Source organism: Dreissena polymorpha, chromosome 6, assembly GCF_020536995.1.
Source record: "Dreissena polymorpha isolate Duluth1 chromosome 6, UMN_Dpol_1.0, whole genome shotgun sequence".
Lineage (NCBI taxonomy): Eukaryota > Metazoa > Mollusca > Bivalvia > Myida > Dreissenidae > Dreissena > Dreissena polymorpha.
The window spans coordinates 85286772-85409974 of record NC_068360.1 but is presented as its reverse complement, the minus strand read 5'-3'; the positions used below and the strand labels follow the sequence as shown (position 1 = coordinate 85409974).

At 38.4% G+C, this 123203-nt stretch overlaps 1 protein-coding gene across 1 annotated transcript; it reads left to right on the top strand.

Moving 5' to 3' along the window:
• The first annotated feature begins 9621 nt into the window (after positions 1–9621).
• LOC127833288 (probable ubiquitin carboxyl-terminal hydrolase FAF-X) lies at positions 9622–111060 on the top strand. The gene is made up of 61 exons (XM_052358461.1): positions 9622–9742; positions 18693–19061; positions 19714–19826; positions 20740–20852; positions 21705–21810; positions 22774–22889; positions 24225–24291; positions 24801–24985; positions 25493–25631; positions 28515–28667; positions 30690–30794; positions 31852–31950; positions 33305–33412; positions 34666–34785; positions 36866–37019; positions 38960–39047; positions 39324–39375; positions 39914–39985; positions 41975–42078; positions 43107–43224; positions 43853–43996; positions 44440–44603; positions 45292–45392; positions 45773–45909; positions 46209–46346; positions 47079–47199; positions 48321–48448; positions 48673–48735; positions 48937–49028; positions 49688–49925; positions 50445–50570; positions 51576–51733; positions 52547–52655; positions 53228–53283; positions 54134–54224; positions 54680–54826; positions 56262–56472; positions 57421–57641; positions 65552–65730; positions 69503–69676; positions 71606–71747; positions 73824–73909; positions 76448–76539; positions 77415–77535; positions 77895–77970; positions 78430–78494; positions 78747–78859; positions 83456–83631; positions 83957–84048; positions 86337–86478; positions 87148–87232; positions 88301–88455; positions 89213–89383; positions 92493–92645; positions 93139–93307; positions 93631–93739; positions 96156–96249; positions 97381–97457; positions 100922–101171; positions 106241–106417; positions 107855–111060. Exons 2-61 carry the CDS (start codon positions 18701–18703, stop codon positions 107951–107953), a joined length of 7815 nt encoding a protein of 2604 aa, XP_052214421.1. The 5' UTR covers positions 9622–9742; positions 18693–18700; the 3' UTR covers positions 107954–111060.
• Positions 111061–123203: the final 12143 nt, after the last annotated feature.

The window sequence follows — 123203 nt, the reverse complement described above, 5'->3', positions numbered from 1 at the left end:
TGAACTTGTTCGAGTATCTTCTTGTTAGTGGTAATGTTTTTAAGATTGTTGACCTTAACGCACCTGACAATTTAACGAAAAAGAGAACCATCAGATTTATCATCCTCGTTGTGCACACTAAAAAGAGAACCATCAGATTTATCATCCTCGTTGTGCACACTAAAAAGAGAACCATCAGATTTATCATCCTCGTTGTGCACACTAAAAAGAGAACCATCAGATTTATCACCCTCGTTGTGCACACTAAAAAGAGAACCATCAGATTTATCATCCTCGTTGTGCACACTAAAAGAGAACCATCAGATTTATCATGCTCGTTGTGCACACTAAAAAGAGTACTATCAGAGTTATCATCCTCGTTGTGAGAACCATCAGATTTATCATCCTCGTTGTGAGAACCATCAGATTTATCACCCTCGTTGTGCACACGAAATTTCATGATCGTTTTCTAAATTGTGATTCTGCGTAAGATGACTCGTCTTGCATATTTTCTGCAATAGAACTACAAAGTTTCATAACAAAGTTTCACTATATATACATTAACATTTGAGTTATGGTCGAATCGAGAACGTGCGGACGGATAGCCCAATATGTTTCAGAAGGCCAAATTGTTATTCGCTTTGACAGATTTGCTAAAAGTCTTTCTGAAATACAATTTGTTGAACAAATAGCTCATTACTTTTTTGGTATGGCTAAAATGGGTTGCATGACCATTTTCCGCTTTATGATTTTTGCGAATGTACATCTATGCATTCTGATATCTGGTCCGAGGGTTGCATAATACATGATTAGACGTGTGTTATTTTAAAGCATCGTTTTATATGTGTTGTTATATCCATTTTATGTTATGTCAATGGACATGGCTTTGTATCGTCTGCAAGTTAACCGTAGCTTCGTGGGTTCTGGTTGACTGCCATACATTGATTGTTCAAGAATGTTTACAGAACTAATTTACTTTCCCGTCATTTTACCTGCACTAATGATAAAGTACATAGTTATCGATTCATCTTACTTGTCAATATTAGAAAATATATCATTTTAAGTTAAATAATTAATGGCCATAAAGCCAGATTTAACCGAATAGTCACTTAGTAATATTTTTCTGTAATATACCTTTCGATAGCAGTATTTGTAATCTATAATTCTATGATTATCGAATACTTTTAGTCTGTTGAAAATATTTCTGTATGTTGTATATTTTAAATATCTGTATACATTTCAATAAAATGAAACTATGATATTTATTTACAAAATATAACTTGCAAAGGAACGTTATCATTCATAGTTGATAGTTTTCTAGTTTATTGAATCTCTTTTTATTGAATGCATTTGGTCACACAGTTCGGTCTGACTTCTCTATATCATATAATTGTTTCTTGCTTATTTTAAGTTGTTAATGCATTTGATCAACACAGTTCGGTCTGGCTTCCGTCAATCACATATTATTTTCTTGCTAATCGTTTGTTTTCACACTTAATCGTTTATCTTCATTTACTTTAAGAAAAAGCCGCATTTGTATTTTATACGATGTTTGTTGAGAGCATTTTTATGGTATGCCTTTTTGTCCATTCAGGCCGTCTTTGCAATATAAGAATTAAATTTTCGCAGAGTACACTTCTAAAAGTATCGTTAATAATGTTTCACAAAAAAAATACATTTTGATTCCTCTCATGTGACGCATTATTTAATATTTACTGTATTGTGTGCGTCGCCGTGTTAAGCCTTTTATAGAATCTCATTCACGACCATTAAATTAATTGCTTAAGATTGTGTTGGCAGTTATATTTTTAATTGCGCTATCGTGCTGTATTATATCTGTCTAAAGCAATATTTGTATTCTATAATGCTATGACTTTCGATTATGTTTAGTCTGTTGGAAATATGTGTGTATGTGACATATTTTAGATATCTTTATACATTTTAATATATCAATAAAAACTATGGGTTTTTTTATTTACAAAATGTTACTTGCAAAATAATCCAATCATGCATAGTTCATAGATTTCTAGTTTTAGATGAATACTTTTAAATGCATCTGATCAACACAGTTCGGTCTGCATCCCTAAATCATAAAACTGTTTCTTGCTTATTTTATGTTTTCTAACTAAATTGTTGATCTTTGTGTACTTTAAAATTGCTGCTGATGGTTAGGCTACATCATTCTTAGTGCATTTCGTGTTAAACTCATTTTATTGTTAAAGAAGTAAAAAGTAAAATTTATTAATTTGTATTTATTTTAAAAAAATGTGGTGATTATAATTTTCTTACCGTCTACAACGAGTTTTTTACACGGTTGTTTTCACAGTGGAACATCAGCTCCGCTGTTGCTACAACGAGGTCCGTTAAGGGTCCTTATTTGGTGTGTGTTTTAATCAATGTCATTTTATAATAAAACAACACTATCAGATTGATTTATGTTTTTTCAATTTTTAGAAGTTGTAGTTTATTTGATGGTTATCCATGACTATTAAGACGATCATTCTCATGATTTCCGGTGTCCATTGGTAAGTTGGTCATGTTTATGGGTGGTGTTGTGATTTTTATATAACTTAACACACAATCATGTTACAAGTAGTTTGTTTATGGATTAATAGTAGCTGTATCAAATGTTTTATATGCCGCTTATTTGTGAATAAAATGTAAAAATATTTTAAGATTAACATGAGCAAGAGTGTCGTTTTTCCATTAAGATACTATTGTTGGAACAAGCACATGCACATAGTAACAAATCTTAGCAACCAATCAGAAGGGCCGATACTATGAGAACCATTGTACATGATAAAGATTACTAAAGGGAGCTAAGTCTAGCCAGTATTTTGTCAAGACAATGCCGATTTAAATGCAGTTTTCGTTGCTATGTCCAAGAATACACATTTAACAATAGATTGGCATATAAAACATGCGTGTTTTTGTATTTGTTCACTTCCAAAATTCGTACGTATTCATTAAGAGGGCCTACATCACGGATAGAAATGTTTATCTTAATAAAACCCACGAACAATCTCAATCGTGGCATCGCAAAGGCTTGTGAATGAACTATAGTAAATCGAAATCTTTGATGGTGTCTAAAACTGCACAAGAAAAAACCCAGCCCAAACAATAATACCGCAATCAAAGAAGCTCCTTTACACGAGCACGTAGGTATTTTATTTAAAAAATACAATTATTATTTTAAATAAAGAAAAATGCTAGAAATGTTATTAAATGAGAACACTTAAATTGAAGGGAAAAAAACGTAGTCATTTCAAACTATATAATTTTGATTTTATACTTCAATTTTGAATACGCTAATATTTATTTCATAATTGCACTGAGTACAATTCTATCCGAAAAATATCATCTGACAACATTCGACATGACGCTACGAGGAATGCTACGACACAACAGATAATAATTTAAAAGCTTATCTCACAAAGCGGTGGGAATCTCTTGCATTTGACACAAAAACCACAATAGTATTTTATTTTACAACATGAAAAATGCGTATATCCACGAATACTTCGAGCATTACACCACTTACATTGGGTGGGTCTCTTCATAACCAATAGCAGAATAGAAGAGGCATTCATCAACTACTATTCCGTTAGACAGTCTACATAAACACATTGCTACCTGTAAGTACTGCAGTCATGAAATTCGCTGCTAAAATAATAGAGTAATCTAGGAGAGCGATCATTTCTTATTCAATGACCAATATGCATAGAATTAATTTCTGCCATGTATACATTAAATAGATTGTTTCATGTATTTTTTTGTAATCCCATCATTTGTTGTTGTTTTTTACATGTAACCGATAGTATGAGACCCAATTGTAACAGTTTATGAGAACCAAGAGTGTATTTCAGCATTCATACGTAATAAACTTGTTTCCAGTCACAGTGTCACTCCAGTTGACTTGGCAACCGCGGTGGTCGTGCCCACGAGCGTTCAAGCACCATTTCTATGTCTATAAAAATAGAAGATACGAAAAAAGGTGTTGATTGCCACAACAATTATCATCAAAACTAGTTAGAGGCCCGTCGGCAATATGTCGATCATATTTTGCACTATGCGCACGTTTGACCTTTACATTTGCCCAATGGCGGACACGCCTTCTCCATATGGTGAGCATTCTTTGGTAAATCATTTTTACAAGTGCATGATGAATAAGGAAGTAACAGTCCATGTACAATTCAACTTGTCAAAATTGAACATGTGATATGTAAATTACAGTTTGGAACGGACCTGTGACACAATATTATTACCGTGACCTTTGACCTAGGGAGACGGTTTCATACATGCTACGCCTTCTCCACGTGGTGAACATGTGCGGTGAATACTTTTTAAATTGCATGATGCATAATGAAGGTAAAGTCATTATATTATGTTTGGCCAAATTTTAAATTTGATCTTAAAGTATAACTTTCACCTTTGAGATAGGATGTGGGGTGTTACACGCGTTATGTCGTCTCCTCATGGAGGTAATTTGAGGTAAGTAATTGAAACATTACGTAATAAATGACTAAGTTAAAGTCCGAAAACATACTTTAAAAAATGTAACATCTAACCTCTAAGTGCGACCTTGATTTTGAGGTAGGGAGACGGGCGTACACGTCGTTTCCACATGGTAAGTTATTTTTTAATCGTATGATGAATGATAAAGTTACATTCCAGAAGAGACATATATGCCCGAATTTAACTTTTGACCAATATGTAACCCTGTGTTTTAGGTAGGGAGACGGATTTAAACGCGACACGTCTTTTCATGACGCTGTGCATTTCTGTTAAGTTATTTTAAAATAGCAAAATGAACGATGAAGGTACAGTCCCGACAAGCTTGGACGTCGTTATGCAAGCACACACATGCACTCGACCACTGTGACTGTTATATCGAGATTTCCGTAAGCGGGTTCGACAAAAAGTCACATAATTTGCACGGTCGTTAATCACGGGCGCCACCTCTTTTGTGCGATGCATACATAAAGGCGCCAATGCTTCTTCCGAAGTGGCGCCTAGTACCGGTTGTTTTAAAATTTCAATGATAATTCTTCAGGATGAGTAGATTTTATATGTGTTTTCAACATATTTCGCAGTATTTGAAAAATCGGGAAATGTAGTGCGATTCAGCGACAATTAATTTATTCACAAACGTACAGAAACATAAAATCATAACCCATTTGGAAACGTGGGGACCTTTATCAGTTGTGCCACTGTAGACTTTTTGAAAGTAAATCGATGTGTTTTGCCTATGTGACGAGAAAATGTCCACCAGATTAATACGCTAATGACATCAAACGATTGTGTTCAACTTAAACTAGTTGTTGTATGCACAAATAAATTGGCTTCTTCTGGATCGTATCGATTATTTTGCATCTTTCCAAAAGAGATATAGCCAATGCCAATGAGGTGGCGCTAATGACAGGAGGTGGTGCTAATGCACGATATATGAACCATCACATTTGATAAATAATTTTCCTTTTCATATTTATTTTTATTTTTCAACAAACCTGTATATACGTAAACCTAAATCTATACAGAACAAGTACACATTCTAAACAAAAAGATGTAAATTTATTAATATAAAGTAACTGGCTCAATTAAGATGTCAGCAACCTGAACTAAACATAATGTACGATATAAACCCAAAATATTTATTATTCAATAAATCCAAAATCAAAATTTTCAACATTCTCAAATATTTCTTTTACAACAAATGCGTTTATACAGTAAAATAATTCACGAAATAATCAAAAGGGGACAAATCTAATCGAAATGCTTAATTCACTTAAAGGCAAAGATGTACGATACTTAATTAGGCAAAAATATGTCCTCACATCTCCAAAAAAATTAGGATAGCTCGGTCTTAAAACGTTACTTTTTGTATTATACTCGCATTACTTTCCAGTTTTATAGTATTTTAAATGAAAGAAATCTTTTTGCAATCCATGTTTAATCATAGTTATATAGACTTGAGTTTTTTTTCGATTATATTTCACTTTAATCGAATTAAGAAAAAAGATCGAATATTCAACCTAGAATACCACACACAAAAGTACGAACGGCAAAGAAAATTAAAACAGCTTAAAATGTGCATTGGCGCCACTTCCTTGGCATTGGCTCCATCTCGTTTAGAAAAATACAAAATTATCTATTAGATAGACAAATTGCCATTTTTTGTGTGCATGTAACAATTTGTACATTTTCAAGGCCATGGTTTGATGTCGTTCGCGATCGATTTCATTGGTTGGAAATTTGCTCGTCACACAGGCAAAGAACATCGATTTGCTTTCAAAAACTCCCCCATGACAAACTTATAAAGTCCCAACCACAGGTGGTTAGCGTGTGGCTATGATTAGTAACTTTTCTTAAAAGTTGACCCAGCATTTGTAAAAATATTGCAAGACATATACATTTCCAGAAAGGAAATTCATTTCTGCGTTGAATAAGACCGAGATCGTGAAAATTGCTGCACAATTGATGAAGATATGGCTGTTCAAAGCGATGCACCCCGTTTTGGGCTGATTGAGTTGCATACCTTGTTATATATATATATATATATATATATATATATATTTGACTCAAAATGATGTTTTCACTAATTAATATCATAGCCACACGCTAACCACCTGTGGTCCCAACGTTTTCAAATGGGTTGTGATTTTATGTTTTTGTACATTTGTGGATGATTGTGTCTTCGCTGAATCGCATTATTTTTAAAAAATGATGCGAAATATGTTTAAAAGAAACCCATATAAATCTTACCTACACTGTAGAATTGCCCGTGGTTTTTCAAAACATCCTGTCCTAAGCGCCACCTCGAAAGTAGTATTGGCTCATTTATTGATGCATCGCATAAAAGTCAAGTCAAGTCAAGTAAAATTTATTTTAAGTCGGCAAGAGTACATAACATAAGCTATACTTAGCTTTTGAACCGACATTTTTAACAAATGTACAATAATAACATATTAAAAAGAAGCTGTTAAGAGAGACAGTAAGATAATTTAAACATGGTTAAGACAAGCATTAATACAAAAGTGCATAATGGCATACATGGCATAAATGGCAAAGCATTTGTCAAGCAAAGGAAAGTAACTACACATAAACACAAAAACTGAGAGATTTATGCTAATAAAGACCATACGCCTACAATTAAATTAAAACAGTTTAAATAAATAGGGAAAGCATATCAGATAATAACATATTAAAAGCAGCCGTTAAACGAGACAGTAAAATAATTTAAACATAATTAATACAAGCATTAATACTTAGGGCAATATGGCATAACTTGCAGAGCATTTGTCGGGCAAAGGAGGTGACAAGATATAAAACATAAAAACTGAGAGATTTATGCTAATCTAGGCCATAGGCCTACGCATTAATTAAATCAATTTAAAAAATATAATAAGCATGCATGGCAAAGAGGCTTATAAGCACATAGTAGTATACATATATATATATATGAGATATCTATGCAGCACTAAGACAAGTCTAGCCAAATAAGCAGAACATGACAAAAGACAAAGCAAAATAATAAGCAAAATAATAAGCAAAGCAATAAGCAAGAGAAAGCATAACTAGAAAACATGTCAGGTCAGCAGTTCCAGTCTGCAGACTCGCTACCTGATAAGTTGGAACGAAGATATGGACAGCTAAGCCTGATTGCACCCTGAGCAGTTGCATATCTTGCCATTCCAACCTGAGATCAAGGTTTTAAATTGGCTGAAGGAGCCTGCTAGTCTGAATTCGTCAGGCAGCGAGTTCCACAGGACTGGGGCTGCATACCTGAAACTTCTCCTACCATAGTGTTCTGTCTTTACAGATGGAACCTGCAATATATTTGAGTATCTTAAGTTATGATTATTATTTCTTCTTTCAACTTAGTCATGCAGAACAAGTGGACATATTTTATTAACAATTTTAAAAGTTTCATTTGCCATGGTTCTTAATCTTCGAATGTGTAGAGGTGGTAAATTGGCTCTATTTAACAAATCTTCATAGTTACAAGCATAATCATCATAAACAAATCTCAAAGCTCTCTCTTGAATTTTCTCTATTTTCTGGGTGTTACTCTTTGTACAGAAGTGCCATGACAGATGACAAAACTTGACAAGATGAAAGTGTGAAATATTGTGAGTCTACTAAGTTTATTCAGATTACGACCAATTCTCTTTAGAACATTAAGTTGTTGAGCAGCTTTTTTTACAATTATTCTGGATGTGAGTATTGAACGATAGATTGTAATCAATATCAACACCTAACAATTTTACAACATCGTCACAAGAAATAATATTATTATCTATTTCAAAATTAGAAGTTTTATCATGTGTTTTTTTACCAACGGGTAGCGCCTGAAATTTGTCAGGATTTGCTTTCATACAATTAAAAGAAAACCAGTCAATAAGAATTTTACTTTCACTTTGTAGAGTACTTATCAATAGATCAAAATCTGGTGTAATAAAAGACAGTGTATTGTCGTCTGCATAGTTGTACAGAGTGCCATGTTCAATAAAATAGAAAATATCATTGATAAAAACATTAAACAAAATGGGACCGAGTATCGAGCCTTGTGGGAGGCCTTTTTTTATATTTGCCCAGTTGCATACGTGGCCACATACTTTAATTTGTTGCTTACGGTCTGTCAAATAGGAGCAAAGAGTATCAGTGGCCTTCTCAGAGAGTCCATAGGATGCCAGCTTACACAGCAGAATGTTGTGTGGAAGACAGTCGAAGGCCAGTCGAAGGCCTTGGACAGGTCCATTAGGATGGCGGCTACATACTGGTTAGAGTCCAAGGCCTTCTTCCAGGTCCTCCAGTAGCCTGAGAATGGTAGTCTGGCATCCATGTCCTCTCCGGAAGGCGCACACAAATAAAAGAGATGGCGCCCGTGATTAACAGTCGTGATTTAGTAAAAGCAGTTATTTAGAACATAAAGAAGGAACAAATTAAACCCAAAAGCAAAATAATATTTAATATTTTTAGATATTAAACACAAACGCATTTATCAAGAGCCGCAGTATAATAAGTGACGTCAATGCTTTGATGAACTAAGTTTTGCTTCTGTTTTTTTTGTTGTTGGTGTTGTTGCTGTCGTCGTTGTCTTGTAGTTTCACCACTAGCACAAAGGAACTATAATTGATGATCAATATATTTGAAATTTTGCATGATTTATTGATAAATGGGGGCTGTCCGATTAGCGGAGTGGTTTCACGCGCTTCTAACCTTGGCGACAATGGTTCAATCCCCACTCACCGAACAGGAATATTTTTCCAGTAAAAAATAAAAGCTAGCAATTATACTAATTCGACATCCATCCCAACTTTTAGGTTTCGAGTAAGTTAATTTTCTAGGAATGCCGGACCAGTCTCAGTGTCTACACATAATGCAGCCTCTGAAGCGGAAGGACCTCACGAACATACACACACAATATATACTATTGATTATGTTGTAGTTCAGAATAAGACACATTTATACGAAGAGTAATATTATTGGTGGTTTGTAACCCTTTGATTTTTTTAATATTTTTTTTTATTTAGATTTGTTAATTCATTTATAAATTAATAAAATAAAAAACAACAGTTTACTGATATTTTGATCTTTAATACATATTTTATTTGTTTTCTCCAAAAATGTTTACATCGGAAATCTCGCGAGATTTCGTCATTACGAGTTTTATTGACATTTTGTGTAATTTCGGTGTGGAATTAAACGACTGAATTAAAACAACAACCTAATGACATCGCAAATGCATTCATAAATAAGACAGGTAAAGTATTCTATCAGGGAAGACAAAGAATATGGTTTTGCACTGTCATGGTTAATCTATTGATAGAAAAATGAACGAACGCTTTTCGTTTCGGTGTCGGCCATGTTTTTCCGTCTAAGTTCTATTTCTGAACTGTCATCCAAAATAAAAAGGTTTTACATGTGTTCTCTTATAGTGTTTTTTTTTGTTAGCTACTTTATACAGTTTTCTAAATGTAAACCACGTTATTCTTATTGACATAAGTACATAATTTGAAACTAAACCTTAGCATTCTCTTTGACAGCTCTTGTAAGTGTTCTTTCAAAAGTGAAAGTTGAAGCAATCACCCAAAGAGAAAACCAGTTAGTATTACGTTAATGAAATGACAAAAATTTATGCAAACATCTTTTCTGAAGTGTGTTATTTTCAGTCAGCTTTAAGATTAAATATAGATGATAAAGAAAAACTTAAATATTGACAGCTTTAAATGCATAATGATGTGCATCATCATTAATATTCATCAGGAATGCCTATTCCTTATTTTCATAGTATCGGCCCTAATAGTATCTTGACTTTAACAGAAAAACACACAATAAGAAGTGCTGGAAAGTTGATGGTTTTCATTTTTTAGAAGTTGTTATTTATTTGATGGTTATCCATGACTATTATGACGATCATTCTCATGATTTCCAGTGTTCATTGGAAAGTAGATCATATTTACTCCAGGGTAATGCTATGATATTTAAATTATATAATGCACAATTATGTTAGTTTGCTTATGGAATAATAGTTATAAGTAGCTTTATCAAATGTTTTATATGCAGCTTATTTTTTAATAAAATGTAAAAATATTTTAAGAACAACATGAGCAAGAGTTTCGTTTTTCCATTAAGATACTAATTTTAGAACAAGCACATGCGCATACAGTACACTCCACGCGTTTTTCTGCTAGCGAGTGTTCACGCGGCGTTGGAAGAGCGAGGTGAACTCGATAAAACGCTCGGCGTTACGCCGCGTTCGCTAATTCCCACGGCGTGTATTACTTTAGGCTAGTCGGTAAATGCAGACACTTTCCATTCTTATCAGTGATCGCCGCGCAACGCCGCGTTAGCAGTGTGCTACTGGGCATGCCAAAAAATAAAAACATTGTTATAATAAATTGTTTAAATACTGTAGTACATGTATAAAAAAGATAATTGTATAGAAAATTAATACGTATAAAAATTATGTTTTTTAATTCACAGGTACGTCTACAATATGAATTAGTCTAATATAATACATTTGACAAATTAATATTTAAATCATAACACATATGACACAAGAATAAATGTTCCGTAAAATTTCCAAATGAGAATAATAATTCGTAATCCGAAACACATTACGGTTTTTAATTGTTAACACGACGTTTACAAATGCTTCCAATATACAGTCATGTATATTTCCCGACAAAAGCGCGCGAAAATTATGCTGTAATGTACAAGGTCAAGGTACAATGTATACTCCTGCAAAGCGTGCGTGTATTGATTTTTTTATACAAACTTTGTAGCGCAGAGAACATTGAATTTTGTTGATTTCGGTTAAAAGTTTCTTTGGTATTTATTAACGAAATTATATCGCGAATAAGTTGATATTTCCTCTAAAATAATTTCAAATTGAACACGCGGTATTTTAGTAGAGTAATTATTTTAACACTAATTGTATAGTAAACTGATTAAAGAAGACATCTGGGCGGAACTGGATTTTAAGTGTTTGACGTTATGAAAACACGCAAAGCTTGTCTACTGACCTATTGTGTAGACTGCTGTCTGCGGTGTTTTGACAAAAGGGATTAACATGTGTGAATGTCACTCTGCCGATTTGGTCCATAATTACTGGTAAACATTGTTTAGAATGTCGACGCAACAAGAATACAACTGTGAATATTAAATGCAATTATCAACTCAATACTTACCACCTTTTAGCAATCAATGGAATAACCTACAAACAAAGAGAAAATCAATGCATTATCGAGCAGAGAATTGACTTTGTTCCGACAATTAAAACCATTCCTTATGCATTCGTTGAACGTGTTTACTTGAGTAAGTTATGCCTGTAGACAGGAAGCGGCTTTTCTTTGATTACGTCAAACTGTCAATTCACACAGATTTGCGAGATTTTTAGGGTCCTTGTTCATTTGTATACATGTTCAGTATAGAAAATCACCTGCTAACATGAAAACTTTGGATTGAATTATCAAAATAAAAACAATGTTGCAAACTGTGTTTATATTTATTGGTAAGTATTAGTTAAAAGACGACGTTTTGTGTGTCGTAAATCAACGAGTTTTCTATACAACAACAACTACTTCTACAACCACGTCGGGATCGATCTATCTTGGTTGTTTGTTTTTTTTATTGTAAATATTATACTACATGTACATGTATGTACTTGTAATAAATGTAATTTTATTTTAAAATCAGGAAGTCAAACAAAATTAAATTGATCGTTATCTCGTAAAACGCGGCGTTTCCCCCGCGTTGCCAACGCCGAGGGCCGCCGCGTCGGCTTATCGGTTTTGCCGATCGTTAACCGCCGCGTCCAAAATCATGCAAACGCCGCGTATAGCGGGATTTTCTTAATCTCCCATCAGGTCGAAACCCGCGGAGTATGGAGGGAAATTGGGGAAAACGCGTGGAGTGTACTGTAGTTACAAATCTTAGCAACCAATCAGAAGGGTCGATTTTCTGAGAACCATTGCTTCTTTACAGTGCAGGGCCTGTTACGGTGTAGGCACCGGGAGTGGAGTGCTAGTAGCACTGTGGGAGGGCTGACTTAAAACCCTCGATTGTCTATGCGATGCTATTGTCTATGCGATTGTCATGCGATGCTATTATCAAGGCAGTGATTCATTTTGCCGTGCGTCCCGCTTGCCATATGCACGTTTTTTCTGGGGACAGGTCATTCTCAAACATGTGCTTTCTCTGGATGCATTGTTTTAAAAATCCGATTTTTTTATATCGTCAAAGTTATGCATGATACCGAGTTCGATTTGTGGAGATAAGCGAAACACATGTCAAGGCCGTTTTGAAAAGTAGAACGGAAGTCACATTACTACATTCGCAATGTAGTATGCATATTTTGATTGGTTGAAATATATCAATTATCCAATCAGTTACGGCGTTTAATCATAAGTTTGTTGGACATTTAATTTGCTGTCCCGGATGGTAAACAAAGAAAATGCCACTCAAAAAGGTTTTCACAATTGTTCCTTAACAATTTAAACTCGCTGTGTAGATATTTATCGATAACGCAGCCTCCATGTGAACCATGTGGTTTAAATGTGCCGATGCATGTGTATATGGACAAGGCCTTTCCATACGCACAAAAATTTTGACCTTTGTGACCTTAAACTTAGGGTCCGCATTTAGGTTTCGAAATCTGCATTTAGGTTTCGAAAAATGCTCATAACTTCTATGTGCCTTGAGATATAACCTTCATATTTGGCATGCATGTGTATATAGACAAGGCCTTTCCATACGCACAAACATTTTGACCCCTTGTGACCTTAAACTTAGGATCCGCATTAGTGCTGCAACAATATACCGGTATATCGGTATATATCGCAATACGCAATCCGCATATTGTATTGCGATACAATTTTCATCATACCGGTACGAAAATTTTACAAAAATTCATTCACATTTCGTCCAGAAAAGCCATCTGAAATAATGATTACAAGGTAAACAAAACAAAGCAGTGTAAATATTTTTTTCGTAAAAATAGCATTCTGAAAGTTTATTATACGGAGTAGCGTTGTTACATCGGAGCATTCGTTCGATGCTTTTGAACAGATTATCGTTGAATTATTTGCGCACAGCTGTAAATGTTTCGTTCGATTCTGAATTGAGCATTATTAAATTTGTAATTTGAATTTCGGAAATATGCTTCCAAATTTTAATGCTAATTCGACAATAAAAAATAATAGTGTCAAATTAAAAGTGCTTTATCCTTTGTCTCAATAAAAAGCGCGCAAAAATTATACAGACATGTAGAACATCGCACGGAAAGTATGGGTGTATTTTGTGTTGTATAAAAACGGGAACATCACGTCAGGTGAATTACGCGTGTTCAGTGGAAAAAACCGCCCCGGTTGGACGTTATTTCATCACATCTTTAAATAGTAACGAATGCCAAAATGTATTTGATACTTAAGGAAATTTGCGAATGTTTGTGTTTCTTGTTATTCTTGAGCACATTTATAGTAAATATATACAAGATTTTGCTTTAAAACTGGAATATACGGGATTATTGGGTAATTGGCTAATATATTGCGATACATTGTATATTGCAATACGGGTTTTTGAACTGACAATATATTGCAATACGGTTTTTGGCGTGTTGTTGCAGCACTTATCCGAATTAGGTTTCAAAAACTTCTCATAACTTCTATCAAAGCGTTTATAGGGGGCATATCAGGGCTTAACACTAACTTGTTTTTCAACTAGCCCATTCGGGCTTGTAAATGCAGAACCTACTAGCCCTGACCAATCTTTCATGTGCCCTGACCCAAGTATTATCAAAACCTTTATATTTATCATTATACCCCCACAAACGAAGTTTAGAGGGGTATATAGAAGTGAACTTGTCGGTGGGTCTGTCTGTCTGTCGGTCCGTATTAAGTGTCCGCTCTCTTATTCAAGTAGTTTTTATCCGATCTTCATCAAACTTGGTCAGACGTTGTATCTACATGATGTCTAGGTCAAGTTCGAACATGGGCCTTGCCGGGTCAAAAACTAGGTCACGGGTCATTAGTGTGTTTTAAACATTCAGCATGTTGTCCGCTCTCTAATTATGCCCCCCTTCGAAGAAGAGGGGGTATATTGCTTTGCTCATGTCGGTCGGTCTGTCTGTCGGTCGGTCCGTCCACCAGGTGGTTGTCAGACGATAACTCAAGAACGCTTGGGCCTAGGATCATGAAACTTCATAGGTACATTGACCATGACTCGCAGATGACCCCTATTGATTTTGAGGTCACTAGGTCAAAGGTCAAGGTCACGGTGACCCGAAATAGTAAAATGGTTTTTGAATGATAACTCAAGAATGCATACGCCTAGGATCATGAAACTAAATGGGTAGATTGATCATGACTCGCAGATGACCCCTATTGATTTTGAGGTCACTAGGTCAAAGGTCAAGGTCACGGTGACCCGAAATAGTAAAATGGTTTCTGGATGATAACTCAAGAATGCATACGCCTAGGATCATGAAACTTCATGGGTAGATTGATCATAACTCGCAGATGACCCCTATAGATTTTTAGGTCAAAGGTCAAGGTCACGGTGACCCGAAATAGTAAAATGGTTTTCGGATGATAACTCAAGAACGCATATGCCTAGGATCATGAAACTTCACAGGTAGATTGATCATGACTCGCAGATGACCCCTATTGATTTTGAGGTCACAAGGTCAAAGGTCAAGGTCACGGTGACCCGAAATAGTAAAATGATTTTTGGATGATAACTCAAGAACGCTTTTGCCTAGGACCCCTATTGATTTTCAGGTCACTAGGTCAAAGGTCAAGGTCACAGTTACAAAAAACGTATTCACACAATGGCTGCCACTTCAACGGACAGCCCATATGGGGGGCAGGCATGTTTTACAAACAGCCCTTGTTCAAGTAGTTTTCATCCCATCTTCACCAAACTTGGTCAGAAGTTGAATCTAGATGATCTTAAGGTCAACTTCAAACATGGGCCTTGCCAGATCAAAAACTAGGTCACGGGGTCACTTAGTGCGTTTTTTAACATTCAGCATGGTGTCCTCTCTCTTATTCAAGTAGTTTTCATCCGATCTTCACCAAACTTGGTCAGAAGTTTTATCTAGATGATCTGAAGGCGAAGTTCGAACATGGGCCATGCCAGATCAAAAACTAGGTCACAGGGTCACTTAGTACGTTTTACACATTGAGCATGGTGTCCGCTCTCTATTTCAAGTAGTTTGAATACGATCTTCACCACACTTGGTCAGAAGTTGTAACTAGATGATGTGTAGGTCAAGTTCGAACATGGGCCATGCTGGGTCAAAAACTAGGTCACAGGGTCACTTACTGTGTTTTAAACCTCACTATGTTGTCCGCTCTCTAATTCAAGTAGTTTTTATCCAATCTTCACCAAAATTGGTCAGATGTTGTATCTTGATAATGTTTAGGGCAAGTTTGAATATGGGTCATGCCGGGTCAAAAACAAGGTCACGGGGTCACTTAGTGCGTCTTAAACATCACAATGTTGTCCGCTCTCTAATTCAAGTAGTTTTCATCCAATCTTCACCAAACTTGGTCAGAAGTTGTATCTATATGATGTCTAGGTCAAGTTCGAATATGGGTCATGCCGGGTCAAAAACTAGGTCACGGGTTATCTTAGTGCGTTTTAAACCTCACCATGTTGTCTGCTCTCTAATTCAAGTAGTTTTCATCCAATCCTCACCAAACATGGTCACAAGTTTTATCTAAATGATATCTAGGACAAGTTTGAACATGGGCCATTTCGGGCCTAAAACTAGGTCACGGGGTCACTTAGTGCGTTTTTTAACATTCAGCATGGTGTCCGCTCTCTAATTCAAGTAGTTTACATCCGATCTTCACCAAACTTGGTCAGAAGTTTTATGGAGATGATCTTAAGGCCAAGTTAGAACATGGGCCTTTCTGGGTCAAAAATAGGTCAAGGGGTCACTTAGTGCGTTTTAAAAATTGAGCATGGTGTCTGCTGTTTTTTGTAAAGACGACATGCAAAATATTATGTGTCAATGCGGCATGTGGGGGTATTCCTCACGTCTGTGACAAAGCTCTAGTTTAACTTGTATTTTCTTGTGCGTGGAGATGCGCAATTATGATTCATTCATTCTTATTAGCTTGCCTTACTAATGCTAATGAACTCAATATTCATCTACTTAAGACATCTATTTGTAATCTTCATGCCATTTCTGGAGAAATTTCCTTGTTTTTTTTCTTCATACTATCTCTTACTTTCCTCCTTCCCTTTTTAACCAGGTTTTCCGAAGGAAAAAACTGGTTATTAGATTGGCGAATGCGGGCGGGCTGGCTGGCTGGCTGGCTGGCTGGCTGGCGGGCGGAACAAGCTTGTCCGGGCCATAACTATGTCGTTCATTGTCAGATTTTAAAATCATTTGGCACATTTGTTCACCATCATTGGACGGTGTGTCGCGCGAAATAATTACGTCGATATCTCCAAGGTCAAGGTCACACTTTGAGTTCAAAGGTCAAAAAAGGTCATAAATGAGCTTGTCCTGGCCATAACTATGTCATTCATTGTGAGATTTTAAAATCATTTGGCACATTTGTTCACCATCATGGGACGGTGTGTCGCACCAAAGAATCACGTCAATATCTCCAATGTCAAGGTCGCCACGACTAAAAATAGATTTTTTTTAAAAACAAACTTACAAAGGGGGTTAATTTTGTTTGTTCATTTCAAAAGTTCAGTTTGAGTTTTCTCCCTTTATCAGATTTTTTTTCACAATGAAAACCTGGTTTTGTGACAATTTTGTCCCTTGTCTTTTCTTATCCGATGGAACCCCCATCCCCACCCGTAAAGCCAAACTTAAACAACGACATGCACGTTAAAACATTTTTTACATAGATCGCCGCGGTTTCCGTCTGACAACAAATGGTAATTGAATCTTAATTGTCGCAAAATAACGTGTTACGGTAGTCGTAACAATTGTACAGGGTTATCTCTCTACTAAAAGCCGGGATCGACCATTAATATTAGTTTTGCTAATTGAATTGCGTAAAAAAAGATTGTCAAAACACTTCTAATCGATCAAACAAATTAAAATTATTTAAAATTGATAAACAACTAATAATTTTATAGTTACTTTGTGTTAATGTCGAGTTTTATACCTTCATCGATTCTGGACGATCCTGGGCGATCCTGGCTTTTAGTTTAAAACGTATTTTTATCGAGAAAACACGTCACTTTGAGGAAACCAATAAAAACCGTATCTAGCGGAATTCCGTTTAAAAATAGGTACTGACGTGTTTTACCAGGAAAACCAACGGGGATTTTCTGAATTGTCGGCCTCTTTGATTGCAATCACGGGGTTCCAAATCTATTTCGAGATACGATCCGTTTGTTGTCTCCGACTTCACTCTGGGATTTAATTGTCATCTGGTCGTACTGTATTAAGATTTTTGCATCTTTGAAAAGCTTATTTATGTTTATTGATATAGAACACATAATCCCGCCAAAAATACACACGACCAGTCGGGCATGTTCCTGGGACATTGGCTAGCCCGGTCCTAGGTACAGGCAGTGAATGTCGTTCGGACGTGCCTTAGTTTTAAGCCCTACATATGTCATCCTATGGTGACAGCTCTTGTTGAAGACTTTTTTTTAAACAAATTGTGACATATGAAGTTGTTATAAAGAAATTTGTAAATTTTTATCAGGGACAATAGTACATTGTACAAGCCATGCAAACACACATTAATTGGCAGACAGTTGACCAGCAAAAGACACTGATACCCTCCTGTATGCCAAATATCAAAACAATCGTCGCGTTAATTGACGACAGCTGTTACCAACCTATTTACCAATTCATAGCAATACATGCGGAAAACTTCAAATGCAACTCTGTGGTTGTAACAAATAGTTTATGTATGCATAATATCTTTTGAATTAGAATAAAATATTAATATTGTTGGGATCAGATATTCTGCTGGTTTCCAAATATTGAACTATTTCAATATTCATTCACAGTTAAGCTCTAAGATTAACAGTATAAAAATGGGCCAATAAATCAATATGGACGTTATTGAATGCATCATCTTGGTTTTACCTTCAATATGTTTGTCATTTGTAAACATAATTACAGTTGCAAACTTGTTTTGTATTTATGTGCATTTCAAATCGTTCTTTCATTCAGACACCTTCAGAATGGGCAGAACAATATTATACACACTTGTAAATTTCAGATTAAGACATGACAATTGTAATGAGAGGTAGCCCTGCAGGGGGTGACCAATCTCAAGACCCACAACAGCTCCCGCCTCCCACTGCCACAGCCCCCACAGTGATCCCCCCGGGGTCAGCAATGTCTGCTTCATCCCCCAGCTCCACCCCTCCCCAGCCCTCGGGCCTGCCCTCCCCGGCACAGCTGGGGGAAGAGACCGGGCAGGGAGACGTACACCCGGACGTAGGAGAGGATGGGGAGCCAGAGTTCCCCCATCAGGAACTGGCCCGTCTGGATGAGATGATCAACAGGCCCCGTTGGGTAGTGCCTGTGCTACCAAAGGGAGAGCTGGAGGTCCTGCTAGATGCCAGTATCAAACTCTGTAGAGAAGGTTTGCACCTTAATTTAATAAAGTGTATTGTGCAAGATATATACTATCAACAATGCTTCAGCTAGAATATGAAAAAGGTAGGGAGGGATATTTTGTCAAAAGGTCACTTTGGACGAGCAGTATTTTGTCAAAGAGGCACTTTCGAGCGCGCGGTCCTATCTGGAATGCTCCCTATTGTTTATGATTATGAATATTTGGATTGATTTGTGTGATTTATACCAAGCAATTAAAAAGACCAATAATTACCAATCCGATGATCTCACGACGGGAATTTTCCAAATTTGAGGGATTTTCATGCTGCCAATTGGGCAAAAAAATGCTGTATATGTTTATATTTCATAATAACTTATAGTTAAAGTTATATTTTTATTTGATAATTAATTAAACTAGTTTCAATGTGAATTTAATAAATATATTCAAGCTTCAGGTACAATTTCCTGTGTAGTATGTGATAAGATAAAAAAAAAACGCAAAGCTTGAGGTCTAAGGTGGCAGGGTGGGACCATGGGGCGACAGGGTGCTGCGCCCCTAAGTTTAGGACTTGATGAGCACAGATAGTACATGTTCTAAGCTGTATGAAAAACAACATAACATGACAGCTGAATGTTTTTACTGAATAGAGACATACTGGACTCTAAAGGAACTGTTTCAGGTCTGGACACAAGAAGTGAAGCCTGCCAGAGGTTTTTCCGCGATGGCCTCACAGTGTCATTCACAAAGATCATGACAGATGATGCCGTCAGTGGCTGGAAATATGAAATCCATGTAAGTGCATGGCTGTTGTTCAGTGTGACAGAAATAGAAGTTTAAATAGAGAATACATAATGGTTCATCAACATAGTTTGCAACATTTATTGCAAGAACAAGTTTGTTATTTTTATGCCCCCCTTCGAAGAAGAGGGGGTGTATTGCTTTGCACATGTCGGTCGGTCAAGGTTACGGTGACCCGAAATAGTAAAATGGTTTCCGGATGATAACTCAAGAACGCTTATGCCTAGGATCATGAAACTTCATAGGGATTGATCATGACTTGCAGATGACCCCTATTGATTTTCAGGTCACTAGGTTAAAGGTAAAGGTCACAGTGACCTGAAATAGTAAAATGGTTTCCGGATGATAACTCAAGAACGCTTATTCCTAGGATCATGAAACTTGATTGGTAGATTGATCATGACTCGCAGTTGACCCCTATTGATTTTCAGGTCACTATATCAAAGGTCACGGTGACCCAAAATAGTAAAATGGTGTCCGGATGATAACTCAAGAACGCTTATGGCTACGATCATGAAACTTCATAGGTACATTGATCATGACTCGCAGATGACCACTATTGATTTTGAGGTCACTTATCAAAGATCAAGGTCATGGTAAACCGAAATAGTAAAATGGTTTCCGGATGATAACTCAAGAATGCTTACGCCTAGGATCATGAAACTTCATAGGTACATTGATCATGACTGGCAGATGACCCCTATCGATTTTCAGGTGACTAGGTCAAAGGTCAAGGTCACAGTAACTGGAAAGAGTACAATGGTTTCAGGATGATATCTTACATTAGGTCAAAGGTCAAGGTCACAGTGACAAAAAAACGTATTCACACAATGGCTGCCTCTACAACTGACAGCCCATATGGGGGGCATGCATGTTTTACAAACAGCCCTTGTTCCCTTTGTTTCAGAAATGTATTCTGAAGAATGCAGAGAAGCTGGTAGAGCTGTGTGTGGTGAAGCTGTCCCAGGACTGGTTCCCCCTGCTGGAGCTGCTGGCCATGGTCTTCCATCCACAGTGCAAGTAAGGGCGAGTCTAGCTCTGAGAAAACTGGCTTGAAACATGTGTGTAGTGTTGTACCAGACTAGCCTGTGCAGTCTGCACAGGCTGATCAGGGATTGCTTTATCTGCTTTTGTAGATTTTTTTAGTTCCAAAAGGTCTCTTCTAAATGAAAATCCTGTGTAGGTGGAAAATGTGGTCCCTGATTAGCCTATGTGGACTTTCTAGGGCAAATCTGCAGTGTTTTTTTTCATTCAAAATCGGGTCCGGTAACCGGACCCATTCCCAATGGGAAAAAGTATATATTTTTCCCCAATGGGATCTAAAAATTCCCAATGGAAGGTGTCAAAAAAAAAAAAAAAACATTTTATTTTTTTAGAGCTCCATATTTTGTTCATCTCCCATCCATATAAGTTCAACCTTAGTAAATATAATACTGGACACACTTGTATCCTCAATTTTGAAGCATATTTTAGCTTAACAACAACAACACTAATTTCCTAACTTTAGTCAAAACGACGCCAATTTTCCCAATCCACAGGGACACGGCCCCATTAAAAAAAACGTGAAAAAACCACTGAATCTGGGAGAACATTTTACGCACATGAATTAAGTCCAGTTTTCCCATAACAGGGCTACAATGAGCTCTGTAAGTTGAACTTAAATATACTATTGAAAACTTTTAATTCTTAATTTTATAGTATCTGTTAGCAAAAACAGCCCACATTTCCTTAATTTTGTCAAAACAACATGATTTTTTAAATCTAAAGAGTCCAGTCCTTTAACCAAAATTTCTGAAATAAAACACAGCAATGAAGTTAGAAATATAGGAAAAATTTCTGAAAAAGTGCTAGTTGTATCCCATGTGCTTGCAGGTTCCACAACTACAACTCAACGCGCACCTCTGAGACGGTCCCTGCTGGCTCAACCCTACCAGACGACGCCCTCTATGCCCGGCCCCCAGACCCCAGAACTCCCAGGGTAAGCTACAGGGTTTTAAGGATTTCTCCTCAAAGCAAAATTCCTGTATAGGTGGAAAGTGTCGTCCCTGTCCAATTTTCTGGGGCGTCACTTTACTTACATACCTTTTCCTTACCTGACCCTAGAACTCCTAGTGTAAGCTACATGGGCGAATTTCAAACTGAACATGCTAGCTTTGAACAAAGTTTTACTCCTTAGGTTAGTCATTATAAAATCATCCTAACAAAATTGAATTAAACTTACTAAATACAAATACTTGGTAATTCCTTCGACTTGTTTTAAGGGATTGAATTTTGCTTTCCTATGGTGTTTTTAAAATCACATCATTGACATCGAAGTAAATGTATATCTGAATACCTAGAAAGGGATAAGAATAATGCGTTAATTTTCCTGTGACAAATATGCATTAGTTGAAATAATTTTGTCATTCAGTTCTACAATTTAAGATATTGTGAGGCTACTTTAAACTTTTTTTCCAATCACAAAAAACATTACAATGACGACAGGGTAAAATTGTTAAGTAATTTAGGAATATTAATCAGCAGGCCCACATGTAATTATACAATACATAAATAAGTCATTGTTATGTTAAAGCTATATACTGGTGGAATGTATTTGAGTCTTGCTCTGATAAAATGGGGCTTAACCCTTTGCATGCTGGAAAATTTGTCGTCTGCTAAATTGTCGTCTGCTGAATTTCTAAAATTAGCATTTTCTTCATTTTTTTTCAAACAATACTATCAGAATAGCAAACAGTTTGGATCCTGATGAGACGCCACGTTCTGTGGCGTCTCATCAGGATCCAAACTGTTTGCAAAGGCCTTCAAAATTCGATTTCAGCACTGAAAGAGTTAATTCATGTGCCTTACATGTAAGTGTAGCCTAGGATTAGCCTGTGCAGTCTGCATTAAGCCCCATTTTCCTAGACTGAGGTTCATGAATTGTTCCCATGCTGTGTTTCAGGGTTGGCTGGTTGACCTGGTGAACAAGTTTGGTTCCCTGGATGGTTTCCAGATCCTACTGGAGCGCTTCACTACTGGACACGCATTGTCTGTGCCTGTCATAGCTGCACTGCTCAAGTAAGCTGGAGAAACTTGGGGTTATTGAATAGATATCACGTGTTTCCTTATTTATGACCCTGTTAATAGTTTGTTCTGCACTATGGGAGTTTTTTTTCTGTAATTTTCTCTCACTTTTTGATGTGGAGTTGATGTATTTTTCTTAATTTCAATGTCTCGGTATATGTCTATTAACTGACCAATTTCCAAAGTTTTCTTTTGTGAACAGATCAGGCATTTTGACTGTTTTTATTGAGTTTAAACTGTATTGTTTTGGGAAAGAAAAAAAGATAACTCAGACATACTATTTGTAATATTTAAAAAGAAGCACAATATGTGTGAAAAGATTGTTGATCTGTTCTTAGCTTACCTGAGCACATTGTGCTCATGGGGAGATTTTAGGATGGCGTGTGGTCAGTCAGTCCATGTATGCATATGTCCATTTACTTATTTCCTCCAAGGACTTCTCCACTAAAACTGCTAAGCAGATTCTAATGAAACTTCACAGATTTCATCGTTGAGTGACCCTCTTTCAAAGTTTTTCAAATTGTTCCAGCCAATTGCATTTGTAGGTCACTTGAGCGTAAAATAGATTTTAAATACATTTTTATGTCCCCCAGTCTATACTGGGGAACATATTGTTTTTGCCCTGTCTGTTTGTTGGTTTGTTTGTGTCAAACTTTAACATTGGCCATAACTTTTGCAATATTGAAGATAGCAACTTGATATTCGGCATGCATGTGTATCTCATGGAGCTGCACATTTTGAGTGGTGAAAGGTCAAGGTCATCCTTCAAGGTCAAAGGTAAAATATATGGGGTGGACAAAGTGTTTCACAAACACATCTGGTTTTAAATCTTCTCTAAAACAAAGAGGGTCAGCGCTTTTATATTTAGCTTGTAACACTGTCTTGTAGTCCTCAACTTATTGTGTTTAATCATGTTTCTGGGGTCAAAACTAAACATACCCATGGGTCTCATGATTAATATAGAATTATAAAGTAAATAATAGAACAAAATCTTATTATCTGAAACCGCAAGTTTCAGTGGTTAAATATTTGGGGGGCAACATCAAATGGTGGTCCTCTACTAAGTTCGTGCAAATAATGCCCTGGGTGTAAAAATTGACCTCCAGTTCAGATTACTTGTTTCTTGTATTTGTTTAATGTAAACACTTCAATCTGTTCTAGAAGCTGTGACAGACCAAATGAAGTCTGTGTCATGCAAATTAAAAAAACCTTGATAAAAAACTACAGTTATTTCACCAATAGCATAAAGTCTTCTCATAAAAGGTTAGTTTTTACATGTCTGAGGTGAGCCACCTAGGACTGTTTATGTCTATTTGCTCTCATTTCCAGACCATTTGGCCATTGTGCTGAAGTTTTGACGCCGCATGTGGTACAGACTTTCATGATCCCCATAGTGGTAAGTTAACAAGCCAGACTGGCTAGTTATTTTGAAAAGCAAATTTTGATTACTGAAAGCAAAAATAAAACAAACACAAGATAGATGACCTCTGGGAAAACAATGCTTAATACATGTGCGCAAAGTATTGTCCCAGATTAGCCTGCGTGGCTTATCAGTGACTACACTTTCAGCCTTTATGGAATTTACCTTTAAAGGAGGTATCATCTTAGCAAAAATCCCTGTTCAGCGGAAAGTGTCTTCCTAATCTGGGTAGACACCTTACACACATGCATAAACCCCTGTTTTCTCAGAGCCGCCTCATATGAGCATACAATAAAAAACTCTCTGTTTTCTGCCATTCCTTGAAACCAAACCAAACTATGAAGTGCTTTCTTTTGGATCTAAATCTTGTCGTTATTCTAAAGTCTCAGAATGGGTTGATGAATAAAATATAATTTTATTTATTTAATAAACGTCCTCTGTTCCCTCCATCTCCCAAGGAGTGTGTTCCCCATTCCATTCCACAGGAGCGCGTGCCCCAGTTCCTGGAGGAGCTGACAGACGATGAGCTTAAGAAGGAGTCCAAGAACGAGGCAAAGAACGACGCCCTCTCCTCCATCATCAAGGCACTCAAGCAGCTGGTCAGGCGCCTCCCCAACCAGGAGGAGAAAACCAAGAGTCTCGAGATTTTCAGGCTCAAAATGATCCTCAGGTGAGAAAACAAAGAGTCTTGAGATCTTAAGGATCAAAATGCTCCACGGGTGAGAAAACCAAGAGTCTCGAGATCTTAAGAATCAAAATGATCCTCAGGTGAGAAAACAAAGAGTCTTGAAGTCTTCAGGCTCAAAATAATCTCAGGTGAGCTTTGGTAGCTCTTGCAATTGTGTGAAGGTCAGGCTGAAACATAGTCTCATCTCAAATATATTGAATATATGCAAGGAATGTGAACCATGAAAATTGATCTTCCTGATGTTCAGTTTTTATGGGGGCTAACATTGATCGTTTAGAAATACAAGAATGTGGGCTTATTTTTGGACTAAAAATTGCTAGGTTCAATGACTTAAAACGTTTTTTGAGGTTTTACCAGAATATTTATACATCTGGAAATGTTAAGGGACTGATAACAAAAAGCTCATCATGACAAAGCAAGCATACCAACACAATTCTAAATGTGACAACATAATAGCTATATTGTTATGTGTTGTTGTTGTTTCTTCAGACTGCTGCAGATCTCCTCTTTCAATGGCAAGATGAACGCCCTCAACGAGGTGAACAAGGTGATAGCCAACGTGTCCTACCACTCCAGCAGGCACTCACAGTCGGAGGAGGATGAGTGGCTCACAGCAGAGAAAATGGCCGTTAGTTTACTGCATATTTAGGGATTTCTACTCCTTTGAGGGATTTCCTCCTTTTCAATGTCAAAATTATTTCACAAATAGATATCAACTTTTCTGAATCTATATGCAAATGAAGGGGGTAATTTAATCTTTTAAAGGGTGTAAGGCAGTGTCCTCCCTTGAGGTGGTTCTTAAATCACACCCCTGGGTTTATAGCCTTGACAGTGACCGTAAGTTTTGAGATGTACCATTTGTTGTAGTTTTGATAGAAGGGAAATGAGGTTATAACAAAAAAAATGCTGTAAATTTTTAGAGGGTACCATGTACCAATTGTTTTAATTTTAATTGAAAGACCTAGGAAATACAAATTAAGAAAATGGCCATAAGTTTTGAGACAAACCATGTACCACTTGTTGTCATATTAAATGAAGGAAAATAGGTTTTAGAACCAAGAAAATGGCTGTAAGTTGTGTAATGGTCAGTTCGAGACAAGTGATATGCTTTTTTAAAAAAGGGGATGCTATAAAAGAAAATGGCTTTAATGTTCAGTGATGCGATTCTTTTATGGATTTTGATATCAAACATCAGTGAAAATAGCTGTAAATTGTGCTTGATTTGGTTTTCCCCTAATTGCAATGCGGTTCTCGCCTTCTTGTCACTATTCCTCATGATTGAGATGATAGAACCAAAATCATCTTCATACAAAAACAACATGTTATAACTTACACCATGCATCTTCTTTAATAGCTGTTTCCTCATTCATATGTTTGTGAAGTTTCCCTCTTTTATCATTCATCATTGTCATTCTACCTCTTGCTCTCTGGATCCTTTGCCCGTATTTACCACACAAGTCTAACACTTAAGTCTACGAATATAGAATATTATTAATATTGATATATTCAATAGTTGCTTTAATTTTGAGACCAATTTGGCATATTACTGCTTTTTTAGTCAAATTTGGCATTAACCACCTCTAATGACATGTTTGTTAACAATCATGATCAGGGATCATATTTTCCCGCAACATCAATCGGTCTGGATTCAAATGGTGAAAAAGTGTCCGAAAATTTATATCCGAAATCATGACAAATTACGTTTAAATATATGCCATTGATTTTGCCATTCATGAGGGTGGTATCATAAATGTACAAGTTAAATTCCCTTAGGCATTTTTTTATACGGAACATACGAGTTTTCTCAATTGGTTTTATCATTTGCTATTTCATTGTTGTTTCGTGTGCTGCTTGATCTGACTTTTTCATCGTTGTCAATATTAGTAATCTGTGTTAGTCAATACCGATGTTTTAAATCATTGTCGACTCGATAATAGCTTACAAACATGCACTGAACCAAACAAATGTCTGTGCATATGTTGGCTACTGACAATAACAAAACCAAATAGTTAAGTAATAATTCGTGTACGTTATATAGTTTGTTGTCGAATAACCCACGGCCGATAGTTAAGATGCGTAAGGATTAAATCACGAGTGCGAAGCACGAGTGATTTGAAACCACGCATCTAAACTTCCGGTCGTGGGTTATTCAACAACAAACAAAGTACATGAATTATTTCGATTCTTACACAATTTTTACTAAAGACTTATACAATGTATATTATTTTCCTTGTGTACTATTTTATGTGAAGACAAGTTCCGCCCATAACAAAATAACTTTCGGCTGTTCTGTCTATCAGATCCACGACTTTCACATTTATTGCCGGATTATTACGCTTGTGGAAAATGTATTGGCATGTTTTGCTAAGTTACAGCGCGTGCTCTCAGTGCATAATTATTGCAGAATTTCAGATTTTCTTCTTTGTTTATATGAAAGTTTACTGTATCATGCATGAAATGCACAATTTCCACAAGGATAACATGGAGGTTATCATCTCCGAAGTAACTGTCAACGATTTTATCGTGGACGAGTACACATTACGTACTGATTAGTGTGCAAGGTATAAGCCAGTGAAATTATCGATTAATATTGACACGGGGTTATTCACGCATGACTAATACACAACCGCGCGAATCTTTGCTGCTTAGGGTCATACTCTGATACTAGATGGCTGACGTGCAATAAACTGGTCCTGATCGGTTTAGAGACTGCAGCGAATGGTTTATCACACCTAATCGAGATAAGAATGTAATGAGGGTGTGCTAGCATGTGCATTATGTAATCGACTGTTTGGGATTTTCAATCGGTCTTTCATGACCCCAATCGGTCTAGGACCGACAAAACCGAAAAAAATATGATCCCTGATCATGATATATTTAGTGCCTTTGGTAGGCTGTACATAATCAAAGTCAAAAGTGTATTTGTTATGGCCCCAGATCAAATGATCGGGGGCATATTGTTTTTGGCCAGTCTGTCTGTCTGTCTGTCTGTCTGTCATTCTGTCCCAAAACTTTAATCTTGGTTAAAGTTTTGCGATAACTTTAGCAATATTAAAGATAGCAACTTGATATTTGGCATGCATGTGTATCTCATGAAGCTGCACATTTTGAGCGGTGAAAGGTCAAGGTCATCCTTCAAGGTCAATAGTAAAAAAAATGCTATCCATGGGAAGTAATAAGCTTTAAAAGGGAGTAAATTTCTAAACCTTCCAAATGTTATATTGAAATTTTATTTCAAAGCGCAATAGGGGGCATTGTGTTTCTGACAAACACATCTCTTGTTTGGATTAAAGTCTTCTTGATTCTTAAGTCTAAAAATTGGGTTGATGAATACATGCATAAACATTTACATATGCACTATATAGTCAGGTTTAAAAATTTTGTTAAGCTAGTTTCTGAGGAATGGCTTCAAGAATTTCATAAGAGCTTTAAACGTAGGGCGAAAAATGTAGAAAGATGCGAAAAATCCAAACAAGCAAAGAAAAATAAAATTTTGACGTGTGTGTTGCAGGAGTGGATCCAGGAGAATGATGTGTTGTCCATTGTGCTGCGGGACAGCTTGCACCAACCTCAGTATGTGGAGAAGCTGGAAAAGATACTGAGATTCATGATCAAAGAGAAGGCATTGTCACTGCAGAACCTAGATAAACTCTGGGAGGCACAGGTAGACACAGGTTTCTAGTAGTGTATTTAGGGGCCAGGTTTAGTAAATTGTACATTGATATTGTAATATCCTGAGATTCATGAAAAGGCACTGTCTCTACAGAACCTTAATTAACTGTAAGGGGCACAGGTAAACACTGTGGAACATATACATGGAATTGTGTGCATGAAAATGTGTACATGACAATTTGCTCATGACCATGTGTACCCGAGTACATGACAATGTGTACATGACAATGTGTATTTGAGGCCAAAGAAGATGTCATAACATTCAAGTATAGTTTTATATGCCATCAGTTCCTGATTAAACTTAAATCAAAAACCTGTATGCATTCAAAAAAGTGGATTTCTTTATTTCTCTTTCATTTAACTATAATCTTTTTTTAGCCGGATTTTTTTCGAAAAAATCTCGGCTTATAGATTGATGTTGTCGGGCGGGCGGGGGGGCGGGCGGGCGGGCGGGGTGGCGGCGTGCTCGAAAATGTTAAAGTTCTTATTTCATGGTATAACTTTGGTATGCTTGGACCTAGAGTCTTCAAACTTGACATGAAGGTTGGCCAGGATTAACAGATGACCACTGGTCATTTCAAGGTCATTCATTTGAAGGTCAAGGTCACTGTGACCTTCAATATAAAAAATGTTAAAGTTGTTATAACTTTGGTATGCTTGGACCTAGAGTCTTGAAACTTGACATGAAGGTTGGCCATAACTAGTTAGTAACCACTGGTCATTTCAAGGTCATTCATTTGAAGGTCAAGGTCACTGTGACCTTGAATGTAAAAATGTTAAAGTTCTTATTTCATGGTATAACTTTGGTATGCTTGGACCTAGAGTCTTCAAACTTGACATGAAGGTTGGCCAGGATTAACAGATGACCACTGGTCATTTCAAGGTCATTCATTTGAAGGTGAAGGTCACTGTGACCTTCAATATAAAAATGTTAAAGTTGTTATAACTTTGGTATGCTTGGACCTAGAGTCTTGAAACTTGACATGAAGGTTGGCCAGAACTAGTAAGTAACCACTGGACATTTCAAGGTCATTCATTTGAAGGTCAAGGTCACTGTGACCTTGAATGTAAAAATGTTAAAGTTGTTATAACTTTGGTATGCTTGGACCTAGAGTCTTGAAACTTGACATGAAGGTTGGCCAGAACTAGTAAGTAACCACTGGACATTTCAAGGTCATTCATTTGAAGGTCAAGGTCACTGTGACCTTGAATGTAAAAATGTTAAAGTTCTTATTTCATGTTATAACTTTGGTATGCTTGTACCTAGAGTCTTCAAACTTGAAATAAAGATTGGCCAGTACTAGAAGATGACCACTGGTCATTTCAATGTCATTCATTTGAAGGTCAAGGTCACTGTGACCTTAAATGTTAAAATGTTAAAATTGTTATAACTTTGGTATGCTTGGACATAGAGTCTTCAAACTTGACATGAAGGTTTGCAAGCACACTTAGATGACCACTGGTCATTTCAAGGTCATTCATTCTAAGGTCAAGGTCACTGTGACCTTGAATGTAAAAATGTCTGGATTTCTGTGTAGGTATGTGAAAGCAAAACAATAAATAGTATTATTTCATCTAAGTTTATTTTCTTACATTTGATAATGAAATTGATGGAAACTTCAAACAATATGTTACTAATTTGCTAATAAAAAAATTGAGATCAAACTTTCCTAATTGTCAATTCAAGTTCATATTTGTGACCTTAAATGTTATTGTTGTTCATGTATATGCATGCATTCAAAACATAACACAAGGTTTGCTCATGCCTTGAAAAGTACTTACATTTCATTTTGACCTTTGAACAATATTTCAGTAATTTAAGTATTGCATTGACAAAAACACGAAAGGTACTTTCCTGTCATTTAAATCAAAAATCCGGCTTCAATGCGGTCATCTCCGACCGCGGAACTCTTGTCTTGTTGTGAACTCACTTTTGCCAAAAACTCTTTAAACATAAATGATCCAACATCTGGGTGATGACATTATGCCATAAAGCCTACTGTGTGCATTTCAGTCAGGGAAGCATGACGCCATAGTGAAGAATGTTCATGACCTGCTAGCAAAGTTGGCCTGGGACTTCTCACCGGAACAGCTGGACCACCTCTTTGAGTGCTTCCAGGTCAGTAGACATCATTACTGAAACTAGTAATTGAGTCTTACTTTTGCTTAATCCTTGTGCTAAAAGTGCCATCCCATATAACCATGTGCAGTCCACACAGGCTAATCAGGGACTTCGGATTCCGCCTAGACTAGATTTTCTTTAAGAAGAGACTTCCTTGCAAAAAAACAACAGTTTTATGAAAGTGCAATGTTCTCCCACAGGCATATCTTAGACAACACTTTATGCACATGCATTAAACCCAGTTTTACCAGAGTAAAGCTTAATTCTCTGGACCCCTCTGGACCCCTGTTAAGTGCTTAAAAACTCAACTCCTGTCTGGCTTAGATGATGGCTTTGCTCTTGCACATGGAAAATATTCACTTAAACCTTAAGAGGTGTTGCCTGCTGGTTTGATGTTCTATTTCCATCTGATCTTAAAAAGGAGCATTCGATAAAATAGATTAAATTTTGAACTGTAAGCACTTCCTACCCACCCCCATGTAAAGTCGAACCATTGCTGCACTCTTGCCCATGGTCAGTAACAATTGTTTTCTCTTTAAAGTATTCTTTAACTTCTAACCGATAGAAATCTTAGCTTGTATCAAGCAATCTCATTGGTCTAAATTTGCCTGGAGCACTTCACACCAATAATGCCTCTTTCTGCCTTATTTGGACTTTTGTTTAGAAGAAACTCCTTTAAAAAAAAATCCATTGTAGCGTAGAGTTTTGTACCTGCTTAGCCTGTGCGAACTTCACAGGGTAACCTTGGACAACACTTGAAGCACATGCATTGAGCCCAATTTTTCCTCAGTGACGCTCATATTCTATAGATTGTGTTGGTGAGCTGGGTCCATTCTATATATCCTGTGTAGGTGAGCTGGGCCCATTCTATAGATCCTGTGTAGGTGAGCTGGGCCCATTCTATAGATCCTGTGTAGGTGAGCTGGGCCCATTCTATAGATCCTGTGTAGGTGAGCTGGGCCCATTCTATAGATCCTGTGCAGGCACACTTGAGGCACATGCATTAAGCCCCATTTTCCCTCAGTGAGGCTCATATTCTATATATCCTTTACAGGTGAGCTGGGCCCATGCCTCCAAGAAGCAGAGAGAGAAGCTACTGGAGCTGATCAGACGTCTGGCAGAGGACGACAAAGAGGGCATCATGGCTCACAAAGTATGGTCTGAGATGTTCAGCCTTTAATCCTTTCCATGGCAGAGGCCAAGTAAAAATGCCTAATGTGCAAAGAGCATAAATCCAGTTACTCGCAGACCATTCAGGTTTTATGCTGTTTGCTGCTCATCAGTATCTAAGGGTTGGAAATGAAGCCTTTAATACTTGAATCTAGTAAGAAAAATCTTTAATTAAATTTGACTTTTTAAGGGACTACGAATACGTATCTAGTTGGTAAAGGTTAACACTCAGATGAGCATTTTGACGCGTTTATATCCATTAGAAAATCATCAAATAAAATAAAATAATAGATTCAAGTTTTAAAGGATTCATTTCCAACCCTATGATATTGATTAGGGCATCGTGGCTCACAGGGTAATGTCTGAGATGTTGAAAGTTTTCTGCTCAGAAGCAAAATGAAAATGGCTATGTGCAACCAGCATAAAACCAGTAACTCACAGTCTGTTCAGGTTTAATGTAGTTTGCTGCTCATCACAATCTTAGGTTTGGAAATGAAGCCTTTAAAACTTGAATGTATTAAGAAAAGGTCTTTAATGTAAGTTGATTTTCTAAGGGACTACAAACAAGAGAGAGTGCATATCTGAGTGGTAGAGTTAAGAGGTACATCAAGTCCATTTAATTTTCACTTGGTCTATTAAAATTACAAAGTTTAATTCCTGGTGGTCCATCAGGTTTTTGGGGCATTGGTATTTTTGCTTGAAAGTTTGAGGTTTAATGAGACTTTAAAACATTCATGCGATTCTACATGTAAGAATGTGCTTTTTGTCCCCTACCGGTGAAACCGGAGGGGACTTGTGGTTTGCACTCCGTCTGTCTGTCAGTCTGTCTGTCAGTCTGTCACACTATTCTGGATCCTGCGATAACTTTTAAAGTTCTTCATATTTTTTCATGAAACTTGAAACATGGATAGATGGCAATATGGAGATTATGCACGTCATTTCTTTTTGTTCCTACGTCAAAAATTATGGTTGCTATAGCAACAAATAAAAATAAAAAAAATACTGACAATGGTTGAGTTTCATTGGTAGGGGACCATATTGCTTGGCAATCTCTTGTTTATCCTTTATCTTTGCATAGTGTAGTGTTGATCTCAAGCGGTGTTGAGGAGTGTTTGGAGCATTAAGAAAATGACAGTTTACTTTAGTATGAGTATACAGGACTTCCCTCCAGACTTTGTGAAGTGGCCATTTGCCTTTTAATTTGTGATAAAAATGATTGGCAACTTAAAAAATTGTGAAAATGTGAATACCAAACTTCCCCCCAAAAAATGAGGAAAATAAACTGGTATATTTTGTCACCCTGTACACAGTTTCTATACCGCTGTTGTTGTTGGCAGGTGCTGGGGTTGCTATGGAACCTGGCCCACAGTGAGGACGTCCCCACAGAGATCATGGACCAGGCCCTGACAGCACATATCAAGATCCTGGACTACAGCTGCAGCCAGGTAGGCGAGACTAAATGAGCCTTGTTCTGGGAAAACTGGGCTTAATGCATGTGCATAAAGTGTCGTCCCAGATTAGCCTGTGCAGTCCGCACAGGCTAATCAGGGACGACACTTTCCCCTTTAATGGTATTTTTAGTTTCAAGGAAGTCCCTTCTTACCGAAAATCAAGTTTAGGTGGAAAGTGTTGTCCCTGATTAGCCTATGCGGACTGCACAGGCTAATCTGGAACGACACTTTACGCACATGAATTAAGCCCAGTTTTCTCAGAACATGACACATTTGAGCCTTGTTCTGGGAAAACTGGGCTTAATGCATGTGGGTATCAGTCCCCAGTCCGCACAGGCTAATCAGGGACGACACTTAACACCTAGACTGCAATATGGTCAAGAAGAGATTTCCTATGAAATGAAAATTCCATAAAAGCCAAAAGTGTTATTGCTGATAAGCCTCATGCAGACTGCTCAGGATAATTTTTGATGACACTTTACGCACATGCATTAAGTCCTGTTATCCCAGAACTTTGCAAAAATGAAAACTCCCTCCTATAAAACTTGACAGACTAAATTTGCAAATAATATTGCAGCCAGTCGAAACGCAATAAAACACTAAACCTGTCTGTCTTACATATTTTGACTTGCCCATTGATCTCTAATTGTTTAATCACAGAGTCAGACCCCCACCTTACCTACATTCTCTCTCTTTAAATATATCACATACCCTTGGTTCTCGAAGACAATAATGCATTAAGGTTGATAATTGTATATGTGGTACTCATATGTTGATATGACTAGTAATGGGTGTTACAATTCGTGACTAATTAGTCTTTTATAGATATTTTTTACTTAAAATTAATATTTTTCAATATGTTCAAAATGCTATGTTTGAATACTGACAAATCCTGCTGTGGTGTTAGAGCTTAACCCATCAGGGGTGGAAATATACATGAATTCACATGCCGATGGCTGCTTACAATGCTCCAGCTATAGGTGTTTTATTAGTAAATATTTCATATCACATGTATTTATTTTTTAAACATTATATTTTATTAATAAAACTTCTTCCTCTGTGAATATTGTATTTATTTATTTAAACTTTCAGATACAATTTTCTGTATAATAATGTGATCATATAAAAAAAGGGGGCATGGTGGGGGTCCAAGGGGGCAGGGTGGGACCAAGGTGCGGCAGGGGCCTGCTGGAGCTCTGCCCCTTCAATTGTTTGGTTGGCTCATCATGGCATGTTTCTGTTCACAGCAGGACCGTGACGCCCAGAAGATGAGCTGGATCAACAAGTTTGCTGAGGAGATCAAGAACGACAAGTGGGTCCTGCCTGCCCTCAAACAGATCAGAGAGATCTGCCAGCTCTTCCCTGAGGTAAGAGATACTCACTGTATCTAGTTGCGCTCTGGGAAAACTGGCCTTAATGCATTTGCGTTAAGCGTTGTCCCAGATGAGCCTGTGCAGACCACGCAGGCTAATCAGGGATGACACTTAATGCTTTTATGGTATTTTTTGTTTTAAGGAGGTACACTGTAACTCCAATATAGCGCGGTCAATGGGGTCCAAGCCGTGAAACAGCGTTATAACGGATCTGCGTTATAAGTTTCGAGCTCATTTACTGCAGGGCGCTATAAAAAAAAAACAGGTATAAAATAGCCTATAATATAGGTCATGTATATTGCCATGCTGTGTTGACGCAAATACATGCATATAAACCGAATCGTTTCGATAACAGTATACATACCGCTTTTCTTATGTGCACATTTATCCGATAATCCAATAAAATTGCGACATCACTTAAAAAATAATAATCTTGAACATTATAGATATATGTTTAAGAAATTCGTACAACCGTACGCATATATGCCATTTTCAGAAGTGTTTAGAGTACAGTGCATTATGGGGCAGAGCTTTATTGGACGAGCGACTTTAAATTTATATTGAATGCATTTTGATTCATGAACAAAAAATTGTTTTATTGCGTCATACGCATGCAAAAAACGTGTTTCCCGGGGACTTTCTGATACCGCGCGAAAATGAAAGTGAAACTCTGTTAACAATTACCGGTACACTGCGTTTGCATGTAAATAAATCGTCTGCATTATTTAATTTCTTATACACGAACTGAAAGATTAAATGACATAATACTAGAATGATAATGAAATGACAGAAAAAGTTGTTTTATACAGTGGGCAGTATATTTCACAGCCGCTCATTTAATATAGTCAAACTGCAACCATATCAAAGTAAGAATGTTTCAATCGTTTTGAATTACTTTAATTGTATAACTATAAGAATATATAACTATCCCGCTTGCACTTAACTTATGAAAATTATCGCACTGAACTGCTCTGATGAGGAATACATGTAATAAACACTGACACGCGAGTTTTTCACACCTTTATTGACATTACACAACAGATTAACACCAATTAGCTGTCGGTGTTGTTTAACCTCGAGGCGATTATAATCGGTTCAATGGACGGTTGAATAAAGCAATCAACATGTGATTGCCGCCATCTTTGCCCCCCCCCCCCTCGAATATTGGATTCAGCGTTATAACGGAGCGCGTTATATTGGAGTTAAAGTGTATATTCTTAGAGACAATATAGTGTAGGTGGAAAGTGTAGTCCCTGATTAACCTGTGCGTACAGCAGGCTAATCTGGGATGACAGTTCAGGCAAATGCATTATACCCTGTTTTTACACGCTGCTCAAATATTATATTTTTAAGGCATTCTTATTATTTAATTTAAACCTTTTTATTTAAGCTTGGATACTGAGACACTCTTTGTTGCAAGGCACATGCTATAATATAAGACATCTCCATAACATGTTTAATTAGCTGTATTAAGTCTATACATAATTATTATATTGTTTGTATGTCTGTTTGGTTTATCTCTCCACTAATGCAAACTAAGATGTCACATGTTTAAGCTTTCCCTGTAGGCATGTATTTTCTAAATTGCATATCTTGTTTAAGCTGTTTATTTAAGTTTTTTTTACTTACACAGTTGTCATAGTAATAATTATACTATAATAAGTAATATTATTATAATGCGTAGGTTTGAATTGTAGAACCTTTCATTTATGGTGTTTGAAACTATCATTAACAAAAGTTAAAAAGACAATTTTAATCCAAAGAAATAATTAGTGATTTTATAAATCAACCGACTTGTGAAAGCTGTTGGGAATATTTTCACTTTCTGCTATTGAATTTGTTTGACCCTCACTGTGTAAAAACAGGGTCTAATGCATGTGTGTATATTTTCATCCCAGATTAGGTGGTGCAATCTGCACAGGCTAATAACGGACGGCACTTCCCGCTTTTATGGAATATTTAGTTGCAAGAAAGTCTCTTCTTAACTAAAATCTATTCAAGGCAGAAAGTATCCCTGATTAGCCTGTGCAGACTGCACAGTCTAATTTGTGACAACACTTTCCATGTACTCCAGGCGCCCCAGAACTACCCACATGTTCCCAACAGAGTGTCCCACGTGTACTACCGCAACACGATCATCAGCCTGCTCCAGTCCAACCATGCCATCGTGATGGGTGTTGTACAGAATCTCGCTGCATATATGAACAAAGCTAGAATCTATGCCAAAGGTATGAACATAGCTAGAATCTATGCCAAAGGTAAGTGTGAAGAAAGCTCAAATCTATGCCAAAGGTAAGTGTGAACACAGCTAGAATCTATGCCAAAGGTAAGTGTGAACAAAGCTAGAATTTATGCCAAAGGTAAGTGTTAACAAAGCTAGAATCTATGCCAAAGGTAAATCAGTGGATTCTAGAAAATGTGCCAAAGGTAAATCACTGGATGCAGTACGTTTTCTGGAATTATAATAATCTCAGGTTTTTTTGCAAGTTTCTATCCTTCTTATGATGTTGTAAAAAATGAAATTGCACTTTTACAGAAACATGACTTTTTGTTATAGTATTTTCATAATTTTGAACTTTTGCCTTGCTTCATAGACTACCTTCAGGAAATAGCACGTATTGAAATCATATCAGTACATTTGATTAATTTTAGTAATCAGTTGCTTTTCTAATTAGCAAAACTTTTAAGGGAATATAGAGTATTTAATAACATGTATGTGAAAAACTAATAATTTTAATAAACCTAAGGCAAAACTTGTCCTGTTGCAATGGCAATGTCAAAACTTGTTTCCCTACTATGGGCTTTTTATATTCATTTATATCCTGGAAACAGATTCTTATAACAATATTCAGGAAGCCAAAGGCCATCATAAAGATATGCATTTCACAAACAGCATCTTTCTTGTTGAAAAGTACTTTAAACTGTTGGTCATAAAATGTACAGAATGCAAGACGGAGTATTCTTTCAAGTGACAGATGGTGGAAGTGGTTTAATCCCATTTTCTTTTAGCTTGATATCATTACAGTATGTGGCTTATTGAGAGGCACTTAAGTTCATTTCCTGGGTAGAACAAGTAGTTGTAAAGGGGGGGGGAATCTTGAGAATGCTCCACTGTGGGGATTTAAACTTGCTTTGTGTATGCCATATTGTTGTGTGTGGTTCTAAACTTCAGTTCTCAAATGTCATTTCTATGTTCAGGGGTTTTTTTTACTAAGAAAGTGACGCCGATATTCGGCGTCTTCCCTTACCAGAAATTTTCCCCTCAAAATGCAATTTCCCCACCCAAAATATCATTTTTCACCAAAATATAATATTTTCCCTCAAAGAAATGTTTATTTTTCCTTTTGGCATTCAACAATTATCCAATTTGCACCAAGTACAACGATCTCGCTCTCTCTCTCCAGACGAACACAAAAAACCTGGGAATCCCAGTTATTCTTAATATAGCTCTTAAATTACGTCATGTAATCTGGGCAACTAATTGTAATAATCATGTGACTTTTACTGGATGCGCGAGAAGTGTGTTTCGTCAATTAATTACCGGAAACCAGTCGAATTTTCATCCGGGCTATATGCAAGCCAAGATATAAACGTGAAAACAGAAAAAAATGTCTCACAATTGGCATTCTTCCACAAACAAAATAAAACATTCTGACTCGGAAGATACTGAACGCATCGAGGCATTTTTTTAAGAAAGAATCATCGAAAACCGTTATAACCCAGCAGCATTCTGAGGTAATCAACATTGAACATTGTGAAAGTGAAAGTAGACAATCGGCAGCTGCCGATCCTTTCCCTGTAGCAGATCAAGATCGTCAACCCGTTCATCATGAAATTGAAATGACAAAATTGACATCGTCCCCCGACCCCAGTACAGAAATATAGTTGAAAACAGTTCCCATTATTAGATCTACACCTGCAACTTTATTAAGGACTTTGACTTTAATACGTGTTAAATGTGCTTAAGAACAAAAAGGACAGAGACAAGCCTCTTTTAATGAGTTATAGACATTGAAATGAACAGTTTTTATTTTTTCCCCTAATATGTCTCTTTCGCACTCTTTTTCCCCTTTCACCCAGCGTCCAGCGTCTTCCCCTTTCTCTAAAAAAAACCCCTGATGTTAAACATAATCAAGACGCAGTACAAATTATGATTACCTTTTTCCAGAACACCCAAATGTGGAGCCAGACAACATCCTCCATGATGGCAGATTCAATCATGTTGTTCAGGTGCAAGACAGGCTACGTTTTTTGAGGTATAAAGCCGCTATTTTAAGTGACTTTTTGATTCTTGAAATGAGTTTCACTCTGGGAAAATGGTGCTTAATGCATGCACATAATGTGTCATCCCAGATTAGCCTGTGCAGTCCGCACAGGCTAATCAGGGACAACACTTTATGACTAGACTTGATTTTCATTTAAAAGAGACTTGCTTTAAGCAAAAATTCCATATAAGCTGAAAGCGTCATCCCTGATTAGCCTGTGCTTAATTGATACAGGATATACAATGTACTCTGTTTATATACTTGCAGGTTCTTGCTAAAGGATGGACAGCTCTGGTTGTGTGAATCTCAGGCTCGACAGGTAAGAAATCACTGTTATCAAAAGTAAATGCATGAGCTCACGTAATATTAGACATATTGATAAATAAATTGCTTGTTTTATGTATATTTGTTATATCTAAATAAATTGCTAGTTTTACGTATTATATTTTATCTAAAGTAAACTAATCTGGCCTTTACTTTTGTAGCATTTGGATCCTGTTTGCAACTAGTTTGTATATTCTAATATTGAAAGCACTTTTGAATGTTAGTCTTAGTTTTTACAAACTAAAATCCTTGCATTCAGTGCTCCAAATTTAGCAATGCCTTCAAGGAATTCTTTTATTCCATAAATTTGCTAGCCATTTGAGCTGTTTTCCAGGGAAACTTGGCTTGATTCATGTGTGTAAAGTGCTAAACTGGGACGACACTTTCTGCCTGAACTGGATTTTCACTAAGAAGAGTCTTCCTTTTAACGAAAAATACCATAACAACGGCAGTGTCGTCCCTGGGATGACACTTGATGTGCATGCTTTAAGCCCAGTTTTCCCAGAATGAGGCTCATGTATCTTACATTTCAGATCTGGCACTGTCTGGCAGAGAACTCTATCTACACCTCAGACAAAGAGGCCTGCTTTAAGTGGTTTGCAAAGGTACCTCTATTTGCTTCATGTTGCACATTGGTGTGGAAAATATTGTATTGCCATGCTTTTCCGTTGTTGTTGTTTATAATAACGAGTTTTCTCAGTGCAACAATTTCATTGAAATTTTTTTTCTAAATTTCCACTTTTTTTCAGGAAATAGGAGTAAAGTTACCACACCTCATGCTAGTGTTTTTGATAAACTTTGGACTCTATCTATGGATATCAGTAAAGATGTCACCGCTGTAAATCCTTGACAAAAAACAGACAATACATTCGCCAGTAATTTCAGTATGTAGGGACAGTTGAATTTAGACAAGCATGAAGAAATGAACAATCTAAAAGAATTAAACAATTTTTATTTGGATAATATAGTGAAACTACTTGGATAATATAGTGAAACGTGTTGGATAATATAGTGAAACTTGTTGGTTAATATAGTGAAACTTGTAGGATAATATAGTAAAACTTGTTGGTTAATATAGTGAAACTTGTTGGTTAATATAGTGAAACTTGTTGGTTAATATAGTGAAACTTGTTGGTTAATATAGTGAAACTTGTTGGATAATATAGTGAAACTTGTTGGTTAATATAGTGAAACTTGTAGGATAATATAGTAAAACTTGTTGGTTAATATAGTGAAACTTGTTGGTTAATATAGTGAAACTTGTTGGTTAATATAGTGAAACTTGTTGGATAATATAGTGAAACTTGTTGGATAATATAGTAAAACTTGTTGGATAATATAGTGAAACTTGTTGGTTAATATAGTGAAACTTGTTGGTTAATATAGTGAAACTTGTTGGATAAAATAGTGAAACTTGTTGGTTAATATAGTGAAACTTGTTGGTTAATATAGTGAAACTTGTTGAATAATATAGTAAAACTTGTTGGTTAATATAGTGAAACTTGTTGGTTAATATAGTAAAACTTGTTGGTTAATATAGTGAAACTTGTTGGTTAATATAGTGAAACTTGTTGGATAATATAGTGAAACTTGTTGGTTAATATAGTGAAACTTGTTGGTTAATATAGTGAAACTTGTTGGTTAATATAGTGAAACTTGTTGGATGATATAGTGAAACTTGTTGGATAATATAGTAAAACTTGTTGGTTAATATAGTGAAACTTGTTGGTTAATATAGTGAAACTTGTTGGTTAATATAGTGAAACTTGTTGGTTAATATAGTGAAACTTGTTGGTTAATATAGTGAAACTTGTAGGATAATATAGTGAAACTTGTTGGTTAATATAGTGAAACTTGTTGGTTAATATAGTGAAACTTGTTGGTTAATATAGTGAAACTTGTTGGTTAATATAGTGAAACTTGTAGGATAATATAGTGAAACTTGTTGGTTAATATTGTGAAACTTGTAGAATAATATTGTGAAACTTGTTGGATAATATAGTTATAGTGAAACTTTGAGTGCAATTATTGAAGTAAAATACTATCATAAAAAGGAACAAGAAAGAATAAGAACATAATAATAGTGTTGTGTTATAAGTAAGTAAGTACTTCTACACAAACAAGTGGAAACCTCACTACAGCAATACTTGTCTGTACATTCTTTTTATACAAGCTGGAGAATAGTTCATTATTTTGCCTTTGCTGTTTTGATACTCATTAGTTGTTGGTCATTATTTATTTTGCAAAATACCCTACAATCCATTTAAAACATTCCATTGTGTGAATATGAATTTTTTTACCCAGTTTCTTTCAGTGATACATCTCCTTGATATTTTTGTGTTTTTTTAATATTGGTTAAAGCCCATAACAGTATTCATGAAAAACAATACAACTATACTTTGGGATATTATACATATATTTAATAAATCATCCCCAAGTAGTACAAGGACCTACTTTCTTGTTAAACACATCTTGCTCGGGCCTTTGTAATCCTTAGGTGTTCAAATAGTTTATTGGAAATCCTGTCAAAAGAATGTAAACATATATGGGCAAATAAGTAGGTTTCATCTAATAAAATGTGTTTCCTGTTGCAGTTGATGGGTGATGAGCCTGATTTAGATCCAGAGATCACCCGAGAGTTCTTTGAGAAGAATGTGCTACAATTTGACCCTAGTCAGCTGACAGAAAATGGAATGAAGTAAAGAACCAAAGCAATTATTTATGTCACCTCAAGCTTCTCATAACTTAATGCTTTGTTAAGAATAAGAACTTCATCTAAATTGATTTAAGGTTTGATGCAATGAAATATATTTAGAAATGAACAAACAAATGATGTATCAACCTTCAAAGCTTTAGAGTATCTTTATCCTGTGATTATGCCCCCGGTCAGTCCCTCTGTCTGTCCTAATCTGAATCCTAAAATAACTATTTAAAAAACACTAAAGTTAGGTTGATAAAACTCTGTTTGTGGATAGAGGGCCATCTGCAGAATATGCATGTCATTTCAGGTTTTCATCCAACCAAAATTGTGGTTGATATGGCTATAAAAATAAGCGAAACCTAAAATCTTGATCTTGTGGCTACTCAAATAGTAGTGAAGTTGGGTTGATGAAACCCAGTATGTTGATATGGGGAATATGCACATTATTTCAGTATTTTCATCGTACAAAAACTTGTGGTTGCTATGACTACAGAACTAAATTAAAAATAAAATCTGGATCATGCCACAAGTGAAAAGTACTTAAGCTAAGTTAATGAAACTTATGAAGATCTTGTTCTTACAGTGACAACATTACCCCGAAGTGGACTGCTGTTTTGTCTGTGACTAAGCTCTTGGGCCTTAAAATCAATCATTTGCTAATAAAACCATTTGTTACAATGTAGCTATGTTTAGATATTCAACACTGTCTATTTGTTACTGTAAAAGCTCTTTGTTAGAACTTTTTTTAATTAATCACAGCTGTTAATTGAACCAAATTGAGCCTCTCTTGGGGTAATCCGGGTTTAAAGCATGTACTTAAAGTGTCACCCTACATCGGGGGACGACACTTTCTGTCTAACCTGGATTTTATTTTAGAAGAGCAATTCCATACAAGCAGAAAGTGTTGTCCATGATTAGACTGTGCAGACTGCTCAGGGTATTCTGGGACGACACTTTACGCACATGTATTAAGCCCCATTTATTATAAATTATGTTGCTATTGAGTGTGTATGTATCTACTGCAGCTGTTTTGAGCGATTCTTCAAGCATGTGAACAGCAAGGAGAACAAGTTGGTACAAAAGAGGCGGGGCGGCTTCATGATGGATGACCTTGAACTGGTTGGATACGACTACCTCTGGAGGGTAGGCTTAAACACGGTGTTTGTGTAAATAGGAAGCAAAATCTCAAATTGGCTCATTTGTCTACTTTTTAATATCTATATGCATCTTTTTGTAAAAGCATTTATTCTGGAAAATGGCTCCTGACCAGCCTGCACAGTCGGGTCAGGAGCTTGCCTGTCTGCTATGAAGTCACACATGGTTTGTGGTTCTGTAGAGGACAGGGAAGGTCCTCAACAGACCTTACGGATTTGAGACTGGTCTGGAGCTGCTCTGGCAGCATATCTCATTTTTGTATTACTCAGCTTATTTTTCAATGCTCTGAATCTCAAAGCTAATAGCTGTCTTGTAAGTTCTGTGTAACAACAGAGCCTTGTTCTGGGAAAAACATTGGCATAATGCACGTGTATTATGTATTGTCCCTGATTAGCTTGTGCAGTCCACACAGGCTAATCAAGGACGACACTGTCTGGCTTAAGTGGATTTTTGCTTAGAAGAGACTTACTTTAAACAAAAATACAATAAAAGCGGAAAGTGTTGTACCTGACTAGATTGTGAAGACTGCACCACCTAATCTGGGACAACACCTTACTTACAAGCGTTTAGCCCTGTTTTCTCAGAAAGCTGATTAACCAATCTATTTCCTGACCAGGTGGTGACACTGGCCCCAGACGATGTGTCAGACAAGGCCATCATCCTTCTCAAGGACACGTTCACCAATCTGGGGCCACGTCTACAGCAGAACCAGGTTGAGATACATGAGGACTTTATACAGACCACCATGGACAGGCTCAAGGTGAGTCCTCTCAGATGTCTGGAGTAGAATTCTGTTTGTTTATAGAAGTATAAATGATTTTTCAAGGGAGTCTATAAGATCTTCTTTATGTTTTTCATACCAGATGAAACGTTGATGAATAAAAAAAAAGTGAAAAAAAATTAAAAGAAGTAGTTCTGGAACATAAACCAAATTATAGTTTGATACAATAGGTTAGAGAATATCCCAATATCAACAATTATAACAGATATAATTATGAAATGGCAATATGAGCAACATATCAAACTAGTGAAACAATTGTTATATTTCCCGACTTAAATTAACCCATTTATACCTAGCGTCTAGAAAAAAGGCCTTGGCAAACAGCGTAGACCCAGATGCGGCGTCTCATCTGGGTCTGCACTGTTTGCTTAAAGATATGTATTACATTTATCTCTACTGATATTATATTTCCACCTGCACAGGCCCTGTATGACACGGTGTCCATCCTGGAGGGTGACAAGGAGTCCAGCCCGCGCCTGATGCAGGAGACGGTCCGTATGATCCGTGTGCTCACTGTACTCAAGGAGTACGTCAACGAGTGTGATGAACAGTTCGGGGAGGAGAGGTCCATACTGCCACTTAGCAGGTACACAATCTGGGTCCGGATTGCACTTTGGTTGAAGTCTGTTTAACTGGTATAAAGCAAGATGATCTTAAGAAATGTATAGGTTTCTCTTATTGTATGACACTACTTGGCCCTGAACTCACACTGGTCTTAACCCTTTACCACTCAGATACAGATCTTGGCCCATTTTTAGTGCCTTTGAACATCAAATATAATTCAAGACCTTTCTTAATAGATTCAAGTTTTAAAGCCTTTAGTATATTTTTTTATTCGAACATTTGACCGGTTTTCGAATATTTGGAAATAAGATATTTGTTCAAATCACTTATTTATAGGCATGGAATAGCAACACATTGACATTGCATTAAATGGAAAAAAAACTGCTCAACAGAGTGTTCTGTAAAAAAAATCGCTGTCACTTTTGGTGTTGAATTTAAAAGAGATCTATGCGTCTGATATTATAGTTATTAATCGGAAAACTGCATGAATAGAAAAATCCTTAATTCCTTATTTTCTTTCCATTTAAATAAACATAATGTAAGCAGGATGTTCTTTGTTGATATACTTATTTTATCAACCAACAAACTACCAGTTTGTTCAAGCAAGTAATGGACATCAATGTAAATTTCACTTCATTGCATGTCCTTGCTCAAAAAAATAATTTAGATGTATTCCTATAACTTAATTTTTCCATTGTGTTTCCCTCCAGAGCATGTCGAGGTAAGCTGGTGTCGTTGATGGTGCGGTTTCCAAACCAGGGCAGACAGGTGGAGGATATAGAGATCTGGTCACACACCAATGAAACCATAGGTATCCTTGCCTTCTTACCAAATTTTCATTGAATTTTTTTTTATTCCCATTCATTTTTTTTTCCAAAAAATTGTCAACATGTTAATGCTGTTTTCTTAATTTATAAGAACATTACTTAAAATATGTATAAAGAAAGCCCTGGGCCCGTATTCTACAAATATTTTGTTAATGTTAATGACATGATCACCAGTGGAGGCCTGTATATATTCAAACACTGAATGTATTTTCTTGGTTCCAAGTCTATTCTTTATTCTCAAGTCTAAGAATGGGTTGGTGAATAAGGATCCTGGTTTGTATGAGCCTAAAGATTCTGATCAAGCTAGAATGCATTTAAATAAAATCTCAGGGGTAATTCCTTGCAATTGCATTGTGTTTGCCAGGTGCCGTACGTCGACACATCCTGCACCGTGTGAAGGCCAACAGCAACGTGAAGGTGGACCTGTACGTGAATGGAGACCTCCTGGAGCCCGGGGAGGACAAGAAACTCATCTCCCAGGTCCCTCTCAGGGACAAGATGGTAAGTAGAGCTGGAACAGGATCTAGGGAATGACGTGAGTCTTGGTCTGGGAAAATTGGGCTTAATGCATGTGCGTAGAGTGTCGTCGCAGATTAGTCTGTGCAGGACAACACTTTACACACACGCACTTAGCCCAGTTTGGCCCGAACAGGGCTCTTTTGATTGCTTTTTATTATGTTTCAGCTCCTATGATTGCTTTGTGTGAATGCTTTAGCTCCTTTAGCTTTAATGTTTCTGCTTGTATGATTGCCTTCTATTAATGTTTCAGCTCCTATGATATCTTTCTATTTATGTTTCAGCTGCTATCTGCCAAGCTGGTCCACGTGGGTAACTCGATGCCGTCCAGCCCAGACACAAGCTCTGACAGCTCTGGAGGCTCCCCCCACCACGGCTTTGAAGGTCCAAACATAGAAGCGGAGAACTGTCTTCCGGGCGTGGTATGTATTTAAGCTTCATTCTGAGAAAACTGGGTTTAATCCATGTGCATAAAGTGTGGTCCTTGATTAGCCTGTGCAATGTGCACAGGCTAATCATGGACACCCTTTTGGAATTAACTGGAGTTTTACTAAAGAGAGACCATAAAAAGCGGAAAGTGTCGTCCCCGATTAGCCTGAGTAGACTGTACAGGCTTATATTGGGGTACACTTAATGCACACACATTTAGCCCAGTTTTCCAAGAGCGCAGCTCAATTAATGTTTTTGTATTGAATTTGTGTTCTCAGTCATTTGCAATCCTGCATCAGTATGTAAGTCTGAGGCCAAACAGTTGCTCAATACCAAAGAAACATGGTTTTTGTGTGCAGCAACACCTCGGACATCAAACTATTTGCTGCATACACAATATGTTGGGGCTGTACATCTATCAAGCTCTTAAATGCTCTTATGATGTGGGTTCATATGTACTTAATTAAAACAAATAAGCCTTGCTCAGGGAAAACTGGGCTTAATGCATGTGGGTAAAGTGTAGTCCCAGATTAGCCTATGCAGTCTGCGCAGACTTGTCAGGGACAACACTTTTGGCCTGTGTGATATGTTTGGTTTTAAGGAAGTCTCATAGCCAAAATCAAGTTAAGGCGGAAAGTGTTGCCCCAGATTAGCCTGCGCAATATGCACATGCGTAAAGCCCCATTTCTCATGGCCAGGCTCAAATGCTTCACATCTTTCTACAGTTGATGTCTAACAATCAGCGGTACGCGCTGTTCCTGTTCCAACTCTCAGACCTGGGCTGCTCTCTACAGGTGCCCAAGCTACGGGACACAGCACGCATCCTCCTCAAACTAATGCCTGCTGGTAAGTCATCTTAGTAATGACTGAGAATGTATTTACAGGAAAACATAGCGAAGATATAGAGAATACTAGGTCGGTGCCGAATAAAGCAAAGTTTATTTTTCGAGGCTCAGAAAATCTGAACCACGAGCCTTGGCGAGTGGTTCAGATTTTCGTGCCAAGCAGAATAAACTTTGCTTTATTCGGCACCGACCAAGTATTTCGACTTATCCCATCAATTTTCTTAGTCGTAAATTATTTCTTTAAAAATAGAATAGGAAAATTGAACTACACGGAAAATACCAAAGTTATTTTAAGCAAACATTGTTTTATTATTTTAATCGTGCCGAGCCTAATACATTACAAAAAGAGCAGTAACTAACCTGTTTTTCTGTTTATCATACCTCTACGTCCCCGATTTATAAGAAATAATGAAAAAAACACACTAAACAACTGCAGCTTTAGCGTGAAAGACCAGGGAAAGAACATGCATTGTGTCGTATGAGGTGTTAATAATGACGTCACGAGTACGCGCACTTAATATTTGTAAATAATGTTTTTTTGCTTTTTGAGTTGCATTATTTGTTAAAAATATATTACATCTTGGTATCAACTTGTTTCTTTTGTTGAATCTGATCCGAATTTACTAAAAATGATTACTTTATAGTTGATTCCGAGTAATATGACCATTCTCCGCCGCGCGTGACAGCTATATTTCAGCACTGCCGAAATAGAGGAAAATTTATTCCACAGTGGTTTATTTCGACAATGCACGTCTGATGATGGGATAAAAAGGTTTCTGTGAACGAAGAATTAAGATTTAACATTTTGATTTCTTATATTAATAAGTGCAAAAGGATATATAGAAACAAAGAAAAAAATATGTGATACAACAACGCAAGGGTAAGGGGTTAATTATCTGGCCCTCTACTCAGTTTCTTCAATTCATGCCCATGGGGTCAAAACCGGCCACATCACAGGGGTTGTGGTGGTGTATGGGTGAAATGTTTATGTTGTTATGATGATTACTTATGTTGTCTTTAATAAAAGTTGTTTATTCTTCTATTAAGAATTTGTTGTAAATCTGTAGTAGTATGGCACATTTCCCAGGTATACAGCTTCTAAATATATTATGTTTATTTCAGATTCAGCGACCAAGGAAAGTTTCAAGACTGTATGTGCAGATCATGCTAGGAAAGGTAGCAGCATGTCCCAGCAGCTAGAGGCCATGTTCTTCAACACTTCTCCCACACAGGTCATCTATAATATAGAGGTATGTGAAGGCAGCATGGCAGATATATGTGGGATATATGTGAACGAAAAATAAAATGTAAATCATTGGTTTAAAAAACTTAAAAAGCCGAGTGTTCACAATTACATTCATTTCCTATTCATGTACATGTTTGTTGCAAGCATGAGAAGCATCTGTCAAAATAGTTAGTATTACGGTATGATTTGTAGGGTGAATCATGTGGTATCACACTCCTTGTACTTCAGGTGGCGTATGCCATGTTGATGCCCTCACAAGACCCCATGTCGGAGGACGCTTTCAACTTTCAAGTGAGTAATAAAAAATGCTGTTTGCTGCTCATCAGTAACTAAGGGTTGGAAATGAAGCCTTTAAAACTTGAATTCACTAAGATTGGTATTTAATTAAATGTTACTTTCTAGGGACTACAAATGCGTCAAAAAAGTATCTATGTGGGAAAGGGCTATTAATCAATATGATGTGAGTGGTTCAGTACAATATTTCCACTTCAGTGCAACTTCATCAAGAGTGGTGGTGTCCAGTTGTCGTTGAACATGCTGACCAAGAATAACTTCCTCCCCAATGCTGACCTGCCCACCAGAAGGTACACATTTTTCCACTTACATGATAAAATAGTCTGAAACTGAATTTATTTTATGCTTTCCGGTGGTTTATAGAGAAATATCAGTGAAATAAAACTGGTATTTCACTGTTTTAAACAGTGAAAAATAACAGTGAAAAATATCGATATTTTTCAGTTATTTTTCACTGTTTAAAACTGTGAAATGACGTCGTCTTTTTACAAAAAGACGTCATAAATCAAGCGACTTTATCCAGTTAAACTCTTTTACAATGAAAATTAACCGTGAAAAAAGCAATACAATAAAAAGAAAATTTGTTGGATTCGATGGAATATCGATTTTAATTCGCTCGTGATCATAAAAAATACATATTTTATATGATCAATCGAAAGATTAAATCGATATTCCATCGAATCCAACAAATATCCTCTATATAATAGCAAAAATAATGCTTTTACTTTTTTTATGTACAGTTAGGTAGCCTTATTACTATCATATTTGTAAAATCTTGAAAGCTTGAAAGAATGTTTATGATGATAGGTGTTTGACTTAACACAGCATTTGGTGGCTAATCAGATTTGGCTAAAATAGCCTAGAAATATAATGTACAAGTAATGTACAATAAAAAAAAATTGTGCTGAATCCACTTCATTTTTAATATGAGTTACCATTTGTTTGTCAGGTCTGCGTACGTATCAGCCCTGAAGATGTGCAAGCTGATGTTGAACGTGGTGGCCTACGCCAAACTGCAGGTTGTGGTTGACGCATGCAACCAGGAGCCGCGCGCCGTGCAGGTGACCTCGGCTGAGCACAGCCACGCCGTGATCCTACAGCAGGCTCTACACCACATCCCCAACCAGACCACAGAGTACACAGCCCGCAATGTGGCCAATAGGCTCGGACAAAACCTTGCTGAACAGGTATGTACACGGCCCGCAATGTGGCCAACAGGTTGGGACAAAACCTTGCTGAACAGGTACCCAGTTCAAGCTAAGTTTTTCCAACTACAGATATTTGGTTATGGAACTGATAGGAAGATTATCTTCAACTAATTCCTATTTTAAAATTCATCTTTTACTCAACTGGTTTACTTTCCATGTCATTTAAAAGTGCCTCCCTCTGGGAAAATGGGGCTTAATGCTTGATCGTCTGAGATAAACCTCTGCAATCCACAAAGTCCCGTCCCAGATTAGCCTGTGCAGTCCACACAGGGTAATCAGGAACAACACTTTCCTCCTAAACTGAATTTTTGCTAAGAAGATACTTCCTTTAAACAATAGAAAAAAAACATAAAAGTAGAAAGTGTCGTCCCTGATAAGCCTGTGCAGACTGCACAGGCTAATCTTGGACAGCACCTTACGTACATGAATTAAGCCCCCTTTTCTCATAGTAAAGCTCTTTTTTCTGCATCTTTGTCATGATTACTTGTACCCCTGCAGGCAACGAGTGTGAGCCCAGATCTGAACACAATCAAGGCCATACAGAAGATAACTTGGTCGTCTGGGAGTGGATCTCTGCATCTAGTCCATGCCTCAAACGAGGATATACATGCGTCACATGAGAAGGTATGTGCAAAGAAATGAAACAGATGGCACCTTTCAACACATTTGAACTTGAACTTTACTGAATGATTATCTGCAAGTGCTACAGGGCTTATTATCATAATATCAAAGGTTACATGGTTCAGATAATATTTTAATGAGCTATTGCCCTTTGTTTAAAAAAACCTATAAATGTTTCTGTGCTCAACTCTTACATTTTTACATGACCTTTTTCATCTGTCTTTTACAGAATTCATATTTTCAAGGTTACATATTGACTGAATTTTAAGGAGTTTTCGTCCTTTTTTTAATTTGCAAAATGCGAGGGACTTGTAATTGCAGTTGTCTTTTTTTTCTTAAAAATTCAATAAAAAACCAATGCACCAGTGGCAATGATTGCTTTTTGGTTTGCTTGAGAAAGCATGTGACACTGCTTGCATACTGATTATTTATACAAACCTGCACAGAAAGTGTAGTGTTCTGCTTTCTCTACAAATGCTGTCTTCTCCCGTATATGACTTTATATTGTTAAAATTATTCCTTCAGTGATTAATGTTTGTCATTTGATCCTACAGCAGATCTTGCCCTACTTGGTACATGCAGTACTTTGTCTATGTTTTTCTATTCATCTTGGCCCAGTTACTGAAGACTTGAACAGACTAGTACACTATTGCAAGGTGCAAATAAGATTTATAGCTGAGTGTATTGATAATATCTGTCTCTCTTCTGTATTCCTCAGAATGATATAAAGAAAAAACTTTTGCTTAAAATGCATGCATAATAAAGTAAGTAAAAAGATTATTATTAAGAAGTTTGCTTTAACATAAATAACTTGATATAAAATTTAAAGGCTGTAATCTTAATTGGGTATTCAATGTGTGAGCAGTTGGGTTCTCATGGGCATCTGTTTCTATGCTGAAGCTTTCCCTTGACTCAGATGATTTAAAGGTGAACTGGGAGCAGAACCATTGTTAGTCCAATCTATAGGTGTTTAATAGTTAGCGGTAACACAACAGTACATTTCCCTAGGAGTTGACCCCAGACCCAGATGACCTGACCGTGTCCCGGGAGGCCATGGAAGTGCTTACAGTGTGCATGCTACTGTGTCCCAGCGCCACAGAGGCACTACACAAGGACAAGGCCTGGCAACAGTTTATCAAGGACTGCTTGCTGCACTGCAGGAACAAGTAAGTGGGCCCAGTGGTCTGGGAAAACAGGGCTTAATGAATGTGCGTAAAGTTCCGTCCCAGAGTCCGCACAAGCTAATCAGAGATGGCGCTTTCTGCTTTTATGGTATATTTTTGTTAAAAGGTTGTCTCTTAGCGAAAATCCAGTTTAGGCAGAAAGTGTCGTCTCTGATTTGCATGTGCAGACTGCACAGGATAATCTGGGAGGACACTATATGCATATGCATTAAGCCTAATTTTCTGTTAAGGAGACTCAAGTCATTGGGTCTAGTGGGCTGTAGGTGGGGCTAGCATTGTGCAACACTAGACTTGAAGTGTTTGTGCAGTCTCACAGATAAGTCATCTTCATAATAAGCTGATGAAGGTGACAGAGTAAGCTCCATACAAGGCCTCACAAGAACGTTTTAAAGAAAGTGCTTAAATATTGAATAATTGAATATTGAATGCTGACTGTTGTTTTTATTATTTATAAGGGTTATGTCACCTAAAATGTGCCGAAAGGGCATTGGTCTAGGAAACAGTGTCTGATTCTGTACTAAGTAACCCATTAAAAGCAATCCAAATATGATACAAAAACTCGCATTATTATGCAAAATGAATTTTGCTGGAAAAAAAGTATAAATGTTCCTTTATTTGTGTTGCTATCTGAAGGAGTTAAAAGAAGAATTGTTTATTGGTGAATGAAAACAAAAAGATGCGATCAAGTACTAACAGATGTGTAAGGAGTTGGATTTCTGTCCACCTTTCAGCTTATGTTCTCCTTTTCAATGGGTTTTCCCGATGGTAAATATAATTACTATGTTGTCATTTCAGACCTGTGCGATCGTCAGCATCAGAGCAGTTTTTCCTGATGGCCACAAAGTGCAGCAGCACCCACAAGCCTGTAGTGTTCTTTATTCAGCTCCTGTTCACTGTGCTGTCTGTAAGTAGAATACATAGTAATGTGAGTCCTGTCATATGGATGATCTCTTGATGTGTTGCAAATAAATTTTGCAGCTTCTAAATATAAACATGAGCTTTGCTCAGGGATAATGGGCTTTATGCATGTGCGTAAAGTGTCGTCCCAGATTAGCCTGTGCAGTCTGCATAGGCTAATCTGGCATGAAACTCTCCACTTAGAATGGATTTTCGTTTAGAAGATACTTCTTTTAAACAAAACTTCTTCTTTTTATCATCCCTGGTAAGCCTTTGCAGACTGTGCATGCTAATCTGGGACAACATTTTAAGCACATGCATTAAACCCCATTTTCCCAGAGTGAGGCTCATATATATTTATGATCAGTATGTCCTGATATAGGAGGCATATAAAGGATATTCTGAAGAGGTACAGCTATTATCAAATGAGCTTTAACAATGCAAAGATCAGTACATTTATTAAAAAATCTATCAAATATTATTGAAAAAACAAGTTCTTGGTCATTTTTATAAGAATGTATATGTTTGGCAAGCACATGTTGTTAAATATATTAGTAATACCAATGTTATTCTTTTCAGACTCTAGCAAAGGACAATGCAAAACAAGCTAATGAGTATTTCCATTTGTTATGTCGGTGAGTACATATAGGTTTTGTTTTATGGTGGTTTAATGATGCAACCTGGTCAGCTTGCCCAGTTTATAGAGGCCATTCTCCCCCTACTTCTGATTTAAGTAGGTCAGTTACTGGTCAGCTTGCCCAGTTTATAGAGGCCATTCTCCCCCTACTTCTGATTTAAGTAGGTCAGTTACTGGTCAGCTTGCCCAGTTTATAGAGGCCATTCTCCTCCTACTTCTGATTTAAGTAGGTCAGTTACTGGTCAGCTTGCCCAGATTATAGAGGCCATTCTCCCCCTACTTCTGATTTAAGTAGGTCAGTTACTGGTACAATGTTCACTTAGTACTGGTAAGCCAGCAACCCCAGCAAGTGTCCTTAGGTTAATGGACCACTGTGATATGACTCAAATACTGTTCAAATTGGCGTTAAATCCACACAAACAAAGAGCAATAATGGGGAGTTAGATTTTATAGTATTCAACTCAACTGATTGATAGCTGAGTTCTACGATAGAAAACGAGTCCTCAATGTGTCATCTGTCATTTATTTAGGGTATAATTGTCTGAACCTTCCATCCCTTTCACAAGACATCAGATAAGACAATGTTGCAAACAACAGTGATCAAGACGATTAGTGATAATCAAAGGATTAATTGTTATTCTTATAAAATCACCAACATTTCCACTTTCCCTGTGGACAATTACAAAAATCATGCACTTTTGTTGCAGTATGTAAATTAAACCGATTAAAATATGATAAAAAAGGACACTCATTCAATAAGATTGAAGGTTAATATGAATTTGATTGTCTTTGTGCTAGGTTTTGTATTGAGGGGTTTGCTCATAAAAGCTTGTTGTTGTTGATTTCAGATTGTTGAACTATGCGTTTACCACAGATGTACAGCTTCCAAATGCAGAGGCCTTGTTGAACAATGAGATACAGTGGCTGAAGACTGTAAAGGTACTCACCAGTTAAACCATGTCAGAAACTTTTCACTAAGTGACAATTCTTCCTGTGATCAAATTTCAAACTTAGATTTGTTGGAATTGAGACAGGTATTTCTCAAGGGCTTTGGAATTACAAAGAGATCCCCTATGGTCTCTCCATTACCTTTTAACATTGTTATGTGAATTTCCTCATTCCTCCTTTGAGAAAATGGGTTAATGTGTGTGCGTAGTGTTGTCCAAGTTTAGCCTCTGCATTCTTCACAAGCTTAGCAGCTATGAAAATTTCCGTTTTCATGAAATTTTTCATTTGAAGGAAGTGTCTTCCAAACAAGAATGCAGACGGAAAATGGTGTTCCTGATGAGACTGTGCCAACTGCACAAGCTGATCATGACACTTTACGCACATGCATTTAGCCCAGTTTTCCCAGAAAAAGGCTCATATAACTCATTGCCCCTCCCCCCATTCAGGAGCTGGTGATCTCTAGTGGAGAGTGTCGGGTGGAGGAGACCCTTCTTGAGGGACACCTGGGCATCACCAAGGAGCTGCTGGCCTTCCAGAGCCCGGAGAAGAAGTACCAGATGGGGGCACAGCCTGCGGGAGTCAACCTCATCAAGGTAAATGGGGGCACAGCCTGTGGGAGTCAACCTCATCAAGGTAAATGGGGGCACAGCCTGCGGGAGTCAACCTCATCAAGGTAAATGGGGGCACAGCCTGCGGGAGTCAACCTCATCAAGGTAAATGGGGGCACAGCCTGTGGGAGACAACCTCATCAAGGTAAATGGGGGCACAGCCTGTGGGAGTCAACCTCATCAAGGTAAATGGGGGCACAGCCTGTGGGAGTCAACCTCATCAAGGTAAATGGGGGCACAGCCTGTGGGAGACAACCTCATCAAGGTAAATGGGGACACAGCCTGCGGGAGTCAACCTCATCAAGGTAAATGGGGGCACAGCCTGCGGGAGTCAACCTCATCAAGGTAAATGGGGGCACAGCCTGTGGGAGTCAACCTCATCAAGGTAAATGGGGGCACAGCCTGTGGGAGACAACCTCATCAAGGTAAATGGGGGCACAGCCTGTGGGAGACAACCTCATCAAGGTAAATGGGGGCACAGCCTGTGGGAGACAACCTCATCAAGGTAAATGGGGGCACAGCATGTAGGAGACAACCTCATCAAGGTAAATGGGGGCACAGCCTGTGGGAGACAACCTCATCTAGGTAAATGGGGGCACATCCTGTGGGAGACAACCTCATCAAGGTAAATGGGGGCACAGCCTGTGGGAGACAACCTCATCAAGGTAAATGGGGGCACAGCCTGTGGGAGACGACCTCATCAAGGTTAATGGGGGCACAGCCTGTGGGAGTCAACCTCATCAAGGTAAATGGGGGCACAGCCTGTGGGAGACGACCTCATCAAGGTAAATGGGGGCACAGCCTGTGGGAGACGACCTCATCAAGGTAAATGGGGGCACAGCCTGTGGGAGACGACCTCATCAAGGTAAATGGGGGCACAGCCTGTGGGAGACAACCTCATCAAGGTAAATGGGGGCACAGCCTGTGGGAGACGACCTCATCAAGGTAAATGGGGGCACACAGGCTTTTCCTGGCTATCTACAGGTCTGTTATACAGACTCATTCCCAATGTGAGATGTTAAAAAAATCACAATTTGAAAAAAATATAAATAAGAAGTATCTTATGACTAGAATTGCATCAAACTTTCTTTTTCAGTCTCAGTGAAAGCATTATAACAAATATTCTTAAATAAATTTTATCACAAGTAAAATGTCCTGTTCCTATAAACAAAATAAGATTTTGAAATGATTATGAAAGTCAAATATATTTTGTTTGAGAAGTAAAAATATGTTAAAGCAATATTTTTTTCACTTAACATATTATAAATTTGTGAGCACAAAATTAAAAACCAGAAAAAAGCACTGAAATAATAATATTTATATGCTTTCTAATAACTTCTCTAATCTAATTTAAAAAGTGACTGAACGTCCTATACAGGCCTGTTTCTTAAGTATATAATCATCCCCATATCTCTTACAGGAGCTGGTGGAGGACTTTGTGTTCCCGGCCTCCAAGGTGGTGCTGCAGTGCCGCAAGTCCAGTGGAGAGCTGCCCCTGGAGCAGGCCACGCCTGTGTGCTCCACCCCCGCCACCGTGGTGGCCGCCTATGAGCTGCTAGTGGCCCTCTGTACACGATGTGTGCCCAACCTCAAGGCTCTCACCGCCCTCCTCATTGACATGTACTACAGCAGTAAGTACTACAGCAATAGGGAAACCATTTGCTAAAGCTGTTTTTTGTGGGCTTTTTTAGGGGCATTGGTTGGTTTGGTCAGATATTTGCTAAAATACCTCATGGAGATGTTCTATAGCAGTAAGTGGAAAACAACCATTTTTTTAAAGCTCTATAATGTTTTGAGGTCTTTTTTAGGGGATTGGTTGGTTGTGTCAGTTATTGAGATAAAATACTGCAGTAATTGGAAAACAGCAATTGTTCACAGCTTTATACATTTGTGTGAGCTTTTTACTGGCATTGGTAGTGAGGTCATTTATTTGCTAAAATGCCTCATGTTGTTTTGAAGAAACAATATTTAAAAAAAAAAAACAGGATTGAAAAACAATTTTTTTTTAAAGCTATAGACATTTTTGCATTTTTTTTCAACATTGTTTGTGTCAGATGTTTGCTAAAATGTCATGTGTAGTTACATGTATTTTTGTGGTATGTTTCCTCATGTCTGACAGATAATTTGGGGTACAAACAAACCTTCCTTAAATGTGCACCACATCTGATATGATTGAGGAAAATGTAGCTAGAATGTCTTATATTTTTTTTATCAGTAACCTTAATTAGCTCTAAGAATTATTGACTTATAGAAATTCTGGAAAAAAAGTATTATAACGCATAGTTACAAATGTGCAATCTCTTTGTTGAATATCATGCTCAATAAATTATATTGCTTAACAGCAGTAAGTCCCCCTAAGTCCACCAATCTTCAGCTAGCTAACTTGTAGTCCAAAATTCAATAATAGGAAATCAAATTTCTAATTAACAAAACACTTAAGTAACAAATATTATCCTAGGTCCATATTAAGAGTTTAGAATAACTTGATGAAATGAGAATTTGTGTAGGTTTTTTTTCCTTTTTGCAAATTCCAATTCCATCCTAGTTCATGTTACTTACTCTCATGTTAACCGTTCCAGGTGAGGCCCCACTGATAGAGTGGGAGTACCTCCCACCAGTGGGCGCAAGGCCCCATAAGGGGTTTGTGGGTCTGAAGAATGCAGGGGCCACATGCTACATGAACTCCGTGCTGCAGCAGCTGTTTATGATTGAGCCCATACGTGCGGGCATACTTGCCATAGAGGGGGCTGCTGATGATGTGGAGGAGGACTATACCAGCATGGAGAAGGGAGAGGGAGAGGTGGGTACCAGCATGGAGAAGGGAGAGGGAGAGGTGGGTACCAGCATGGAGAAGGGAGAGGGAGAGGTGGGTACCAGCATGGAGAAGGGAGAGGGAGAGGTGGGTACCAGCATGGAGAAGGGAGAGGGAGAGGTATGTACCAGCATGAAGAAGGGAGAGGGAGAGGTGGGTACCAGCATGTAGAAGGGAGAGGGAGAGGTGGGTACCAGCATGGAGAAGGGAGAGGTGGGTACCAGCATGGAGAAGGGAGAGGGAGAGGTGGGTACCAGCATGGAGAAGGGAGAGGGAGAGGTATGTACCAGCATGGAGAAGGGAGAGGTGGGTACCAGCATGGAGAAGGGAGAGGGAGAGGTATGTACCAGCATGGAGAAGGGAGAGGTGGGTACCAGCATGGAGAAGGGAGAGGGATAGGTGGGTACCAGCATGGAGAAGGGAGAGGTGGGTACCAGCATGGAGAAGGGAGAGGGAGAGGTATGTACCAGCATGGAGAAGGGAGAGGGAGAGGTGGGTACCAGCATGGAGAAGGGAGAGGGAGAGGTATGTACCAGCATGGAGAAGGGAGAGGGAGAGGTATGTACCAGCATGGAGAAGGGAGAGGGAGAGGTGGGTACCAGCATGGAAAAGGTAGAGGGAGAGGTGGGTACCAGCATGGAGAAGGGAGAGGGAGAGGTGGGTACCAGCATGGAGAAGGGAGAGGGAGAGGTGGGTACCAGCATGGAGAAGGGAGAGGGAGAGGTATGTACCAGCATGGAGGAGGGAGAGGTGGGTACCAGCATGGAGAAGGGAGAGTGAGAGGTGGGTACCAGCATGGAGAAGGGAGAGGTGGGTACCAGCATGGAGAAGGGAGAGGGAGAGGTATGTACCAGCATGGAGAAGGGGAGAGGTGGGGTACCAGCATGGAAAAGGGAGAGGGAGAGGTATGTACCAGCATGGAGAAGGGAGAGGGAGAGGTATGTACCAGCATGGAGAAGGGAGAGGGAGAGGTATGTACCAGCATGGAGAAGGGAGAGGTGGGTACCAGCATGGAGAAGGGAGAGGGAGAGGTATGTACCAGCATGGAGAAGGGAGAGGTGGGTACCAGCATGGAGAAGGGAGAGGGAGAGGTGGGTACCAGCATGGAGAAGGGAGAGGTGGGTACCAGCATGGAGAAGGGAGAGGGAGAGGTATGTACCAGCATGGAGAAGGGAGAGGGAGAGGTGGGTACCAGCATGGAGAAGGGAGAGGGAGAGGTGTGTACCAGCATGGAGAAGGGAGAGGGAGAGGTATGTACCAGCATGGAGAAGGGAGAGGGAGTGGTGGGTACCAGCATGGAGAAGGTAGAGGGAGAGGTGGGTACCAGCATGGAGAAGGGAGAGGGAGAGGTGGGTACCAGCATGGAGAAGGGAGAGGGAGAGGTGGGGTACCAGCATGGAGAAGGGAGAGGGAGAGGTATGTACCAGCATGGAGGAGGGAGAGGTGGGTACCAGCATGGAGAAGGGAGAGGGAGAGGTGGGTACCAGCATGGAGAAGGGAGAGGTGGGTACCAGCATGGAGAAGGGAGAGGGAGAGGTATGTACCAAGATGGAGAAGGGAGAGGTGGGTACCAGCATGGAGAAGGGAGAGGGAGAGGTGGGTACCAGCATGGAGAAGGGAGAGGGAGAGGTGGGTACCAGCATGGAGAAGGGAGAGGGAGAGGTATGTACCAGCATGGAGAAGGGAGAGGTGGGTACCAGCATGGAGAAGGGAGAGGGAGAGGTATGTACCAGCATGGAGAAGGGAGAGGTGGGTACCAGCATGGAGAAGGGAGAGGGATAGGTGGGTACCAGCATGGAGAAGGGAGAGGTGGGTACCAGCATGGAGAAGGTAGAGGGAGAGGTATGTACCAGCATGGAGAAGGGAGAGGGAGAGGTGGGTACCAGCATGGAGAAGGGAGAGGGAGAGGTATGTACCAGCATGGAGAAGGGAGAGGGAGAGGTATGTACCAGCATGGAGAAGGGAGAGGGAGAGGTGGGTACCAGCATGGAAAAGGTAGAGGGAGAGGTGGGTACCAGCATGGAGAAGGGAGAGGGAGAGGTGGGTACCAGCATGGAGAAGGGAGAGGGAGAGGTGGGGTACCAGCATGGAGAAGGGAGAGGGAGAGGTATGTACCAGCATGGAGGAGGGAGAGGTGGGGTACCAGCATGGAGAAGGGAGAGTGAGAGGTGGGTACCAGCATGGAGAAGGGAGAGGTGGGTACCAGCATGGAGAAGGGAGAGGGAGAGGTATGTACCAGCATGGAGAAGGGAGAGGTGGGTACCAGCATGGAAAAGGGAGAGGGAGAGGTATGTACCAGCATGGAGAAGGGAGAGGGAGAGGTATGTACCAGCATGGAGAAGGGAGAGGGAGAGGTATGTACCAGCATGGAGAAGGGAGAGGTGGGTACCAGCATGGAGAAGGGAGAGGGAGAGGTATGTACCAGCATGGAGAAGGGAGAGGTGGGTACCAGCATGGAGAAGGGAGAGGGAGAGGTGGGTACCAGCATGGAGAAGGGAGAGGTGGGTACCAGCATGGAGAAGGGAGAGGGAGAGGTATGTACCAGCATGGAGAAGGGAGAGGGAGAGGTGGGTACCAGCATGGAGAAGGAAGAGGGAGAGGTATGTACCAGCATGGAGAAGGGAGAGGGAGAGGTATGTACCAGCATGGAGAAGGGAGAGGGAGTGGTGGGTACCAGCATGGAGAAGGTAGAGGGAGAGGTGGGTACCAGCATGGAGAAGGGAGAGGGAGAGGTGGGTACCAGCATGGAGAAGGGAGAGGGAGAGGTGGGTACCAGCATGGAGAAGGGAGAGGGAGAGGTATGTACCAGCATGGAGGAGGGAGAGGTGGGTACCAGCATGGAGAAGGGAGAGGGAGAGGTGGGTACCAGCATGGAGAAGGGAGAGGTGGGTACCAGCATGGAGAAGGGGAGAGGGAGAGGTATGTACCAAGATGGAGAAGGGAGAGGTGGGTACCAGCATGGAGAAGGGAGAGGGAGAGGTATGTACCAGCATGGAGAAGGGAGAGGGAGAGGTATGTACCAGCATGGAGAAGGGAGAGGTGGGTACCAGCATGGAGAAGGGAGAGGTGGGTACCAGCATGGAGAAGGGAGAGGGAGAGGTGGGTACCAGCATGGAGAAGGGAGAGGGAGAGGTGGGTACCAGCATGGAGAAGGGAGAGGGAGAGGTATGTACCAGCATGGAGGAGGGAGAGGTGGGTACCAGCATGGAGAAGGGAGAGGGAGAGGTGGGTACCAGCATGGAGAAGGGAGAGGGAGAGGTGGGTACCAGCATGGAGAAGGGAGAGTTGGGTACCAGCATGGAGAAGGGAGAGGGAGAGGTGGGTACCAGCATGGAGAAGGGAGAGGGAGAGGTATGTACCAGCATGGAGAATGGAGAGGGAGAGGTGGGTACCAGCATGGAGAAGGGAGAGGGAGAGGTACTGTGAAACCATTTATTTTCGACAGCACAAAATTTCGTCATTTTTATAAAAATGACGATTTCGTCAGCACTTAAATTCGCCGATTTCTGATTTTGAATTTTTAAAAAATGCGTCGGTCAATATCCGATTTGTGTGTCATACATATTCGCGATCAATCGCAGTTGCGAAAAATCGTGGTACGAATGCGGGAACACACTGCAAGACGGTGGGGCCTGTTTGTCACATGCCAATTAACTAGTCTTTTGTTATCAAGGGACAGTAATGGACCCTCTTAATGTATGCCATTCACATGTTCATTGTTATGATTAGCGGACAAGTGGGATCGAATAACCGTTAACGAGTGTTTGTAACAACGAAGCCAATTGCCAATTAGTCTTATTCTATTATTATATATTGTTCTTAAAAAGTAAACTACTGGTATATAAATCAATAATGTCAATAATTTAAAAATAAATAATTTGATAAAATAGTAATAAGTGTGGTTAAACGCAAACAATCAAACAACAAACAGGAATTAAAATATTCTTTATTTATTTGTGATAAATACGCATGTTGATCACACATCGTCATCTTTTCATTTTGGTGTATTGTCTTTCATCGGCATTCGCTGTGTGATGGCTAATATGCAACACCACTGAAAAATAATGCACCTAATGGGTAATAAAGTTATAAACAATTAGCGCTAATTCATTACCATTCTACATAAACGAAGTCAACGCATTCGATACAGCTGTACTGCACACGCGTTTTAAAGAAGTGTAACGTGTCAGTTAAGTACCTTGTGTAATCTACATCCATTTGTGTCAAAACCGGATTAATCTTGATTACGAAACAGCAGTGAATGTGTGCATGGATTATGTTGGAATTTAATGCCTCATGTCTACGGTAAAATTTTAAAATATTGTTCAACTTAGTGTTTGTTTTTGTTCAAACATAGAGCATGATTGTTCGTTAGGATCTTAAATTTGCCGATCCGTCGACAGACGAAATTTATGAAAATTAATGCCTGACGATTAATAATGGTTTCACAGTATGTACCAGCATGGAGAAGGGAGAGGGAGAGGTATGTACCAGCATGGAGAAAGGAGAGGGAGAGGTATGTACCAGCATGGAGAAGGGAGAGGGAGAGGTGGGTACCAGCATAGAGAAGGGAGAGGGAGAGGTGGGTACCAGCATAGAGAAGGGAGAGGTATGTACCAGCATGGAGAAGGGAGAGGGAGAGGTGGGTACCAGCATGAAGAAAGGAGAGGGAGAGGTATGTACCAGCATGGAGAAGGGAGAGGGAGAGATGGGTACCAGCATGGAGAAGGGAGAGGGAGAGATGGGTACCAGCATAGAGAAGGGAGAGGGAGAGGTGGGTACCAGCATAGAGAAGGGAGAGGGAGAGGTATGTACCAGCATGGAGAAGGGAGAGGGAGAGATGGGTACCAGCATGGAGAAGGGAGAGGGCAGGGTTTTTTTTTACTAAGAAAGTGACGCCGATATTCGGCGTCTTCCCCTACCAGAATTTTCCCCCTAAAAATACCATTTCCCCTCCAAAAATATAATTTTTCACCAAAATATAATATTTTACCCTCAAAGAAATGTTGTTTTTCTTTTGGGAAGTCGACACTTATCCAATTTGAGCCATGTACAACGATCTCGCTCTCTCTCTCTCGACGAACACTCAAATCTGGGAATCCCAGTGATTCTATATATAGCTCTTAAATTACGTCAAGGAAACCGGGCAACTAATCGTATGAATCATGTGACTATTTTACTGGATTCCGGTCTTGCGCGAGAAGGTTGTTTCGTCAATAATTTACCGGAAACCAGTCGAATTTTCATCCTTGTTATGTGAAAGCCAAGATATAAACGTTAAAACAGAAAAAAGTCTCACAATTGGCGTTCATACAAGAACAAAATAAAACGTTCGGACTCGGAAAATATTAATTGCGTTGACGCATTTTTTAAGAATGAATCATCAAAAACCGTTGAAACCCAGCAGGATTCGGAGGTACATGTAATCAACATCGATTAATACTGTCGGATTATTGTAAAAGTGAAAGTAGACAATCGGCAGCTGCCGCACCATTCCCTTCCAATACTGTAGCAGATCTAGATCGTCAACCCATTCATAATGAAATTGAAATCACAATATTGACATCGTTCCCCGGCCCCAAATGAAAACATTTCCCATTATTAGATCTACTCCTGCAACTTTATTTAGGACTTTGACTTTAATATCATACTTGTTCATGTGTTTAAGAACAAAATGGTCAGAGACATGCCTCTTTTTCTAAAAAAAAACCTGAAGTCTGAAGGTGAGTTATAGACATTGAAATGAACAGTTTGTTTTTTTTACCCAAATATGTCTCTTTCGCGCTCGATTTTCCCCTTTTACCCAGCGTCCAGCGTCTTCCCCTTTTTCTAAAAAAAAACCCTGGAGGGAGAGGTATGTACCAGCATGGAGAAGGGAGAGGGAGAGATGGGTACCAGCATAGAGAAGGGAGAGGGAGAGGTATGTACCAGCATGGAGAAGGGAGAGGGAGAGGTGGGTACCAGCATGGAGAAGGGAGAGGGAGAGGTATGTACCAGCATGGAGAAGGGAGAGGGAGAGGTGGGTACCAGCATGGAGAAGGTAGAGGGAGAGGTATGTACCAGCATGGAGAAGGGAGAGGGAGAGGTGGGTACCAGCATGGAGAAGGTAGAGGTATGTACCAGCATGGAGAAGGGAGAGGGAGAGATGGGTACCAGCATAGAGAAGGGAGAGGGAGAGATGGGTACCAGCATGGAGAAGGGAGAGGGAGAGGTATGTACCAGCATGGAGAAGGGAGAGGGAGAGGTGGGTACCAGCATAGAGAAGGGAGAGGTATGTACCAGCATGGAGAAGGGAGAGGGAGAGGTGGGTACCAGCATGGAGAAGGGAGAGGGAGAGGACTATACCAGCATGGAGAAGGGAGAGGGAGAGGACTATACCAGCATGGAGAAGGGAGAGGTGGGTACCAGCATGGAGAAGGGAGAGGTGGGTACCAGCATGGAGAAGGGAGAGGTGGGTACCAGCATGAAGAAGGGAGAGGGACAGGTGGGTACCAGCATGGAAAAGGGAGAGGGAGAGGTATGTACCAGCATGGAGAAGGGAGAGGGAGAGGTGGGTACCAGCATGGAGAAGGGAGAGGGAGAGGTGGGTACCAGCATGGAGAAGGTAGATGGAGAGGTGGGTACCAGCATGGAGAAGGTAGAGGGAGAGGTGGGTACCAGCATGGAGAAGGGAGAGGGAGAGGTGGGTACCAGCATGGAGAAGGGAGAGGGAGAGGTATGTACCAGCATGGAGAAGGTAGAGGGAGAGGTGGGTACCATCATGGAGAAGGGAGAGGTGGGACATGTGTAATTTATGTGCGTAAAAAGGCGTCCCATTACGCACAGGCTCATCAGGGACAACATTTTCCGCTTTCATGGAATTTTTCATTCAATCGAAGTCTCTTCAATAATGAAAATCCATTAAGTTTGAAAGTGTCCTTCCTGATTAGCCTGTGCAGTCAGCACAGTCTCTAATACTGGAAAATCCAGTGTAGCCTGGGAGTGTTATCCCTGATTAGCCTGTGCAGACTGCACTGGGTAATCTTTGGCAAGACTTTCTGCACTTGCATTAAGCTCGGATTCCAGGAGCGAAGTTCTTTTTTAATACTAGGGTGTTTTTGGGGAAATGTATTGCACATAAGCCGTCAAAAGGGTTATTTTTATTTCCCCTGTCCTTCTGTCTCTTATATTTTTTTGTCGACTTCATATGCCCCCTACTAGTTGAAGGATTTTAACATAAAAACTTTGCTAATTTTTTGCACATTGAGATCATAAGAAGTATACACAAGACAGTCAGGCAAACATAATGTCAAGGTTACACTTGAGGGATGAATGTTTGAGCCTGATTTTATCTGCTATGCCCTTTAAAGGATTTTTATCGAATGTCCTTCAAATATTTGTCACATTGAGACAGTGTGCAGCAATCATTACCTGTCCTTTTGGGGACCTACATTGAGACAGTGTGCAGCAATCATTACCTGTCCTTTTGGGGACCTACATTGAGGCAGTGTGCAGCAATCATTACCTGTCCTTTTGGGGACCTACATTGAGGCAGTGTGCAGCAATCATTACCTGTCCTTTTGGGGACCTACATTGAGGCAGTGTGCAGCAATCATTACCTGTCCTTTTGGGGACCTACATTGAGGCAGTGTGCAGCAATCATTACCTGTCCTTTTGGGGACCTACATTGAGGCAGTGTGCAGCAATCATTACCTGTCCTTTTGGGGACCTTTATTTCCCAATATCAAGTCTCACATTTATTATTCAACTGATGGTTTTGAAAGTAGTTTTATTCAGTGTATTAGACTGGTGAACTTATTCTCAAAGAGCCTGTAAGGTTTCACTATTTGTAGATGTAAAAGGCTTCATGTCTCGCAGAATGAGGCTCATATATGAAATGGCTGTATGAATGTTTACAGACAAACATAGAGGTGAATGAGGAGGAACGTAAGGATGAGGAGAAGCCAGTGTCGAACAAGGAGGAGGAGAGGAAGGAGTACAACCTGGGCATCCTCAAGCAGATCCAGCTCATCTTTGGCAACCTGGCAGCCAGCAAGCTACAGTACTATGTGCCCAAGGGGTTCTGGAAACACTTTAAGTACGTACAGCGGTGTTTTAAACTGACCGTTCTCTTCTTCTAGATTAATAGTCGTTATAAAATGTCTTACTGTCTGGAAAAAACCTTCAGTTCTAAATGACTGGATTCTGGAAACATTTCAAGTAGGCAGATTTTTCTTTCCATTTCCCACTTAGAGGCATAGTGAAAATGGCTATAGGCAACCAGAATAAAACCATAACAGCCTCTGAGTAACTTGCAAGCTTTTCAGGTGCAAGGCTGTTTGCTGCTTTTCAGTATCTTAAGGGTTGGAAATGAACGCATTCTGCAAACATTTCAAGAAGGCAGATTCTGCTTTTGACCCTTGACCACTCAGATATGTAGTCATAATCATCCCAGATGTCAGTCTGCATGGGCTCAGGTTAAAAGGAAGTCTTTTCTAAACAAATATCCAGTTTAGGTGGAGAGTGTAATCCCTGATTACCGGTGTGGTTAATCTAGGACGACAAATTATGCTCATGCATTAAGCCCTGTTTTCCCAGAGGAAGGCTCATTTATTGAATCCATAAACAGGGAGGAATTCTGTTGAATCCTGTTAAAAAGAAGTTAAGTAGTCTCCCCCCTTAGGATTTTCACAAATCACACCTTTTTATTCTCCACTCTGAATGCAGGTTAAGAGATGAGCTTGTGAAATATTATTACTAAATAATAGGGATAGCAAACCTAAGCAAATCCGTAACCGGTTAACCTATTTCGATATTCGAGTGGTTAACCGGTTAACCGACTGTCGTATTAACACATAAATGAAAAAAACTTCCATAAAACGTATACGGTTATAAACAATTACATGTATATGCAAATATACGGTGTCTTGTTGATTGTCTTGTAACCTAATTACTGAAACCATGTTATCAATTAAATACTGTTTCTTTACAAATTGTGTTGGTCCTTTAAATTGGGAATATACATTTGGAATCCAATACTTAGTCATTTCTGAAAGTCATTTCCGACATTGTTTACATGCTTGTCTGTGAACTGTGATGTTTCTCTGTTGTAATATTACCTTCATGTCATTTACACATAATTATTGTTCTACACATTGACCAATGAAAGCTAGTGCAGAATTCGAATTATGCTGTGTTTTATTAACACTCATTATCCTTTTAGAATTACATGCATTTACAGTTTGCTTATTAATAACAATTGTCAATTAGTGTAAATATATTTTGCAATGGGCAATGTGGTTTCCTAACCTCTGTTGTTAAGGCCTGTTTATACTCAATGTTTTTATTAGGGTGTTTAAGTTTGCAATAGTCGTTAAAACAACATTGATCGGGCGTAATCACAGTGTCCAGCTTTATTGATTTGATCAAGCAATGGTAGTCAACACAATCGCACAATAAAACCTGTTCATTAATCCGCTGCACGATAGTTTACAACTCTAATTGCTTTTGATCCGCATAGGGCATCACGGGGTGGTAATTGCCGATAATTTGCGATAAGATAAGCGGATTAGCCAATACAGTGAAATGAAGTAAAACAAAACCAACGATTTGAGCATTTATTTCGTTCAACCAAAAATTGTGTTTTCGCAAGAGTAACCGAATATTAATATTGTAACCGATTAACCTCCTTAAGAAACGGATAACCGGTTAACCGAATAACCGTTGCCATCCCTACTAAATAACTTTTTAGCCTGAGCGTTAGCTCGGGGTGAGCTATTGTGATCACTCGGCGTCCGGCGTCCGTCCGTCTGTAAACAATTTGTAAACATCTTCTTCTACTAAACCATTGAGCCAATTTCAACTAAATTTCATGTGGAGCATCCCTAGGTCATGGGACTAAAGAATTGTTAAAAAAGATTTGATCACATAACCAAGATGGCCGCCATGACCATATATGGTAAAAACCTTAAAAAATCTTCTTGTCAGAAACCGCTCATCAGATTTTCAAAAAATTTCACAGGGATGACCTTTGAAGGCTCCCCTGAAAAAGTTGTTCAAAGAAATTTGATTCGTCAAAAAACATGGCCGCAGGAGCTCGTTGAACTTTGCATGTTTATTCGTTTTTGCCTATTTTGTGAAAACTTTCAAAAATCTTCCACATTTTTTGTCCGATCCTTTCCAAATTTGCACAGTGTCTTTATATCAATGAGGACACGAATCCTACAAAAAATGAGCATTATTGGTCCATGAAATACAGAATTACCTCCCCTTGAATTGAGAAAATGGTTTTTATGCAATAAAGTCCAAATTTTTCATCCAATTCTTTCCAAACTTGTAAGGATTTAGCATGGTTCAAACAAGGGAAACAACTACGGTTTATGCATGTTCTTTTTATTACAGATTTGCCTCCCTTTAATTCATTCAAAATCTCATTTTACAGCAGAGATTCCAAATCTGACTTGTAAATGAGCCCCATATTTACTGCCAGTGCTAGGTTACCTTTTCCCATTTGATCATTCTTAAGTATTGGTCTTGTAATGCTGCTACTGCTTCTGCTGCTGCTACTGCTGCTACTACTACTACTACTACTACTACTACTACTACTACTACTACTACTACTATTACTACTACTACTACTTCTACTTCTACTACTACTACTACTACTACTTCTACTACTACTACTACTACTACTTCTACTACTACTACTACTACTACTACTACTACTTCTACTACTACTACTAGTACTACTACTACTACCACCACCACCACCACCACCACCACGTCTACTATTACTACTTCTACTACTACTGCCACTTCTACTACTACTTTTACCACTACTACTACTACTACTTCTACTACTACTACTACTACTACAACTACTACTACTACTACTCCTACTACTACTACTACTACTACTACTACTACTACTACTACTACTACTACTACTACTACTACACCACCACCACCACCACCACCATTCACACTGACAAAAAACGTATTCACAAAATGGCTGCTACTACAACTTATAGCCCATATAGGGGGGCATGCATGTTTTACAAACAGCCCTTGTTTCTATGGGATTTTAACCACAACTGTTCATGTTTATCTCCGACACATATTTTTAGGTCACCTGTCATGAAGTGACACGGTGAGCTTATGTGATCGTGTGATGTCCGTTGTGCGTTCCTGCGTGTGTCCGTGCGTCCGTCCGTCAACAATTTGTTTGTGTAGACAGTAGAGGTCACAGTTTGCATCCAATCTTGATGAAATTTGGTCAGAATGTTTATCTTGATGAAATCTGGGTTGGGATTTTATTTGGGTCATCTAGGGTCAAAAACTAGGTCACTAGGTCAAATAATAAGAAAACCTTGTGTAGACATTAGAGATCACAGTTTTCATCCAACCTTTATGAAATTTGGTCAGAATTCTTGATGAAATCTGGGTGGGATTGTATTTGGGTCATCTGGGGTAAAAATCTAGGTCAAATAAATAGAAAAACCTTGTGTTGACAATAGAGGTCACAGTTTTCATCCAATATTTATAAACTGTGGTCAGAATGTTAATCTTGATGAAATCTGGATTGGGATTGTATTTGGGTCATCTAGAGTCAGGAACTAGGTCACTAGGTCAAATCATAGAAAAACATTGTGTAGACAATAGAGGTCATAGTTTTCATCTGATCTTAATGAGTCAGGTGAGCGATTCAGGGCCATCATGGCCCTCTTGTTTTTTTATAGTGTTGTGTCTGATTAACCTGTGCAAACTGCACAAGCTTTTCGGGGACGACACTTTAAGCACATACACAAAGCCCAGTTCTCCAAGAGGGAGTCTTTATACCACAAATTGTATTATATCCCCTCTGCCTGCAGGTTATGGGGTGAGCCGGTGAACCTTCGAGACCAGCACGACTCCCTGGAGTTCTTTAACAGTCTGGTGGACAGCCTGGACGAGGCCCTGAAGGCCATGGGTCAGGTCACCATACTACAAAGGGTCCTAGGGGGCTCATTCGCTGACCAGAAGATCTGCAAGGACTGTCCACACAGGTGGGTGTGTGATTGGAATAGGGGGACTTATAAGAGGTCTGTTTCTGTTGTGTATGGTTGGAAATATGTTCTGTTTCTATACTGTTCTAGTCTGAAACTGTGTGCTACAGGTCCTGTTTCTATTACCTATGCTTTAAACATTGTCCTTCAAGTCCTGTTTCTATGCTGTTCTAGTCTAAAACTGTCCTACATGTTCTGTTTCTATTACCTATGCTTTAAACGTCCTACAGGGTCTGTTTCTGTTCTGTGCTACTTGCTAAATAGTGTCTGTGAGGTTCTATTTAGCGCTGCTTTAAAATAGTGTCCTTCATGTTCCATTCTCTTTTATTATTCCCCCGGTAGGGTGGCATATAGCAGTTGAACTGTCCGTCAGTCCGTATGTCAGTATGTGTGTATGTCAGTCTGTCCGTCCGTCTGAAAAAAAACTTAAACGTTGGCCATAACTTATTCACTATTGAAGAAAGCAACTTGATATTTGGCATGCATGTGTATCTCATGGAGCTGAACATTTTGAGTGGTGAAAGGTGAAGGTCAAGGTCATCCTTCAAGGTCAAATGTCAAATATATGGCGTCTGTCCGTCCGAAAACTTGTACATTGGCCATAACTTTTTCAATATTGAAGATAGCAACTTGATATTTGGCATGCATGTGTATCTCATGAAGCTGCACATTTTGAGTGGTGGAAGTTCAAGGTCAAGGTCATCCTTCAAGGTCAAAGGTCAAAAAAAAGAAAATCAAAGCGGCATTCTCATGAAGCTGCACATTTTGAGAGGTGGAAGTTCAAGGTCATGGTCATCCTTCAAGTTAAAAAAAACATGTTATTTTTTCAAAGCGGCGTTCTCATGAAGCTGCACATGGTGAGTGGTGGAAGTCCAAGGTCAAGGTCATCCTTCAAGGTCAAAGGTCAAAAAAACAAAAAACATATTATTTTTTTTCAAAGCGGCGCAATAGGGGGCATTGTGTTTCTGACGAACACATCTCTTGTATTGACATGAATTAAGTATTCTTTAGATGTGGCATGATAAATAAAACAAGATGTGTTTCCATCAGTGATACACTGATGATAAATGAGAACCTCTTTGTTGTCCTCTGTCAGTTAGCAGATCAAGAAACTGTGATAATGTTACAAGTTGTACACACAGCTTTGATAAATGTGACCATATCGTGTGTTTTGTCTGATCCCTGTGATAAATGTGACCATATTGTGTGTTTTGTCTGATCCCTGTGATAAATGTGACCATATTGTGTGTTTTGTCAGGTACCAGAATGTACACAAGTTGTACAAACAGCTTTGATAAATGTGACCATATTGTGTGTTTTGTCAGGTACCAGAATGTTACAAGTTGTACACACAGCTTTGATAAATGTGACCATATTGTGTGTTTTGTCTGATCCCTGTGATAAATGTGACCATATTGTGTGTTTTGTCTGATCCCTGTGATAAATGTGACCATATTGTGCGTTTTGTCAGGTACCAGAATGTACACAAGTTGTACAAACAGCTTTGATAAATGTGACCATATTGTGTGTTTTGTCTGATCCCTGTGATAATTGTGACCATATTGTGTGTTTTGTCTTATCCCTGTGATAAGTGTGACCATATTGTGTGTTTTGTCAGGTACCAGAATGTTACAAGTTGTACACAAAGCGATAAATGTGACTATATTGTGTGTTTTGTCTGATCCCTGTGATAAATGTGACCATATTGTGTGTTTTGTCAGGTACAAGAATGTACACAAGTTGTACACACAGCTTTGATAAATGTGACCATATTGTGTGTTTTGTCTGATCACTGTGATAAATGTGACCATAGTGTGTGTTTTGCCTGATCATTGCGATAAATGTGACCATATTTTGTGCTATGTCAGGTACCAGAATGTAACAAGGTGAATATACAGATGCGATAAATGTGACAATGTTCTGTGTCAGGTACCAGCGTGAGGAACCTTTCACCTCCCTCAACGTGGACATCCGCAACCACCACAACCTGCGAGAGTCCTTGGAGCAATATGTCAAGGGAGACCTGCTAGAGGGGGCCAATGCATATCACTGTGATAAATGTAACAAAAAGGTATGTGTGATATCACTGTGATAAATTTAACAAAAAGATATGAGTAGATATCACTGTGATTCATGTAACAAAAAGGTATGTGTAGATATCACTGTGATTCATGTAACAAAAAGGCATGTGTGATATCACTGTGATAAATATAACACAAAAGTATGTGTAGATATCACTGTGATAAATGTCACAAAAAGATATGAGTAGATATCACTGTGATTCATGTAACATGAAGGTATTGAAAGGAGTCGATGCATATCACTGTGATTCATGTAACAAGAGGCCAAGGCATATCACTGCAATAAATGTAACAAGAAGGTATGTGTAGATATCACCAGGGATCATATTTTTTTCGGTTTTGACGGTCCTAGACCGATTGGGGTCATGAAAGACCGATTGAAAATCCCAAACAGTCGGTCCGATTCTGTTTGCTATTAAAATTCCCATGTCATGAAATTGATTACACAGTGTACATGCTAACACACCCTAATGACATTCTTATCTCAAGTAGGTGTGATAAACCATTCGCTGCAGTCTCTAAACCGGTCAGGGCCGGTTTATTGCACGTCAGACCAAGAATCAAAAACTTGTGAACAGCGGATTAAAGACGCATCCGAAAAGACGCGTCTGAATGCACGCGCTGTAACTAAACAAAACATGCCGATACATTTTCCACCAGCGTAATAATCCGGTAATGTAATTATGAATGAAAGTCGCAGATCTGATCAACAGAACAGCCGAAAGTATTTTTTATTTACTTCACATAAAATAGTACACAAGAAAAATAATATACATTGAATCAATCTTTAGTAAAACCGTGTTAGAATCGAAATAATTCGTGTACTTAATACTTAGTTGTTGAAAAACTCACGACCGGAAAATTAGATGCGTGGTTTCAAATGCTTCGCTCTCGTGATTAAATCCATACTCATGTTAACTATCGGACGTGGGTTATTTGACAACAAATTATTTCTTAATTATTAGGTTTGTTGTTGTCAGTAGCCAACCTACGCACAGACATTTGTTTGGTTCAGTGCATGTTGGTAAGATATTATCGAGTCAACAACAATTAAAAACATCGACTTACACAGATTAATAATATTGACAACGATGAAAAAAGTCTGATAAAACAACACACAACAACAACAACAACAACACACAAAACAACAATGAAATACCAAATGATAAAACCAGTTGAGAAAACTCGTTCCGTTTAAAAAAATGCCTAAGGAAATTTTACTTGTACATGTATTATACCACCTTCATGAATGGCAAAATCAATGGTATATATTTTAACGTAATTTGTCATGATTTCGGACACACATTTTCGGATACTTTTCCCCATATATATCCGGACCGATTGATGTTGCGGGAAAATATGATCCCTGGATATCACTGTGATAAATGTATCAAGAACGTATTGAAAGGGGCCAATGCATGTCACTTTGATAAATGTAACAAGAAGGTATATCACTGTGATAATTGTAGCAATAAGGTATGTTAAGATATGATGGCACTGCAATAAAAGTAAGAAGGAGGAATATACAGCTTTGATATTACTATGATGAATGAAACAGTGAGGTATTATGTAGCTGGGATATTACTGTGATAATCAAATAAGACAGTATGTTCAGATCTGATATCACTGTGAATAATGTAACAAGCTGGTAAATACAGTCTGATATGGCTGTGATAAATGCAACAATTATAAATGTAATAATAAGGAATGTATAGCTGAGGTATTGTTGTGGTAAATGTAACATGAACGTATTGCATACCACAGGAAAAAATGTAGCAAGAAGTATGTACAGCTGAGAACAGTTGTGATAAATTTAACAAGGTGGTGTGTACTTTAGAGATAGGACTGGGATAAATGTTACAAGAAGGTATGCACAGCTGGGATCTCAGTTTTTTCATGTGCTGGACTTTAAGAGCATGAATGACAATGTCTGGAAAATCTTCTGTTGAAAGCCTATTTTGATATTTCATGTTTGCCTTTGTTTAACAATACTCGTGTTGAATATCATATTGCAGTTCAAGAAAGAAATATGCATGTATTTAAATTTCCCACATGTCTATACGCAGGTTGATACTGTTAAGCGTCTTGTTATACGGAAGTTACCCAAGGTGCTGGCCATACAGCTGAAGAGGTTCGACTATGACTGGGAGAGGTGGGTACTTGTTTATATGAGCAGTGATTTGGGAAAAGCAGGCTTAATGCACATGCCTAAAGTATCGTCCCAGACTGGTTGGCCTGTTAAGTCCACACAGACTTATCAGGGACAACTATTTTGGCTTTCATGGATTTTTCTGTTTAAAGGAAGTCTCTTCTTAATGAAAATCCAGACAGCACAGGCTAATCTGGGACAACACAACCTAAATGCACAGGCTAATCTGGGACAACACAACCTAAATGCACAGGCTAATCTGGGACAACACAACCTCAATGCATTAAGCCCCTTTTACCCAGAGTGTCACTATTTTGTAGATTTCTAACTATTTAAAGAACTCTTCAGCTATTGTTTAGGGATTAATTCCTAATTATTTAAAACAACTATTTTTAAACACGCACCATGTGAATTGACAAGCATGATAACGTATATTTACTCTATTGATAAACCCTTTATCACGTAGGTAGGTATTTTCACACATTTGTAGTTCCTTTGAAAGTTATATTCAATTTAAGACCTTTCTTACTAGATTCAAATTTTTAAGGCTTCATCTCCAAACATTAGATACTGATGAGCAGCAAACAGCATAAAACCTGAAGAGACTGCGACTTACTCGCAGACTGTTCTGGTTTTATGCTGTTTGCACATAGCCATTTTTACTTTGCTTCTAAGTGGGAAACGGTTAAAGAAGACTAACACTTTAACACATAAAAAATCCGGATTATGATCATGAACAGTGAACTGATAAAGTGAAAGATCTAGGATCACATAACATACAGCTTGCTGCTTAAAGGGGCACAGTGGACATCCAGATCAATCTAGTGATATTATGTAATTATTTAATAAATGCGGGGATTTGTTAATCAAGCACCTGTTTTTCAGGCTGTAGATAATAGTATAATCATTTACCAGCTAATATTTGCAAAAACATGTTAAATTTTAACAGATTTTCACTTTTTATACCCCATTACTGGTAATGGGGGCTATAAAGGAGTCACTTTGTCGGTCTGTCATGAAATTTCATCCGATCTTCACCAAACTTGGTCACAAGTTGTATCTAGATGATGTCTAGGTCAAGTGTGAATATGGGTCATGCCAGGTCAAAAACTAGGTCACGGGGTCACTTAGTGTGTTTTAAACCTAAAGTTTGTCCGGACCATAACTATGTCATTTATCGTTAGATTTTAAAATGACTTGGTATATTTGTTCATCAACATTGGACGGTGTGTCGTGTGAAAAAAGTACGTTGATATCTTCAAGGTCAAGGTCAAACTTGGGGTTCAAAGGTCAAATGCTTATCAGGGCCATAACTTTGTCATTTATTGTGAGATTTTTTAATCTTTTGGCAAATTTGTTCACCATCAGTGGACAGTGTGTCGCGCAAAAGAATTATGTGGATATCTCCAAGGTCAAGGTCACACTTTGAGTTCAACGATCATAAATTAGCTTTTCTGGGCCATAACTATGTCATTTATTGTAAGATTTTAAAATCATTTGGCACATATGTTCACCATAATTGGACGGTGTGTTGTGCGAAAGAATTATGTCGATATCTCCAAGGTCAAGGTCACACTTAAAGTTCAAAGGTCAAAACTGGCCATAAATGAGCTTGTCCGGGCCATAACAATGTCGTTCATTGTGAGATTTCAAAATCATTTGGCACATTTGTTCACCATCATTGGACCGTGTGTCGCTTGAAAGAATTACGTCGATATCTCCAAGGTCAAGGTCACACTTTGAGTTCAAAGGTAAAAAATGGCCATAAATGAGCTTGTCCGGGCCATAACTATGTCGTTCATTGTGAGATTTTTAAATCATTTGGCATATTTGTTCACCATTATTGGACGGTGTGTAACGCGAAAGAATTACGTGATATATCCAAAGTCAAGGTCACACTTTGAGTTCAAAGGTCAAAAATGGCCATAAATGAGCTTGTCCGGGCCATAACTATGGCGCTTATTGTGAGATTTTTTTAATCATTTGGCTATTTTGTTCACCATCATTGGACGGTGTGTCGCGCGAAAGAATTATGTAGATATCTCCAAGGTCAAGGTCACACTTTTAGTTCAAAGGTCAAAAATGGCAATAAATGATCTTGTCTGGACCAAAACTATGTCATTCATTGTGAGATTTTAAAATGACTCTGTGCATTAATTTTGTTCACAGTCATTGGACGGAGTGTCATGGGAAAGAATTCAAGAGTTCAAAGGTCAAAATGGCTATAAATAAAAATGGCATAATAATTCTTAAAAATTGCCATAAATTACATTCTCTTGATTTGTGAAGACAGCATGCAAAAACAATCTGTGTCAATGCGGCACGTGGGGGTATACCTCACGTCTGTGACAAGGCTCTAGTTTGGAGGGGGGTGGGGGTGGGGGTGGGGGGGGGGGGGTCAATCTAGAACAGCAAGATAGAGGACCAAAAAAGAACAGTGCAGGGCACTCAACTATTCTATAATCTTGTTGCTTATTCACATACAGATATAATAGAAGTAAAACATGTAATATTTAAGTTGTATACCTTATTGTGTTTCAGGGAAAGTGCAATAAAATTCAATGATTATTTTGCATTTCCACGTGAATTTGACATGGAGCCTTACACCACCCAGGGTCTGGCTAAAATAGAAGGTATTTGTTATAAGTTTTTTTTAATATCATAAATACTAACTTGCTATCCATAGCTTACTCCCTTCCAAGAGGCATTAACCCATCCGGAATTTTCACTGGGAATCGGCCACCTCCATACCGCAACACAGCCTAGGCAAAACATAGTGCAATGCAACCCAGACAAAAAGCAGTAACCAGTCTATGTAGATGTGCAAGTGATATTCATTAAATCTTGAATGGACTTTAGTGAGGGGAGGGGAGATGTGAATGGGCTTTAGTGACGGTAGGGGAGATGTAAAAGGGCTTTATAAGAGGGGAGGGGAGATGTAAATGGACTTTAGTGAGGGGAGGGGAGATGTGAATGGGCTTTAGTGACGGTAGGGGAGATGTGAATGGGCTTTAGTGAGGGGAGGGGAGATGTGAATGGGCTTTAGTGAGGGTAGGGTAGATGTAAATGGGCTTTAGTGAGGGTTGGGGAGATGTAAATGGGCTTAAGTGTGGGGATGGGAGATCTAAATGCGCTTTAGTGAGGGGAGGGGAGATGTGAATGGGCTTTAGTGAGGGGAGGGGAGATGTGAATGGGCTTTAGTGAGGGGAGGGGAGATGTGAATGGGCTTTAGTGTGGGGATGGGAGATCTAAATGCGCTTTAGTGAGGGGAGGGGAGATGTGAATGGGCTTTTGTGAGTGGATTGGAGATGTGAACGGGCTTGAGTGAGGGTAGGGGAGATAAGAATTGGCTTTATTTTTGGGAGGCTAGAGTTAAATTGGCTTTTGGGAGGGAAAGGTACAGTTGAATGGGCTTAAGTGATGTTTACCTCTCCAGATACAAATATAATGTTGTTAGCAGTGATTGTTGTATCATAAACCTTGTGTAAAATCATGCGGTGTTCTTCAGGTGAGATTATCGACACAGACTGTGATGAAAAGGGACAGAGTAGCCGCTACAAGTTGATAGGTGTGGTGGTACACAGTGGCCAGGCCAGCGGGGGACACTATTACTCTTATATCCTGCATAGGTACACATATTGCTGGAGGTTGTCTCTTTAATTGTAAAGCTTTGGAGTACCAGTGAACACAGGTTTGATCCTCACTTTGGGAGTGTCTTTAGATCTCCCCCAAAGACGCTCAGGAATGGTTCTACCCAGGTCACAGACTTTAATGTGTCTAAGCTTTTGGCTTTCATTGCCATCGAGATAAAATGACTATGTTTAAACTAAATGTAAATAAAAAATGTGAAAAGAAATTCCACTTACACTTTGTACACCATGAAATATAATTAAATTATTATGTTAATCTATATTACTGAAAAATGAAGCTGATATCATCCTGGTGTTAAAGAAGGCTTGCCAGTAATCAGTGTAGTTTCTATTTGCAGGCCCACAGATAGTGATGCCAAGTGGTACAAGTTTGATGATGGAGACGTGTCCGAGTGCAAGATGGATGATGATGAGGTAAACAGCTTTTTAGTTATTACTGAAAGATTTTCAATTTTGATGTGGTCTTGTGGTGTGGGGGGTTTGGGCCGGGTACCCGGAGGAATCATCACCTGTGGGGTACGGTGACCACCCACCAAACTCAAATGCGCCAGGAAATAGGGATCGAACCCTGGTTCCCAAGGTGAGAAGTGCGCCAAAAGGACATCCAACTTAGGTTATAGATAGTGTGTTTTATACATAAACCAGTCCGTACATCATGCCTAAATACCAATACAAAAATGATATTAATCTAATAGATGAAGCTGGGGTTTTGTGGCATATGAGCCATTTGACATTTTCTTGAGTGATTTCTAAATATTTGTGCAAATGGCTCAATTGGCGAACAACAGGATGATCCCTGATACGAATTAAATTTGTGTTGATGGTTAATGTTATTGGAACACTCAATGTAGGTTTAATTCTTATTATTTCCAGGAAATGAAGAACCAGTGCTTTGGTGGGGAATACATGGGTGAAGTGTTTGATCACATGTTAAAAAGGTAATATAAATAATATATTGTGTGTGACATATTGTGTGAATGCAGTCATTCATATGTGTCTTTGGTTTTCCAAATATGTAAAAACTTTGTTGTTGCAGTCACATTTTTCTATTTGTATAATATTTTTTCAGAATTTGAGAAATAAATATGGAACATAGTGTTTTCAAATAATTATATATATGCTCAATACAATTACAATTGTATACTTGTCTTTGGGCTAATAGTAACATAAAAGCTGAATTTTACCTCCAGAATGACGATCCGGCGTCAGAAGCGTTGGTGGAATGCTTACATCTTGTTTTACGAGCGTCAAGATGACAGCGACGAGGAAATCATTTCTAAGAATGTTCAGGATCTCACTATAAGTATGTGTGATCTCCAGGGAGTTTCTTCAGTTTACAATTTCAGTTTTGTAGAGACAGTTTGGTTTTAATGTGTTATAAAAAAAAGTTTCCACTCAATATATTAAGTTTGGATCAAGGTATTGAGCTTTTTTTGTTTATTTTTGTCAGCTTACATGCTAACATAGGTAAACAAATGAATTTGGGGCCTAGTTGGGTCAAGGTTACTTTTACTTAAAATAGGTTAATGGTTTTTGCTTCATAACAGCAGTTTTAACAGAGGTATTGCACTGGAATATTTTGTGTAAGTAGCTTATATACAGACCTTGCTTGCAAAGTTAATTTAATTCAGCTTAACTAAAGGATAAACATTTTAAAAGTAAATTTCTTGGCATGGTCACAATTCTTGTTTTAATTTACAAATGTTCATCTTTAAATGTACAAAAATGTATAAGTACTACAGATATTCAACTTCAAATGTGTCTTTGTGGTCATTATATAAGGTGACTGACAAAAACAGTTCATTTTTACATGAAAGGCTAAGAATAGTCAAGCACCCTATGGTGGGACAACTCTTGTTAATACTACATACATTACCACATGAAATAGTTTGACAACAAAACCAGTGATATCCACATTGGAAATTATTGCATCATATTGCTGATTATTGCATCATATTGCTGATTATTGCATCATATTGCTGATTATTGCATCATATTGCTGATTAATTTGACAACAAAACCAGTGATATCCACATTGGAAATTATTGCATCATATTGCTGATTAATTTGACAACAAAACCAGTGATATCCACATCGGAAATTATTGCATCATATTGCTGATTAATTTGACAACAAAACCAGTGATATCCACATTGGAAATTATTGCATCATATCACTGATTAATTTGACAACAAAACCAGTGATTTCCACATTGGAAATTATTGCATCATATTGCTGATTAATTTTACAACAAAACCAGTGATATCCACATTGGAAATTATTGCATCATATTGCTGATTAATTTTACAACAAAACCAGTGATATCCACATTGGAAATTATTGCATCATATTGCTGATTAATTTGTAATGTAAATGAGCCTTACTGTCGGAAAACTGTTCTTAATGCATGTGCTTCAAGTGTTGTCCCAGATTGGGCAGTCCGCACAGGGAAAACTGTTCTTAATGCATGTGCTTCAAGTGTTGTCCCAGATTGGGCAGTCCGCACAGGGAAAACTGTTCTTAATGCATGTGCTTCAAGTGTTGTCCCAGATTAGCCTGGGCAGTCCGCACAGGGAAAACTGTTCTTAATGCATGTGCTTCAAGTGTTGTCCCAGATTGGGCAGTCCGCACAGGGAAAACTGTTCTTAATGCATGTGCTTCAAGTGTTGTCCCAGATTAGCCTGGGCAGTCCGCAAAGGGAAAACTGTTTTTAATGCATGTGCTTCAAGTGTTGTCCCAGATTAGCCTGGGCAGTCCGCACAGGGAAAACTGTTCTTAATGCATGTGCTTCAAGTGTTGTCCCAGATTAGCCTGGGCAGTTCGCACAGGCTAATCTGGGACAACACTTGAAGCTGTTAAGGTATGTTTTTAACGGGAGTCTCTAAATGGTAAAAATCGACTTTTAAGTGGAAAGTGTTGTCATTGATAAGCTTGCACGGATTGCACTGCCTAATCTGGGACAACACACATGTGCATTAAGCCCAGAAAGTGTGGCCATTGATTAGCTTGTGTGTATTGGGACCACACTTAATGCATGTGCATTTAGTCCAGTTTTCCCCGGGTGAGGCTTTAATGAACATCTTATATTTCACAGACCACCTAGTGTTGATCATTCTCTCTGTTACAGCTCACAAATCCAGTATAGTCTTATATTTCACAGACCACCTAGTGTTGATCATTCTCTCTGTTACAGCTCACAAATCCAGTATAGTCTTGTATTTCACAGACCACCTAGTGTTGATCATTCTCTCTGTTACAGCTCACAAATCCAGTATAGTCTTGTATTTCACAGACCACCTAGTGTTGATCATTCTCTCTGTTACAGCTCACAAATCCAGTATAGTCTTGTATTTCACAGACCACCTAGTGTTGATCATTCTCTCTGTTACAGCTCACAAATCCAGTATAGTCTTATATTTCACAGACCACCTAGTGTTGATCATTCTCTCTGTTACAGCTCACAAATCCAGTACAGTCTTGTATTTCACAGACCACCTAGTGTTGATCATTCTCTCTGTTACAGCTCACAAATCCAGTACAGTCTTGTATTTCACAGACCACCTAGTGTTGATCATTCTCTCTGTTACAGCTCACAAATCCAGTACAGTCTTGTATTTCACAGACCACCTAGTGTTGATCATTCTCACTGTTACAGCTCACAAAGCCAGTACAGTCTTGTATTTCACAGACAGCCTAGTGTTGATCATTCTCTCTGTTACAGCTCACAAATCCAGTATAGTCTTGTATTTCACAGACAGCCTAGTGTTGATCATTCTCTCTGTTACAGCTCACAAATCCAGTATAGTCTTGTATTTCACAGACCACCTAGTGTTGATCATTCTCTCTGTTACAGCTCACAAATCCAGTATAGTCTTGTATTTCACAGACCACCTAGTGTTGATCATTCTCTCTGTTACAGCTCACAAATCCAGTATAGTCTTGTATTTCACAGACCACCTAGTGTTGATCATTCTCTCTGTTACAGCTCACAAATCCAGTATAGTCTTGTATTTCACAGACCACCTAGTGTTGATCATTCTCACTGTTACAGCTCACAAAGCCAGTACAGTCTTGTATTTCACAGACAGCCTAGTGTTGATCATTCTCTCTGTTACAGCTCACAAATCCAGTATAGTCTTGTATTTCACAGACCACCTAGTGTTGATCATTCTCTCTGTTACAGCTCACAAATCCAGTATAGTCTTGTATTTCACAGACCACCTAGTGTTGATCATTCTCTCTGTTACAGCTCACAAATCCAGTACAGTCTTGTATTTCACAGACCGCCTAGTGTTGATCATTCTCACTGTTACAGCTCACAAATCCAGTACAGTCTTGTATTTCACAGACCGCCTAGTGTTGATCATTCTCACTGTTACAGCTCACAAATCCAGTACAGTCTTGTATTTCACAGACCGCCTAGTGTTGATCATTCTCTCTGTTACAGCTCACAAAGCCAGTATAGTCTTGTATTTCACAGACCACCTAGTGTTGATCATTCTCACTGTTACAGCTCACAAATCCAGTACAGTCTTGTATTTCACAGACAGCCTAGTGTTGATCATTCTCTCTGTTACAGCTCACAAATCCAGTATAGTCTTATATTTCACAGACCACCTAGTGTTGATCATTCTCTCTGTTACAGCTCACAAAGCCAGTACAGTCTTGTATTTCACAGACAGCCTAGTGTTGATCATTCTCTCTGTTACAGCTCACAAATCCAGTATAGTCTTGTATTTCACAGACCACCTAGTGTTGATCATTCTCACTGTTACAGCTCACAAAGCCAGTACAGTCTTGTATTTCACAGACAGCCTAGTGTTGATCATTCTCACTGTTACAGCTCACAAATCCAGTACAGTCTTGTATTTCACAGACAGCCTAGTGTTGATCATTCTCTCTGTTACAGCTCACAAATCCAGTATAGTCTTATATTTCACAGACCACCTAGTGTTGATCATTCTCTCTGTTACAGCTCACAAATCCATTATAGTCTTGTATTTCACAGACCACCTAGTGTTGATCATTCTCACTGTTACAGCTCACAAATCCTGTACAGTCTTGTATTTCACAGACCACCTAGTGTTGATCATTCTCTCTGTTACAGCTCACAAATCCAGTATAGTCTTGTATTTCACAGACCACCTAGTGTTGATCATTCTCACTGTTACAGCTCACAAATCCAGTATAGTCTTATATTTCACAGACCACCTAGTGTTGATCATTCTCTCTGTTACAGCTCACAAATCCAGTATAGTCTTGTATTTCACAGACCACCTAGTGTTGATCATTCTCTCTGTTACAGCTCACAAATCCAGTATAGTCTTGTATTTCACAGACCGCCTAGTGTTGATCATTCTCTCTGTTACAGCTCACAAATCCAGTATAGTCTTGTATTTCACAGACCACCTAGTGTTGATCATTCTCTCTGTTACAGCTCACAAATCCAGTATAGTCTTGTATTTCACAGACAGCCTAGTGTTGATCATTCTCTCTGTTACAGCTCACAAATCCAGTACAGTCTTGTATTTCACAGACAGCCTAGTGTTGATCATTCTCTCTGTTACAGCTCACAAATCCAGTATAGTCTTATATTTCACAGACCACCTAGTGTTGATCATTCTCTCTGTTACAGCTCACAAATCCAGTACAGTCTTGTATTTCACAGACAGCCTAGTGTTGATCATTCTCTCTGTTACAGCTCACAAATCCAGTATAGTCTTATATTTCACAGACCACCTAGTGTTGATCATTCTCTCTGTTACAGCTCACAAAGCCAGTATAGTCTTGTATTTCACAGACCACCTAGTGTTGATCATTCTCTCTGTTACAGCTCACAAAGCCAGTATAGTCTTGTATTTCACAGACCACCTAGTGTTGATCATTCTCTCTGTTACAGCTCACAAATCCAGTATAGTGCGTATGCCACGTGCGATAGAGAAGTGTGTGCGCAAGCAGAACATCATGTTCATGCATGAAAGGACACAGTTTAGTCCGGAATACTTCCAGTTCATGAGAAAGCTCCTCACCTGTAACCAGATGTACATACACACCAACGTCTCGCAGGAGAAACTGGTATGTGAGGTTATAACGATTGTATTGCTTTGAAATATATTTAAAAATTTAATTGTAAACTTACATTGACTTTTTAAAAGCCAGATCAAGTTTACATATGAAAAGCAACAGTTTTCATTGAACAGATGTGAGATTTTTCATAATTAATAATTTTTCCTACTTTTTTTGCTACTTTAATTTAATTGCTTAGCATATAGATCTTTACTACAAGTATGCATGATCTAATTAAGCCAGCTCTGGGAAAATGGGAATTAATGCATGTGGGTAAAGTCATCCCATGCATTAAGCCCAGTTTTCCAATAGCAAGGCACATGTCTGTTTTCAGTCCCCAGATGTTGAGCAGCTGGCTATGATTAGTACAGACCTTGCCTCTAAGTTCCTCTTCACTGTCGGCTTTCATACCAAGAAATCTCTACGGTAGGTACATATGTGTAATCTGGATAACACAAACACTACCATGTGCTGTTGTGAATATTGCAAACGTTACCAAATACTGAATTATTGTTTATCAATGTCTAAAAGCAGTTTACTCTAATAAGATATATTTCTTTAAATTTAAAAACAGTTATATATCCCAAATTCTGTTGTTGATACAAAGCACCCAAACACTAAAACTTTATCCAGTTTGGCAAACAGATAGCGTGGTTCTGTTATCCAAACACTTAAAATGATTACAAAAATCAGTTTGTATCACAAAATTCAAAAAACTTAGATTAAGTAAAAGAATATTCAAGAAGTCTGCAGAGATAAAAATCTGTCAAGTTTATGTATGTAATAGGGGTTCTCATGATTCCTGGCAGAGTCAAATAAAAAGGTGATAGGTCATGAAATACTTTATACGGCTATTCTCCCCCACCTCTCCCCCACCTCTGCTTCAAGGATGACAGTTTTCAGTTACTGGCAAAAGTATGTGCACTTAGTACTGGTAAAACCAGCTTACCCATGAGGGATGTATTTTAACTGACCACCTTAATATCACTCGAATATTGTTGCAAATCGCAAAAAAAACACCACAATACTGCATACCAATATAAGTTGTCATTTACTTTTGTATGCCCCCTTCAAAGAAGAGGGGGTATAATGTTTTGCTGGATGTCGGTTGGTCTATTGGTAGATCAGTTTGTTTCCGATCAATAACTTGTAAACAGATTGACAATTGGCTTGATACTTCCCATGTGCATTGGCCTTGGACAGTAGATGACACCTATTGAAATTGTCACTAGGTCATAGGTCACTGTCATAATAAGTGTGAAAATTGTTTCCGATCAATAACTCTTTGTCAACTAAAAATTTATTTAAGCAGCTAAGATACACTTATATGACAAGATTAACTTTTATGGTCAGTTTTGTTGCAAACAATCTAGTGTCAAGGCCCTGCTTGTGGGGGCATATGTCTCCAACCGTGGAGCCCTTTTTTATGCCCCCGAAGGAGGGCATATAGTGAGCGGACTGTCCGTCTGTCCGTCACACTTTGCATTTAGGTTGCGAAAAATTCTCATTACTTCTATGTCCATTGAGATATAAGCTTCATGTTTGGTATGCATGTGTATGGACAAGGCCTTTCCATACACACAAAGATGTTGACCCCTGTGACCTTGACCTTGAACTTAGTGTCCGCGTTTAGGTTTCAAAATCTGCGTTTAAGTTTCAAAAAAAGCTCATAACTTCTTTCAGGTGTTTATAGGGGGCATAAGTCATCCTATGGTGACAGCTCTTGTTCTTTCTATGTTCAAGTTTATGTCTGTAGGCTTTTGTCAAAGATTTTTTTGTTATTCTCACATTAAAGAATCAAAGAAAATGACAGATTTTACAATTCCGAGAAATTTTATGTAAATAAAATTAAATGCATCTGTATTGTTATGTCCAAGGCTATATTTTGTTGTTTATTGGTCATATCCATAGCAGTTCAAAAGTCTACTACATTTTATTAACTAAATCTCCAGTGGAATGGAAGCCATTTTTAGATCGAAAGATCTGGGGTATATTGTTTTTGGCCTGTCTGTCTGTCATTGTGTCAGTCAGTCATTGTATGTGTGTGTCACAAAACTGTATCCTTGGTTAAGCTTTTATAACTTTTGCAATATTGAAGATAGCAACTTCATATTTGGCATGCATGTGTATCTCATGGAGCTGCACATTTTGAGTGGTGAAAAATAAAGGTCAAGGTCATCCTTCAAGGTCAAAGGTCAAATATCATTGTTTTTTTCGTTCCTAAAACTTTAACCTTCGTTAAAGTTTGGTCATAACTGTTTGAATATTGAAGATAGCAACTTGATATTTGGCATGCATGTGTATCTCGTGGAGCTGCACATTTTGAATGGCTAAAGGTCAAGGTCATCGTTCAAGGTCAAAGGTCAAATTTATGGCTTCAAAGCGGCGCAATAGGGGGCATTGTGTTTCTGACAAACACATCTCTTGTTAAACTAAGATTCGTTGGAAATGCTTTTGCTATGGGCTTTTGTGATATGAACAAAAAATGTTTACTCAGTATTCGTGCGTGGATTCCCCGGTTAAAAGAATAAAAAAGAACAGTTTATTTGCAACTTAAGCATGTACAGCTCATTGTCAAAAACAATGAAGCATTAATTTCAACATGAAAACACACAATCAGAATAACAACAACAACAAAACATAGAAAATAAAGGTGAAAGTTCAAACTTACAATTAAATATTTAATCATTATTTTACAAATATATGGATTACAGAGGTGCTGCTACAGAGTGGTACGAGGCTCTGACCAGCAACTTTAGTTCCAGTAAGAATGTGCGTACATGGTTTGCCCAGCACGTCCTCTTCTTACAGCCGGGAAGGTTCGCGGAGTATCTTCTGGAATGCCCCAGCTCTGAGGTAGGGATGAGTCGAGTCTTGAATCCCTTTACCTCTTAGAAGCAAAGTCAAAATGTCTATGTGAAAACAGCATAAAACCAGAACAGCCTGCGAGTAACTTGCAGTCGCTGTTCAGGTTTTATGCTGTTTGCTGCTCATCTGTATCTAAGGGTTGAAAATGAAGCCTTTAAAACTTGAATCTAGTAAGAAGGGTCTTTAATTAAATTTAACTTTCTGAGAGACTACAAATGGGTCAAAAAACATTTCTAAGTGGTTAAGGGTTAAATAAAATCAAGGCTTTATTTCTAACGCATCCAAACTACAAAATGTTGTATATTTACTAATAAACAATGTTAAAGTGTAAATAATTGTCTTAATTGGATTTGCAAGGAACCCAGAGCATGCTTTCTTTTTCACAATATTATGCGTTATAATTGCACACAGGTAGCCATGTAAATGTAGTTATTTGTTGCAACTATGATTCCTATACAATATGATTGAGTCGTGCTTTTATGATATTTTTCGTTTAAAGGAAGTCTCTTCTTAGAAAAAATCTAGTCTAAGCGGAAGGTGATGTCCCTGATTAGCCTGTGTGGACTTCACAGGCTAATCTAGGACGACACTTTATGCACATGCATTAAACACCCTTTTCACAAAGCGAGGCTACATTGTGTTTCCTTGTATTCATAGGTGCGCAATGCGTTTGGCAAGGTAGTGGTGTGTCTAGCTCACTTTTCTCTGAATGACGGACCATTCCCTACGCAGGCATTGCAGGGTGAGTATACTAGCTATCTCGTAAGACGGACCTCATCAGACAACTATTGAACATTGGAGTGTATTTATTTCAGTTTGAGTATATGCAGTTAACAGGGATATAAATAAGTCTGAGCCAATGAGCCCATATATATATGCTGGGCTATTTTGGTTTTGCAGAGAACTCTCATGTTCCATGGTCACAGAACATTAACTGTGAGTGTGGGAATATGTTGTCAAAATATAGTATACATCCCTGGAAACGTGATAAATTTAACAGATCCACAATAAGAAGAATTTCTTTCTTGATCTATTAAACATTTATTGACTTCTTTTTCACCTTCGGAATAGTATAAGTTTGAGTTTATCAAAATCCACCTGAAATCTGGAATAGTATTATTTTGATTATGAAAAAATGCACCTAAATTATCAAAAATAAAATAATGTTGATAATGCACAGTACTGACTGTATATTACACTGAAAGCAGTCAGTGAGACGGCATTTATCTAATACTGCATTTGTTGTGTCAATTCCTTTTCTAGGTGCTGTGGTCAGCATGAACCAAACTTTTAACATAAGCAACCAAAAATTGTAGCAGTGCTTAATTGATCTATAGCAACCGTGCTCTGTGAAAACAGGGTTTAATGTCTGTGCATTAAGTGTCATCCTGGTAAGCCTATGCAGTCCACAGAGGCTTATCAGTGACAATACTTTCTGCCTAAAGTGGTTTTTCGCTATGAATAGACTCCCTTCAAATAAACATTCCATAAAATTGGAAAATGTCGTCCCTGATTAAACTATGCAGATAAAAGACACCAATCTGGAATGACACTTAATTGACATGCATTAATCCCTGTTTTCCGATGTGGAGTTTGTATACAATGTTTTGTTACATCTAGGCACTGTTTGCTCTGCAGACTCCAATTCTACATGGTTGTATATACAATGTTCTATTTCTCTTCCAGGAGCTGTTTGCTCCTCAGACTCCAATCCCAATATTCTACATACAATATTTTATCTCTTCCAGTAGCTATTTGCTACACAGACCCCTATCCCAATGTTCTACATACAATGATTTATCCCTTACAGGAGCTGTTTGCTCCCCAGACCCTGCTGCTACCCTGAGTGACCACCTGCTGGTAGCCGTTCTGAACTTACTAAAGAAGGAGGTGTCTGAACACGGGCGCCACCTACAGCAGTACTTCCATCTCTTCCTCATGTACTCTAACCTTGGTGTACAGGAGGTGAGATTCTGATAAACTTAATTATCCCCCGCCATAGGCGGTGGGATATTGTTTTGGCGTTGTCCGTCCGTCCGGCACTTTTTTGTCTGGAGCCATATCTTGGAAGTGCTTTGGCGGATTTCATTGAAACTTGGTATGAGTATATATATGGATAAGAGGATGATGCACGCCAAACGGCATTGTACACCATCTGTTAATAACAGAGTTAAGGCCCTTTGTATCTTGAAAAATTATTTTGTGTCCAGAGCCATATCTTGGAAGTCCTTAGACAGATTTCATTGAAACTTGGTATGAGTATATATATGGATAAGAGGATGATGCACGCCAAATGGCATTGTACAGCATTGGATAATAAAGGAGTTATGGCCCTTTGTATCTTGAAAAATGCTTTTTTTGTGTGTCCGGAGCCATATCTTGGAAGTGCTTTGACGGATTTCATTCAAACTTGGTATGAGTATATATATATGAATAAAAGGATGATGCACGTTGGCGTTGTCCATCTGTCCAAAAAACTTTTGTGTCAAGAAGTATATTGGTGGGGGATATCAATTCAATGAATTTGCTTGTTTATCAGCTTTTTAGTTTGAGCCCATTTATTTCAAATTGACTTCTGGTAAAGCCAAAGGCCTAGTAGATATCATTTTGTGGTAATTTGCCTCCACTCAATAAGAAATTATTTCACCTAAAAATAGGTAGGAGGCAGGGATCATCGACTTCTTTCTTTCAAAATATATAGTTGCATGGTAAATTGTTCTAGAAACGTCACCTGCTGAAGTTGAACGTGCCCCAGCTGTTCATGATGGTAGCCCTTGACGACGGTCCAGGCCCACCAATCAAATACCAGTATGCGGAGTTCAGCAAGCTGTACTCGGTGGTCTCACAGCTGGTGCGCTGCTGTGATGTGTCCGCCAAGTGCACCTCCTCTGTGGTGAGTGGAAAGCAAACAACCATGAACTCTAAGACATTTTGCCATTTTTAAAAAGGACAACAATTTCTGAATTCACTGTGGGAAAAATTTCCCGACATATACTTTTGTTTATTTTAGGAGATCGTGATATGTTATTCTGAAATGATACTGCCTTATCATTAAGTGCTAATAGTGTTATTAGTATCTTAATGATGTATGTCCCTTCTCATTATAGCAGCAAATGGCCACCTTAGATTTACATGGGAACGTCAGATCAATCTTGAAATTCTCAGTTGGTAGAGTGAGCTCTTGTTTACAGTGATTATTATGATGTTTTAATTTGATGCTTTTTGGACGATCTGTCTTAGCTTCATTAATATATGAGCCGCGTTCTGGAAAAAGTGGGCATAATGCATGTGTGTGCAAGTGCAGTCAGCAGTGGGCATAATGCATGTGTGTGCAAGTGCAGTCAGCAATGGGCATAATGCATGTTTGTGCAAGTGCAATCAGCAGTGGGCATAATGCATGTGTGTGCAAGTGCAGTCAGCAGTGGGCATAATGCATGTGTGTGCAAGTGCAGTCAGCAAAGTGGGCATAATGCATGTGTGTGCAAGTGCAGTCAGCAGTGGGCATAATGCATGTGTGTGCAAGTGGGCATAATGCATGTGTGTGCAAGTGCAGTCAGCAATGGGCATAATGTATGTGTTTGCAAGTGCAGTCAGCAAAGTGGGCATAATGCATGTGTGTGCAAGTGCAGTCAGCAAGGTGGGCATAATGCATGTGTGTGCAAGTGCAGTCAGCAGTGGGCATAATGCATGTGTGTGCAAGTGCAGTCAGCAAAGTGGGCATAATGCATGTGTGTGCAAGTGCAGTCAGCAAAGTGGGCATAATGCATGTGTGTGCAAGTGCAGTCAGCAAAGTGGGCATAATGCATGTGTGTGCAAGTGCAGTCAGCAAAAGTGGGCATAATGCATGTGTTCGCAAGTGCAGTCAGCAAAGTGGGCATAATGCATGTGTGTGCAAGTGGGCATAATGCATGTGTGTGCAAGTGCAGTCAGCAAAGTGGGCATAATGCATGTGTGTGCAAGTGCAGTCAGCAGTGGGCAAAATGCATGTGTGTGCAAGTGCAGTCAGCAAAGTGGGCATAATGCATGTGTGTGCAAGTGCAGTCAGCAAGGTGGGCATAATGCATGTGTGTGCAAGTGCAGTCAGCAAAGTGGGCATAATGCATGTGTGTGCAAGTGGGCATAATGCATGTGTGTGCAAGTGCAGTCAGCAAAGTGGGCATAATGCATGTGTGTGCAAGTGCAGTCAGCAAAGTGGGCATAATGCATGTGTGTGCAAGTGCAGTCAGCAAAAGTGGGCATAATGCATGTGTTCGCAAGTGCAGTCAGCAAAGTGGGCATAATGCATGTGTGTGCAAGTGGGCATAATGCATGTGTGTGCAAGTGCAGTCAGCAAAGTGGGCATAATGCATGTGTGTGCAAGTGCAGTCAGCAGTGGGCAAAATGCATGTGTGTGCAAGTGCAGTCAGCAAAGTGGGCATAATGCATGTGTGTGCAAGTGCAGTCAGCAAGGTGGGCATAATGCATGTGTGTGCAAGTGCAGTCAGCAAAGTGGGCATAATGCATGTGTGTGCAAGTGGGCATAATGCATGTGTGTGCAAGTGCAGTCAGCAAAGTGGGCATAATGCATGTGTGTGCAAGTGCAGTCAGCAGTGGGCAAAATGCATGTGTGTGCAAGTGCAGTCAGCAAAGTGGGCATAATGCATGTGTGTGCAAGTGCAGTCAGCAAAGTGGGCATAATGCATGTGTGTGCAAGTGCAGTCAGCAAAGTGGGCATAATGCATGTGTGTGCAAGTGCAGTCAGCAAAAGTGGGCATAATGCATGTGTGTACAAGTGGGCATAATGCATGTGTGTACAAGTGCAGTCAGCAAAGTGGGCATAATGCATGTGTGTGCAAGTGCAGTCAGCAAAGTGGGCATAATGCATGTGTGTGCAAGTGCAGTCAGCAAAGTGGGCATAATGCATGTGTGTGCAAGTGCAGTCAGCAAAAGTGGGCATAATGCATGTGTGTACAAGTGGGCATAATGCATGTGTGTACAAGTGGGCATAATGCATGTGTGTACAAGTGGGCATAATGCATGTGTGTGCAAGTGGGCATAATGCATGTGTGTACAAGTGCAGTCAGCAATGGGCATAATGCATGTGTGTACAAGTGCAGTCAGCAATGGGCATAATGCATGTGTGTACAAGTGCAGTCAGCAATGGGCATAATGCATGTGTGTACAAGTGCAGTCAGCAATGGGCATAATGCATGTGTGTGCAAGTGCAGTCAGCAATGGGCATAATGCATGTGTGTACAAGTGCAGTCAGCAATGGGCATAATGCATGTGTGTGCAAGTGCAGTCAGCAGTGGGCATAATGCATGTGTGTACAAGTGCAGTCAGCAAAGTGGGCATAATGCATGTGTGTGCAAGTGGGCATAATGCATGTGTGTGCAAGTGCAGTCAGCAAAGTGGGCATAATGCATGTGTGTGCAAGTGCAGTCAGCAGTGGGCAAAATGCATGTGTGTGCAAGTGCAGTCAGCAAAGTGGGCATAATGCATGTGTGTGCAAGTGCAGTCAGCAGTGGGCATAATGCATGTGTGTACAAGTGCAGTCAGCAAAGTGGGCATAATGCATGTGTGTACAAGTGCAGTCAGCAAAGTGGGCATAATGCATGTGTGTACAAGTGCAGTCAGCAGTGGGCATAATGCATGTGTGTACAAGTGCAGTCAGCAAAGTGGGCATAATGCATGTGTGTACAAGTGCAGTCAGCAAAGGCTTAGCAGGACAACACTTTCCGCTTGTATGGAATTTTCTGTTAAAAGAAGGTCCTTTCTAAACAAAAATCCACTAAAGCGGAAAATATCGTGCCTTATAAGCCTGTGCGGACTGCAGTGGCTTATCTGGGGCAGCACTTTATTCACATGCATTTAGTTTAGTTTCCCAAGACAATAATTCTCAGTTGGTTAAGTGAGTTCTAGTTTACAGATTGTGATGATTTCTAAATGTGATGCTCATTTGATGCTGTATGCTTACGTGCCTAATGCTATCCCTGCCTCTGTCTTTCCCCCCACCCCTCTAGCCTGGCAAGGACCCCCTGGCGAACCCCTACGGAGACCAGATCCTAATGGAGATCCAGCCCCAGGTGGCGGAGATCCTAATTGCCCGCACCAGCTATGTGAAGAAACTACTAGAGGAGTGTAACACAACAGAGGACACCACAAGACTCCTGAGGGTATGTGGGGGTTAATAAGTGTTTCCAATATAAGTGAACTATGTCAGACAGTCTGATAAAATGTTTCTGACAATCATTTGAAAACCCTTCAATGATATTTTATGGAATTTTACAAGCCTGCAAGCCCTTCTTTAGTAAATTGTGTTCTAATGACAACTGAGTGCAAAAATAAAAATGTGCCCAGAAGTTAAAAAATTATGTGACTTAAAGTAAATTCATATTAAGGATTAAGGGCCATCATAGCCCTTGTGCATGTGCTATAATGTTCCCATTGCAGTTCTGTTGCTGGGAGAACCTGCACTTCAGGGACAACAATTTTGGCTTTGACTGGATTTTCCTTCACACAAAAAATTCATTAAAGCGGAAAGTGTTGTCCCTGATTAGCCTATGCAGTCTGCACAGGCTTATCTTGGACGCCGCTTTACGCACGTGCATTGAGCCCAGGTTTCATAAAACGAGGCTCATATCTATATGTATAATGTTCTCGTTTCAGTACTGTTGCTGGGAGAACCCCCACTTCTCCTCTACAGTGCTCAGTGAGCTGCTATGGCAGATAGCCTACTCGTACACGTACGAACTGCGGCCCTACCTCGACCTGCTGCTACAGATGCTGCTACTAGAGGACTCCTGGCAGAACCACCGCATACACAACGCTCTCAAAGGTACACTGTCATAATGAACCATCGCATACACAAGGCTCTCAAGGGTACGCTGTCATAATGAATGATTGCATACACAACGCTTTGAAAAGTAAGCAGAACCATTACATACACAACGCTCTCAAAGGTACACTGTCATAATGAATGATTGCATACACAACGCTTTGAAAGGTAAGCAGAACCATTGCATACACAACGCTCTCAAAGGTTTAATGAACCATCGCAAACTGAACAGGCTAATCTGGGACAACACTTTACAAACATGTATTAAGCTCACCCTTCCCAGAGCTCAGCTCCAATGTTTTCATGTTTATGTTGTATCTCAGGTATCCCAGATGACCGTGACGGCCTGTTGGACACCATACAAAGGTCAAAGAGTCACTACCAGAAGAGGGCCTACCAGTGCATCAAGATGATGGTCGCACTGTTCATGCAGTAAGTTCACAAGATATCTGTCATTGTATACAATGGGTGGCCAAGGCAGAATTTAAAATAAGCACAAATGAAATATTTTCTCTGTGTCTGGTAACAATATATTACAATTTGGGTTTGCTTTCATGGTTATACTGCAAATTTTGAAGACAGCAAAGGGGTGAAAGGTTTATGTGTTTAAGGGATGTCAATTCAATAGAGTAACTGTAATGTCTGTTTGCATCACTATTGCATTTTCAGAAAATTAAAACATGTTATGGCTTGAACTATCTGTTCAAGAAAGATGAATAATCTACAAATTAAATTTAAAGAAACATGTTAGTCTTATTCCATTTCATGTCTGAAAGTTTTATTTCATTTCCGTAATGAGTGCACAGTTTGTCCCCAGTGGTAAGCAGGCCTTGACACTAACTTTTTTGACAGGGTACCCGGAGGGAACCCTACTTTCAACTTTTGGTGGCCCTCACCCAAACTAGGGAGTCCTCTTGTTTCAACACACAGCTACTCTCGGCGTAAGGGCAAATAAGTACAAGAAGCATACTTAAAACATTTTTATTTCCTATATTCAATTCTGTTGCCATTTAAAGCAGACCCATTAAAAGCTCATAACCTTGTCTTGTAAACTTTTGATATCATGCATTTCATCAATATCATCAGCATCGTCATCCTTGTCATAATCATCTTCAGCATTGCCCTACGCCGCCACAACTTAGCGTTTCGGAAGTTCTTAATATAAACTTTTAAGAAATAAAAGGTAATTACGCGCATTCAGGGGTTTCACTGGCTCAACAAAACTTGTTGCAACTTTTTCGCGCCGTAAAAACTGTCGATTATTCCAACCTTATTAATAAGAACAACCATTTAAAGAAACCTTACTACATTAATGTCATTGCCTATATTATCACTTTAAAAAGTATATTTTATCACATAAAAAACAATAAGTACCTTCATTAGTCATACCTTCATAAATCTTGATAAGCTTTATTTGTATATAAATACCATTTTTTCAACTTGATAAACAACACAGATAACCAAAATAATTTAACAATGTTAACTTCAATGTATTAAACAATATGCTGCCTAAATGTTTCAAAATTAATTATTTAATCATAGAATCACACCAATTTACATCATTTGAAAGGGAAAAAGAAAAAGAAAACATCAGAAAGTAAATCATCTCACTTAATTTGTTAAACAGTTATATATGGTCATTTGGACATGTCATACATCAGCTTCTGTTGTTAAAACGTTTTCTGTTAGTGGTGGATGATTTCCAGGATCAATTAAATTATAATTGTTCACGCCTATTTCCTGACAGAAAGGCCCAGATAATTACCACCATCTATTCTAGTTGCCTGAAATAACATAAAGCATATTTTTTTTTAACTATCAACAACAAACAAACACATGCATGTCACTATCTTTAAATGTCCGAATTTTAACATATCCGAAATATAGTACACCAAGTTAACGATATACTTTTTATTTCAGAAATTGTTGGTATCTTAATCAAATTATATCCTTCCAAGGTCATTATAATAATGGAACTTTTAAACAAAAATGCTCACAAATACCTGTACAAAAAAGTGTATACCGGCATGTGTTTTTGTGGAGAAATTAAATGCTATGCCAGCCCGATCGCCTATGGTTTTGATTAAAGAAATAGCGGCTCTTATAATTATTATAATTACTGATCGTCGTGACAGTTTGTCCCAGTGTTACTTTTTTGGGGGCTCAATATCATGAAGGAGCCATAAATAATCCGATAATCCGATAATAACCCCCATAAAACTTGACAATAGCAGTAAAAACACCGTTTGTAACACTTACACACTTCAGTAATTTCAATATACTCTCTGCACTGTAGGTCGCTTACATCGTCGAAAATCAATATTTAATACTGACATACGCTGGCCGCTCATGCTCAGTCGCGTGCTTTCGATTCGCAGTACATTTTCGGATAAGATTTTACCAATTTTTTTTATACGCCGCTCTTTAAAAATTGGAGGCACTTTTAAAAATTCAAATGGTCAATCGAGACAAAGTGGTTCTATAAATTTAGGGTTCCCGGAGGACCACCCATCTTGAAAGAACTGGTGGTCCTCGCCGAAATCTGGGGGCCTCGGGTCCCCGGACCACCGTTAGTGTCGAGGCCTGGTAAGACACCAGTGTTCAGACCTGTTCACAACTTTTGTTGAGTTAAATGAAAAGACTGCAAAAGAAAAATAACAGTTTTCAGTAGTTGACCTCTTAATATGTGTCATGTTCTGAGAAAACTGGGCTTAATGCATGTGTGTAAAGTGTCGTCCCAGATTAGCCTGTGCAGACTTCACAGGCTAATCTGGGACGACACTTTACGCACATGCATTTTGCCCAATTTTTCACAGAACAAGACACATATTGTCCTTATCTCTTTCAGCTGCCCACCTGCCCAGCAGATGTTACAGAGCAACACTGATCTGAAGAGACGTTGGACCATGGCCGTAGAGTGGCTCAATGAAGAGCTGGAGAGGGTGAGAATTACCTCCCTTGAAATAAGAGAGGAATAATTGCCTCCCTTGCAATACAGGAGAAAAATTTACCACTTTTAAAATAAAGAAAAAAGAAATGACCTCCCTTGAAATAAGAGATGAATAATTGCCTCCCTTTCAATACAGGAGAAAGATTTACCACACTGAAAGTACAGGAGAAGAAATTACCTCCGTTAAAATAAATGAGACAGAATTACCTCCTTAAGAGAAAAAACGGCCTCCCTTGAAATACAAGGGAATGAATTATCTCCCTTGAAATACAAGAGAAAGAATTACTTCCATATAAAAACAAGATAAATATTTGCCTTTCTTGAAATGCAAGAAAAATACATTTAAGAAAAATGATAACATCTTGAAATACGAGAGAAAAAATTACCTTTCTTAAAAATTAGATAAAAATTAAATCAATGAAATGTTTATACTGATTAATAATGCATTTATCTTATGAACATGAGAGAGAGTTGCATCCATGGAATTTTGCAGACTGCTTTCTAATACACATGAAGATTTTGAAAATTACATCCCATGTCCTTTAAACTGATAATCATGAGAAAGTTATATCTTTGAAGTAATGCATTCTGCTTCCTGATAAACACATGGACTTTCCTTCCATTATGACATCCCTCAAGCTTTTAGCTGATAAACATGAACAAATGTTTCATCCTTGAAATGTTTTAGTATAAGTGTTCAAATGTTGTTAACTTTAAGTAATCATTGTTTTACTCTGAAATAACTTTTGTTGCAAAATTAGATGCAAATGTAATTATAATTATGTATGAATCCCTAAACTTTGTCTAGTGCTATGAGATCTGGTGTATCATGTGAGTCGTGTTCTGAGAAAACTGGGCATAATGCATGTGCATAAAGTGTAATCCCAGATTAGACTGTGCAGTCTTCACAGGCTAATCAGGGACGACACTTTCCGCTTTTATGGTATTTTTAGTTTCAAGGAAGTCCCTCCTTACCAAAAATCAAGTTTAGGTGGAAAGTGTCATCCCTGATTAGCCTGTGCGGACTGCACAGGCTAATCTGGGATTACACTTTACGCACATTCATTATGCCCAGTTTTTTCAGAACAAGGCTCATGTATTTGTGACATGGATATGTTTTCAGCGCCCCTATCCTAACAATGTGCAGTACACATACAACAACTGGTCCCCTCCTGCCCAGTCCAATGAGACCTCCAATGGGTAAGTGTGCACAGCTCGTATTCATTCAATAAGTGTGTGGTCGTATGATATATCACATGTGTCTTGTTCTGAGAAAATTGGGCATAATGCATGTGCGTAAAGTGTCGTCCCAGCTTAGTCTGTGCAGTCCGCTTAAACTAGATTTTCAGTAAAAAGGGCACAGGCTAATCTAGGACAACACTTTAGGCACATGCATTTTTCCCAATTATCACAGAACAAGACACATATAAGCTGTGCTCTGGGAAAAGGTGGCTTAATGCCTGTACATAATTAAAGTGTCATCCCAGAGTAGCATGTGCAGTCTGCACAAGCAAATCAGGTACGACACTTTCGTCCAAGACTGGATTTTTTTTGTTAAGAAACTTCCTTTAAACAAAAATTCCATGAATATAAGCCCGAAAGTGTTTTCCCGGATAAGCCTGCCCAGACTGCACAGGCTAATCTGGGATGACTCCTTACAGGCTTACACACATGCATTAAGCCCTGTTTTTGTAGAGCACAGCTCATATCAGTTTAGTCCAGCCTGTCTAGCAAACATTCTGCTTCATCTTTTATAAATGCTGTTGGGTGAATCCTTTATTTTATCCCAGCATCAGACGTGCATTGTGGAAATAAACCACTGTGGAATTAACTTTCCTCTATTTCGTCAGTGCTGAAATATAGCTGTCACGCGTGGCGGAGAATGGTCATATTACTCAGAATCAACTATAAAGTAATCATTTATAGTAAAATTGAATCGGATTCAACAAAACAAACAATTTGATACCAAGATGTAATATATTTTTAAAACATAATGCAACTCAAAAAGCAAAAAAAACATTATTTACAAATATTAAGTGCGCGTACTCGTGACGTCATTATTAACACGTCATACGACGCAATGCATGTTCTTTCACGCTAAAGCTGCAGTTGTTAAGTGTTTTTTTTCCATTATTTCTTAAAAATCGGGGATGTAGAGGAATGATAAACAGAAAAACAGGATAGTTACTGATCTTTTTGTAATGTATTAGGCTCGGCATGATTAAAATAATAAAACAATGTTTGCTTAAAATAACTTTGGGATTTTCCGTGTAGTTCGATTTTCCTATTCTATTTTTAAAGAAATAATTTATGACTAAGACAATTGATGGGATAAATCGAATACTAGGTCGGTGCCGAATAAAGCAAAGTAAATTTTTCTCGGCACGAAAATCTTAACCACTCGCCAAGGCTCGTGGTTCAGATTTTCTAAGCCTCGCAAAATAAACTTTGCTTTATTCGGCACCGACCTAGTATTCTCTATTTCTACCGGTAAACATGGTTATCCGGTATTTACCCAATTACGCAAATTTAATCGTCTTTTGCCCTCAGGCATGCATCTGTCAGGTTTTATTACCTTAATCCAGTTGTAAAAATCCATCATCAAAGTGTCACAAGATAAACGATAAAAGGGCCCAAGTCTGTAGAATAGCGCGGTAAAATACACTGTCCAAAAATTAATAGACATTAATTATGGACAAAAACCCGTATGTCCAAAAATTAAGATCCTGAAAAATAAATATTTTTGCTAAAAAGGAGTATCTGAAAACTAAGAGTTATTACGGTAAGCTTCATGAACTTTCATTAGAGAAAATTCTCCTTTTTAAACACATTGAATTATTCAACCTCCATAACAGTTTGAGTTTGAGAGCGGGTATAATCGATCAACCTGGTTGGTCAGTCTGTTTAAATGTTATATGGGATTTCATTGAAACTTCAAATATGTCCTCAGAATAAAGTGTAGTCTGTTCAGGTTTTATGCTGCTTTGCTGTTCATTGGTATCTTAGGGTTGTAAATGATGCCTTTAAAACATGAATCTTGAAACAGGCCAAAGGAGCATATGAGTTGTGCTCTGAAAAATGGGGTTAAATGCTTGTGTGGAAAGTGTCATCCCATATAACCATATAAGTGTGGAAAGTGTCATCCCATATAACCATAAAAGTGTGGAAAGTGTCATCCCATATAACCATATAAGTGTGGAAAGTGTCATCCCATATAACCATATAAGTGTGGAAAGTGTCATCCCATATAACCATATAAGTGTGGAAAGTGTCATCCCATATAACCATATAAGTGTGGAAAGTGTCATCCCATATAACCATATAAGTGTGGAAAGTGTCATCCCATATAACCATATAAGTGTGGAAAGTGTCATCCCATATAACCATATAAGTGTGGAAAGTGTCATCCCATATAACCATATAAGTGTGGAAAGTGTCATCCCATATAACCATATAAGTGTGGAAAGTGTCATCCCATATAACCATATAAGTGTGGAAAGTGTCATCCCATATAACCATATAAGTGTGGAAAGAGTCATCCCATATAACCATATAAGTGTGGAAAGTGTCATCCCATATAACCATATAAGTGTGGAAAGTGTCATCCCATATAACCATATAAGTGTGGAAAGTGTCATCCCATATAACCATATAAGTGTGGAAAGTGTCATCCCATATAACCATATAAGTGTGGAAAGTGTCATCCCATATAACCATATAGGTGTGGAAAGTGTCATCACATATAACCATATAAGTGTGTAAGGTGTCATCCCATATAACCATATAAGTGTGGAAAGTGTCATCCCATATAACCATATAAGTGTGGAAAGTGTCATCCCATATAACCATATAAGTGTGGAAAGTGTCATCCCATATAACCATATAAGTGTGGAAAGTGTCATCCCATATAACCATATAAGTGTGGAAAGAGTCATCCCATATAACCATATAAGTGTGGAAAGTGTCATCCCATATAACCATATAAGTGTGGAAAGTGTCATCCCATATAACCATATAAGTGTGGAAAGTGTCATCCCATATAACCATATAAGTGTGGAAAGTGTCATCCCATATAACCATATAAGTGTGGAAAGTGTCATCCCATATAACCATATAAGTGTGGAAAGTGTCATCCCATATAACCATATAAGTGTGGAAAGAGTCATCCCATATAACCATATAAGTGTGGAAAGTGTCATCCCATATAACCATATAAGTGTGGAAAGTGTCATCCCATATAACCATATAAGTGTGGAAAGTGTCATCCCATATAACCATATAAGTGTGGAAAGTGTCATCCCATATAACCATATAAGTGTGGAAAGTGTCATCCCATATAACCATATAAGTGTGGAAAGTGTCATCCCATATAACCATATAAGTGTGGAAAGAGTCATCCCATATAACCATATAAGTGTGGAAAGTGTCATCCCATATTAGCCTTTGCAACTTCTAATCAGGTACAAAACTTTCTGTCTTAACTGGATTTTTGCTAAGAAGAACTTTATTTAAACAAATAAAGGTGGAAAGTGTCATCCCTTATTAGCCTGAACGGACTGCACTGACTTGGGATGAACTTTACACACAAGCATTAAACCCCCTTTTCACAGGGCAAGGCTAATATAGAAGCTGTATAGGGTTAATAATCCCCTCTCTCCTTATAGGTACTTCCTGGAGCGTTCACAGAGTGCACGTGTCACGCTGGCCAAGGCCATAGAGCTGTGTCCCGACCCTGATGAGGAGGAGGGGGAGGAGTTAACAGACGACCAGGAGCCAGGCGGGCACCATGACGACCCCCAGGGGTCAGCTGGAGGTCAGGAGGGAGAGACCCAGGGGGGCGGGGCTGCAGAGGAGGGGCAGGGGTTAACACAGGGCCTGACCCCTGGTACTGCCAAACTGGTGCAGAACAACCAGGTATGTAAGAGTGTAAGGATCTCTGACAGTTAGGGGAATATACAGGGTCTCAAGCATTTGTGGGGGCTATTCACTATTCATTCAGCTGTGTAGAAGAAAAATTTTACTTAATGCATGTGCGTTAAGTGTTGTCCAAGATTAGACTATGCAGTCTGCAGTCAGGGAGGACTCTTTGCTGTTATGGAATTTTTTCTTTAAAAGGAAATCTGAAGTCTCTTCTTAATGAAAATCCAGTTAAGGCAGAAGGTGTTGTCCTTGATAAGCCTGTGCAGACTACACAGACTAATCTGGAATGACACCTTATGCTCATGCAATAAGCTCAGTTTTCCCAGAATGAGGCTCATATAGGGGCAGAAACAGTTGTGAGGGCTATTATTTAATAATTTATAAATAATTATTAATATGGGATACGGTACTAAAAGGACATCACAGGGTGTTGAGACCAAATCAGCCGGGTGTAGCGACCTGCTAGTATGCTAGCAATTTTTCTTGAGTTGGCTGATAAAATGTATTTGAGATGATTATGTTACTGGCCTTACAAGTTACAGTCAGTACATTTTCCTCATATCCATATGAGCATTGCTCTGTGAAAAGGGGGTTTAATGCATGTGCGTAAGTTGTCGTTCCAGATTATTCGGTGCAGTCCACACAGGCTAATCAGGGACGACATTTTCTGCCTTAACTGCATGTTTGCTAAGAAAAGACTTTATTTCCACGAAAAATATCATAAAAGCGGAAAGTGAAGTCCCTCATTATCGTGTGCAGACAGTCTAATCTGGAAAGACACTACGCACATGCATTAAACAGAGCTAGGTCTAATCTGGAAAGACACTACGCACATGCATTAAACAGAGCTAGGTCTAATCTGGAAAGACACTACGCACATGCATTAAACAGAGCTAGGTCTAATCTGGAAAGACACTACTCACATGCATTAAACAGAGCTAGGTCTAATCTGGAAAGACACTACGCACATGCATTAAACAGAGCTAGGTCTAATCTGGAAAGACACTACGCACATGCATTAAACAGAGCTAGGTCTAATCTGGAAAGACACTACGCACATGCATTAAACAGAGCTAGGTCTAATCTGGAAAGACACTACTCACATGCATTAAACAGAGCTAGGTCTAATCTGGAAAGACACTACGCACATGCATTAAACAGAGCTAGGTCTAATCTGGAAAGACACTACTCACATGCATTAAACAGAGCTAGGTCTAATCTGGAAAGACACTACGCACATGCATTAAACAGAGCTAGGTCTAATCTGGAAAGACACTACGCACATGCATTAAACAGAGCTAGGTCTAATCTGGAAAGACACTACGCACATGCATTAAACAGAGCTAGGTCTAATCTGGAAAGACACTACGCACATGCATTAAACAGAGCTAGGTCTAATCTGGAAAGACACTACGCACATGCATTGAACAAAGCTAGGTCTAATCTGGAAAGACACCACTCACATGCATTAAACAGAGCTAGGTCTAATCTGGAAAGACACTACGCACATGCATTAAACAGAGCTAGGTCTAATCTGGAAAGACACTACTCACATGCATTAAACAGAGCTAGGTCTAATCTGGAAAGACACTACGCACATGCATTAAACAGAGCTAGGTCTAATCTGGAAAGACACTACGCACATGCATTAAACAGAGCTAGGTCTAATCTGGAAAGACACTACTCACATGCATTAAACAGAGCTAGGTCTAATCTAGAAAGACACTACGCACATGCATTAAACAGAGCTAGGCCTAATCTGGAAAGACACTACGCACATGTATTAAACATAGCTAGGTCTAATCTGGAAAGACACTACGCACATGCATTAAACAGAGCTAGGTCTAATCTAGAAAGACACTACGCACATGCATTAAACAGAGCTAGGTCTAATTTGGAAAGACACTACGCACATGCATTGAACAGAGCTAGGTCTAATCTGGAAAGACACTACTCACATGCATTGAACAGAGCTAGGTCTAAACTGGAAAGACACTACGCACATGCATTAAACAGAGCTAGGTCTAATCTGGAAAGACACTACGCACATGCATTAAACAGAGCTAGGTCTAATCTGGAAAGACACTACGCACATGCATTAAACAGAGCTAGGTCTAATCTGGAAAGACACTACTCACATGCATTAAACAGAGCTAGGTCTAATCTAGAAAGACACTACGCACATGCATTAAACAGAGCTAGGCCTAATCTGGAAAGACACTACGCACATGTATTAAACATAGCTAGGTCTAATCTGGAAAGACACTACGCACATGCATTAAACAGAGCTAGGTCTAATCTAGAAAGACACTACGCACATGCATTAAACAGAGCTAGGTCTAATTTGGAAAGACACTACGCACATGCATTGAACAGAGCTAGGTCTAATCTGGAAAGACACTACTCACATGCATTGAACAGAGCTAGGTCTAAACTGGAAAGACACTACGCACATGCATTAAACAGAGCTAGGTCTAATCTGGAAAGACACTACGCACATGCATTAAACAGAGCTAGGTCTAATCTGGAAAGACACTACGCACATGCATTAAACAGAGCTAGGTCTAATCTGGAAAGACACTACGCACATGAATTAAACAGAGCTAGGCCTAATCTGGAAAGACACTACGCACATGCATTAAACAGAGCTAGGTCTAATCTGGAAAGACACTACTCACATGCATTGAACAGAGCTAGGTCTAATCTGGAAAGACACTACTCACATGCATTGAACAGAGCTAGGTCTAATCTAGAAAGACACTACGCACATGCATTAAACAGAGCTAGGTCTAATCTGGAAAGACACTACGCACATGCATTAAACAGAGCTAGGTCTAATCTGGAAAGACACTACTCACATGCATTGAACAGAGCTAGGTCTAATCTTGAAAGACACTACTCACATGCATTGAACAGAGCTAGGTCTAATCTGGAAAGACACTACTCACATGCATTGAACAGAGCTAGGTCTAATCTGGAAAGACACTACGCACATGCATTGAACAGAGCTAGGCCTAATCTGGAAAGACACTATGCACATGCATTAAACAGAGCTAGGTCTAATCTGGAAAGACACTACTCACATGCATTGAACAGAGCTAGGTCTAATCTGGAAAGACACTACTCACATGCATTGAACAGAGCTAGGTCTAATCTGGAAAGACACTACGCACATGCATTAAACAGAGCTAGGTCTAATCTGGAAAGACACTATGCACATGCATTGAACAGAGCTAGGCCTAATCTGGAAGACACTACTCACATGCATTAAACAGAGCTAGGTCTAATCTAGAAAGACACTACGCACATGCATTGAACAGAGCTAGGTCTAATCTAGAAAGACACTACTCACATGCATTAAACAGAGCTAGGTCTAATCTGGAAAGACACTACGCACATGCATTGAACAGAGCTAGGCCTAATCTGGAAAGACACTACTCACATGCATTAAACAGAGCTAGGTCTAATCTAGAAAGACACTACTCACATGCATTGAACAGAGCTAGGTCTAATCTAGAAAGACACTACGCACATGCATTGAACAGAGCTAGGCCTAATCTGGAAAGACACTACGCACATGCATTAAACAGAGCTAGGTCTAATCTGGAAAGACACTACTCACATGCATTGAACAGAGCTAGGTCTAATCTGGAAAGACACTACTCACATGCATTTAACAGAGTTAGGTCTTATCTGGAAAGACACTACGCACATGCATTAAACAGAGCTAGGTCTAATCTGGAAAGACACTACTGACATGCATTGAACAGAGCTAGGTCTAATCTGGAAAGACACTACGCACATGCATTAAGCAGAGCTAGGTCTAATCTGGAAAGACACTACGCACATGCATTAAACAGAGCTAGGTCTAATCTGGAAAGACACTACGCACATGCATTAAACAGAGCTAGGTCTAATCTGGAAAGACACTACGCACATGCATTAAACAGAGCTAGGTCTTATCTGGAAAGACACTACGCACATGCATTAAACAGAGCTAGGGCTATATTTTTGAACCTCGTTTATACAGCACAGTGTGTAGGTCTTCGATAAATCAAAACATTTTTCCTAGTGTCCTTAATCTACTGATGTCTCAATTATAGTTGCACTAACTAAGGTTTTACTTTATTTAAGAGTGCCATATTGTCGCTGTCGTTCTCAAACCTCGTAGCTACAAAATGCCAACTTTTCAGGAGAGAGAAAAAACCGTTTCATTTTTTTATAACGATGTTTTAGAAATGAAATTCTGTAAAAATACCAAACAAATGAAGCTGCAAAATACGGTATAAGCCATAGACGCGTAAGTCATACTGATAAGTCATACTGACAGTGAGACATGGTAGCTACGATATTTTGTCACCACAGTTTTGTCATTTTTATGAGGTACGACAATTCGTCCTGATAGGAAACCTCGTAGTTGCAAATAAATTTTATTATAAAAACGTTTTTGTCAAATTTGTCCAAACGAAACGACGTACCTATAGGTGAAATGGCGTCGCTACGACTTTTCGCGGGGAAAAAAGCCAACAATCATTCTACAACATTTTGTCACGTGGCTTTTTCAAGGGCTCTGTTTGGCGTAGAGCTACGAGATATAGCACAAAACACGCGCCAGACTTAATATATTCGGAAAAGACGAAAAAAATATTTTGAAAATTTTTGAGCTACGAGGTTTGAGAACGACAGCGACGATATATTTGTTTACCCCAACAAAGTTTGAAGGGTCTATACTGGAGTCACTTTGTAAGTTTTTCAGTAGGTCAGTTTGTCTGCATACAATGCTATAAGTTTGTGGAATAAACAACTTTCAAATTGTTCAAGCGATTAAATTAAAATTCACATATATCACAACCATGAAGTCCAAGACACTGTTCATCCCCTCCCAAATCATCCATGCATTTCTTAGTTATATGCCCTTTAAACATATCTGAAAATGGTCACATTTGTAACAAAGCTTTTGTTAGTTGCTTCACTAAACATTTTATTTGAAATGTTCGGGAAAATGTACATTCAGATATGTAGTATGCAAATTCAGTATCACAATTTAATACTTCTTGGTGCAGTTGACGCTAGAGAAGCAGGCGCCTGTAACCCCTAACAACCAGATCAACAACCCCCTGACAACCAATACTACCCCGCTCATGGTGGGGAGTGTGAGCACCTCATCCAGTACTGAGCCCGTCCCATCCACTGTACAGCAGTCTGAAACACCGGGGGAGGTACCCAGGATAGATACGAAGGTAGAACTACTTTCAACCTAGTAATTTCAAAGGCTTTGTGGATATTGTGTCCGCCTAGCGACCAGGGTTCATGAGTTTGATTCCAACTCTGGGCACATTCTTTACATCTCTCAAAAGACACAAAGTGCTGGTTCTACCCAGGAAACTGACTCGGGAAGTTATCAATAAGCCTTAGGCTTTTGTTGCAACGGAGCTTAAATAAATAGATATAAAAAGTTATTTTAGCATGAGTACATAAAAAGCTATTTCTGATGGAGATACATTGTAGTCTGTTTTTACTTAGAAGAAACAGTAGATTATGCCAGTGTCTATTAACCCTTTTCCCACTCAGAAGCAAAGTGAAAATGGCTTTTGCAACCAGCATAAAACCAGAACAGCCTGCGAGGATCTCGTAGTCTGTTCAGGTTTTATGCTGTTTGCTGCTCATCAGTATCTAGTAGTAAAGGGTAAAAAGATGTGGAGCATTCTCTCTGATTGAGTAATAGGATGTTTGAGTGCCAGGTTGGACAATATAGTAATGCGATCTGTATATGGTAGAACCACATGGGTCTGTATTCTTATAGTTTAAGAAGGAAATGTTGAATTTTATCATAAAAAATATAGTTTTCATTTTGAACTAGTAAAATCATAAATTTGTTGCGAATTTTCACATACTGCCGGCTAGCTCATTTGGTATAGTGTTGCACTACAATTCTAAGGATAGGGGGTTGTATCACCTGCCCAGTCACATAACTTATGTGAGGGTAAGTCAGTAAATCCTTTCTATAGCCATTCTCCCCTGACATCTAAGTCAAGTAAAACAGTGGTAAGTTACTCTATTAGAGTCGTGCTCTGAGAAAACTGGGCATAATGCATGTGCGTAGTGTCGTCCCAGATTAGCCTGTGCAGTCTGCACAGGCTAATCAGGGACGCCACTTTCCGACTAAATTGGATTTTTTTTAAAAAGAAACTTCATTTAAATGAAAAATGTCTTAAAACGGAAAGTGTGGTCCCTGATTAGCCTGTGCAGACTGCACAGGCTAATCTGGGACGACACTTTACGCACAAGCATTAAGCCCAGTTTTCTCAGAACGTGGCTCATATTATAAGTCAGTATGTGCACTTTGTACTGGTAATCGGCTAACTCAGACAAAGTGAGAGTCGGTTAATGGACTGTTAAGTTATGACCGAAACACTGTTGAAAATAGCACAAAATCCAGCTCAAACATTAGATCGCTGCGTAAATAGGGTTTAATGCATGTGCGTGAAGTGTCAACCAGATAAGCTTTTGTCACTTTCCGCTTTTCTGGAATTTTTTGTTAAGAAGAAGTCAATTCTAAATTAAAATCCAGTATAGCCTTTAGGCGGAGAATGTCAGAAGGCACAGGCTTATCTGGGTCACACTCATGCCTTAGGCTCCTTTTTCTCAGATCCATGTTCTTTTTTTTTGTTAATAAGTCCACAGAGGAGGTGAAAGCTGAGGAACAAACATCCCCACAGGAAACCAGTGGTACGCCTGGCAAGTCGGGTACCAAGGACAAAGGGAAGCAAGTCTGAGATAGAGTTATTGCCCTTGAATTGGAAAAGCAACATGGGAGAAATAGTCAAGAAGACATTGGAGAGATGTGTAGCCGTTCAGCCATGGTTTGAAAGTGGAATTGGTTGGCTACAGTGTTAAAACAGTTATATATTTTACAAATATGATGTGTATAGTATTATAGCTTATGTGTATCTCTGCGTGTTTAAACACGTGGAGGTTTCATTTTGACTTTGTTATCCAAAAGCGATTTATTCTGCAACATGTAAATACATGCAGTGCAGACTGGCAGGACACCTGTCATTTGTTGTTTCTGTTGCTTGTTTTGCTTCGCTTTGTCAATGTTTGAATTATATGAATTGTTAAACTTGTGTTTTTAACTTTGGTGCATGTTGGAATGAAGTTTAATGCATTTGTTACTCAGTTGATATTGTTGTTAGAGAGGGCACCTTTCATTGAGACTTTATCAACATTTACATTATTACTGGAGGAAGTCAGTGGAAAACATTGCATAATTGATTAAATACTGGGTATGCACTTTGTTTTGTTTAGCAATGTTTTAAATTGTTTAAAATCCATGGAAGGAAAGTCATTTGTAGAACATGCTCACGTCAGTATGGAGACATTATTTAAAGTAATATAAATCCAGTGATATACATTGAGGTTTGAGAGTAAACCAGGTGCATCAGATATAGAAATGTATGTATATACAACAGCTTCATATTGAGTCATATACGAGTCGCGCTTTGGCAAAAGCTGGTTTAATGCATGTGCATAAAATGTCAGCCCAGATTAGTCATTTCTGCTTTTATAATTTCTTTTAACAAAAGTCTCCTAGCAAAAATCTAGTTTAGGCGGAAAGTGTCCTCCCTGATTAGCCTGTGCAGATTGCACAGGCTAATTTGGAAGGTCGCTTTACGCTAATGCATTAAACCCCTTTTGGCATATAGTTTTATTCACTAGCCAACAGGCCTTGATTTTTCTGAATTCTTAGGCCTGTTTTAACAGGATTAGCTAAAAATTGAATTTTAAAAATATTTTAAGCTTCAAAGGAGACATTTATTAAAAATGGTTGACATACATTCTAGTTTGTACAAGATCATCAACTTTCTGTACAGTAATATGAATCAATTAAATAAACTACTTGGGCCAGTTATTCCGATAGCATGCTGAAATTTTTTAAAGAAATTTCGCGCAGGTGTGTAGCATTTGTTGTATCACAGAATTACATGTTTACTTGTTACATTGAGAAGTGAAGCAAGTCTATAAGAACAATTGTTGCCGAGACGTGTTTTTTTCTTTGTTTTCGAGAGCTTCATACATTTGCTAATTATATGTCCATACAGCATGATCTACACTGTTTATACATGTATTCTGTAATTTACTTGTCTTAGCAAATGCTACATGGCATGTAATTTATACTCGAATATGTTTCTTAAAATGGATTTCAGCACAATGTTTCTTGTTTCTACTGTTTATTAGTTTGCTTTCAAATGCAGAGTGTACATTTCTTGTGTGAACGTATTTCTACAATATCTTTGTACATATTATTGATTATTTATCAAGCTCTTAAAACACATCTGAGCTTTTGTTAAAGATTATTCATGCCTGTTTCCTACACTTAGTATATGTTGTTGTTTGTATTGTTGAATTCTTTACTGGGCACACTTTGTCATATATAATGCCTTTTATGCAGAGTTCAATTCTGTTTCTTTCTGTATGGTATCTAAACAAAAATATCGCAAGTTCTTGGATTAATTGAACAAAATTAAAGTGCGTAATGTATAACTGTTAGATTTCAAAAATGCTAGTCATTCTTTTATATTTGAGCATCCATTTGACCATTTTTAACTGAAAAAACATGTGTGATTATTGTGAAGTATGTCTAGTTAAAAAGTCATATTCAGTATTCGTCATTCGTTGGATTCAACCATTTCCTTACATTGAGCATAGAGTGAATGTTATGAATGACTCGTGCTTTACTTGTGAATGTATCCAGCATTTTACGTAAATAAGAACTTGCCAGCTTGTGTTTAATCACATTCCCTGCTTTTGTTGATGGAATATTTCCATTCATGGAATATCACAAACTGTACTACAGACTCTTTTGTTTAAGATGTGTTAAAACCTTTTAAATGCACGATATATGTAACGAGATTTCCTAAAAATAACAACTTATTTTGAAGACAATGAGTCACCCAGTCCCTGCTGATGTGATGTACATATTGTAAGTAGTTGGAGTGCACGACTTGAAATACATCAGCAGGCCTTAGCCGTGTTGCATTGTCCGTATACTTGAAACTTGTTCCAGACACTTGTTCTTTAGTGGTTTTGTGCCCTCTTAAATACTATCACCACGTTAGGATCTTTGATCTTTGGTTGTTTAAAAACTGTATACAATATCTTGCAACTTGTACTTTCTATTAATAAATAAAAGTTATTGATCAGCATACCAGCATACATAATTGAAGTTGAAGATCCATGGTTTCTATTCACCTCGATACGACCTTTTTGTCACTGTATATGATTTAATTCCATGTAAGTTGCGTAATGTACTAAGTTGCAGACCCATATTGCAAAGCAGTCGTGAAATCTGGTGACAGGACCCATATTGCAAAGTGCTCATGAAATCTGGTGACATGACCCATATTTCAAAGGGTTTGTGAAATCTGGTGACAGGACCCATATTTCAAAGGGGTCATGAAATCTTGTGACAGGACCCATATTTCAAAGTGATCAGGATATTTGGTGACAGGACCCATATTGCAAAGCGGTCATAAAATAGGGTGACAGGAGTTCGAGAATGGATTACCTTGTGAGTATTGACCGTAGCTGAATCCTCTGACTCGGTGTTCTGTGAACACACTCTGTCATACTCTCTAGGACATGTTTATAATGCTGCCCATACAAGCTGTGTCGTGGCTTGAAAGCATGAATGGATATATGTACAAGAAGGACTATAAAAGTCACTATAGCTCTTAAGGGATGTCACTCTGTGGTTGATTCGTATACGTCTGTTTGATAGAAGAAATTTGTGATTGTTTGATACTTGTTGTTGCTTGATTTGTGATGTTTTATTAGCTGAAGGACTAAATTATTTTATAATGATTAAACTTTTCACAAAATCCCTGGTGAGTGGTGGTGTTGTTTGGTTTACTTTATTGATAGTTAAACCTCGGTTGCCCTTTCAGTTTTGCGTGCATTACATACAGAAATTGTTTCATTGAAAGGGATCATGGCCTTTTCTAGACATAACTTCTCCGGGTGTACATTCCGGCCGGGCTAGTCCTGGTGGTACAGGTCGGTATGGGTAGGGTGAATGGTTTTGATTTAGCTTAAGCGCAATATTAAGGGGGTTCTGCAATTTGTATTCCCCACCCTTTTTAAAATGTGGCACTCTTCCATTGTTATGCCCCATCCTATTAAAAAGAGTCGTATCTTGTCACTTTTTCATTTATATATGTTCGCATTAAAACAGGCACATATAATATGTTTTATTGGCTATTTATGATTTTATAGATTAACATACATAATTACTTGATGCTAGCATCAAATTATTTTTTAGCTTATCTATTTTTTGAAAAAAAAGATATGAGCTATTGTCATCACCTTGGCGTCTACGTCGGCGTCCGGTTAAGTTTTGCGTTTAGGTTCACTTTTCTCATAAAGTATCAATGATATTGCAATCAAACTTGGTACACTTACTTACTATCATGAGGGGACTGGGCAGGCAAAGTTAGATAACTCTAGCGTGCATTTTGACAGAATTATGTGCCCTTTTTATACTTAGAAAATTGAAAATTTTGGTTAAGTTTTGTGTTTAGGTCCATTTTATTCCTTAAGTATCAAAGCTATTGCTTTCATACTTGCAATACTTACTATCATAAGGGGACTGTGCAGGCAAAGTTATGTAACTCTGACTGGTATTTCAACAGAATTATGTGCCCTTTTTATAGCTTGAAAATTTGGTTAAGTTTTGTGTTTTGGTCCACTTTATTCCTAAAGTATCAAAGCTATTGCTTTCATACTTGCAACACTTACTAACTATCATAAGGGGACTGTGCAGGCAAAGTTATGTATCTCTGACTGGCATTTTGACGGAATGATGGGCCCTTTATACTTAGAAAATTTGGTTAAGTTTTGTGTTTTGGTCCACTTTACCCCTAAAGTATCATAGATATTGCTTTAATACTTGAAACACTCGCAAACTATCATAAGGGGACAGTAAAGGACAAATTGCATAACTCTGGTTGTCATTTTTACGGACTTATGGCACTTTTTAGCTCACCTGAGCACAACGTGCTCATGGTGAGCTTTTGTGATCGCTTTTTGTCCGTTGTGTGGCGTCAACATTTGCCTTGTTAACTCTCTAGAGGCCACATTTATTGTCAAATCTTCATGAAATTTGGTCAGAAGATTGGTTTCAATGATATCTTGGATGAGTTTGAAAATAGTTACGTTTGCTTGAAAAACATATCTGCCAAGGGGCGGGTCATTTTTCCTTATATGGCTTTAGTAAAATCTTGTTAACACTCTAGAAGCCACATTTATTGTCTGATCTTCATAAAACTTGGTCAGAAGATTCATCCCAATAATATCTTGGTATCAAGGCTATTGCTTTCAAACTTCAAATACTTTCATGCTATCATGAGGGTACTGTACCTGGCAAGTAGAATTATACCTTGACCTTCGAATGACCTTGACTCAAGGTCAAATTATTAAATTTTGCTAAAATTGCCATAACTTCTTTATTTATGATTAGATTTGATTGATACTTTGACAAAACAACACTTACCTGACATACCACAATAGACTCCTCCCAAACCATCCCCAACGCCCCCCCCCCCCCATCCCCCCCCCCCCCCAATTTTTTTTGTTTTTTTTTGTTTTTAAGATCATCTAATGACCACCACACCCTCACACTACCCCGCCCAACCCAGCCCCCCCCCCCCCCCCCCAAAAAAAAAATTTATTTTTTTTTAAACGTGTTTTTTTTTTTCATTTTTAGCTCGACTATTATATATGAAATATATATAGTGGAGCTATCCTACTCACCCCGGCGTCTGGGTTTCCGTTAGCGTTATCGTTAGCATGCAAATGTTAAAGTTTTCTTACTACCCCAATTATTTTCATTGTCCCTTGACATATTGCTTTCATATCTTGCATACTTGTTTACCAACATGACCCCAACCTATAAACAAGAGCAGACAACTCTATCAAGCATTTTGTCATAATTATGGCCCCTTTCTACCAAGAATATGCAGCAAATGTTAAAGTTTTCGTACTACCCCATTTATTTTCATTGTCCCTTGACATTTTGCTTTCATATTTTGCATACTTGTTTACCAACATCACCGCCAACATTTAAACAAGAACAGACAACTCTATCAAGCATTTTGTTATAATTATTGCCCCTTTAATACTTAGAATATGCATATTATTGATAAATCTATGTTAAAGTTTGCGTACTACCCCAAATATTTCCTATGTCCTTTGACATATTGCTTTTATATGTTGCATACTTGTTTACCAACATGACCCCAACCTATAAACAAAAGCAGACCACTGTATCAAGCATTTTTACACTTAAATAATTGAACATTTTGGTTACATTGCCATAAATCCGTTATTTATGATCACATTTCATTATTACTTTGACAAAACAACACTTACCTGAATACCACAATGGATTCCACCTAAACAATACCCCACGCCCCTACCCAGAATCTCTCCCCCCCCCCCCAACCTCCCCACCTCAATTTTTTTTAAAACATCTAATAAATTACCCCACATTATACCCCCTCTCATCCCCTACCCCCTCCCCCCCAAAAAAAAATATTTTTCAAACATTATCTAATAAATTACCCGCCCCCCACATTATACCCCCTCTCACCCCCCCCCCCCAAAAAATAAATTGTTTTCCTTTTTTGTGTGAAAGATCGTCTAATAAATGACCACACCCCATATTATATCCCCTCTCAACTCCCCCCCCCCCCCCCCCAAAAAAAAAAAAAAAATTATATATTTTTTTCCTTTTTTTATTAGCTCACCTGAGCACAACGTGCTCATGGTGAGCTTTTGGGATCGCCTTTTGTCCGTCGTCCGTGCGTCGTTCGTCGTCAACATTTTGCCTTGTGAACACTCTAGAGGCCACATTTCTTGTCCGATCTTCATGAAACTTGGTCAGAACATTTGTCCCAATGATACCTCGACTGAGTTCGAAACTGGGTCATGCTGGGTCAAAAACTAGGTCACTATGTCAAAAAAAAAAGAAAAAACTTGTGAACACTGTAGAAGTAACATTTGATGCCCAAACTTTGTCAAAATGTTTGTCTAAGTGATATGTTGGTGGAGTTCAAAAATGGTTCCGGTCAGTTGAAAAACGTGGCTGCCAGGGGGGGGGGGGGGGGGGCGGGGCAGTATTCCTTATATGGCAATAGAGAAACCTTGTGAACACTCTGAGTCAAAATTTTTGCCCAGTCATCATGAAACTTGGTGAAAACATTGGTTGCATTAATATCTTGGACGAGTTTGAAAATGGTCCAGATCAGTGAAAAAACATGGTCGCCAGGGGGCGGGGCAGTTTTCTCTATATGTATTTAGTGAAAATATGTAAACACTCTAGAAGTCACATTTTTGTTCCAATCTTAATGAAATTTGGTTAGAAGATTTGTTTCCTGGATACGACGGTTGAGTTCGAAAATGGTTCGGATCGGTAAAAAAACATGGCCACCATGGGGGGGGGGTCATTTTCCTTATATTTATATAGTAAAAAAAGCTTGTGAACACTCTAGAATACACATTTTTGTCTAAATATCGATTTTATAGATATCTCGGACGAGTTCGTAAATGGTCATGATAGGTGGGAAGACATGGGCGCCAGGGGGTGTGGCAGTTTTCTCTATAAGTATATAGTGAAAAAAATGTGAACAGCTAGTCTAGAAGACACATGTTTTGCCCAATCTTCATGAAATTTGGTCAGAACATGTTTCCTGGGTATGATGGTTGAGTTTGAAAATGGTTCTGATCGGTAAAAAAACATGGCCGCCAGGGGGGGGGGGGGTCTTTTTCCTTATATTTGTATAGTAAAAAAAAAGCTTGTGAACACTCTAGAAGTCACATTTTTTTGTCCAATCATCATGAAACTTGGTCAAAACATTGGTTTTATGGATATCTTGTTATGATATCTAGGCCGAGTTCCTTTATGGCCGCGGTCTGTTGAAAAACATGGCTTGAAATGGCTAATTATAGTGTAACCTTGTTTACACTCTACTATGAAATTACCGATGTACACGTTGAATGAAATTTATGCATATTATGATATTCATGATCTCCATGCAGTCATGTGAATATTAATTCTGCCGATAAGATATACAGTTAAATTGCCAAAAAAAATAAATTTATTTTTGTTCCTTTCTGAAGAGGATAATCTAATGTTTATGATTGGTTGGGGAGGAAATGCAACAAACACATTTTTGCCATCTGAAAACCCTTTATTAAATAATCTCAAAATTTTAAATAGTAATATTGATTTCACAGAAAATTACTTAGGGGAGAGACAACTGTATATAACAGTTTAGTCAGGCCCCAAATTCCTGTGCTGACCACGTTTCACACATTTTGTTGTATGTAATTTAATGACCGCAGACCAATGAAATAACCATTAGCCACAGCAGGTACCTCATTATCTCTGACAGTTGCTTGATGCCTAACCCCTTGTTTACAGTCCTTTGCAGTGAACAGCATGGAACAGCAATTGCTATACAGTGGTATCAATATAGAGGTAAACACAAATACATCTGGCTGGCATTTATTTTCATATAAAAATCAGCATGCTGACTGCATAAAAAGAACAAATTACAACATTGAAGCAAGCTCTTGAAATAGCAAAATTATGTACTTATATATTTCCAAGAAAGGTTTATACAATATATATAAATTTAATGGGCGTGATATTTAATATTTCTTTGCTTTAAGTACAGTGATGCCTGATTGAACTTACTCAATATGGCTATTATTTAACTTATAACTATCACAAAGTCCACGTGTATATTATGACTATCAAGGAGAAAAAGTAAAGATATGTACGTAAAAATATCCCTTACAGCTTAGGCAACAGCTGTTGTCAAAATTCTATTATATTGATCAATAAAAAATAGATTGAAATATTTTCCAACTTTACTGTTAAACATTTATTGACAAAAAACTATCGTGTCTACATGTACACATATCATATTACAGATATACTTTGTTTAAGAATTAAAGAGATAGAGAAAATGTACTTAAAACCAACTATTTGCGATACTTATGATATTAAATGCAGTTTGTATTTGAGAATAAATTTCACAATTAAAATGCATTTTAGTTTTGCATTGGTTGTAAATAAAGAGTAGAAGCGTAGAGGAATTGTTTACAAACAACACTTACAAATGTGAATAATTAACAAAAATTAACTCTTAAATGAAGTATGAAATTTCATTTGAAATCATAAATACAGATTGATATACATAAGTCATGTAGGCCTACATGGATGATATGTGAAATACAGTATTATGTGAAAGTTAGAAATACGATTATTCTAATTAATTTTATATACAGATGTCATGTATGATATGTGAAATTCAGTATTACTTGAAAATCAGAGTATGATTGTTCTAAATAACTTTGAATGCAAAAACAGTGAAAACGTATTTTAATAATAGAGCACACTAAGTCTGTACTACCGCCTGTCTGCTCAGCACTCAGTTCTTTTATTATTTTGAACTCCACCTTCCCAGAATAGTTTAGTTCCTTTGGGTCTCAGGTGAGCGCCTTAGGGCCCATGGCCCTCTTGTTTTTGAAAGATCGTCTTATAAATTATTGAATATGAACAATTCCCCCATGATGGCTTACGTTATAATGTCAAGCACTCGAATAGTCGAGCGCGCTGTCCTCTGACAGCTCTTGTGTTTGTTTGTTTTTTCATTTTTGGAAGATAATGTAATAAATGACCACACCCCCGCACTATACACCCTCTCCACTCCACCCATCCCGTCTTTGGGATTGAAATTGAGATAGGTCCCTTCACCTTTAAAAAGAAAAATAGATGAGCGGTCTGCACCCGCAAGGCGGTGCTCTTGTTATAAAGAATATACCTCATTCAATATATGTTTAGTGGATTCTTTAATATAAGTACTTCAGTGGAAGCAGCACACTCGAGTCACTTAAAGTGCACAAAGTTGCAATCGGATGATTTTAAGGCCCATGTTGCATTTTAAGTCTGGCTAAATCCCTAGAGTGGTCACCCTAACGTTAAATATCGAGTGGAGTTTTCATTCGACACGTTTATCAAACAAATGATGCTTTAGTGAACATATTAATAATTCTTATCAAACCAGTTACCGTTCAATCGGCTGGCTTAAGTCGAGGACCGCTACGCCGACCAACCTCCAAACGCACTCATGGGATCGTTTTCTAGATTGTTATGTCCCCCGCCCAAGATGCGGTGATGTATTACTTTGTACCAGTCCGCAGATCGACCGGTCCCTCGCCCATTAATCTCTGCACCTTACATAGAGAATGTCAGATATACAACTTCACAATAAGGTACGATGGTGACTTGGCAGGCAATGTGAATGGCTTTCGATTCCCATATCAAAGACCAATATAACTGGGGCTTGTCAGTAAATTCGTTTCACCTGCTAACATCTTAATTCTTGTGCTGGTTACTTGGGAATAAAGAAGGGTGCTTATTTATTCAGAAGTCAATGATCAATGTTTAATGGGCTTGTAACTTAACCCATTTATGCCTAGCGTCTAAAAAAGGGCATTGGCAAACAGCGTACACCAGACCCAGATGAGACGCCGCGTGATGCGGCGTCTCATCGGGGTCTGCGCTGTTTGCTTACATGAATCTCTAAGAAATATTCTAAATATAGAAATAAATATACTAGGCATCCCTAATTTTGGAAATAAATTGATCCAATTTAGAAGGATAGGAGAGTCCACTAGGCTTAAATGGGTTAAGAATATTGTGTCCACACAATATCTAGAGAAAGCTTAGGATCAAACAAATCACCGGTAGTATGCTAGCTAGACTAGACGAAGGATGAGCGCAAGGTTTTTCAAAACAAGCAATCTAAAACGAAGGTCAAAGGGCGACTTTGCTGTAAGTATGTGTGTATATGTTTTACAAACAATTCTTGAATGTATAGGCATTTTCCGGCTTTTATAGAGGAAACTCTAGATTGCCGTTTGTCTGTATCGTGTTATCGCATTTATCAGACCGCAGCTGTGTCCGGGAATCATGCAACAGGCGTTGAGCTTTCGCAGCGTGTGCTTCATAAATAAAATAAAAACGCATTTTAACGAGAGTGTTTCACAACATAACAGTAAAGGAACATGGACACCAACACTAATTAATACTTTTGTCAACATTTCTTGAAGGTATTGTTGTATTGGTATTTAAAACATTGAATTTGGAAATAACATTAATCAGATGGTTTAGTAAGTTATATATTTAATAATATTGACACCCAATGAAAGTGCTAACGTATCCTACAAATTCCATCAAGTATCAAGTCACTGTTTTTTGCAACATATAAAGTCAGCATTTCATGTCGATCACCTTTCGCAGAAAATATATCATACATATCCTGCGTTAAAATTGGTAACGAGTAACATAAAAGAAAACGTAAGACAATATATATCGCGTGAACTATGTGAACTGGAATTTTCTTTAGATCAGAAATATGTTTAATGAAGATATTCAGCGATATAATTATGGTATGTCAATAATAGATTCTTAATGTGTTTTCAACAATACCATGATAAATATGATAAATATTATTTTTTTATTAATTTAAGGTTCATGTAGAGGCTTCATTTTGAAAAATGTGGGACCCCTAGCATTGAACTCAAATTTGACTAAAGGAAGAGTGCCACATTGATAATGTATACATATATGCTTTAATGGATGTTTTTCCTTCAAACTGCTACCAATTTTGTACATCAACGTATCATAACATCCACAAAATCAATCAAAATACAAAGAGATTTTAACACTAAAATATACATTGTTTTCAAAAATCTGAATCATGTTTATTCCACGTATTTCGGCGGAAAATTATATAACTAGTGAATGATATCGACATTGACGAGGGCAAGTTACGCTTAAATAGTAAAAAAAGTTTGCATATCTAGAAATATCAAAACTCGAACACATGTCATTTCATCACCATGGGGGCAGCCATTTTTAAATTAATAAAATAGAAAGAAACATGCTAAAAACTCACTCATCGCCTAATTGACATTCCATACGGTTGACGATGACAAATGCATTGGATTGTAATCTTTCCGTTGATGTTTGCAAACTGCACGATCAGACCTCATAAACACTCAAAAGAATAACTATGTAAGAAGCATTTCACCAATGTTTACAATCGTTGTCGAATCACATATACTTTATTATTGCGCATAAAATAGTACGCTTACAGACTGACAGAAAGATCTAGATTACTCCGTTCAATTCATCACGGTATACTATTCTATTGATAATATATAATAATACATCGCTTTAACAATCTAAAAGTAGTAATAATTCTTTTAAACGGAGTTTTTAATAACGAAAGTGAAAACAACGGAAGTTGGTTGGATATTCTGTGAGATGCACTTCGGCTCCAGAAAAACAATACAAATTAACTAAAAAGACGTGTGGGGGACAATTTTCAGCTGGAAACTATTTCAAATAGGGTAAGTGATGATATCTCTACGCGGTCATTTCTGTTATTTAGTGCGATCTCTTGCTGATTAATGTTAATAGTTGTTTTACAAGTTGCCACCAAACTGTCAAAATAAGCATGTGTTATCTCAGGTATGTGTATACACATACCCGGTTTTCTCACCACTGCACGTGGTTTCGACCGATTTGTTTTGCACGTTTTTCTACGGATCACAGCGATGGCCACGCTTTCAAATGGGTAGAAGGAATCGAAATATAAAATCAATCGTTTTGCCAATTTCTTTATATTCCTTTACAATTTTTTATGTCGTCTGCAATCTATTTCAATTTGTGATGGTTTAAAATTTGCAATTTGGTTGAGAGGTAAATAACAAAATTGTTAAGCCTTTGAAATAGAATTGTGACTCTTATTATCCACCATACCTGGATTGTTAAAAAGTAGTTACGTTTTAGTTATTTTTAGAACTATGTTTAGGATATTTATCCAAAAAAGGCAGTTGAATAAAAACTCATTTGTTGTTTTATGACAATAATTTTCTGTGAAATGTTGCTAACTTGACCTTGTATATGTATATAGCTTTGTATTTATTCAACTTAAGGTAGTGCATATCATTCCTAACTTTAGATTGAGATTTTGTAAATTAGTGTAAAAAAGTATTGGTTTTAAACCAAAATACGAATAAAGCACACAAATATTGAATGTCAAAAATGTGTTTATGTTATTCTATCCGTCTTTAGCTTTAAAATGATATATAGTTTGACCATATTGTACCACATTCAATGAAGAAAAACCAAAGCGAAGTTTTAATGAATTTTATCCCCCCCATGAACCTTAACAAGAATTATTCCACCATATTGACTAATGTATTAAGCATGAGCGCGATGATCCTCAATACTGTTAATAATCGAATCAAATAGCAATGCCCGACAAACCACTAAAACAGGTTTGTTCGAAGAACGCGCGCATAAATATTTAAAATATGTACGGATACTTCGCTTGTGGCCGGTTGACTCATATGTTTTAATTTCACTTCCATTCTTCTTTTGGTTTTCTGTTTTGTATCTATAGGTTTATGACCAGCAATATGAAATCAAAGTACTGACAGTACTGGTGTGACGATGCTTTTGAAGAGGATGGATATAAAAGCGTCAATTTAAGTTTATCTACATCACCATAATTGTGTATGTGGGTACGAAAATTTTGGCTACGAAAAAAATGGGTACGAAAATTTTGGGTACAAAAATTATGCCAAAAAAATTCGGGTACGAAAACAATTTGGTTACGAAAAAAAATTGGGTACGAAAAAAAATTGGGTACGAAAAAGAATTTGGGTACGAAAAAGAAATTGGGTACGAAAAAAATTGGGTACAAAAATTTTGTGGGGGGGGTACGGGGAAGTAGTACCCGTGGGGAACTTGACCCATTCAGCGAAACTGGGAGGCGGGTTACATTCTCGATCAAATAAAACAAGAAATATCTTTAAAAAGATTTTCGACGTGTATTTCCTGTACCACTTATCTTAAAAAAACGTTATGTTACAGTAAAATGTTTGTGGGTTATAAAATTACGTTATGTAGCAAATATATTCAAAACTTGACATGCTCTTTATTTACACCATGCTCTTTAACTAGAGTTGCGACACCTTAAGGGTTTCGCGGGATGGAATGAGTGGGAACTAAAAAAATGTGGGTTCGAAAATATTGGGTAAGAAAATGCGGGAACACACATTTTTGGTACTAAACAAATGTGGGTACGAAAACTTTGGTTACGAAAAAAAATGTGGGTACGAAAATTGTGGGTACAATGGGTCAATGTTAAGGTTTTAGCATGGCGGACGCCAGAAGGCGAAAAGACATGACACATACGATGAGCTGGCTATGAGAATACCTCAGGTATTCTCCGAAAACAGCCGAGCTCATATGCATAAGTCAGTGAGTAATACTCATTAAAAGCTAGGCACGGCGTATAAAATCAGAACCACTGGGCCGAATCTGCTGAAACTTGGCCGCATTATAGATTATGGTCCAAACAAGCTACAGAATGTGCGCTTTTGGACCTGACAGCGTAAAACATTAACCAATAATGAACAGCACAAAATGGGTCATTTTGAACAAAAAAATGTAAACTTTAAGTGGCATTTAATGACTTTTAGACATCAGAAAGTTTCAAATTTTTGATATTCTGCACACTTCGACTTGTTTTTTTTTTTAAATTTAGAAACAGTTATGCTTGGGATGTCTATAAACCCTGTTATTGAATGTCAAATTTGGCAAAAAATTACAATACAATCCCAAAAATGGTTAAGCAGCAATTCCCCTTTAACATTATTCCTTATATTTAATTGAATTCTTTAAATAGATAACTGTGTATATTTAATCATAATGGGCTCTGTATATCACACATGATAGGCCACTGCTGGGGCTTGAACCCAGAACTCATCTCACATTGTAAGATGCGTTTTTCAATTAAACTACAATGACTGTATCGTGTGAAGTGGAGCCAACATACACCCACATAAGTGAAAAAATCATTCCGTCCATATATTTGTCGTGGGTGTTTTCTGACACATGTTGCATAACTGTTTGCAACAAAAGATGTATACATAGATACATAAATGGGGGAAAAAAACGTCTTTTTTAATTTTTGTTTCACATATAAACATTTCCTAGCAATGATTAATAATTATATCATGTTGAAATCATTTATAGACCAAATATTACTGAAACTGCAAAAAAGTATAAGATGGATAGATATAATGTATCATTCTATCTAGTACAATGAACAAATGTTCTTCCGATGCCATTTTCACTAAGGTATTGGTATTGAATCCTGATGTACTACTAAAAATGTATGTCGGTTAGCAATAATAATTCAACAAATCCTCATATTCAAGCTGGGTCATCACTAAGTGGAATTATTTGTGGACATATAACAGAAAAATGCATTTCATGCCTCTATATTGCTTTAACAGGAATCCCAGCTTTTTGTATGAACAAAATTCCCTGATTTTTCCCTGATGGAAAATAAAACTTCCAGGATCATGATTTTGACCTATTTCTTGTTTTAGACACCCTGAATAAATAGCAGTTGCAGACATAACTAAGCTACACGTATACTACAAAGTCACGATAGATATGCAGAGGAAATGATTTGCTGTTTAAATTGTATGGACTTCTCGACACAAGTCGGGAAAGTCTGACCAAACAAAATTCCCTGATTTTTCCCTGATTTCACAAACTTTCCAAATTCCCTGACTGGAAAAAAAGAGTCTTTTTCCAGTTTTCCCTGATTTCCAGGTTGGCTGGGAACCATGTTTAACTTTGATAAAATGTTCTTTAGATGCCATGTGTATTAATTTATATGTCTTTTTTTCTGAGATATTAATGAAAATGCCTGTGGGTATGTGGCGAATACTAGTATTAAAAAAATCTGCAACTTGATATATGGTGTTAACACGGTAAAATTGTATGAGCCCAAATTATAATAGATGAATGCGTATTATGCTTCTATGCTTATACTATGAGGACATGTTCATACAATGCCATTTTTA

What these genes read in the sequence shown, in the direction of transcription:
- LOC127833288 (XM_052358461.1), top strand. Translation starts at nt 18,701, where the DNA reads ATGACAATTGTAATGAGAGGTAGCCCTGCAGGGGGTGACCAATCTCAA. An exon ending in ACGTCTCGCAGGAGAAACTG is followed by an intron (nt 83,632 to 83,956) that starts GTATGTGAGGTT and finishes GTCTGTTTTCAG; the next exon opens with TCCCCAGATGTTGAGCAGCT. An exon ending in CCAAGTGCACCTCCTCTGTG is followed by an intron (nt 89,384 to 92,492) that starts GTGAGTGGAAAG and finishes CCACCCCTCTAG; the next exon opens with CCTGGCAAGGACCCCCTGGC.